A 144,179-nucleotide genomic window follows, 5' to 3' on the forward strand; every position below is an offset into this window, starting at 1 on the left:
TAGAAGGTCAGATGTCCCTTATTTAGAAAGATGACTTTTTTCTTTTTCTACTGCTTTACAACCAATATCCATCCTCTATAGTTTCATAGTCAGTATGCCATTACAGAGAAAGTTTTGACATGCAGATCCAACCAATTAGATTTGGAGGGTGGCAAAACATGCAGCAGGGCTTTTGCTGAGAATCTCACTTTGCAGGCAAGCTCATGTAGGAGGAAGCAGCTTTCTGATAGTATGGAGCCAAACTGTTTAGGACTTTATAGGTTGTGCCCAAGACCTCAAATTGAGCTTGGAAGTAGATTGCAAGAATATTTAGTTGGTATGAGACCAAGGACATGTCTGGTGGCAAACGAGATCTAAGAATATTGGTGGTTAGGAGACAAAGAGGGCTTACCTACAAAAGATCTGAGCCAATATATTGTACTAGCTGTGCCCTGCCACGCGTTGCTGTGGCCAATTGGAATTGCAGTGAGTAGACTCGTTGCTTGTAAGCCTGGGCACTTTGTATATATGGGCCTCCTTGGTTGGAGTGGTTGAATGGGACAGAGTGCCCTGATGGATTCTAAAAGTGAGGGTTTTTGATGTAGGGGAAATCTTGGTTGGGCAGGCTGAAGAGGAGTGAATAGTCTTGCTGGTTGGAAGCCTGGCTGCTTTCTACTTTGTGGAATTGTTGCTTGGGAGGTGGAATAGTAATGAATAGTCTGAGTGTAGCAAGTATGAATGTTGCAATTAATTACCTTGATTAGCATTGAATGGCCTTGCAGGTTCGAGGCCTGGGTGTTTCCTGGTTGAGGGAATCATTTTTTGGGAGGTGTTATCTGGGTGTGATTGTTTCCTGTCTGGAATTGCCCTGTCTTCTGAGTGTTGTTTTGTATTTAGTGTCCAGATTTTAGAGATGCTATTGTTCTGTTTTCTTATTTGATCAGAGTTAATTATTACATATGAGATAGAGTAATGTTATGTATTAATAAATATTAGATAAGTGAAGCTTGGATAAGTGAGACTGTATTGTATTGTCTGTTTGGAGGGCAAGTGCCAATGTTGGCATTGGTGAGCTTGATTAGCACTGAATGGCCTGGCAGGTTCAGTGCCTGGCTGCTTCTTGCCTGTGAAGCTGTTTATTGTTTTTGTTGTTTTGGTTTTTTATTATGATTGAGGGGTAAATTGAGGGGAAGAGAAAGAGAAAGTTAAAGTAATTGAGGGAGAATTCCAGTTTTGGGGTTTTTTTAGTCCCCATGGAGGTTGGGGATGTCTAGTTTTGTTGTATGAACCTAGAGACGTGGATGATGGGTTCTGTTGTCAAATTTTGAGGTTGGGGGGCCTTTAGTTTTGTTGTTTTGCCCATTGGAGCGATGCCATTCTCCTTTTATATATATAGATAGATGTGTCAGCCTCACATAACCCAAATCAGATTTTTTTTCAAAATTATTATATTCTTAAATAAATATAAAGTATCCTCAAAATGATTTTATTACTTTTTGTATGAAAATAGTAATACAATGTACATTTTAATTGCATACAGTAATAATATTGGAACGGTTATATTTTGAAGCTACTAAGAGGTCATTAATATTTTGGGCATATTATCTAATGTTTAAGGGAGTCCACTTGCCATCAGGCAAACTGACATTCTGGCCAGTCCACCACTGGAAATGTTCCCTCTAAAACACACACTTGACAACAGTCCATCAACTGCATCAACGAGCGGTACTTTTCTATGAAAGCCCTTGTTGTAATTCAAAACAGTAGTCAAATCAGTTAAATAAGTGAGAACTCTCAACACTGCAGCTGCATTTAACATTTTCCCAACTGGAATACAAATTGGATCTTGTCCCATTTTGAGAAAACATAATGGCCTGATCTAGTTGAACTCCTTTTCTATGGGAGTCTTTGGCAGCAAGACATCAAACTGAGCTGCTCCATCATCAACAAGAAATTTTATCTCAAACCAGAAAGAAAGAAAAAAGCCGGATCCTGTGTGAAAAAGTGGCCAAGTGTGTTAGAGCACTGAGCTGCTGAACTTCCAGACTGAAAGGTCCCGGGTTCAAACCTCGGGAGCGGAGTGAGCGCCAGCTGTTAGCTCCAGCTTCTGCCAACCTAGCAGTTCGAAAACATGCCAATGTGAGTAGATCAATAGGTACCGCTCCGGCAGGAAGGTAACGGTGCTTCATGCAGTCATGCCGGTCACATGACCTTGGAGGTGTCTACAGACAACGCTGGCTCTTCGGCTTAGAAATGGAGATGAGCACAAACTCCCAGAGTCAGACATGACTGGGCTTAATGTCAGGGGAAACCTTTACCTTTACTACAAAAACTTTGGCAGCATACCTAGAATGTATAGCATGTCAGCAAAAGTAGGTGATAGTTTCAGCTTTAAAGCATTGATGAATATGCATATATTTGCCAGCCCTTTTCTATTTTATTAAGGTATCACATTATTTTAAAATGTTGGAATTTTAATTATGTTTTGTTAATTGCTGTTATATTGGATTTTTTTGTATTTTGGATGATGTTTATGTACCGAATGTTTTTACTATGTGTAAACCGCTTTGAATCCCCATGGGAGATAGAGCAGGTATATAAATAAAGTTTGTTGTTGTTGTTTTAATTTTTTTTCCACCTATATATTAAACAACAACTGTTCATTTTTGAAATCTACATCTAATATTATATTTTCTATAATGTATTGAGTCTATTCCAGTTTGGTTGTAACTCTGAAGAAAAGTCAGAGTACGAGGAATGTGAGTCCCGTATTCTCCGTTAATTATTTGGCTGTTTTCTGGTTGTCAATCTATGATCATCTGTTTCCTTTGATTTGTTATAAAATAGTTCAAATTTGAACTCCTGTTTCTAAAATGTTTCCAGGCATCATGCTTGCTCTGGAGACGTAAAGGTGACAGACAGCATGTTGTGCCTGTAAGGCAAAGAAAAAAAAGGCAAACAATTCCTATTTTGTAAAGATGGAGAGGAGAGATAGAGAGAAAAAAGGGCAAATATTTCAACTAACTCCAGACATTTGTCTGACTTTTTGTTCTGAGAGGAGAAGGAAGCTATTGCTTCATGAATTGGCTGCTGTTGAGCCCTGGCCAGTTTTGGACTGAAGTTTTCCAACTGCTTTACGCTGTATTTTTTCCTTCTCTGGATGCTTATTGGTCACTTGGCATCCATTTAACTGGGGTGGGCAATTGGTAAATGATCTTCTTGATATACTCCACAATGAGAGATACATCAACATATCCCAACAGCTCAATAATGGGGCATCATTGCCCTGAGTAGCACACCTATAAGATGGCTAACCAGAGCTGCCCTGAATCATGGACTTGGCCTATACTCCTTTTAAGGGAGTACTTTTTTTTCATGTCAGGAGCAATTTTAGAAACTGCAAGTCGCTTCTGGTGTGAGAGAATTGGCCATCTGCAAGGACGTTGCCCAGGAAACGGCCGGGTGTTTTTGATGTTTTAACCATCCTTATGTCCCCACATGGAGCTGGAGCTGATAGAGGGAGCTCATCTGTGCTCTCCTCAGGTTGGATTCAAACCAGCAACCTTCAGGTTAGCAACCCAACTTTCAAGTCAGCAGTCCTGCTGGCACAAAGGTTTAACCTACTACACCACTAGGGGCTCCTTTTAGGGAGTGTTGTTCATGACGAACTTTGATGCCTAAGTGCAGAGTCTAGAAATAATCACTCTGTAACTTCCTGAAGGATTTACTATGCAGGGAATACTCAGAGTTGGTTTTGCCTCTGAAACATAGCCTACAGTACCTGGTATTGGTTGGTGGTCTCCCATTCAGGTAATAACGAGGGTTGACCCTGCTTAAATTCCAAAAGCAGTAGTATCTGGAGCCCCTTCCATACAACTGAATAAAATCCCATATTTTCTGCTTTGAACTGGAATATATGGCAGTGTGGATTCAGATAACCCAGTTCAAAGCAGATATTGTGGGATTTTCTGTCTTGATCTTCTGGGTTTTATGGCTGTATGAAAGGCCCCTGGGTGCTTCTACAAGGGCTATCCAGAAAGTAGATTACGTTTTGGAATTAAAACTGAACAAAGTATAGGAGAAAACATTTACCATATGCAGTTGAAAGCCAGACCTAAATACTTCTCAACATAGTCCCCATTGAAATCTAGGCACTTCTCATAGCAATAAAAAAGTTTGGAAAGTCCTTCCCCACCAAACTTTGCCACTTGGCTTGCATCCTCAACCAGGCAGGCATCCCTTCCCGCAGCTGCACATGTGCATGCACTCAACTTCCCCCCACGCTCGTCCTGGATCACTCTTCTGCTTTGCAAATGCTTGCAAGGAAGGTTATGGCGATCATTTTTTGGGACAGGAAAGGTGTGCTTCTTGCAAAACCTTAGAAGAGCGATCCAGGACGAGCAGTGGCTCTGAATAATAATGTTAGAGATCAGAGCATTATGTGAAATGGGACAAGGCCAAAGATCTCTGCTAATGAATTCCTGGGCTGAGATCAGAATTATGTCATGCAGATTTCTGCATATGTTTTAAGCGTGCAACACAATCTTGTGTTGAGTGACAGTGTTGTTCTACTGAACCAAGCATGAAACCTAATCCAAAGTTACATATCCCTCCATGCTTCTGTTGTGTAACTTGTGCATAAGTAAGACATCAACAGGATTCTGGCTGTGTTCTTTCCACAAAATGCAGACCTCAGTGGGACAAGATTTAAGGTGAAGAATGGCAGGTCTTGATCCATATGCAAATCTGTATCCATAGAATCATAGAATAGTAGAGTTGGAAGAGACCACATGGGCCATCTAGTCCAACCCCCTGCTAAGAAGCAGGAAATCGCATTCAAAGCACCCCCGACAGATGGCCATCCAGCCTCTGCTTAAAAGCCTCCAAGGAAGGAGCCTCCACCATGGCCCCGGTAGTTTGAAGCCATTGTTCCGTGTCCTAGTCTGCAGGGCAGCAGAAAATAAGCTTGCTCCCTCTTCCCTATGACTTCCCTTCACATATTTGTACATGGCTATCATGTCTCCTCTCAGCCTTCTCTTCTGCAGGCTAAACATGCCCAGCTCTTTAAGCCGCTCCTCATAGGGCTTGTTCTCCAGACCCTTGATCATTTTAGTCGCCCTCCTCTGGACGCTTTCCAGCTTGTCAACATCTCCCTTCAACTGTGGTGCCCAAAATTGGACACAGTGTGATTCCTTGTGTGGTCTGACCAAGGCAGAATAGAGGGGGAGCATAACTTCCCTGGATCTAGATGCTATTCCCCTATTGATGAGGCCAGAATCCCATTGGCTTTTTTAGCAGCCGCATCACATTGTTGGCTCATGTTTAACTTGTTGTCCACGAGGACTCCAAGGTCCTTTTCACACACACTGCTGTCAAGCCAGGCGTCCCCCATTCTGTATCTTTGATTTCCATTTTTTTCTGCCGAAGTGAAGTATCTTGCATTTGTCCCTGTTCCATATCTAGACAAAGTACATGGTTCTGAGTTGTTTGGCTTGTGATGGCTCTATGAATGATGGTGCATCTTCTACACTGTAGAATGAATGGAGTTTAGCATCACTTTAACTGTCATGGCTCAAAGCTATGGAATCATAGGTACTGTAGTTTTACAAGGGCTTTAGCTTTTCCTGCCAAGGAGTCCTGGTGCCTCACCAAACTACAACTCCCAGGATCCCATAGCATTGAGCCAGGGCACTTAAAGTGCTGTCAAACTACATTCATTCTATCTACAATGTAAATCCATTGTGAGAAACCTCCAAGATGCCTCATCATGTATCTTGATCCATTTGCATAAGAGGTGGATACACTTTCTGAGCATCTTTGGTTTCTATTTCGGGAGGATCAACTCTATTTAATTTTTCAATCAATCAAAGGAGAAAAGTCAACGAATACACGTCTCCTCTTTCGCCTTCTACATCAACATTTTCTTTCACGAAAGTTGAAACAACGAGGAGGAGTAAACAAATTTGCAAAGCAATTGCTTCACCTCACATTTCAATATTAAAGCAAAAGCTAACCTGATGCAAAAATGTGGATAACCCTCACAATGATAACTCTCACATGTCAATCCTTTTGTGGGGACAATATTAATGAAACCTCCTCTATTTATTTGCTTATTCTCTTATAACGATATCTGGTATAAAATCGCTATCATACGTCAGAAAGGATGGATTTGTAGTTATTGGGATTCAGTTGGCTTAAATCATTTCTTTTCATGCTAAAGTTCATGCAAGACCTCCCTCTAAGTGAGATTACTGTAAATTGCCATACTCCTGTGGATTAAACTGATGTTCCTGAATGCTTGGACTTTAGTTTGATTTCCACTGTTTTGCATATACCATTCTACTGTCAAAGATTTTCTGAAAACATTCCAGCTTCTGGCTCCATGGGGGTATGCTCAATTCTGGCCACAGAGGGACCTGCCACTTCACCATCAATTTGTGACACCGAGTCCTTGATGGAGTACTTCCTCATTCTTCCACACGCTGCTGGAAGGTTTTATGGTGTTGTAAATTAGTTAAATTAGCCTCCCCGTATAAAGCAGTACCTAAATTTTCTACTTGACAGATACAACTGTCTTTTGAGCTGCATAGGTCAACAGCAAGCTAGATTATTAAATGGTTGGGAGCTCACTCCGACTTGGGCTGGATTCGAACTCATGACCTCCCAGTCAGTGATGATTTATTGCAGCTGCGCCACTAACCTTATCTCAAACATCTTCCCAGTGCAATTTTTTCTTGCTTGAGTACACTGTATTCATTCACCTACATATTTTGTTTTTATCCTACCTTTCTCCCAATATAGGGACTTGTGTTAGCTTAAAACTGGAACTGCAGCTTCTCAGCAAAGCAAAGTGGGAAGCCAGTGGCCTGCTAGATCCTGTTGGAATCTAATTCCCATCAGACCTCTCATTTTACCATCAGCTAAGGTTGATTGGAGTTGTAATCCAACAACATCTGGAGAGCCACACTCTACCTTAAAACATGAAGAGTTGTTGACCATTCATCTGTGGGTAGATCAACACTATAGAATTAATGTAGTTTGATTCCACTTTAATGGCTATGGCTCAATGTTATGGAAGCATGGGAGTTGTAGTTTTATAAGGTTCTTTAGCCTTATCTCTTAAAGAGTGCTGGTGCCTTGCCAAACTACAAATCTCTGGATCACATAGTATTGAGCCATGGCTGTTAAAGTGCTGTTAAACTGGATCCATTCTACAGTGTAGATGCACCCTGGGTTAGGAGACAACTCATTGCAGCTTCCAAGTGAAGAACCCAACACACCAACTCTGCCAGGATTAGCCATTGGCTCCTCTTCAACAAGAAGAAATATAACAGATGGATTTGTTTTAGCACTTCCTGTAGGAAAAATGTACATTAATTTGTGCATTACTTTCCAGGCAAAAATCTGGAGGGGGGGATGAGAAAGAGCATTCTGTCGATGACAAAACAGGAGAGACGGGAAGCAGATTATATTTGATTCATGCATTACTAATATGGCTAACCCAATGCCTAATTCCTTACAAGTATCCGTTTCATCCCTGGTTGCTCCTGAAAAGCATGTCATACGGTGCTGACAATGACTGCTGCGTTATGTACAAGGAAGGTGTGAGTCGGTTCCTGCCCCCTTGCCGTGAATCTGATGCGACTGCCACTGAGAATAATATGCTCTGAATTAGCTGCCTGCTCAGTGCGCTGACATTAATTAGGACTGTCTGATAAAACACACACATTTGCACCCACACAGCACTGAGTCTCTTTCATGCACTGGAAAAAGACAGGCGTCAAGCGTAGATATTTAACATAAGGACGTCACATGCTAATGTGGCTAAGTGACACAGTTAGGTTCAAACAACATTGCTAATAAACCTTCTGGCAAGTTGATGAAGTAAAAGCGGGAAAAACAGCTGTTTTATCATTCTTAAAGGTGGCAATTTCCATCGTATCTTTAAGGCTGTTTTTGCTGAAGATCATCAAACTAGCATCAAGCTTCAATGGGGTTGCCAATCTGTCGGTTTGATTGGACTTCCTGTGTATTTGTCCATATCCATGATTTCCTTGATTTTCTTTAGCCATTCTTCTTGGGAAAGAAATTCTTTAGATTTCCAATATCTTGCCTAGACCATCCTTGCTGCTGTAGTCAAATATGTGAACAAAATGTCTTTATTGGTATCCAGTTCAATTTCTGAATCTGTGATAGAAAGAAGATAATATTCTGGCTTTAGTTTAGTTTAGATTGGCAACCTGTTAAGGACTACATGGCAACATGGCCCGGGCTGTGGCGCAGGCTGGAGAGCAAGCCAGCTGCAACCAGCTGCAATGAATCACTCTGACCAGGAGGTCATGAGTTCGAGGCCCGCTCGGAGCCTATGTTTGTCTTGTCTTTGTTCTATGTTAAAAGGCATTGAATGTTTGCCTATATGTGTAATGCGAACCGCCCTGAGTCCCCTTCGGGGTGAGAAGGGCAGAATATAAATGCTGTAAATAAATAAATAAATAAATAAGATATAATAGAAACGAAAGATAACACATAAGAAGAAATTGGGATAAGGGAAGCAAATCAAAAGAAGAAGAAGAAATGACTCTATGGCAAGGAAGAAGAATGGAAGCAAAAAAAAAAATCCCCCCTCCGTTTTTTTCATTGTTATTCCTTTTTTGGTTTTTACCCTCTGATTCCCTTCCCTCCCTATCTTAACTTTTCTTATTTCTTTTTTCCCTACTTTTCTTTATTTAAAATATTATCCCACTTTTTATATAATTAAAACTTTTTCCTTTTCAACAAAAAAAAATATTTACAAAAAAAAGCTTCAATGGGGCTGGAGGCATTTTGTGAAGCATTTGTTGATCCTGTGAAATGACCCTTTCCTAATATTGCTAAATCATAGAAAACTATCTGCAGGATGAGGATGGCTGAGCAAGAAAGGGAAAATATTCATGTTACTGAGACAACCAAAATGATGATATTTGAAATGGAGATGTGACTCCAAGATATATCAGAAGAAGGTCAATGCTTGCAGTGAGGTGAAACACTATTGATAAGATGTGCTTTCAAAGCCATAGACAAATGTAGCTGAGCAAGGAAGAACATGCCTATTTTTAGAAGTTGTGGCTGCCAACTCCAAATCATTGGAGAAGTGAATCTGTTCTGAGTTTTGGTCTGAAATTTAAAGAAGTTGCCCCAAGGTACTGTGTCTGCTTTGGAAACAACAGGACTAATAGATTCCTACTCAAAAACAATTGCATGACTATTTTGTATAATAATCTTCTCCCAGACTTTGATATCGTATTCACAGATGAATGAGGTGGTTTCCATTGGAGGGAATCATTTTGTTCTAAACTTTAAAAGAGCTATCCAAGGTGCTAACCTTATATGCAAAATATATTCACCACCTTGGACAGCTCTCTGAAGTGCAGTCCCAAACCGAGAGTCGGGGCCCTTCCACACAGCCATATAAGCCAGAATATCAAGGCAGAAAATCCACAAATCTGCTTTGAACTGGGCCATCTGAGTCCACACTGACATAAAACCCAGTGGGATTTTATACAGCTGTGTGGAAAGGGTCTCAGTTTCCCATTCTGTTCTTACAAGTTACCACAAGTCATTCATGTCTAACATTAATTAAACTCTTTCTAAAAGCAGGGTTTCCTTTAGAAATAAGAAAGAGATTGCTTGTTAACTTTTTCATTTCATCCCCCCCCCCTTTTATTGCAAGAGTTAAAATAACATCCTACCAAATTGATTTGCCTTGGGCACTTTGACATCAGCTGTTGAAAATTCCACTCCTAAGGGCATAACCTTAGCTGGTCTAGGCCTTTCTGGATCATATCTCATCATTTCATCTTCAACTGAAAGATGCTAAATGTTTCCTTGGAAACCTTTCCACTCGCCAGTTCCATATTCCCTGTTCTGACTTGAGACTTTATTTCAAACAGGGTTCAAAGCAAAAGGCTGGAAAACACAGCACTGGGAGCTTTCCTAAAACCAAAGGTCAGCTCCAAGAGCTTGGCATTTAGTCCATTTCAAATACTTTAGTTGAGGGTGGTTGCCAAACATTTTTTTGCAACATCGTTAAACTAAATCCTCCCCATTTTGTTGAGTATTATATTTAAAAAAACGAGATTTCCAACTATAAGAATAATATTTTTTATCATTGAATCATATAGATGAAACATCAGTTGATCATTCTGAATGTATAAGTAAGCTGTGAGCTCAGCAGAGAGATGGTCTTCTATAATAATAAATAGATATGAAATAATAATAATAATAATAATAATAATAATAATATAAAGATATGAAATGTCTATTTCATAAATAGATATGAAATGTTGACAGAAATAAATACAATTAAGTCTCTGCTAGGGTTCGATTCCATAGATACCAAAATCCAAGCATGTTCAAGTTTTCTCATTTTTAAAAACTGTTTTTATTAAGAATTTAAAAAACAAATTACACCACTTCTCTACCTTCCTTTGTGAAGCATTATTATGTGTTTTATTGTATTTTAAAAATTTTAAATCACTTATTTTATTTGATTGATGTATCATTGTTTTTGCTTTAGATATTCACTGTAACTGTTTTATTTGTTTCTGGTTTGGGCTTGGCCCCATGTCAACCACCCTGAGTCCCTTCGGGGAGATGGTGGTGGGATAGAAAAATAAAGTATTATTTTATTATGACACAGCAAACAAGATAGATATGCTGGATTTCGTATCATAAAATCACAAGTTGAACACTTCCCAAGTGTCTAGGACTGTGTGATGTATTTTTGGATGATGCGTGCAGATCCCAGTAGGGTGGCCTTTTGCAGTTGGCAAATTGTAATTTTGTCAATGTCTATTGTTTCCAAATGCCGGCTGAGATCTTTTGGCACGGCATCCAATGTGCCGATCACCACCGGGACCACCTGCACTGGTTTCTGCCAGAGTCTTTGAAGTTCAATCTTGAGGTCCTGATAGCAGCAGAGTTTTTCCTGCGACTGTCACCTGGGATGGCAACATCAATGATATTATTATTATTATTATTATTATTATTATTATTATTATTATTATTATCCCAGCATTATACCAACTTTTTGGCCAATCCCAATGGTGCAATGGGTTAAACCCTTGTGCCGGCAGGACTGCTAACCTGAAGGTTGAGTTGCTGACTTGAAGGATGCTGATTCGAATGAGGGAAGACTGCGGATGAGCTCCCTCTGTCAGCTCCAGCTCCCCTTGCAGGGACATGAGAGAAGCCTCCCACAAGGATGGTAAAACCATCAAAAACATCCATGCATCCTCAGGCCAATGTCCTTGCAGATGGTCAATTTTCTCACATCAGAAGTGACTTGCAGTTTCTCAAGTTGCCCCTGACATAAAAAACCCAACTTTTTAATGCCATCAGCCAAACAAAAAATTGGTTGAATGCATAGCCAGTGTTGTACCACTGCTTTCACATCATCCCATGAACATCTTCTTCCCCTTAAAACTCTGTCAGTTGCTTAGGCACCCACCTGGCACACACTCTACCGAATGTAAGACTGTCATGAATCAGGGCACAGGCAGATACGATTCAGTTTTTCTGCAGCATCTTTGATTGTTTTTCTTCTGTTTCTGTGAATCGGTTCAAGGGTCCTTTCTTCATTCTTGGTGATCATGTAGCTTGACAGCCATAGCACTTTTCATCTGTCACACCAGTAAGGCCATTTTTTGAACATTTTAATCTACTCATAGATGATTCTATGAGAGAGAACCTTATCCTCATACTGTGAATGTACAAATGTGTGCTCTCGGCACACTTTCTGCCCACAAAAAGCATATGACAGAATGCTGTTCTTTGGTGCAGAAAAAGTTTCTCAGCCATCTTCACCAAGTAACTCTTGTACTAAATTGCAAGATCCGCTGGCTTACGAGACAGACTCATCGCAGGACATTCTCTGACACAGTCAGTTACGTCTACTCATGTCCAACAAAAATATAAAAGCGAGGAACTGTTTTGAAGACCCTCCTCGTACAATGATATAGCAAAATGGGGCTTCTTATGTAAAACAGTGAACGATTCAAACAGGTGACAGAAAGAGCTTGAGAATCTGTAAAATGGAGGGAGTTTACAACAGTGGATGTCTACACATCAGCATAATGCTCATCACATGGAAAAATCAAAATTTTCAAAATCAAAATTAACAACATGTAAAGCTGCTATGTACTTTTGCTGGTGCAGTGCAGTTTGAGAACAATTTTTTTCATGTGCAAGGTGCTTTCAATGGTATCATTTTAGGCTTTTTTTTCCATCTATTTAATGAGGAAAACTTTTTTATCTTTAAAAAATATCACCGAATTCTTATAATATCATTACCATCTGATTCATCAGGGAGAAATACACAATAGATTGAAGGCAAGAAGAAGAATCTACTTCAGAGATACAGATTTGCTTCAGAGATACAAATTAAATATTTTGCATTGAGTAGAAGATGTGCTATTTCATCGTTCTTTGTCTTGTTTGCTTTCTTTTCAACAGCACAGCTATGGCTATGCCAGTACCTCAAAGCACAGTTTGTTATTGACTAAAGATAAGGTAAGAATAATGTACAATTGTATTTCTGGGGTGGATATGTCAGTTGGATGCCTAGCCAGGAAACAAAGAAGAACATTTATCTCTTCGAAAGCTGCAAAAGATATTAATGCATACAGTCGTTTTGAATGCTATTGTTGTGGGCTGTGTAGGGGATTGTGTGTATTTTATTTTTTGTAAAATATATTTCCTTTTGTGGCTTGTAGCAGCTTTCAGTCAAACACAACAAAAGCTTAACTAGCTGACATTTGTCCTGGCTATTATGAGCAAAGTATGCTGATGGAGTTCTAAACAATAGCCTGGATGCATGTTAAGCCATTGCTGGGCCAATCCTAGGAAGACAATTTGTGCCAAAACTCCAAGTTCAGAAGAACCAGGCCTGGGAAAAGAGCAATCTTCAGAAGGTAATGTTGAATATATTAATGCTAAAAGATGCAGAAGAGCTCAAGCCATTTGACCAGAGGCAAACTAATTCGTTTGGAGAAGTATAGCCTTCCTTTTCAGAATAACATTTCCAGATTAACAACACAACGATGGCCAAGGTGTAGGATAGCTTGCTTTTAAAACATAAAAGCAGAGTTTAAAAACTAACTTAATGATTGATCACAACATCCCCTTTTAAAATATACAAAGGAATTGTCAAAGGCTTTCATGGCCGGGATCACAGGGTTGTTGTATGTTTTCCAGGTTACCTCACAACCTCTGAGGATACCTGCCATAGATGTGGGCGAAATGTCAGGAGAAAATACTTCTGGAACATGGCCATACAGCCTGGAAAACATACAACAACCCATACAAAGGAATATACATTCAGTACGCCAGAAAGCAAAAGACTCCACATCAACTGGTTTACTCACAAAAACTTGTGTAAAAGGGATCACAAAGGTACAGGTTAACTTCATTGAAAATCATCAAAAAGGTATAATCCAAAGGTAAAAGGATAGATTTAGCATGAATGTAGGCCTAACAAAAAATCAGGCTACGAAACATGCAGGCTACATTGCTGGAATGGTTGACTTCTGGAACTACGAAGTAATTAGGAATCAGGAAGATGGGGAACAAAAGGGAGCACCTCTCTTTTATAACCTCTGACTTCAAAGGACTGTGTACCTAACTTGAAGCATGCCCACTTTCTAGAACAGGGGTCCCCAAACTAAGGCCCGGGGGCCGGATGCGGCCCATCAAAGCCATTTATCCGGCCCCCATGGCAGAAGAACATAAGGGGGTTGGGCTAAATGACCCAAGGGGTCTCTTCTTCTCTTACAACCCTTATTATTATTATTAACATTAAGGCTGGGTGGCCATCTGTCAGGGGTGCTTTGCTTGTGCTTTTGGTGCATAGAGGCAGAAGGGAGTTGGACTCAATGGCCCAAGAGGTCTCTTCCAACCCTCTTTATTATTATCATTATTATTATTATTAACATTGAGGCTGGGTGGCCATCTGTCAGCAGTGCTTTGCTTGTGCTTTCGGTGCACAAAGGCAGAAGCGGATTGGACTCAATGGGCCAAGAGGTCTCTTCCAACACTCTTTCTTATTATTATTGCTGTTATTATTATTATTATTATTATTATTATTATTATTATTATTATTAATTATTAATTGCTCAGTGTCCAACTATAGTCCGGCCCTCCAACGGTCCGAAGGATTGTGAACTGGCCCCCTGTTTAAAAAGTTTGGGGACCCCTGTTCTAGAAGATTCCCAAAGCCCCATGCAAACATTAACTGAGGGTACCATAAAACTGAAAGGAAAGAAGTGAGGTAAAGACAGAAAACATGGAGACAAGCCACTTCGAATGCACATGTGTAGATAGTTTCCCAACAGTTAATAGGGAACAGGCAGGAGATCTAGGAAAAAAAACCTTGTTGTACATTGAATATGATATGTTGTTATTATTGTGTGTTGGTAGCTGCTGTCAAATCCACTTCGACTTATGGTGATTCTATGAATGAGAGACTTCCAAGTAAACTCAGGGTCTTGGCTTCCTCAGTTGAGTCTCTCCACCTGAATGAAGTTCTCCTTTCCCCCCGATTTTTCCTACATTACTGGCACATCACAGTGCTTTCACAAGCTTATATCAAAATGGGGGATACAATGGGCTGAACAATCCTAACTTTAGTGTTCAGTGATATATTTTTACACTTCAAGATCTTGTCTAGATTCTTCATAGCCCCATGGACTTGCAAAAGTCTTACTCCAGTTGCCCTTGAACTAAAGGCATCCCTCTTGCCTCTGATGACATCAGATTCCCTCTCAAAATGGTAACAGGAATTCATGCAATATCACTTTTTGTTGCCATTTTGAGAGGGACTGTGGTGAGAAATGGAGGCATTTTGGTATATTGGTTGGTGTGACTCAAAATTATATTGGGAAATATTTGGCCAAAGGCACTTGGTCCATTGTCCACTTCTGTTTAAAAGGGGGGAAATAGATGTTTTACACCAGAAAAGAAGTGAGGAAGCGAGAGCAAGTCTAAAGGCAGTGCAGCCTGAATTCCCAGAAAACAAAAAAGCAAGGATCATGTCTACAGATATAAATGTTTGTTTCTTTTCTGCTAATATGTAAAAGCAGTCAACCACACACACAAATCTCCTCACTTGCAATGTGGCAATATATTTTCTTTGTCAGTCTCAAGTGAATTTTCACACGTGTGAGTATGGTTCTTGTCCAATCTGCATAGCTCAACCACAGTGGCATGAATTGCTAAGCACGAGAGGCACTGCATGGGTTGTTTATGCCTTGGTAACAAATTAGCCACTAGCCAGCCCTTCTGTGGTTGATGTGTGTACGTGCACATGGTTTGCTTCAGAAAGGCAAAAAACATGTGTTTCCTGCAGAGACATCTTGGACAAATTTCAAAACCTTTCCCTGCCAGAAGAACTTCTTGTCTTGTTCTCACACTGGAGGTGAGACATTTCACAGGGGTTAATGAACTCTCCGCAGGCTGCTTGGAGGCAGGCTCTCTCCTTGAGAACAAATCGCTTAGCAAAAGCTGCATCCCCTGTCAAGACCTATGGCCTTCACCATCTCTAGGGTGGGACTGCTGGCAAAGGGTTTCTAAACAAGCCAAGGCATGCTGACTTGCAAGAGTTTGCTTATTCAGAATACAGCACTGGAACTCACTGGTAGCTGGTGGCTCCATTGACGGGGCAGTGAATTCACTTTGGGTTTCAGATGATACCAAAGGAACTATGCTAGGTGCTAGATCCTCTTTGTGGGATAGTTTCAGGATATAATTTAACTGCATTGAACTGGATCATATGGCAGTATAGACTCATAATCCAGTTCAATGAAGTTAAACTGTATTCTGAAATTTCGTTATTTGGCAGTATAGATACAACCTAAGAGATGAACTGGAGTCAGCATCACACCAACTGTCAGGACCCAGGCTACAGAGCACCAATAACCATACGCAGAGACCAGAATCTATCTAATATCTTTATTAAAGGATTATATAAAGTCAATAAAAGCAAGTGAAGAATATAGTTCAGAAGTAGACCTTTCAGGAAAGGTCAAATATAGTTCAGGAAAGCAATGTCCAATATGTGATATTAGAGTCCAAAGTTGTAATTCAATAACCGAAACACACACTTTGCCAAGCAAAGTGTGGGGAAATGACAGGGTCCTTTAGTCCAATGGAGCTTGGCAACAATGCTGGAAGCAAAACTAGATTCTTGGCAAACAAGGCTTGATACATGGCAGCAAGAGGCAAGAAACAAGAACAAGGTCCGTGGCGAGGTCCGTGGAAACAAGGAAAGCTTGATGCTAGAACAAGGTCCGAGAAACAAGGCTTGGAACTTGGTCCTGGAGGCAGGGGACTGGAGTAGCGTAGTCCATACACGATCTCACTCCACAAGGTGACGAATTGACTCCGCAAGGATTTCTTTGCGGGCAAACACCTATATAGGATCTTGTTTTCCCGCCAAGGAACACTTTCCCTGGGGAACAAGAAACGAAACCCATACTGTGTCCAGATGCATGACTCCTTAAGATTTCCCAAGGGAAACAGGCTTAATCAGTTAATTGTCTGGCAGCAATCCTGGCGCTTCTGCGATTCGCCTCCCTAGCGCCTCTATCTCGATTATAATAATCCCGGCGAGAAAATGGGGGAGATTTCTGCTCAAGGCTTGTTTGGCTGACTTCTTGTGGGCAAACATCTTGCAGGTGCAAGGGCTCCAATTCTGGCTGAAACGGTGGGAAACCCAAGTTTTCCTCTTCATCTGCCACAATAGTACTAGGAACGGGACTACATGGCCCATGAGTCATCACACCAACATGGAAAGTCATCAGAATCTACTCTTCTGTTGGGTTGTTAATTAACTCCGTACCACCCTGATTTATTGGTGAGTCAGGCCTCTCACCAATCCATCTTCCATCAGACCACTTAAGCATCTGGCTACAAGCAGCACCAAACGACACCATAGTAGTAATTCAGCTGATCCCAGCGGTTCTAAGGCTTTATTATATACAAACTATTTACAGCTACAAAGTCCATTGCTCATAGGACCCATGCTTCCCTAACAAAAGCAAAGCATGTCCTCTCTCTTTGCCGATGGTCAGCGAGGCTCTTCTGCCGGTGACTCCCACATTCCATAATAGAATGACAAACGTCCTGTCCACACTTCTGAAACTGGAAGGCATGACCTATTCGCTAGGCAGGCGATCAATCAAGCTGGTCTGTCATTAACCTGTGTGCTGCTGGAAAGCATACCAGAATACATAGTTGCAAAAAACCCAATTAAAAAAAATACACTTGATTCAACATTTCACCCTTACACCAAAATACACCAACATCTTCAACTGTCCTTACTCTGAGCTCAACACTTGATGTCAATGCTTGGGTTGGGAAAAATTTCTGTTACTATTCATTTCACTGCAAAATATTGGGTTTTCAGAAACTATATTTACATGAAAGGTTTAACAATGCAAATACAGTATACTCATTCTTTGTTTAGTACAATGCCTCTGATATTCCTAAATTAGGAATGGTTAACTGCTTTATTCTAGTAGTTGCTGTTGGGTCAAAACTTCCATCAGCCTTTAGTTGCATAGACAATGAGATCAAAGTTGTTCTAGCCCCAAAATACCTGCAAGGCTAGAATTACCTCCTTTTCAATTAGATGTCTGACTTTCTTTCTGTATGTGTGTTTGTATGCATATCTCCAATGTTTCATAGCACTGGACAATCAGTAACAAGGTTGCATGAGTCTCTCCCAGAGTTATGATCTGTCATGAAAGTTCTTTAAAGTGAGCAATGAATTCATGAAAATGGTTAAAGATTATTCGGATATAAGCTAAGCCATTGGTCACAAGGGAGCTGTAGTCAAGAAATTAGAACTCTAAGGTTGCATCCACACTGGGCAGTTTAGTCAGGGGTAAATATAGTGCAGAGCAGCCCCAAATCCACATCTATGTGATGAATCTTGGGCTGGGACCATATATCACCTTGCCTGGGCTGCCACCTTGTCTTCCATATCACTAGCCAGTCATAGAGTTCTGTGTGAGTGCCTGACTATTGTGGTCACATCAGCTAGTGTCAGAACAGAGTGCTTGACTGACCAGCAAAATGGAAGGGGTCAATCTCCCCTCCTCACATTGGCAGATGCAATAATGACAGCCAGGCCCTTGGGTAGAGCTTTGTGCCCAATGGAGAATGGCAGCAACACTGGGATGAGCCATTCACTTTCCTTACACTGACCAGCACAAGGAAGCAATGATGGCACAGTGTCCATTTAGACAGGGGATCAGTCTGAAACCAACCCTGGGATTCTCCAGAGTTTCTAGAAAATTCTGGGATGTCCTCTAACTTTGTCTGAAGTTGAATGAAAGTCCACCCCCCGCCCCCCACATGTCATGAGTCTTCTGGTCAGTATCAACAAGAATTTATATTTGAAAGGGTACCTATGGAGCAATTACCTAAGATTCTCTAGAGGAAAGAGTTATAAGGAGATACTAAAGTTAGGATCATCTATGCCATTGTACCAATGATTTTTATGTATGGTCTTGAAAGCTGGACACTGAAGGGAGATGGCAAGAAGATTATCAACTCTGAAATATAATGCTGGGAGAGGGTTTTATAAATACCATGGTAAGGAACACTGCTAGGAGGACAAATGCTTGGGTCCTAAAGCAAATCAGGCCTGAACTCTCATAAGAAGCCAAAGTGACATAACCGAAGCTATCACACTTTAGACATATCATGAGGTGACATGATCCACTGGAAAATACAGCAATACTCAACAAAGTAGAAGGTCTTAGGAAAGAGGGAGACCATACCCACATGGATCAGCCAATCAAGAAATAAAAGGCTGCTCCAACTTTGCAAGATCTGACTTAGAGTGTCACAAGTTGATTATGAGCCAAGAATGTGATGTAGCAGCTAAAAAAGCCAATGATTTTGGGGTGCATCAAAAGGAATATAGTGTCTAGGTCAAGGGAAGTCATGGTGCCTTTCTATTCTGCTTGGGTTAAATCTCACATGGAATACCACTGTTCAGTTCTGGGCACCACAATTCAAGAGGGATATTGAGAAGCTGGAAAATGTCCAGAGGAGAGCAACTAAAATGATAAAAGGTCTGGAGACCATGCCCTACGAGAAGTTGGGTCTGTTTAGTCTGCAGAAGAGAAGGATGAGTGGAGACACGATAGCCATGCTTAAAATATTTGAAAGGATGTCACAAGAAACTAGGACTTGGAGCAATGGATTCAAATTACAGGAAAGGAGATTCCACCTGAACATTAGGAAGAACTTCCTGACCATGAGAGCTGTTCAGCAAATAAACTCTCTGCCTTGGAGTGTGGTGGAGGCTCCTTCTTTGAAGGACTTTAAACAGAGCTTGCATGGCCATCTGTTGAGAGTGCTTTCATTGTGCTTTTCCTGCATGGCAGGGGGTTGGACTAGATTGCCCATGCGGTCTTTTCTAACTTTAGGATTCTATAATTCTATGAGGGCAGTTGAGGACCAGTGCTCTCATTTGAAGTTACTTTGATGGGTATAATAACAACAATAACTAATGGGGCATTGGTTCTGAATGCATACTTTCCACAAAAAAAGAGAAAGGCATTTCTATAAAATTATCTCTGTTTGAAGATTCTGCAGACTCAGTGTATCCTCTCTTTATGTGGTATGGTGAAAACTACTCTGTGCTTTCAGAGATTAGATTTAAGCAAGTCAATCTTGAGGTTTGTTTGTTTATTGTTTGTTCTCACGCTCTGTTTTGGTTGTCCCACTGTTGCTTCTATTTGGTTAGGTTCCTTACACTTTCTATTTCTGTCTGTCTGTCTTCCTGTTTGTCTGTCTGTCTGTCTTTCTGATTAATTTTGTCAAATTTCATTGGACTCCTCCTGTGAGTTCCTTTCTAATGCTTTTATTCTAAACCACTTCGGGAAACAACGCTGCCGAATAACAGCCTATAAATATAATACATAAATGAATTACTGAATGAATAAAATGTTCTGAGTCTTGCTTTGGCAGAAGTAAGAGGGTGGGGGTAAACAATCCCTTTCTAATTCTCATTCAATAAACCCCCATAGATACTTGTTTCTTTCCTTTGGGCTCAGCCAGACATAAAAGTACCCTATGTGCCAGACTCAGTTGGTTGGATAGACATCAAAAGAAGCAGCATTATTCTAAAATGGAGATCACAGCAAGTTCCAAAGCAGACAGTGCTTCTAACTCTAAACCTGTTGAAACACTCATGGGAGAATAGCTAATATTTCTTGTTTTTGTAATTAGCTTACTAACTACAAAATTTGCACAGAACCTTCAAAGTTTCTGATCAGATGGTTTGCATGATCAGATTTTGCTACTGGTTTCAATCTAGCAAGACTTTGAAGATGAATATTACAATTGATGAAAGGATAGGTGAGTGCTCAATCCAGTGGTATTATCTTAGCAGTGGCTACAAAAACAATGGCACGGGTCACTGACTTTTCTCCCTATCACACAGACATGTGAATCTGTACGTGGACTAGACATCAATCACTCTTCCATGCCAGAAATGTCTCTCCTCTGCTCTGTGCTTTTTTCCATTCTCTTCAAATGGTTTGCCCAAGAAGAAATTTGCAAAAAAAAAATAAAAAAAATTCCGCATCAGGAGCAACTGGAGTTGCTTCTGGAGTGAGAGAATTGGCCGTCTGCAAGGACGTTGCCCAGGGGACGCCCGGATGTTTTGATGTTTTTACCATCCTTGTGGGAAGCTTCTCTCATGTCCCCGCATGGAGCTGGAGCTGATAGAGGGAGCTCATTCACACTCTCCCCAGGTGGGATTCAAACCTGGCAGCTTTCAGGTCAGCAACCCAACCTTCAAGTCACTAGGCTTTAGTCCACTACGTCATCGGGGGCAAATGCACATCAAACATTCATTCATACAAAACTCAATGACAAAAGGGAGGAGGAAAGGGGATGGAGAGAAGAGGAGTCCAGCAGCCACTAGTTTTAAAACATAGTTACACATTTGTAGAAATGGGATAGTACGTGATGGGATATAAATAGATGCTTGTCCAATGTAGAGTGTAGAAGGACATTGCTGACATAGAATGAAAGCTATCGCATTGGAGGAATGAGCAAGAACTGCATTTCTGACATTGTGGGTACCATTATTGACACTTGTAACATTGCCATCATATTTGGAGACAGAGTTGGCAAGGTGAAATGTGTTTAGAGAAGAGCTACCAATATGAAAAATGGTCTGGAAATCAAGCCTTATTAAACAGTTTAGGGAATTGTTAACATTTGGATTGGGGAAGAGAAGGGATGTCAGTTAGAAGAAGGAGCAACCTTGTTTTGAGCTGCTGCAGACACTAGAATGGAAACCAACAGAACTAAAGTTCAAGAAGAGATTTCATCTAAACCAGTGGTTCTCAACCTGATGTGGTCTAGCCAATGCAATTTTCTAAATCAGTACCCCAAATAACCAAACTGAATCTTAAGTTGACCAAAAACTGATTCATAAACCTTTTGATACTAATGTTGGAGAATGGTCTCTGGTCAAAGTGGTCCCCAGTCAAAATGGTCCCTGTTCAGGTGGGCCCTGGTCAAAAAAGGTTGGGAACCACTGATCTGAACATTAGGAAAGCTCTTTACTGTGAAAATGGATCAACAGTGTAGTGGAATTGCCTTGGTTGGTGGTGGATTTTCTTTCTTTGGAGATCTTTAAGCAGAGGTTGGACGAGCCCTAGGAAGCAAGAACAACAACAAAAAATTAAAAGTTTTCTTGATGTTTGAATTTGTGCACATTTTTCAATGTTACATTGCATTTTGGGACACCGGAATACATATTTTGTGGAAAGTGATTATATATTATGCCAGATACAATATATCATCATGCATGCACATTTCTCACAAAAAAACTTGCTAAACTCTTCAAGAAAATATTAAATATCAAAATATTAACAATTAATGATTGGATATTAAAATGACTAATATTAAATATTTAAAAGCCTCTGGGCTCTTGAATTTTCTCTCTACATTACCTATGCCATTCTTGGCATTCTGAACATGGTGATAAATTTATCCTTGTACTAATGAGACCCTGCCATAATATCCAACACAATGGGCTCTTGGTATCTCCTGTGGTTTGCCTCCAGGATCCCTATGGATACCAGAATCTGTGAATGCTAAGGTCTCATTATATATGGTGACATAAGGAAATGCTGTCCTTTATTTAAAATTTCAAAATCAGGATTTAGTTGAAATTTTATTTTTTCAGAATATTTTCAGTCAAAGTTGGTTGAATCAGTGGATACAGAATTCATGGATCATGTGTTTATTTATCTATCGTGTCAGAAGCAAATTGGTATAAATACAGTTATAATGTATTTAAAAAACACATAAACAAAGTCAAAAGCTTGGCATTATACTGAATGTCCTTTGACCAGAAGCTGGACACTTGGGAGTGCCTCTGGTGTCACTGTGAGAAGGCCCTCCATGGTACATGTGGCAGGGCACAGGCTGCATTGTAGTAGGTGGTTTGTGGTTTGCTCTTTGCACTTTGTGGCCACATTTCCTAAGATTGGCTCTGCATCTCATGATGCCAGAGCTCAGTCTGTTCAGTACCTTTCAAGTTGCCCAGTCTTCTGTGTGCCCGGGAGAGAGCTTCTCATCCTGTATCAGCCATGGATTTTAGCCTGCCACTTTTGGGCTCTTGCTTGCTGAGGTGTTCCTGCAAGTATCTCTGTAGATCTTAGGAAGCTATTTCTTGATTTAAGGTATTAGCTTGCTGGTTGATAACTGAATAGAAGATGAGCTGGAGATGTCAATGCCTTGGTCCCTTCATTACAGGCTGCTACTTCCCGACGGGTATCAGATGGTGCAATACCAGCTAAGCAACATAATTTCTCCAGTGGTGTAAGGAGTACTCATCACACAACTTTTGGAACTGTCATTGATTTCAATGTCTGTACAAAGACTAGCAGAGTATTCCTACTATAGAACATCCCTTTCACCTAACTGATCAATCACAGACTCCTACTTAATTCCTCCAGTTTCCCCATTCCAGTCCTATTTCCACCCCATGTCAATTCATTTCTGTTTTTCCTGTTGCCATACAACAACTGATGTAACACATTGGTTGGCCTGACTTGCCTTACACAACAGCAGCTGCAAGTTCCAATATTGCATGATTATTCCCCTATCCCTGTCGTGTCCTTTCATATTTATTTATGTAACACGTCTCAAGATATGGTTTTATTTATGCTCTCTTATAATTATTTCAGATCAGTTCCAAAGATCATAATTTTATTGGTTTAACGAGAAGGACCCGTGTTATTTCTTTAAAACTCACAAAAAGCAGTGTACCCGTACTATACCGGATGCCTCTAAATCACTGTCTGTTGGTGAGGAAGCCAAACTGTTGCATAAACTTTCACTGTGGCTGTTCTCATGTGATTTTAAACATCACTTGTGAAAGAAAGACAGAGGCCTAAACAAACAAACAAGGATCTCATGGAGAGAAAAGTACTAACTGATCTTCACCCCAAACTTATAAACTATTAGGGTCCTTGCTGTCTTCTTGCTCTCAAGGTATGGATGTTAAAAGTTCATCCAACAGAAATGTGAGCTAAAAAGTTGAAATCTGAGCCTCCCTGTCGTCATGATCTGAAGAATTTCTGATTGTTCATGTCATTGATAACAGAAGTATCAAAGTGTAGCCCTAAGGTTGCCTTCATGACCCTGGTCCGTTCAGCATCCTAAAAGTATCCTATTGTTGGCTAAAGAAAATTGGCTATTTGTCTCTCTTACAGCAAGCATGGCATGGCATGATAGTTTGAATGTTGGGCTATAACTCTGGTGACTGGTTTGAATGCCCACTTGGCCATGAAAACCCACTTGGAGATCCTGAGCAAGTCACTCTTAGCCCAAGAAAACCCTGTAATAGTTTCATTTTAATTTGGAAACAATTTGAAGACATAAATAACAATTGAGGGTGCATCTAGACCAGGCATGGGCAAACTTTGGCCCTCCAGGTGTTTTAGACTTCAATTCCCACAATTCCTAACAGCCAGTAGGCTGTTAGGAATTGTGGGAGTTGAAGTCCAAAACACCTGGAGGGCCAAAGTTTGCCCATGCCTGATCTAGACTATGGAGTGAATGCAGTTTGATACCACCTATTTGTCATGGCTCAATGTTATGGAATCATGGGAGATGTAGTTTGGCAAAGTGCCAGCAGTCTTTGGCAGAGAAAGCTTTGTAAAACTAACCTCTCATGATTCCATAGCACTGAACCATGTCAGTTAGAGTGGTGTCAAATTCAGATACACCCTAAGTTTTTGAATTGCACTGCTATACCTTTGTTATATTTACTGCTATAGATTTTGGACAATAGTATTTTTGATTTAATAAAACTGAAATCTGTAGCAGCAGAATGGACCATGGGCACACTGAGACTGGATCTACAATGCCAAATAGTGCAGTTTGAACTGCATTGTATGGACAGTGTAGACTCATTTAATATAGTTGAGTCTACCCTGCCAATATACTGTAATGCAGTTCAAATTGCAATATTTGGCAGTGTAGATCCAGCCTGAGAGCAATCTGGTGACAGGTTATATTGGTAGCACTTCAACCTTCCTTTGAAGCCAATCTGAAGTCCCCTGCATTTTCCTTAATGGCAAAAAATAGTAATGCTTTTAAATATGTTTTAAAAGAAACACATTAATTTTCTTAACTAGAATGAAGCCTGGAGGATCAATAGAAATAGCTCCTTCATAGATGATGGAAAGCCAGAGAGACTTAGTGCTGTAACTCCATTTGTCTTGAATTTTCATGTACCTGTTTAGAATTCAGATAAAGTATCTCTGTAAAGCGCAAATCTGTGATGTTTAAATAGAGATTTAATATTAATACTGCCCAGAAAGCTAAGGAGGAGGACAGATGCTCTCTCTCTATGATGAGTCATGAGCGATGACATTTTTTTTCTCAACAGAAGAATGGCAGGCAATTATTTTCCCCGCATTTAGCATGGAGAATAAGCTGACCAAAATAACATGTCCTATTGTCCTGGTTTGCTCTTATGTTATTAATGGCAGCCTGATCTGTAGAATTCAGCTGAAAAATGTCTTCATGGCATAAATATTGTTTTAATTGGGAAAAAGAGAAAAGAATGGAAGCATTATTGCAAAACTGTGCATGCTCCACAACCAAGAAGTTCTGTTTTTGGTTTCCCGGGAATTCAAGAGGCCTGTGACATTTGGAAAGATCAGAAGTAGTGTTTTTCCTACTTTTATCCACTTTTAACAGCAAAAAATAAGGCTCTTTCAGTGAATTCCGTCAAAAGCAGCTTGGAAAGATCTCATGTAGCTCAAACAAATGGAGAAGGGCAGAAAAAGATCCACAAGTGAATGATGGGTCTTGTCATCTGTGCACCTGGCCTAATGGGAGGGCATCTACATTGTTGATACAATACAGTTTGACACCACTTCAACTGCCATGGTTCAATGCAATGGAAAGTTGTTTGTGTTTTAATTTTATGTTGAAAGCATCAATAAAAATTTATATTAAAAAAAAGAATCATAGGAGTTGTATTTTGGTGAGGCATCAGCCCTCTTTGTCAGAGAAGGCTAAAGACCTTGTAAAACTACAACTCTCATGATTCCATAGCATGAAGCCGTGGCAGTTAAAGGGATGTTGAATGGTATTATATCAAAGTGTAGATGCACCCTTAGATACAGTAAAAAACCTGGCAGCCTCTAGGCCAGGGGTTCCCAAAGTGAGTTTCACAGAGCCCTTGGGTGTTATATCCCAGAGCTATATCCCTCTGACCTTATACACCACACCAGTTGACTATTATCATCATGAAGTTTATTGAAGAATATATAAAAGCCAAGTAATAAAAATGATACAAAACATATAGTCCAAAAGGCTATCTTCAAAAATGTAACAATTAGTCCATAACTTTAAAGATATAAAGATAAAATACAAGGTACAAGGTTCCTAAATCCAGAAGAACAAGGCAACATAAAATCGCAATACTCAGAACAGGAACCATGGAACTAGAAATCCACTTGGAATCATAGAACAGGAACTTGGCAAGACTGGAATCATGAAACTAAAAATCCACTTGGAAGCAAGACTGGCATGTATAATCAACATTGACCACACTGAGCTCCAAAGCTTTTTCTTGTCTCTTTTAAAGCCTTTCTTGTCTCCTTCAGTGAGAAGAACACATTCTGTTTCACCTTCCCACCAGATAATGATTTACTTTCCCTTTTCTCCTGAAGACGGGATGACCTTCGATGTATTTGTGAACTCTCCCTTTGTTTACAAAAGTCTTGTCATCTATCTTCAAGCTCATTAACTTCTGCACCTGACAAATCATCTTCAGAAAACCGGGTCTCAGAGGAAACCTGCGAGGCATTTCTCGGGAATGTGGTCTTGAGCATCCTCCTCCTGTTCTACAACCTCAGGCTCAAGACCAGGCCAGTCAAGAAAACCATCATCCCCACTACCAGCCCTGGGGCTGTCCCTCAGAGAAGTTGATTGGCAGGAGCAGGTCGCTGCACAAACGCAGAAAAGCTGAATGCTCCAAGCTCAGAAGCTGCCAGCAGAGATCACAGGAATGGAGCTGGGATGAGGCACGAGTGAGCCAAGCGACTCAGTCAGGCAGTGAATGTGTTTGAAAGACAGAAGAGAGAGAAAAGGAGAGAGAGGAGGGTTGGAAGAAAACTGAGCTGGACCTTCATTAGCCAGGGGAACAATAATAATGAGGGCGCTTCGGGCATTAAAAGAAGATGGCAAGAAGGGAGATTTCAGTAAACTCCAGTAAACTCTGACAAACTCTGCTATAAGAAGGAAGCACATTGTTCATGTTCACATTAACTTTGGGTGCACATGTATCATTGTAACATTTTTCAAATATCTTCAATAGTTGTTATAACATTTTGTAGATTTACGTAATGAGTATTATCTCCAGTTCTTTTTCACTACTGCTTCTTTTATTAATTTACTATATGCCTGTATCTTATTAGTCATACTTCTGCATACATATTGTGTGTAATATGCCTCACAAGCTGGTTAGCAGCCAGCTGCGATATATTACTCTGAGTTTGAGGCCAGCCCATGTTGGGGTGAGCACCCAACAATTAAAAATAAAATATAGCCCTTACTTGTTGCTGATCTAAGCAACTCGAAAGATAGTTGCATCTATCAAGTAGGAAATTTAGGTACCACTTATATGTGGGGAGGCTAATTTACGACAGCATAAAAATCATCCAGCCGCTGTTGGAATGAGGAAGTTGCCGTCGCAGTGGATGATGAAGCAGCTGCTCCCCCTTTGGCCGGAATCAAGCATCCCCTCAGGAAGCTGGAAGCTAGAGAAGGTTTAAATTGCCTCTGCATCTGTCTCTGTTCAATAATAATAATAATAATAATAATAATAATAATAATAATAATAATCTTTATTTTTATATCCCGCCCCATCTCCCCAAAGGGACTCGGGCTCCATCTCCCCGAAGGGACTCTATGTTATATGGCATTGAATGTTTGCCTTATATGTGTACAATGTGATCCGCCCTGAATCCCCTTCGGGGTGAGAAGGGCGGAATATAAATACTGTAAATAAAATAAAATAAAATAGACAGATAGACCTAAACACTAAACATTTCTTGAGGCTCCTCGGGAAACTTTTGCTTCAAAAAGGGCTCCGTGGCTGAAAAAAATTGGGAACCACTGCTCTTGGCATTTATATGGCCACTGTGTTAAGAAACTGTATATTAAACTTGGCTGTCAATTGCCTAAGAAGCATTATTCACAAGTGAAATGACTGCTATTAAGATGTGTGAGATGTATGTATGTGGCTGCAGTCCAGTATCCCAGCAGCATCACCTAAATATCTGCATGCAGGGAGACATTGCACCAGCATGCAGTCCTCAGGCAGAATGGAAGCCTTGCACAACAATGCCAATGCCCAGCTGCTACTGTTGGATGGATGGGTGATTTTGCAGTTACTTGTACTTCTTGAAAAATTGTTCATTTCAGTGTCACGCCTTCTGATTGTGTCAAGCGGTGTAATCTACACCGCTGTACTCTCCTAGTAGCAAAACTGATTCCAGCATACACACAGACTAGATCCAGAATATGACTTCTGTAAGTTCCATTCTTAACTAATCTTGGAACAAGAAAGATGCCATAACCCTCCAGCAGCTTTCTCCTTCATCAGCCAAATTATAACTTTTTGTCTTCAGGCATCTTCTCACAACATGGCCATTGCCTCACTGGTGGACAGCAGAGGGGAAGGGAACACTAGCTCTATTATTGTCACCATTGTTGTGATTTCTACTTTTGCTCTCAACTACAAGGGAATGCTCTCGCTGAAAGGTGGAGTTTGGAAGAAAAGGGAGGACAGGTACCTTCATCCTTTTTGATGGAGCTTTATGGTACCTCCTACTGCTCCAAGGCTGATTACTGTTACAAGAGTCCTATCCTGGATCCAATCTGGTCTGGGCTGTGGCGCAGCTGGTTAGTAGCCAGCTGCAATAAATCACTACTGACTGAAAGGTCATGAACTCAAAGCCAGCCCGGGTTGGAGTAAGCTCCCAACCATTAATAGTCTAATTTGTTGTTGACCTATGCAGCACAAAAGACAGTTGCATCTGTCGAGTAGGAATGTAGGTACCGCATTATGCGGGGAGGCTAATTTGAGACACCATAAAACCTCCCAGCAACGTGCAGAAGAGTGAGGAAGTACTCCATCAAGGACTCGGTGTCACAAGTGGACGGTGAAGGGGCAGCTCCCCCTGTGGCCGGAATCAAGCATACCCTCATGAAGCCGGAAGCTGGAATGTTAAATTGCCTCTGTGACTGTCTATATATGTCATATGTCTAATGGCATTGAATGTTTGCCATGTATATGTGCATTGCAATCCACCCTGAGTCCCCTTTGGGGTGAGAAGGGCGGAATATAAATATTGAAAACAAACAAATTAATCTGGCCAGCCTTTCTCCAGAGTTTACCCAATTTAATTATGTCTTGTAATATTTCAGACATCATCTGGATCAGTGCTATTGGCGTGTTGGCATATAACTAAAACAGTAAGAGATATTTGGCAGTAGAATATATTGTCTTGGAGTGTGGTAGAGTGAGAGTCTCCTTCTCTGGAGGCTTTTAAAAGGCTGGATGGCCATCTGCCAAGAATGCTTTGTGTATTCCTCCATCTCAGTGGGTTGGACTGGATGACTCTTGTGGTCTCTTCTAAGTCTATCATTCTATAAACTGACAGCTAGTATCCCATACCTGAGCAGCAAGCTCCACACAGCTTGGAGTGGTCAAGCAAGGGCAAACTCAGGACATTCAGGACAGACACATTGGGGCCAGTCCTAACATCAGACAGAGTGGGACAGCAAATTTTAGGGTCCTGAAAAGTTGGGGTTGTTGTATGTCTTTCGGGCTGTGTGGCCATGTTCCAGAAGTACTTCTGGAACATGGCCACACAGCCCGAAAGACATACAACAACCCTGTGATCCTGGCCATGAAAGCCTTCGACAACATCCTGAAAAGTTGTTAGCTATTTGGTTAGCATTGAATTTGTTTGGATTTAAGTATATTGCGCCTTCTGCTTTGAGTATGGGGAATAGCATTGTTGCTCTGTCTTAGGAAATACAATGTCTTTGACCAGGCTTGTTGATAATCCTATCTAAACCACAGGAAACCACCTAATTAGCACAGAATATTTTTTTTAAAAAAATGAACTGCTTGCTACATTGCATAACATTACATTTCTGAAATGAGGTTTTAACTTTCCCCTCACAGCTGGGTCTAAAAGGAGAGAGGTCAGAGCAGCTGACCCAAAAGCTTCAAGCATTTTTGGCTGAAAACCATATGATTTATTACTACCCCAGCCCCCCAAAGTAGATAAATCCAAGAAGTCTAATGGGTTGTTTTTATCCTTTGGAGAACAGACATTTAATAACAAAACAAAGCTCAGAGAAACATGAGACCAATGCTTCTCTAGTTCAGCACTTGGGTCCCAAAGAACCCAAACATATGATTTGGGGAGCATCTTGCTTGTCCTCCTAGTGATTGGCATCAATAGGTATTCTGCCTCTGAAACTGGAGGTAAAATTGATCCATCATAATAATAGTTGATAGTCCCATTTTTTTCTCAATTCAGCTGAGCTGGTAACTTCAGTTGTTTTCAATATGAATAGGTTCTTCTCCCTTTCATTTGCTCCAAACTTCTGTCCATGAGAATCATTGCTTAGGTTTGAGTTTCATCTAAAAGAGATAGTGAGACCTTTCAAGAAAATTCAGCCACACATTACAACCTTTTCTTATATTGTAGCCTTTTAACATGTGCTTCACTGTTCCAGAAAATCATTTCTATGATGCTTTGGGCTTTCACATGATAGAATTATAGCACAACATTCCTTAACTACCTTTGTTCTATCCTATGGAAACCTGGCATTTCCAGTTCAAGGAGGAGAGCTCAGGATAATCAGCCAGAGAGCTGTAGTATCTCACCATACGGCACATGCCAGGATTCTCTAGGATGGAGTCATGAGATTTACAATATAATTAGATAGCGGTGTGTGATGTTTGAATGGGCCCTGGGTTTTGGTCAGGCTGAAAGGTTTTAGTAAGGCTCAAAGAGTTTAGTGGAATAGGTAACCATTGTTTAGCTTCCATCCTAACATGATGTACACATAACTGTGGTCTGAATTCCAATTTTTGGTCAACTTCCAAGAAATAATGGTATGCTACAATGAAGGGAAGACTAGAAATGTTTGGAAGCCCATAGTTTTGGGAAACTGGTATATTTTCCTATGTTCACAATATATGGATTTCCTATAGTTTACTGTATATACTCAAGTATAAGCCTAGTTTTTCAGCCCTTTTTTTAAGACCGAAAAAGCCCCCCTTGGCCTATACTCGGGTGAGGGTCCTGGTTGGCTTATATTTGGGTCAGCTTATACTCGAGAATATATGGTACATTTATTATTTTTCTCTATTATTATTGATATTATTACATTTATTACTTTTCTCTATTATTGTTGCTACTATTACATTTATTTTACCCTATTTTTATTATTATTAATACATTTATTATTTCACTCTGATTTTATTATTATTATTACATTTATCATTTTAATTCTATTTATTATTACATGTATTATTTTCCGGTATTTATTATTATTATTACATGTATTATTTTACTTTATTATTATTAAAAGGATACATAAGCACATTTACATTGAAGAAGATGAGAATAATGATTTAATAAGCGTTGGACAGTCTTATCTTAAATTTGAGCTTTATGTAAATATTCAAAAACATTTAACCTACTGATGCCTCAATTAATGTAATTTTATTGGTATCTATTTTTTTCCTGAAATTTACCACTCTCGGCTTATACTTGAGTCAATGTTTCCCCAGCTTTTTTGTGGTAAAATAAGGTGCCTCAGCTTATATTCGGGTTGGCTTATACTCGAGTATATACGGTACTTAAAAAGTGAATCACAAGCCCCAGAGGCTTCTTTGGGTGCATCTACATTGTAGAATCAGGGTTGTTTGACTTTTACAGCCCTAATGCAATGCTATGAAATTGTGAGTTACAGAATTGCAAAGCCTTCTGGTGCTGGTGTCTCACCAAACTACAAATTCCATGATTTCATGGTGGTTACAATGGTGTCAAAATCTATTGATTCTAGAATATAGATGTATATTTTGATTAATGATTGAATTAAGGTATAAAATGTTTCAAACACATTGATAGTGTCTTTGCTGGATGATGATGGAAGCTGTATTCCAAATCAAAATATTGTCTAAGCTCTGGGCACAATGATGCATTCCTCGGGGCACAGGGATTGTATGCCATTTTCTTTTCCAATTGCAGTTTTTGGAAAATATAAAACTGTTTCCCCCTCTGTCTCGAAGGAAGTATCAGGACATTGCATGTTTGCTTGTTTCCCCATAAACCACCTTTAATGTAAAATAGCTTTACCCATTTGCAATTGATATCTACATGCCTGGGGGAAAGCTCCCTTGAGCTCTGTGGGATTTACAGCTGAAATTCATTCATTAATTCACTTTATATCTATTCCACCTCTTTCCCCCGCAGAGCCAAGATTCAAGATGGTTGATCATTTAAAAGGAAAATAATGTAATTTATATCAATAAAAGCATTTAAAAGATGATCATTAAAATATAATTAAACTCTCAGCAACATTAAAAACAATTTAGAACACACATTAAAAATCATTTGCGTTTGGATTGCATTGCATTGCATTGTTAATCTTCTAATTTCCTTTCAAGGACTCGGAGAATCTTCCTTCAACAATAATAACCTCATTTTCTTGTACTGTATTTCAGAATCTTACAGAAGTTGAGATTGTTAGAGGAAGCTTCCCAGTGATAAACTCGCTTGAGATCTTTTTCAAGTTTGTTGTGTCTTCTTGGAAATATTCAGTAGGGTTTGCTTTTGGTTTCCTCTGAAGCGGAGAGAGTGTGACTTTTCCCATGTAACCCAATGAGTTTCCACAGCTGAATGAGGATTTGAACCCTGGTCTCTAGAGTAATAGTTCAACCCTTAAACCAATACACCAAACTGAAACCATTTTATAATTTAATGAGGCTGTATAATCCATCTAGAGATCCTCAGACCACCAAACCTAGAATTTGAAACTGCTTGACATGTTGGTTGAAGGATGCTGGGAGTCATAGTCCAAAAAGTAAATTTTCAAAGCTCTACCCAAAGTCACTGTACTCAGGCCACAAGAGAACATGAATAATGTTGGAGGCTGCTATAGGTTTATTCCATTTTTAACTGAGCTTTTTGCAAAAGCATCTGTGGACAACTCCAACCAACACATTCATATTATTTAGAGGTTGCCCTGTAACCATATGTTTTTTTTTCATTTGTTCACAGAATAAAAATAGAATACCATAAAAACTACAGTGAGATAAAGCAGACCATTAAGATCAAAATAGATCATGGAAAATGGGGAAGAAGTTTTAAAAAAAGAGCTAAAACAATGTTAAACAGTAGAGTATAATTTAATGACTTTGAAGGCAGTGGGAGATCTTTGCCCAGCATCCAAATACTAACTAAAATACCCTGACCTAGGTTGCAAGCAAACCTTATTGTGAAGTTATTCTGCACCTGGGTACCGCCAATGAAAAGATCCTTTAAATCCTGATCATTTCTTGAAGAAGGGTTATAACAAAGCTGGCAGAATTGGTATTAGGGCACATAGAGTATGAAATTATTATTTGAACAGTGAAGAACTGTATGATGTATAAGTCTTCCTCATGTCTCAGTTGAGGGCAGAATTTGGAGCCAAAATTATGGGGCTGATATGATCAATGAATAAGAGTTAAAGTTGAGTAGTCACTTTGCCCCATGAATACATTGAGCCAGTTTTTTGGAGGCTGTTTTTTTTAACTAAACCTTCTAGATAATGTATTTTAACAATGTTATTAACAGTCATGCCAGCCACATGACCTTGGAGATGTCTATGGACAATGCTGGCTCTTTGGCCTAGAAATGGGCCACCAACCCCCAGAGTCGGTCATGACTGGACTTAACGTCAGGGGAAACCTTTACCTTACTATGTATTGTTTTGCTTTTATGATTGTATTCTTTGGGCATTAAATTTTACCAATTTCTATAAGCCACCCTGAGTCCCCTCAGGTGAGAAGGGCGGGGTATAAATGTTGTAAATAAATAAAATAAATAGATTGATACATGAGTAGATGAAGAATATAAGGTCATTTGATTAATTTTTAATCATAGCTCAACATGATTCTCATGCTAACTCTGCCCAGTGTGGAATACATCTCACCATGTAAAAACAGGGGATGTGGCTCTTAATGAGACATGATGCATTATCACAGGATGTCTACACCCCACACCACTCGAGAAATTATACTGTTTAGCATGTATTGCACCACCTGACATCCGTTGAGAAATAGCAGCCTGTAATGAAAAGACCAAGGCACGGACATTTCATGCCTGTTCGGATATCAGCCAGCATGCCAATGCCTTAAACCAAGAAACAGCTTCCAAGGATCTACAGAGATAGTCACAGGAGAACCTCAGCAAGCGAGAGTCCAAAGGTGGCAGGCTAAAACCAGGAACCTCAGTCAGTGGCTGACGATGGATGAGAGACTCGCCCCCGGGCACACAGAAGACTGGGCAACTTGGAAGGCGCTGAACAGGCTGCGCTCTGGCAACACAAGATGCAGAGCCAATTTTAGAAAATGGGGATACAAAGTGGAATCCACAACATGTGAGTGTGGAGAAGAGCAAACCACAGACCACATACTACAATGCATCCTGAGCCCTGCCATATGCACAAGGGAGGACCGTCTTCCAGCGACATCAAAGGAACCTGAAGTGACCAGCTTCTGGTCAAAGGAAATTCAGTAAAATGCCAAGTTTTTAAACTTTGTTTGTGGTTTTTCTATGCATTATAACTGTATTGCCCATTCGCTTCTGACACGATAAACAAAATAAATATGTTAACTCTCTCTAATCTTGGTACAACCTACTTTCTACAATTACACTCAGGATCTTGAAGGACAATGATCAATCTGGAAAAGTAGCTTTGTAATTTCTAGAACACTGTTAAGTGTTTTGATCCCTTGAAATCAAACAGGGTACGAAGAGAAGCTAATAAAAATATGTATGTTCGAATAGCACTTTGTCTCTACTTTGGAGATGCTTCAACTTTCAATTGCCTTTTGTTTGTTTCATACTAGGCACACATTTTATTGGGTGAGGTATTACCAGCAGTTCATTTTTGCAGTTTATTTCTTCAAAAGAAAAAAAATAAAAAAGTCTCTGCAGACAAACATAAAAGAAGGAAAGACAAGCACTGCCTGAAAATGGCCTCCTTGTTGTTTCTATACTAAAAAAATAATGTTATAGTTCTATATCATATCCACTCTTTAGTCCTCCAGTCTCTGTCCCAATGCTATCCATAAAGTCTTGTTGATGGTTTGGCTCATTATTTTGTAGCTCCGGCCTATAATCCACTTTTTCCAGAGCTTAATGATAATTGAACCTCAAAACACAGTGGTTCTCACTTTGGATCTCCAGATAGTTTGAACTTCAACTTCTGAAAACCCCTGACAATATAGTCAATGTTCAGAAATTCTCAGAGTTGAAGTGCCAGAGTTTGAGGAGCCACTTATCTAGTCTACCGTTTTTAATTCAGTTATGTTTCCTTCAGTGAGCTACACATCCATATTTTTCATCCAGTTGTCATGCTTAAACACAGTTGCATAAAAATCAGTGTGTCTCCCCCTCCCAAAACAACAACGTATTACATATATGTATACAAATGGTGACACTTTTCATTTAATGTACACATCCCCAACAGCTGCGCCGGGCTGTGGCGCAGCTGTTGAGCAGCTGCCTTAAATCACTCTGACCATGAGGTCATGAGTTCGAGGCCAGCCCGTGGCGGGGTGAGCACCCGTCAATTAAAAATAAAAAATAGCCCCTGCTCGTTGCTGACCTAGCAACCCGAAAGATAGTTGCATCTATCAAGTAGGAGATAAGGTACCACTTATAAAAAGTGGGGAGGCAAGATTAACTAATTTACGACCTGGAATGAGGAAGTGCCGTCAGTGTGGATGATGAAGCAGCTGCTCCCCCCTGTGGCCAGAATCGAACATCCCCTCAGAAGAAGGTTAACTTGCCTCTGCGTGTCTCTCTCTGTCTCTGTTTGATGTGTTTATGGGCATTGAATGTTTGCCCTATGTGTGTTATAATGTGATCCGCCCTGAGTCCCCTTCGGGGTGAGAAGGGCGGAATATAAATACTGTAAATAAATAAATCATTTCATGGGTGATCCTTGTGGCCGGTGGGTCCATAAATGACTACGAAGACTGATTCTGTATCCACAAGGTCTTTCACACTGAGGACATAGATTCCCAAATGGAAGGCAGTCATGACAAGGATTTGTTTCATATGCTTTCCTCTTGGCACATTTTTTCCTCTCACCCTCTATTTGGGTTTCTTCAAAATTCACGGCACCATTGGTAACAACCGACCTCCAGTTAGGACATTTCCCAGTTTTGGGTGTTTATATCACATTTGTTTAGGTTAGCTTTAAACCTATCTTTAAATCTCTTTTGTTGTCCACTGACATACCATTTTCTGTTCTTAAATTGGGAACAAAGCAACTGCTTTGGGAGACGGTGATCAGACATTAATGTAGGCAGTTCAGCAAGGTTGATGGCATGCATAGTAATCTTGGTCATTAATCAAAGCATATATGTGTTTTTCATCTGTATATATATTTTAGTCATTTTAGCACATTGTCTTGTGACTACATCATTTCTCTAAAACAAACCTTAAAAATGTGCAGATTTTCCAGGAAAGGTGCACTTGATCTTGTCCAATCCAGGTAATTCCTTTTTTGCCCACAGTTTCAAAACCCTTCAGCTACTTTTTCTAGATCAGTTGAATTTCATCTTCTCTACAGAAATTAGAAATATATAGCAAGAACAGTAGTTAGTTGGATGCCAATGAAGATAGAAATGTCATTCAATATTTTATAAAACTACACTCAAAATCCTATTGGTGCCATATCTGTATGTAAGGGTTCATCTCCACTGTAGAATTAATGCAGTTTAACACAACTTTAACTGCAATGGCTCAATGTTTTTGAATCCTTGGATTTGTAGTTTGGTGAAGCCGCAGCTTTCTTTGGCAGATAAGGCTGGTGACATTGTAAAACTACAGTTCCCATTATTCCATAACTTTGAGCCATGGCAGTTAAAGTGGTGTAAAACCACATTACTTCTTCATGTGCTTGTATCTTTGTAGTACTTTTGCAACAGACATTCATTTCATAGTTTCAAAGTTCCATATAGACCTATTGTTAGTCTCAACTACAGCCATTGAATCTATTATGTTCACATTAACATTCAAGAATGGATATAATGGATCAATTTTAGCTAAGATTGACTGATAGGATTCCAACTTTTTCTTAGACGGTACATGACTATTCATCAGTGTCTTCAGGGTTCTGCTTGTGCATTTCCCATCACACAATGGGGCCTTCCATATCCACATATCCATGGATTTCACCATCCATTGCTTGAAAATATTTAAAAAATCCATAATGTACTCTTTGATTTTGCAATTTTATATAAGGGACAGCATTTTAATACACCATTGTCTATTATTGGACTTGAGTACGCACAGATTCTGATATCTACAAGGGGAAGGGATGCTTCTGGAAATTACTCCAGCATGACTGGTTTCCAAAATGTCAGTATTGACATGAAAAAGTGGTATATTTGGGTGAAATTATGCCTAAATTAGTTCTTGGAAGAAGAAATGTTAGTAATTTTCTTACTGCTGTGAGGAAGTCTTTGAAAACTGAACAGAATATGCAATTTTCAAAAAGTTTAGTTCTGGATTTATTCAGCACAAAATTGGTATGTTCTTGCACAGAAAACAGTATTTTAGTGTACTTTTTATTCTGTGCACAAACAAAAAACACATGAAAAATTTCACAGAAGAAGCCCTAAACTACAAATACTCAAGACAGAATTATTCTCATGAGAATTTTCAACACTTGAGAAACACATGGTTCACCTATTTTCAAAAACCATTTTTAATATTCTTTCCATCTCTTGTGTTGTAGCAGAAACATGAAATAACTATGCAGATATATACTTACAAACATAATAAAGTATCTCAGCCTATATGCATTTTTCATTATGTTATTACAAAACTAAACACCATGACAGCATCATTTCTTCTTTTAAAATAGGAAATAGGGATTGGATATGCTGTGAAGGAGCCTCTGAGCCTGACCCTGAGGGAAGCTAATGTTACTTTAAGCTCCAACCAGGAGATTAATGGGTTACTTATTGTCTATGACACCATCTCTTTCTAGCTCAGTCTGTCTTCTTAAGCAAATGCATGGTGCCTTCAAGACTAAATATAACCTGGGCAGAATTCTATGGGAGTCATGGAAAGAAAGAAAAATTAGTCCCTCCATTATTCCTATCACTATCCTCCTGTCTAGTAGTTCTCGGCATGAGAAATATGAGTTATCTTGTAGAGAAACAAAAAGTAGTTTCTTCTAACTTCTCATCCTGTGCTTTGTATTCAAAGGAGGTTTTGTTCCTTTGGTCAATGAACGCAAAACCAACCTCACGAATCCTCCCCATTTTCACTTACAACATAAGGATATAATAAAATCTTGTAAGCAACCGGAAGGATTCTTTGTCTCACCTTTACATTGTGGCAAAACTGATGTCAGTTCTCTATTCTTATGATTTCTCCACCTTAATTATTTCATTGGATGAAATCCATACCAACTGTATCTTACACATGCTGTGTGCCCAAAGAGATATAAAGTGAATAGTCTGTAGGGTTTTTTTTTTTAGAACCTTAGGGACAAAGCATGAAAATGTTACTTGGAGGAAGGTGCTAAAGCTTCCAGAAATTGCAACATTCAATGATGTAGTGCAAAAGCTTATCTTTCTTTAATGTAGCTAATACCATGGATTTCAGATCAATGCAACATGTCCCTAGGAGTTTGGTTGCTCTTTCGGGGTTCTCTGATTTTGCAGTCTGGAAACTTCCTGGAGCTCTAGCTAAAATCAAAGATCAGTTTAAAAAGTGATGAGAAGACATATGGAAATTCGGCCAACCAGAGAAGTAGTCATTACACTTCTCTTTTTGTTGTGTTATTGGTCTTATCCTTGGAAACTTTTGTTTGTTTATTTATTTATTTACAGTATTTATATTCCATCTTTCTCACCCTGAAGGGGACTCAGAGTGGATCACAGAACATCCATATGTGGCAAACATTCTATGCCATTTATACACTGACAAGACAGATAATTGTACATAGATAGAGGTATATATAGTCTTTTCCCATCTTCAGCATCTTGGAGGTTTCTGTTCGATTCCAGTCATGGGGAATACTGTCGCTCTGTCTCCCTGCCAAAGACCTTTTTTTTTGTTTTTTTTTTTGTTCACAAACTTCCTCCTTGATCGAATCACTGGCATTTTTCTGGAATTTCCTAATGGGTGCCTTAAAATACCTCCACACTTTTAAGCAGTACATATTTATGTACCCACATTTTGCTTTTGAACCACTAGGTAGGCGGAAGATGGGCTAAAGACTAGGGACTCAACCTGATCCAGGCTTTGAACTGACAACCTTTTGACTGACAAGATTTACTGCAGCTGGTGGTTTAATCTGCTAGGCTAAAGCCCGGCCCATGATTCCTCTCTCTCTCTCTCTCTCTCTCTCTCTCTCTCTCTCTCTCTCTCTGTGTGTGTGTGTGTGTGTGTGTGTGTGTGCCACTGGGAGAAGCCTTCTGGATCACATCAAAGATTAATCTAGTCCAGAATCCTGACTTCCTTTGAGGAAAACCACAAGTAGGAGCTGAAGACAGCAAAACTTTCCTATTGCTTCTATCTAACCATTCTTATTCACAAACATGTGCCCTCTGATCTTAGAAGATGTATATGGTAGCCATGATCTATCCTTATCAGATCCATCTGCACTGCCATATAAAATCCTGTTTCTCTGCTTTGAACTGGATTATATGGCAGTGTAGACTCGTAATCCAGTTCAAATCAGATAATCTGGATTATCTGGCAGGGTAGATCCAGACCTAATCCTAATGTCCACTTGAAATGTGACAGAGGACTAGACTTTATCTCTGCTGTTTTGCTTGTAATCTGCAGTCTTCTTTATTCCTGGCTCTTTGCAAGAGCACTAAGGTGCAATTTGGCATTTAGGCAGACGGTGTAACAGTGTGCTACAATTAACATGGTAGCAGATGTTTTAAGTGGGATGCATACATAAAAAATTCTTGCCCAATTTTATCAGATTTCAGTTGGGCCAAAGAACTAAGCCACAAGAAAAGGATAAAGACATTTATGTCTACTAATCATATTGGCTATTTGAATCCTTCAGATTCAAGGATCACATCTGTATTGAGATTCAAACAGCAAGTAGTTCTGTGTGGGCTGAGCCACTTCAGAAGAATCAACAGTTTGATGCCATAGCTGTGATGAATGATTTAGTATAATGTTTAGATCAAGAGACATCATAGTACCAATCTATTCTGCTTTCGTCAAACCTCATTGGGAATATCATATCCAATTCTGGGCACTATAATTTGAGAATGATATTGACACGCTGGAGTATGTCCACCAAAGGAAACAAAAATAGCATAAAGCCTGGAAGCCATGCCCTATAAGGAACAACACAGGGGGTTTGGTATGGTTAGTTTGCAGAAGAGAAGGTGAAGTGGTGACATGATGTCCAGGCTTGAATGTCAGAAGGACATCATATTGAAGATGGAGTAAGGTACTAGATACACTGCCTCAAAAATGTGGTGACAACTTCTTCTTTGGAGTGTTTCAAACAAACTCAGGCCCCATCTACACTGCCATATTAAGTCCAGATTATCTGCTTTGAAATGGATTATATGAGTTCAAAGTACATAATAATAAGGATTTTATATGGCAGAGTAGAAGGGCCCTTTAAGGACCATGCCTTCATTTGAAACCAGCTGCAGCTGGAGAGAATGGGCCTTTGGACTGCTCATTTGCATTCATCCATCAAACAGACCCTTCTCCTCATTCTCCTTGAGCTTTGGCCTATCTCTGTGTCCATATTATAAGCAGCAATCCTTGCTGTGTTGCTGTTTCTTATGCCTAATAGATGGCTAAATAATTTCTTAACTGAAAGGGGGCCAGCATTGCAGAATCTGCCTGGGGAATACAGAGCCAAATGTTATCTCACATTAGTCTCTCTTCAAGGTTCCATAAATATTGAAGGGGAGAGAATAACAACACTTGTCTCCTCCTCAAGGCAGAACAGCAAGACGGGGTTGCTTCCAGATGATGGCAAGAGTGTGATTAATGATACTAATGCTGCACTATCACTCCCCCTCTTCACAGATCACTACACATCATGTCATTATGAATACATATTATGAATAGATGTGCAGGGGAACTCAACTTTTATTCTCTGCCTGTTGCCTTTTCGGCTTCTCTGAGGTCTTTCAAACAGGCAATGTAAACACCTAGGCTGTAACATTTTTAGTCATGGTATTACCTCAAGGGGATATTTAAAATATACACAGCAATAAGAGTTTCATCCAGGAACAAAAAGATGGGTAGTATTGGTTTTTTTTAAAAAAGTATTTGACAAAAATATTTCTCAAACATTGGAAAACCCTAAGAAGGAGAATCTTGGGTTTTGTTGCACTGGACACATGACCCAGGGCCAGTGATTGTGGTCACACACAGGAGTGTGTGAGGAGTTTTTTTGGTGTCCCAATGGTTAGACTGGTTGGAACCACTTCAGCCCACTGGGTGATCCTCTCTGTTATTGCTACCACTTCTCACTGGCCACTGGGTTCACATCTCCTGAGGTCACAATGGGGCATCCATGCAATCACCAAGAAGGGGTTAGTGCAGTGGTTCTCAACCTGTGTGTCCCCAGGTGTTTTGGCCTACAACTCCCAGAAATCCCAGCCAGTTTATCAGCTGTTAGGATTTCTGGGAGTTGAAGGCCAAAACATCTGGGGACCCACAGGCTGAGAACCACTGGATTAGAGTGACTCTTTCCTTCATAATGATTGTATGGGTAGCTCGATGATTGGCAAGGAGTGGCAGCAACTTCACTGTGGCGATCGGTACAAAAAAGTTGATGTCTTGTGGTTCAGTCTGATGATGAAGGGGGATTTGTGTTTGCACAGTCTGAAACTGAAAATGTTAGACAGTCTGAGCAGCCAGAGATTCTGAGAAGGCCGCAGGCAGGCAGCCAAGATGGCCAAGATGAGATAACAAAGGCTTCAGATCAGAGTGACCTTTCCCTTCTCTCAGAACGGGAGGGCAGGGAAAGTCAACAACAGCCAGGTGGTTCTGAAAGTGATACTGAGGAAGTTGAAACTCCCTATACATTCGCTACGGATTGCTGCCAAATGGCTGGGAAACCAAGGTCAAAGGAATGCCTTCATGTCTTGTAAGAATGGGTTAATAAGGGGAATTGTGGGGACACATTTCAGATCAATTATCTTTGAGAGTTCTTGGAGAACGGGAGAAGTCCCAGCAGATTGGAGGAGGGCGAATGTGGTCCCTATCTTCAAGAAGGGAAAAAAGAACGACCCAAACAATTACCGTCCAGTCAGCCTCACATCAATACCAGGCAAAATTCTGGAAAAGATCATTAAGGAAGTGGTCTGCGAACACTTAGAAACAAATGCGGTCATTGCTGATAGTCAACATGGATTTACCAAAAACAAGTCATGCCAGACTAATCTGATCTCTTTTTTCGATAGAGTTACGAGTTGGGTCGATACAGGGAATGCTGTGGATGTAGCCTACCTGGATTTCAGTAAGGCCTTCGACAAAGTCCCCCACGACCTTCTGGCAAACAAACTAGTAAAATGTGGGCTAGACAAAACTATGGTTAGGTGGATCTGTAATTGGCTAAGCGAACGAACCCAAAGGGTGCTCACCAATGCGTCGTCTTCATCATGGAAAGAAGTGACAAGTGGAGTGCCGCAGGGCTCCGTCCTGGGCCTGGTTCTGTTCAACATCTTTATTAACGACTTAGACGAAGGGTTAGAAGGCACGATCATCAAGTTTGCAGACGACACAAAACTGGGAGGGATAGCTAACACTCCAGAAGACAGGAGCAGAATTCAAAACGATCTTGACAGACTAGAGAGATGGGCCAAAACTAACAAAATGAAGTTCAACAGGGACAAATGCAAGATACTTCACTTCGGCAGAAAAAATGGAAATCAAAGATACAGAATGGGGGACGCCTGGCTTGACAGCAGTGTGTGAGAAAAAGACCTTGGAGTCCTCGTGGACAACAAGTTAAACATGAGCCAACAATGTGATGCGGCTGCTAAAAAAGCCAATGGGATTCTGGCCTGCATCAATAGGGGAATAGCGTCTAGATCCAGGGAAGTTATGCTCCCCCTCTATTCTGCCTTGGTCAGACCACACCTGGAATACTGTGTCCAATTTTGGGCACCACAGTCGAAGGGAGATGTTGACAAGCTGGAAAGCGTCCAGAGGAGGGCGACTAAAATGATTAAGGGTCTGGAGAACAAGCCCTATGAGGAGCAGCTTAAAGAGCTGGGCATGTTTAGCCTGCAGAAGAGAAGGCTGAGAGGAGACATGATAGCCATGTACAAATACGTGAAGGGAAGTCATAGGGAAGAGGGAGCAAGCTTGTTTTCTGCTGCCCTGCAGACTAGGACACGGAACAATGGCTTCAAACTACAGGAAAGGAGATTCCACCTGAACATCAGGAAGAACTTCCTCACTGTGAGAGCTGTTCGACAGTGGAACTCTCTCCCCGGGGCCGTGGTGGAGGCTCCTTCCTTGGAGGCTTTTAAGCAGAGGCTGGATGGCCATCTGTCGGGGGTGCTTTGAATGCGATTTCCTGCTTCTTAGCAGGGGGTTGGACTAGATGGCCCATGTGGTCTCTTCCAACTCTACTATTCTATGATTCTATGATTCTATCAAGCAACTTTGTGTTCAGAGCAAGAGCTCCTGCTTTATTCCTGATTTCAAGCCTCAAGTCTTGGTTCAAGTTCCTTTGGTTTTCTTGTCTTCATGCTCCTGTTTGTATCGTGTATTTTGCTTTAAATATCATGTTCCTGTTGTAAGCCCTGTGTTCTAAGGATTTACTTGCTGTTTTGGGGACATTGAACTCTATTTGGATTACTGCATTTCCTTATGGCTTTTTGCCTTACTTTTTGCTACCTTTTTATCAATAAACTGTTTATATCAAGTCTGTCTCTGTGGTGTGTGTTGAGAGCAAGGTGGACCCTCACTGAGGTGCAACATGATGGTGCTAATATACTTGTGGACAACAGATTGGGTTGAAGTCAACTTGATCCACTTTGATGCTTTGATGTTTCCTGCAACCTTTGGAGTATTTCCAGATTTTTCTTAGTGAGGAGTTAAGAGCTTTCTCATAGAGCAGAAATATTGCTAAAATCCAACCATATGACTTACAGACTTACTAAACAGTTATTCTGTCTTCTGGAATAGTCTCTTTACTAGGCTTGCTCAAATAATTCGTTTTCCCCGTTAACCGTTATTAATTCGTTATTTTCGTTTGTTTTGAAGCAATATACGGCATTGGTTGTCCACACGTCTGGATATCGCGGTTTTGAATCGCGAGAGGCCGTTTTTCGTTATGTCGTCGTTTTTTTCGTTAGGAAAAAAAGCTTTTGCAAATCACCCAAACTCCCACCATTCAGGCCCTTTCCTTTTGCCCCTCAGCAAAAGGGGCGTCACGGGCTCAGCCAATGGGAGGGGGCGAGGGGGAAGGAGGCCGAGGAGGAGGAGGAAGACGGAGGGGGGAAATGGCCGCCGCCGCCGCCTCGCCTCAGCTCAGGCCTGGTGTCTCTCTGTGAGGCCGGGAATGGAGAGAGACAGAGAGGGGCCCGGCGGTTAGGTTTTGACGTCTGTGCGAAGCTAGGCAAGTGGGGTTTATATATCTGTGGAAGGTCCAGGGTGGGAGAAAGAACTCTTGTCTGTGGGAGGCAAGTGTGAATGTTGCAATTGGTCACCTTGATTAGCATTGAATAGCCTTGCAGCTTCAAAGCCTGGCTGCTTCCTACCTGGGGGAATCCTTTGTTGGGAGGTATTAGCTGGCCCTGATTGTTTCCTGTCTGGAATTCCCATTTTCTGGGTGTTGTTCTTTTACTGTCCTGATTTTAGCTTTTCTGTAGCTAAAAATGCATATAAAATTGATTCTATAGGGAGGATAAATGATTGGATTTCAACTCCTACAGCTTAGCTTTCTATGCCAATAATGGTACCATATCAAACTAAACCTCCCAAGATTCTGTAGCAGTGAGCCATCTTGGATATTGTAAGGGATTTATTATTATTATTATTATTATTATTATTATTATTATTATTATTATTATTATTATTATTAGACCTTGCTCCCAGGAAGGTGCCTTCGCTGTGGCTCCCAACTTATCTATCTACCTTTCCACATATTCTCCACATTGTGTGTATGTGTATGTATACATGAGCCCCGATGGCGAAGTGTGTTAAAGCACTGAGCTGCTGAACTTGCAGACCGAAAGGTCCCAGGTTCAAATCCCGGGAGCAGAGTGAGTGCCCGCTGTTAGCTCCAGCTTCTGCCAACCTAGCAGCTTGAAAACATGCCAATGTGAGTAGATCAATAGATACCGCTGTGGCGGGAAGGTAATGGCACTCCATGTAGTCATGCCGGCCACATGACCTTGGAGGTGTCTATGGACAACACTGGCTCTTGGGCTTAGAAATGGAGATGAGCACCAACCCCCAGAGTCAGACATGACTGAACTTAACGTCAAGGGATACCTTTACCTTTACCTATACACACACACACACACACACACACACACACACACATTATGCAGGGACTATATATATATACACAGTATATATCACACACACACCAATTTAACAAAGTTTCAGCCACAAAAACAAAGTTTCTGAAGTAGAACAATGACTTTCACAGTAAAGACAACCCAATTTAACAGGAAATAAGACTTTCAAACCAGGAACAGATTTCTGCAATTATTAAAAAATGGTTTATTATAAAAGCTATGAAAATTCGCCAAAAATCAGAGGATAAGGGAAACGTTCCAAATTTTGGTGAGCTATCAGTGTTAAATGTGTTCTACCACTGTACCAAGTTGGAAGAAGATCACTCAAAAAATGAGGGTGGGAGAGTCCTGTAAAGTCCTCTCCCTCTGTGCTGTTTTTGGGAATTGCGCATGCGCGTCCGCCATTAACGAATTAATTTAGAAAATAACGAATTTTCATTAATTTCGAATTTTTTGGGGGGCCAAATTCGGAAATACCATCAGAAACGAAAAGCTGCCCCCCTCTAGTTTTGAAACGAGTTTAGAATCAAATTTTTCGTGGACCGATCAAGCCTACTCTTTACACCTTTGTCATACAGTTCTTTATATTCTTCAGACAAGATAACAGCAACACAGAAATGGGGAAAATACCATCCCTTCAGGGCAAAGCAAATTTTCCCTACATGGTCTGTGATTAACCCCTATTTATTTCCATTCTTTCTATTCTCATTCTGTAATAATACCTGCAAATCCCAGACACCTAGCCATGGCTGTATTACTATTGTCTGCTCACACCTGGAATTATGCTACATTTGTGACTGTTTCCTAAATTTTGAAAAGCAGAGTGAAAAACAAGACAGGACTGCAGTGAGTGAGGGGAACACTGGAATTTCAGGAATATATGAGAATGTCTGGATAGTACAGGTTGTAGTAGCATCTGCCTGTCTGTCGTCAAGTCTCTTGCCAGTTTATGGAGAGCTTGTGAATGTCATAGTGCTTTTATGCAAGGAACATTCAGAAGCGGTTTTGCCAATTCCTTTCTTTGAAATGTAGCCTACAGTACTACTCAACATCAGTTGACACTTTCTCATCCAATTAGGGCCCACACTGCTTAAATTTCCTTATGAGAGGGGATCTGGTGTCTTTAGTTTGTTTAGGCTCCCATGTTGTGATATCTACCAATTGTGATATCTAGTGTCAGAGAGAAACCGAGATCTTCCATCATGCTTGTGTAGGCATTCACAGTCAGGTTGTGGTTGTGCTATCGCCCCTATATAAAAACATTGTGCAACTAGAGACATATCAGCAAATATTCTTGCTCATCCCAGAATTTCAGAAAACATTGGGGGACATTGATGAAGCCACCAACCAACAATGTGCAGCTGCATGTACAATAGTGACAATTACAGAACTCCATTTTGGAAACTTCAAATGGAATACTGATATTATAGCATGGCCAAAAAAAGTAACAACTGAATATGCAAGAGAACTTATCCATGCATTAAACACAATAGGATGACAGACAGGTTTAAAAGTGTATGGGGCCAGCCTGTAGAGGAGAAGAAGATCAGTATGTGACAGACATGAGCTAGAATCCAGCGTCTATCTTACAAAATACTGAAATCAGAGCAGATTAAAACATATTAAAACATCAGTAAAATGTATGATGTTATTTTATATGCCTTCCAATTTGTGACTCTAAAGTGAACATATAACAGGGTTTTCTGGGGCTCAGAGTATGCAAATCTCTCAAGGTACCCCAGTAGGTTTCTATGGCCAAACAGAAATGCTGGTTGCCAGTGTTGTAATCCAATGCTGAAACCACTACATGACATATTGTTGAAGTAATAAAATAAATTATAGAATTAAATTCATTAAAATTAATTTAAAATCAGAATATAAAGAGGAAAGTAGTACAACTATCCAAAACCCCTTGCAGTCAATTATTTTTATTTGTTCCCTTACACATAAGGTTGTACTTCTGGGACATGAGCACATTTCTATGATTATTGGCTTACATTTTATTTTTCGTCTTATAAGTTGACTCACCGCTTCGTAATTCATTTGGTCTACTCTGGTAGGGACTAACCAAGAAAATTCTGGCTATATAGCAGTGCATTCTTAGATAGTGTGTAAGTATTTATGAGTGCCTTCAGTGTGACTCTGGTTTTGGTTCATAAAACTCAGGGCCTGGGACAATGCAAACCTGGCAAGCCTCCCTTAGGCAATTGGTTGGTCATCATGGGAACAAAATGTTGAACTCATTGAGTGATTAGTCTGATCCCGGGAGGGCTCTTTGTGTGAACGGATTTGAACAGTGGGTACCAATTCACGCATGGCCTTGGTTGACCATACTGGGGGAAAGTCTATTATTCCCAGAAGACATTTTACAATTTAATATTCTTCAAAGTGACTTAGAAAAAGGCCACTTTGTAGATTCTCCCTTTTGTGTGTATGCGGTTGTTGATGATTTACTCTACCGCAACTTATCCCTAGAAGTAGATTTCAGGGTATTGAGAGTATACAAAAGGGGAGATCAATGTATTATCGTTACCATGTAAATTATTTGGGTGAAAGGGATGCATAGAAGTCTACTACACTGATGGTAATGGCACTTCCTTATAATGGGTTGGGCAGCTACACAAAAGTATATTCCAATTCCATTAAGAGGCCAAAATATCTCAATCTCAGCTATATTTTTATATAAAATCTGGGAAGCTTTGAAACATTAGTGAGGGCCTTCAGAACAAATGGAGGTTCAGAGGCCACAGGCAGCCTGCGGGCCACATTTTCCACACCCTTGCCCCATAGAAATCCATTGAAATGGGCTTTATCCTACCCTGAATATGTTCACCCAGGAATACAAAGGAAAGTTTCAGACTCTACTCTAAACAGAAAAGAAAGAACAGTAATACTCTTTCATGATCAAAGCTGCTCTTGCGTGTTAGGCTGGGCATCATTGTTAGAAAGAAGAAGGTGGAATACATTTGCTCTCCCTAAATTATCCCTCTGTTTTTCTATGAAGAATCATCCATTGCAGTCATATAAAAATAGATGCTGTCAGGAGATTGGGGCTTTCGATACCCGTGCAAAACATAATCAAAGACTGTGACATCGTTCCAAACATGTAATTGAAAGGCACTGGCCACTGGTGACATTTATTTAATGTGTTTAGAAATGGAAGTCTTTTCACTTTGACTTCGGGAGGCACTATTGGATACACAGGGTGAGCAAAGGTGCAGCAACATGCCAACCTTGGACTAAATGAATCACAAACAAGGACTTACTAATAATCAGTTATTTTCAGAAATAACAGGGATGCAACTCAATTGCCTCGTTATTACAGGGTTATTGTTATTGTGTGTCTTCTTCCAGTCATTTCCAATTACGGCAGCTCTAAGGTGAGAAGGTTTTCTTAGCAAGATTTGTTCAGGCTGGGTTTTGCCTTTGCCTTGCTCTGATATTGAGAGAATGTGACTTGTCCTGATTTCTAGAGTCATAGGCTGGATCTGTTTTGTTTTGTCTTTCAAGAACAGCCTTAAAACACTGTGGTAAGTAAATGAAAACAGTTTTACTTCAGCAAAACATAAAGTACAGCACACTCAGTGGAATAATGCAAAAGAAAGCAATGAAGTCTTAGGGCAAATGCAGTTCATAGTCTTTGATAAATTCCCAAATCAAATAGCAGTCTTGCTTCAGACAAAGAAACAGCAATAAATCCTTAGGAGCAGTTTCCCAGATGCAGCCTCCAAGCAGGCACAAGGGGAGTGAAGGCTTAGGCATTAGAGTCAGTTTGTTACTAGCAAAAGCTGGCTGCACCTGCTTCTGCTTTATAGCCCTGAGTCCACTCACCGCTGCTAGGGCAGTTCCCAATTACTCAGCTGCATTTCTGGCAGCTATTCTAGCTGAACAACGTCTCTGTTTCCTTTCGCCTCTCCTGGAAAGTGGGTACTTGCAAAATCTCCTCCTCAGATTCCAACTCACCCTCAGATTCATGAACACTTTCCTGCTCCCCTTCCTCTTCTGAAGAAGAGGAATCCCTAACAGGATCTATGCTGTCATATAATTCAGATTATCAAAGCAGATATATAGTGCCCTCATCTATAACCCAGTTTCTGAATCTAGATGAACTGCTCTGAACTGGATTATATGGCAGTGTAGACTCAGGCCCCTTCTACACTGTCATATATTCCAGATTATCAAATCAGATAATCCACATTATCTGCTTTGAACTGGATTATATGAGTCTACACTGCCAGATAATCCATTCAAAGCAGATAATCTGGATTTATGGAGCCCCCGTGGCGTAGTGGGTTAAAGCCTTGTGACTTGAAGGTTGGGTAGCTGACCTGAAGGCTGCCAGGTTCGAATCCAACCCGGGGAGAGCATGGATGAGCTCCCTCTATCAGCTCCAGCTCCATGCGGGGACATCAGAGGAGCCTCCCACAAGGATGTAAAAACATCAAAAACATCCAGGCGTCCCCTGGCAACATCCTTGCAGACAGCCAATTCTCTCACACCAGAAGCGACTTGGTGAAAGTTGTTCCTGACATGAAAAAAAATCTGGATTTTATATGGCAGTGTAGAAGGGGCTTCATATAATCCATTTTAATGCAAATAGTCTGGATTCAGAAACTTGACCGTAGTAAAGATTTTGTTTGTTTGTTTGTTTGTTTGAAACTTGATGATATGACAATGTAGATCCATCCTGAATCCTATCTGCTGAATAAATTCAGCACCTTCTATATTGCCTTTAAAGTTTGGATTGCAATATACGTAGTGCAAATGCACTGTCCCTCTGAAACACAGGGTATCTGAATCCTATGTGTGTTCCAACAATAGTTCATCAGCTTGGAGTGTTAATGTCATGATTTGACTCACATTGGGAAAGAGAATAGTTTAAGGGACTTGTAAATGTGAACAAACTCTTTAAAAGCCATTCCCCTGGTCTGGGCTCAGTGCAGTCAGATCCATTACAAGCCACTGCAGCAGGCTTGGCGGCAACAATACAGTTCTCGGGTGATTGCATGCCAATCTATCCATTATACCTTGATGACAAGCTGCCTACCAGGGACTTGACTCTGAAAAGCTTTATCTCTAAAAAGTCTCTTACAATTAGTTCAATTGTACTAGGGTGTCCCCAAGAGGTGACATCGAGTAATTGCATCCCAAGGCACCCATGAGACAGCAATACTTTCATGCAGGGAAGTTATTTTGTATGTTTCAATATGAATAACACACATTTTATTTAACCACCTGCCCATCTAATAGCAACACCATTACAGCACTATTATTTAAAAAGTATCACAACTCTTTCCTTTAACACTATCGCCATTTTTGATTGTGCAGTGAAAATTGTATTATTCCTGAAAACAATCTCCTTTATTATTCTTTTTGAAGAAAAAGAATGCTGCATATAATAATAATAATAATAATAATAATAATAATAATAATAATGACGAAAAACAACAGTAAAAACTCAGCCGCTATCAGGACCTCAAGATTGAACTTCAAAGACTCTGGCAGAAACCAGTGCAGGTGGTCCCAGTGGTGATGGGCACACTGGGTGCCATGCCAAAAGATCTCAGCCGGCATTTGGAAACAATAGACATTGACAAAATTACGATCTGCCAACTGCAAAAGGCCACCCTACTGGGATCTGCACGCATCATCCGAAAATACATCACACAGTCCTAGACACTTGGGAAGTGTTCGACTTGTGATTTTGTGATATGAAATCCAGCATATCTCTCTTGTTTGCTGGGTGATATAATAATAATAATAATAATAATAATAATAATAATAATAATAATAATAATGAGGTTTTCTGGCATTGTATATTTCTGCTGCTTCTGTGACTGTTCATTTGGGTTTTGATGATTCCGTAGGCCACTTGTCAATGGATGTCCAGAATCAGCAGCATCCACCGCGGTCCTTTTTATCCTGGGCGACAACCGAGCCAGTATAGACTTCGTTTGGGTTTGATTCTCCATAATGCTAATGGTTAGGTGCTCTTAGTTCTGCTCCTCAGCTGAGGCCTCTCTGGCTTGGTTGGACCTGCCGGTAGTTACACTACCGCCAGCACAGCCCTCAGTCATCATTGGAGCAGTTGAGCCCCCCCACCACATCAAGGTGGCACCTGCAATTGTGCAAGGAAACCGACGAAACCATTGATCATATCCTCAGCTGCTGTAAGAAAATTGCACAGACAGACTACAAACAGAGGCACAACTCTGTGGCCCAAATGATTCATTGGAACTTATGCCTCAAGTACCACCTGCCAGCAGCAAAGAACTGGTGGGATCACAAACCAGCAAAGGTCGTGGAAAATGAGCACGCAAAGATACTGTGGGACTTCCGAATCCAGACTGACAAAGTTCTGGAAAACAACACACCAGACATCACAGTTGTGGAAAAGAAAAAGGTTTAAATCATTGATGTTGCCATCCCAGGTGACAGTCGCATTGACAAAAAACAACAGGAAAAACTCAGCCGCTATCAGGACCTCAAGATTGAACTTCAAAGACTCTGGCAGAAACCAGTGCAGGTGGTCCCGGTGGTGATGGGCACACTGGGTGCTGTGCCAAAAGATCTCAGCCGGCATTTGGAAACTATAGACATTGACAAAATTACGATCTGCCAACTGCAAAAGGCCACCCTGCTGGGATCTGCACGCATCATCCGAAAATACATCACACAGTCCTAGACACTTGGGAAGTGTTCGACTTGTGATTTTGTGATATGAAATCCAGCATATCTATCTTGTTTGCTGTGTCATAAAATAATAATAATAATAATAATAATAATAATAATAATAATAATAATAATAATAATAATAATAATTTTAGCTCCTAGCTGTGCAATTGAGACCGATTGCCATGGGGAGATAAGCCCCCTTCTGTGTTCTGTAGTTCCAGTTAGCTGGTTTGTGGGCATTTCCTTAGAAGGAGTTCAGTGGAATCTAATCTAACTAAACCACCACATTTTAAAATTGGTGGTTGGACTATGCTTAAGACATTTTTAAACTAGAAAAATAATTTGAGGGTGGTCCATGGGGTTCCAAAGAGGGCCATAGCCAGAAATAAAATTGGGGTGGGGGGTGTTGAAACTTTTTTTTAAGCAAATCATGAAGAGTAGTTCCGTAACGCAAAATAATTTAGAAATCAGGCTCCATACATAAACTTTAATGGACACTTGTGGGGATTTGGTTAAACAGTTAAAATTCATGAGTAAACCAGTTTTTTTTAAACTGAAAATTTGGGGAGGGGGTTGAACCCCTAACCCCCTCCCCCAGCTACAGCCCTGGTTCCAAATGTCCAGAGGGTTTGAGAAGAACAAAAAAGAATTGTAAAGCTGAACATCGAACCAGAAGTAAAGGGGACTGCATATTCCTTTTCATTAAAGTTGAGGGTGCATCTACACTATAGAATAAATCCAGTTTGATGCTATGGAATCCTGGGAACTGTAGTTTGGTGAGGTATCAGCACTTTTTGGCAGAGAGGACGTAAATCCATTAATGACAGTTCTGCCCAGAGTGTATGCAATGCATATTAGGGAGTTGAAAAAGTAAATCAGCATCCACTTTTAGCCTTGTAGGTATATTGATGCAGTAAATATTTACACAATTATATCTAACTACAGGTATCTTTTTTTAAAAAACATTTCTGCGAAAATGCTGCACAAAAAAAATTGTTGATGTTGGTGTCACCCAGTATGGTTTTTACCCTCAATACCCCCTTAGTGATGTTACTGCTCATCTTTTATGGTGGGCTTCTTCTACCTCCATTTGGCACCACATTCAACCCAAAATGTAATCTGGAATGAGAAGCTTACAAGGAAGTTCCTGCACTTTGAGTGCATACTTTTTGTTTCTGGTTGATCTTATAGAACAAACATTAGAGATCCTATCATGTGCTTGTGTAATGTAAATCTGTGCTTGTGTCGTGAGGTCGATGTACTACATCACCCTTCTGCTTAAGACTGGTATTGTGCAACCAATGTTAAGGGGTTGATACATTTGGGGGGAAGACACACTTTGTTTCTATATATCTATATATAGAAATATATAGAGAGAGATACAATTATAGATATGTATGATGTTTTTATCTGTCCTGGTTTTAATAATTTGTAGGGTCCCTTGAGTCCTAGTACTGGGAATGAGTTGGGATACAAATGAAAAAGAGAAGGAGGAGGAGGGAAGGGATCTAGAGCAGTGGTTATCAACCTGTGCATTTACAGGTGTTTTGGCCTACAGCTCCTAGAAATCTCACCCAGTTTACCAACTGTTAGCATTTCTGAGAGTTGAAGGCCAAAACAGCTAGGACCCACAGGTTGAGAACTACTGGTCTGAGGGTCTCAACAGGTGGACTTTACATTTACTTAGCCATGTAGCAGAGGTGTTAAGAAACCCTGTCAGTGCATTATAAAGATGGATCACAGGACACTGACAAAAGTATGCAAAACCTATCTACAGACAGAAGTATCTACTAATGCACATTGGCATTTTCTAGGACATCAGCCCTGTTATGTCACTTGGCCAGCTTCTACATAGTAATACCACAGCAGCGTTTATTGGATAGAAACATTACAGAACTACTCCATTCTACAGACATTAGTTCCCAACAGTATTTTGAAGTATTACTATCATCATCATCATCATCATCATCATCATGCCACAACTGAGAAATTGGGAGCAATTGTGTCAACTGCCCTGGCCACCTCCGTGCTCCAGAGATCTGCCAGAGCTTCTAGAGAATCAGTTACTGAAAAGGCATAAAAATCCCCAAGAGCCATCAGGAATCCATCTGGATCCATAAGCCTCCTAATGCGTACCTTCCTAATTGGTCCTCCCCAGTGAGTCTAAACCTGACCAGGTAGTGATCGGTCCATGACAAAGGAACTGTGGACAGTTTCTCCACAATACCGTCATCATCATCCCGCACTGAACAGAAGACCAGGTCTAGAGTGTGTCCAGTGCTATGGACACACTCTAGACTTTATCTTATGATGTTCTCTCACTTGATAGTGCCCACAAACTTTCCTCACTTTTTTCACTTTTTCCTGAAGTTGGCCAAGGTCTCCTGAGAGATAATCATTGCCCTAAATAGGACCAGGACAAGCTGGAATAAATTTTGTGTTGAGACCAGGGGTGAGACTTATGTGCTCCACCAGACATTCATGGACCAACTTTCCTCTCAATTGGCTGTGTTGCTTAGGTTCATGGACACTGGGATCCAGCAGATGATTTCCAATTAAGATTATGTAGATCAAGAACATTGTATTGAATTGCCACAGTTATGAGCTGTCTTGAAGAAAACTTACCAATAAGGTCCCCAGTATGTGAATTTTTTACAATAACCCTTTGAAAAATCTGGAGCACCTGGGAACATCACCTTTATGCTATTAACTCGGAGGGCATAAAAATGAGCCAACAGGATTGGAAATATCTATCAGCTAGACAATGGGCCCTGATGAATCAAATGGGAAAGAAAGATCAGAAAGCCCTTCAGTGCAATTGCTAGACAATTTAGGAAACTGGGGATGTATTTCTTACATAAGATGTTCCCTGATTGGCAATGGAACAAAATGACTGTGATGAGGCTACTGCAAAAGGCAATTGAGATGATTCCTGGAAGCTCAGAAGTACATTTGAGTCAGAGATGAATGGGAATAAGACCTGGAGACTCTCACTAGGATGTCCTTGCCTAAAAGTGCCAATCACAGTTAATGCTTGGATAAAAGACCTACCAAGGACGCCATCAGATCTCGACTTTTGAAGACTCCTTATGACCCTGAGCTGGGGCTGATGGCAGGGCAAGGAAAGTAGACAACTATACTGAGATCATGTCATCACTCTTTGAGAAGTTTTGTGTAGCATCTGTTTTGCAGTGGAGTGTGTGAATTGGACCATAATCTTATTTGTTGGTCTCACTGTCACTCATGTCTCAAGTAGCCTCCATGGTGTGGAGTGAAGTATGGGTGCTTCTTTTTATTGCAGGCATCAACATCTCTTTGGTCAAGATACCACTGGACTAAGTTGAGTATTGTCCACTGCCATCAAACACTCAAGTCCTCTTGTGACAAATGGTCTTATCTCCAGTCCCTGAACTGATGGACAAGGTGGCAAAGGCAACTATTGGTATTTATCTCCTCTAAATTGTACTCCTTCTCTCAATTCCCCCATTTATTGAAGCATGCCAACATCTCCCCTTAAAAGTTTCTCTGAATTTTCTCCTCCCTACTACTTCATTCTCAGCATTCAACTTCCCTGGATGTTTGACTCCTCTGACATTCCAACCCACCTTTACAACAGGCCAAAGGAAAAGTGTGTGACAAATATCAGTCCTGATTTGCTTTGAACACAATCCAGAAGCTCCTGTTTGTCCAGGACACGGATGCTAGAGTGGTACTAATCAAAGTGGTCATCCCTGGATGGTTGCCCATCTGTCAGCTCTTAGCTGTGGCTCTGCAGTGCGTTTCGAGGAAAAAGAAAATTAAGTTATTGCAACTATTTTACACAAGCTCCTGCCTCACCCTTTAGTTGAGTCAATGGCTACTATATTAGGCTATTGATTGTTGGCTGATGATTTTTTTTATGATGTTTGTTACTTGTAAATTTTACTGTGTTGTCTGGGCTTGTCCCCATGTAAGCCGCCCCAAGTCTCTCCAGGGAGATAGTGCTGGGATACGAAAATAAAGTTGTTGCTGTTGTTGTTGTTGTTGTTATTCATGGTGCCAGTCCATAACACTTGGGAAAATACTGTACTGGATCTCCATATTGGGGAGGAGAAGGATACTGTTGTTGGCATTAGAGTAATAGAATTAAAAGAGACCCCAAGGGCCATCCAGTCCAACTCCATTGTGCTGTGCAGGAATGTACAACCAAAGCCCTCCTAAATGATGGCCATCCAGCCCCTTTACAAAAGCCTCTAGAGAAAGAGGCTCCACTACAATCCCAGGCAGTATATTCCACTGCCAAACAGCTTTTACTGTCAGGACATTCTTCTTAAGTCTTAGCTGGTATCTCTCTACAGTTTGAATCCATTGTTCCACATCATAATCTATAGAGCAAAAGAAAGCAAGCTGGTTCCATCTTCAATAGGACATATTTTCAAATATTTTAACATGGCTCTTATGTTCCGTCTTAGAGTTCTCTTCTGCAAGCTACACAAAACAACTCTCTAAGCCAGTGGTTCTTAACCTGTGGGTCCCCAGGTGTTTTGGCCTACAACTCCCAGTAATCCCAGGATAACTCACTTTGTTGAATTTCACCTGAAATTCTCTATCAACCACATAATGACAAAATATCTCCTAAAGTTGCTTTTTGAACTGTTGTAGCTACCCACCCCAATTTATTGAGTTGTGGAGAACAAAGGGAGGTATGGTGGAACAGCATTCAGCTGCATCCCTATATCTAGATGGATACATACCCTGTTTCCCCGAAGATAAGACATCCCCAGAAAATAAGACCTAGTAGAAGTTTTGCTGAATTGCTAAATATAAGGCCTCCCCCGAAAGTAAGACCTAGCAAAGGCTTTGTTTGGAAGCATGCCCGCCAAACAGAACACCAGAGCATGCAGCATCGGTAAATGTACGTACCATAAAGTGTTGTACATGGAAATAATGGTAGTAACAAGAAACTCTTGATAGGATTCACAGTTTGTCTGGTTATGCTGGTTTGTGATGACAACCACTGTACAGTATATAATAAATGTTCATTTTTTTGTTCAACAATAAATGTGAATTCTTTTTCATGGAAAAATAAGACATCCCCTGAAAATAAGACCTATAGCATCTTTGGGAGCAAAAATTAATATAAGACACTGTCTTATTTTTGGGGAAACACAGTATCAGTGACCTCTGGAACAGTGGTTCTCAACCTGTGGGTCCCCAGGTATTTTGACCTACAACTCCCAGCTTACCAGCTGTTAGGATTTCTGGGAGTTGAAGGCCAAAACATCTGGGAACCCACAGATTGAGAGCCACTGTTCTAAGCCATTCATCATTTGTCCTGGTTTCCAACCTTTAACCATTTGGTCAACCTCCTCTGGACACATTCCAGCTTATCAATGTCCTTCTTGAATTGTAGTGTCCAGAACTGGACACACTATTCCAGGTAAAGTCTGACCAAAGCAGAACAAAGTGGAACTATGACTTCCCTCCATTCAGACATTATATGTCTGTTGATGCAATTCAGAATTGTGGTTTTTTAGCTGCGGCATCAGCACTGTTCACTTGTGTTATGAATCTTTTAGTTGACTCCTATTTATGATAATCCTGACATAGGATTTTCTTGGCATATGCCCGAGAGTGCCAGAGAACCTGTTACTTTCTTGGTTAAAACTGAGTGATTCCTTATATGCTCCAATGAGAAAGAACAGCATCTTCCAAAACAGGAGGAGAAAGATAAATAAAGATTTGGAGAGATCAGATAATGACTGAGGCTCTGGCATCATTGCATAAAGTTATGTATAATCCCTCCATGATGAAGTCCTTCCTGAGTGACAATTTCTTTCTCCCGTATATATTGTCGATGTAATTTGTAAGCTATTCATTTTTGAAACAATGAATTCCATAATAAATAAAACACCTCACCGGTTCTGCAAGTTCACCACAGTCCATTTTGTTGCAATCCTTTTAATACCTCATTTAGAGAAGGCGTTTAAAAGCTCTTGACACTTGAAGTCATTTCCGTTTAATAATGTTTCTTTGCTTCCCACTGCTGTGGGGTATTCATGTAGGAAATTGGAAAAAATGACATTTCAATAGGTAATAGGACATAATGTAGGAAATCTGTGAGCAAGAAAAAGAAACATGTTCCTTTGCTCCCACAAGCAAATATTGTTTGAATTGTGTATTTCAGCATGTACTACATTGAATATTGATATAAATATCAAGGTTATTCAGATGGGAAGAATAAGGAAACAATAGTGTGGGGGAAACAGAGATGTATTATAATCCAAGCCATTCATAATTTCCAAGCCATAGATTGGCGGCTAAAGAAGAAATTATGAATCCAACTAACTTGTGCAAATCCAGAGAAATAAATGCATTCTATATAAGTGCAAGAGCATGAAGTGGTACTTTGAATTTCCAGATGGCTGCTCCCAATGATATGGAGGGATTTTGGAAGTTTCACCACGCAGCATTACCGCTGAAGTCAGGCCAAGACTGCGTCTCCATTGTGTGGTTGTTGCAACTTAACACTACTTGAAATGCCATGGTTCTATTTTCTGTCTACTATACTAGATAGATCTAGTATACTGCTCTACAACTACAACACTAGAGCTCTCTGGCAAAGAAATGAGGATTTCATTTTTAAAATATACTTTATTTCATTTCAGTTAATACTATAAATCTACATGTAAGGTATACAAATATATAATAAATATAATTATTAAACATACTACTGGAAGCCCCTGATGGCACAGTAGGTTAAACCACTGAGCAGCTGAACTTGCTGACCGAAAGGTCGGAGGTTCGAATCCGTTGAGTGGGTTGAGCTCCCACTGTTAGCCCCAGCTTCTGCCAACCTAGCAGTTTGAAAACATACAAATGTGAGTAGATCAATAGGTACTGCTTAGGTACTGGTTAAGGAAATAGACTGTTCTAATCAACAAAATAGACGGAGACGAAAGATACCGCACCTTGAACCAGGCGTTCCACACGATTAAACTGATGTATTGACAATTTTGAATGGCTGTTCCAGGGGGGTGGGGGGTATGGGGGGAGGGTGGGGGTGTAGAGTGATACATTTCTAAGGACTGTTTAAAATGTCATTTAAGAAATAGTTACCTTTGGAACAATGTATACTGAAATAAGTTATGTATGGCAAAAATAGTTAATTGTTATGATGTATCAAAAAGAAATAAAAAAAAATAGGTACTGCTTCGGTAGGAAGGTAACGGTGCTCCATGCAGTCATGCCGGCCACATGACCTAAGAGGTGTCTACGGACAACTCCCTCTCTTCGGCTTAGAAATGGAGATGAGCACCAACCCCCAGAGTCAGACACGACTAGACTCAATGTCAGGGAAAAACCTTAACCTTTACCTTCTAGCATTACTAATAACTACAAACATATATCTAACAATTATACATAGAGATAGACACCTTAATCTCCTGAATCTATCTATCCATTCAGGCTGAGCTCATAAGAATGAATGTTTCTCTGTGTAAATCAAGCCTTCATGTGGATGTGCATAGTATGGATAGGGAAAGGTATTTTTCATACCACTAGCTGAGTGATGGGAAATTTGGGATATTCTATTTCTCACAGTATTTATGGTGGCTAGTAATTTTTGTGACTGGGGATGCAAAGCTTCCTCTCCCAGATTTTTTTCCCCTGAGCTTTCAAATAAATTTCTTCATGCTGAACTAAAATCCCAAAATCAATTGTATACCTTGGAGAGCTCCTATTAAAAAGGTGCATATACAGTGTAGAATTAATGCATTTTAACACCATTTGACTGTCATGGCTTTGGAATCGTGGGAGATGTACTTCTGTGAGCTAGCACTCTGTGATAGAGAAGATTAAAGACCTGTAAAACTACAAAGAAAAGTCTGAAACTGTAGGAACATGGAATGAAAGAAGTGTGATTCGGGGAAAAGTAGAAACTAGCTGAAGATACCTCGGATGGCCAAAAAAGACAAAGAAATGGATCTCACAGCAAATCAAGCTCAACTTCTCCCTAGAAGTGAAGTTGAATGAATGGAAGCTGTTGTAATTTGGAAATTTTATGAGATGATTTGATTCATGGGAAAAATGCTTGGAAAAATGTAAGGTGTATGAAAAGAGGCACACCACGTTTTATTGATTAGCCCATCGGCCGTATCAAAACATTTAACACATAGACATACATACAACATACAACCCGCGGTAAAAAAAAGAAGTTAAAATAAACAAGCTGTTAACAAGACCCCGTTCAGGTCAAATATCTGCATCACCTGCACAGTTTACCCCAATTGATTCCAGATATGCAATTCTCAGTTGTGTGGCTTTGAATAGGAAAAGGGCTGTTTTGTGTGTTATTTTAGGATTCTGGCCGGCCAACAAAAATGAAATTTTAATATGTGGGTCCCAGTGTGTTTTGTGAATAATGTATGGTCCGAGGCATTGGTGTCTCTCTTTCTTATACAATTCACAGCTGAACAAAACATGTGCGATATCCTCCACCTCTGATGCTCCACAAATACAAAATCGTTCGTTGTATGGAACTTGATTAAACCTTCCGTGTTTGACCATCGTATCCAGCTGCTCAAAACGGGCTCTGGTAAATACCCTCCTGAGGTGTTTAGGCATTTCTGTCTTTAGATACCTGGCTGTTTGGAAAGTATGTTTAAAACGGCTTAACCATTTCAATGAGCCAGCTTTACTCAGGGTAGCAATGTCTTTTTGGCCTTCTATATCCAGTACTCGTTGAGCCACTATTTTTGGGTCTAGTTCTTCTAAGAGATTTGGATACAGAATCGGAAGTCCACAACTACTAATGTATTTTGTCAGATGAACTAGCCAAGAGGACTGATGTTGATTTTCTATCTGCTCTAACAGGCACAGTTTTGGCAGTCTATCATTTGCCATGGCAATCAATTTTATCCAGTACTTGTAGGCCCTGATTTTAGATAAGCCATCAACTGTGTATACTCCCAGTTCCGCTCTTACTGCAGCAGCTGGGGTCGTCCTGTGTACTCCTAGAAAACTTCGCAGGTGCTGTGATTGTGATTGCTCTAATAATGGTACCTGGTTTAGACCCCAAACTTCAGCTCCATATAAAAGCATGGGGGTAACCTTCGCTTTATACACTTTAAGAAGTGGGTCTAAAGATCCTGGTTGGCTGTGATTTGTTAATTTAAGCAGTTGGTTTACACGTACTCTTGCCCTGACTGAGCTTCTTTGATGATGTGGTAGCCAAGAGCCGGTCTCAGAAAAAACAATTCCCAGGTACGTGAAAGTGCAAACTTGCTCTATTGATTCACCATCCAGGAACCATCTATGTCTGTTATGTCGTTTGCCAAATACCATTATTTTTGACTTTGATTTATTAATAGTTAGAGCGTTGTTATGACAATAAGTGTTAAATCTTCTCAGCAGCCTACGTAGCCCGACTTGCGAGTATGATAATAAAATCATATCATCGGCATATAGTAGGATGTTAAAGTGTGTTTTACACAACTTAGGCATATGTACCTCTGGGTCCTTCAGCTGTTCGGGGAGATCATTTACGTATAAGCTAAATAACAGTGGTGCTAATATACATCCTTGTCTAACCCCTTTGTATGTTTCTACACTGTTTGTCATGGCTCCTTGCGTCCCGAATCGCACTTTCAGGAAGGTGTTTGTGTAAAGTGCTTTGATTAGTGCCAGCAGTCTGGGTTCCATATTGAGATCAGTTAATTTTTTCCATAACGTCTCTCTATTTACAGTATCAAATGCTGCACTAAGATCTATAAAAGCAGCATACAGTTGTTTCCCTCTGCTGACATATTTTGCAATTGTATGATTTAAAACAAAGCAATTATCAATAGTTGATCTATTCTGCCTGAAGCCAGCCTGTTCTTCAACGAGGATATGTTTTTCTTTTTCCCAGCATTCAGCTCTGTTCAGGAGATATCTGGCATATATCTTGGCCACAATATCAATTAGGCTAATTGGCCTGTAGGAACCAGGGTCTTTTTTGTTCCCTTTTTTGTAAACCGGGACAACTATAGCCATCTTCCATCCAACTGGAATCTGGCAGATGTTATTTATGTGTGTAAATAAGCCTGCTAACAGGGGGGCCCACCAATCCAGATGTGTTTTAAATAGCTCAGCGGGTAAATAATCTTCCCCTGGGGCTTTATTGGTCTTCAAATTATTTATAATACATCTGATCTCATCTTCTGTTACTGGTGGCCAAAGGGGCAGGGCTTTTATTGATAGATCTTTACCTCGTGACTGTGTCTCTGTAGGTTCTGTGGAGGCAAACAGGTGGGAGTAGTAATTTTCCCAGTCCTCTGCAGGAATAGGTATGTCAAATGTAAATTTCCTTTCCTTCAAAATTCCAGCTACTGTGTGCCAAAAGATAGCTGAGTTGTGACTCTTAGCTGAGCACTCAAGCCCTGACCAGATCGAGACTGTATGATTTTTCTTTTTTGTTTTTATAAGTTTCTTATATTCTCGTCTCAGGGTTAACATTTCTAATTGAGGATTTACAAGATGTTGTCCCTGAGCACGTCTCATTGCCAATCTCAGCTTTGTTCTCTGAAGTTGGCATTCTTTGTCAAACCAGGGCGCTCTGCTCAAGTAAGGACCTTTAGGAGTGGATTTTGTGACAAGATGTTCCTTTAGACTACCACAGATATTTGTAAATGCATTAGAGACTGTCTGCCAATCTGCTGAGTGTGACTGAATTATTGAGTTCCAGTTTGTAATATCCTCTGTTTTGAGGCTATTGGCTATTGCTGTCATGTCTACTTTGGTCCAGGCAAGTCTTTTGTTTTGTATCACCTCAGTGTTGGCCATAATCCAGTTATCATTCCTATTATTTGGTCTTAAATCTGAGGGGCCCAAGAATTTCACACACACTGGTTGATGGTCACTTTCTTCCCTCAAAAGTACTTTGATCTGTGAAAAAAGATTGGCCTTGCCTGTTGAGACACATATAAAATCTAAGGCACTGCTTGTATGGCTAGAATGAAATGTATAGGGGTATACATAATTATAATTATAATTATTGTTATTGTTCTTACCTCCTAGGATTTGTAAATTGCACTTCAAGATCAGTGATGCCAGACTTATACCAGACCTATTGATCTTTTTGTCTCTTGAGTACCATTTTGGGTGATTTTTAATAAAATCATGTGGAAGGCCACCATATTGGGCTAGATCATGTATAGATGGGCCTAATTTAGCATTAAAATCTCCAAGTAAAATAATTATTGCTTGGGTATACGCTACTGTTAGTTCTTCCACTATTATATCTAGCTGTACCCAGGCATCAGGACTGTAATAGGAGGATGTGAATGGTGGGATATAGACATTTATCAATATAAGCTCCATTTCTTTATAACTAAACTTAATGGCCAATATATTGTGGATATCATCCCCCTTGCACAATCTCTCCCCTTGCCACTGTAATTCCTCCTTAATACATATACATAGGCCCCCTGAGGCACGCCCTTTGTTCCCTCTTTTCTGAGCAGGTGTGTGCCAACATTGAAATCCAGGTAATTGTATTGGGTCAACCCCTTCTACCAGCCAAGTCTCTTGTAGTGCTATTATCTCAAAATCAGATAAGAATCTCACCAGTTCACAATCAACAATCTCTTTCCAGCCAGCTACATTCCAGGTTACAATCTGGATTGGTCTTACTGTCTCTAAGTGTTCTGGTTGGCCAGGTTGTATGAGTATTGAAGATTCTGACAGTCAATTCGTGTCTGAGGCTGGTACGATGCCACCAATATCCCCATTGAAAACACAGTTGTTGTGGGGATCTCTTTTCTCCTTTCTGGTTTGCCGCAGATGTTGTAGTTGTTGTATTTCTTCAGCAGTAGTATTATTCTGTCTTGATGTTGAGGGTACACTCATTCCTTCCCTGGGAGGTAGATCATGGATAGGGGGTCTGCTGTCATCCCTCCTAGGTACCAAGACCTGAATTGGAGACAAGGTGGGGGTCTCGTCCTCCTCATTCAGCTCCAGTAGGTCATTAACATTAACAGGGCCCACTTCTAAGTCCATCTCAGCCTGTGGGGACTCATCAGTGGACATTAAGCCCACCAATGGCTCAACCATGTCCCCTATGGTGGTCGCTACAGTCTCAAGATGATCCAATCCAAAGTCAATGTCTCGCTGATCACCACAGGTTGCACTGCTCAGGATCGTAGACTGATTCTGTGTTGGTTTACTGTCAGCCTTGGCTGGACTGGACTGTGGCCTATTCCTGCCAGAAGTCTCCCTGGGGGCTAATAGGCTGGGTCTGCCCACTTCCACAGGCATGTCATCACCATGCATGGGAGTTATCAGTGGGCTGATGTCCAGGTCACGGAAAACCCTCATGGGAGCTATTTGGAATTTAAGCAGGAAGAGCTTCATCTTCATCAGCATAGATGGTAATGTTGATTGTTCAAAGGTCATTACGGTTTTCTTATCTGCAGATACTTGGGGTAGCCACTCAACTTTAAGCAGGTCAACACTTTGGGGGTGTATATGTAGTAACTGACCCAACGATGTTCTAATAGCTCTGAATGACCTCCATCTGCCCTTATTTATGTTGTTATGAGCAATTCGCAGCATTATCTGGTTTGCTTGTAGGATCCTATTACATTTAGTAGAAGTAAGTGAGTAGCCCCTAGTTGCCTTTGTGCAAGGCTTTTCGTCCGTTGCCTCCCTTCTGGGCCCCATGCCATCAGCCTGAACTGTGCTTTCTCTTAGGGCCATATTCCTCTGGACAAAAGAGTCAAAAGACAGTCTGAGCTGCTCAATCTGATTTGCTACATTCTTTAGTTTATCAAAAATAAATGTCACTGTTTTAGCAGTCAGTAAACATTGCTGCATCAATGCACTGCTGGAGTTCGTCTGCTGCAACAGCTCAGGTTGTTTTAACTCAGTAATTAGTGAGCTTGTTCCAGGCGTATCTCCTCTACACAAATCCAAGGACACTCCTTCTTGATATGCTGTGGAGTTGTTACCGGAGTTTCTGTTTTCTTTATCCAAGGATAAGAAGCTGTTATCGGTAAATAATGAGTTCAATTCTGGCGTACTCACGGTTTCCACAAATAGATCATCTATCTTGAGTTGTTTAGAAGGTTTTTGATGTTTTAGTGTCTCTGGGCTTGTCCTTGTCCGTTTCTTCTTGTTTTTCTTATTCCCCATTTGCAGAGGCAAAGATTAGTTGCGAGAGATGCGATAAAATAAAATACTAATAAAATAAGGCAAACTTTAAAACTTTAAAAACATAAAAACAACAAAGATACCGGAGCTCAATTAGGCACGTCTGATTCCTCCGGCGCCATCTTGGACTCCCCGTATGAAAAGAGGATAATTCAGTCAAGGAGGCCAAGTCATTGACTTGCACGATCTGAGGAGTTGACCACGGCTCTTGGAGATCACATATTCACACACTCACTATATGTGGAAGTTTATTTGATGGCAAACAACAGCAATACAGGTTACCTGTGGGCCCTTCTAATGATGGCCATACATTACTTTTGTGAGTCAAGGTGTCCCTTTCAGTAATAGCTTCCAGAGACAATAAGTTGGCATTTCTGCATTCATGTTTTTTATGGGGTTTATATTGGATCATCCCAAGAAAAGAATGCTGGACAAGCCTTTGGCTAATGTAGCGTGGCTCTGTGTGTACCTGCATGTGTGCATTCGTGAGAGGTAGAGAATATGAGAAGAAAATTGTGTGCACATTTTGTGAGACAGAAGAGGAGAAGCTTCCACCCACCACTGCAGTTCTCAGATTCAAAAATATTACCCTACTTTATCTTAGAGGCCATTAATGCTTGTATTATATCTGGAAATTTCTGGTCTGGATGTTCCACTCATATCTTGAAAGTAACCTTCCACCTTCAGTCTGTGTCTTAATATACATCAAAATTTGTGGAGGTTTCATTCAGTAGTAGAACTTTTGACACATAGTAATAATGTCCTCATACCTTCTCAGGACCAAGGGGTCCAATTTAGTCCAGCTTAACACTCCTGGACATCCATGAAACTAGCTTCCTTGTTTTATCTTGGTCATACCCCCAATTAGATCTGTCAGAACTTGCTCTTGAAAAGGGGATGAGGTTGAATTGCCTACTTTAACTGAAGCTTCATATAATTGACTTTCTTTTCCTTTAGTCTCCAAGGAGGAAAGTAATTTTAAGAGTCAACGACCAGAAAGAAGGGCTTAACATTCTTTGCTTGAGGAAGGTTTTGCTACACATTTTCGTGAGGCTCTAACTAGGATCTCCGTGTTTGTCAAACCTGTCTGCTAAAGTGTCAGACATACTCAATATAGCATTTTTCAGACTAATCCATTATCCTCTAAGCTGGTACTTTGCAGATTGGGCTCCAGGTTGTTCGACATATTTAGAACATAAAGTTATGTACTTTTCATCTTGCATGAAATAACGAATAATTTTGCCATTGCTCTCCTCACTTTCTCACTTTGAGAAAGTCTCTGAAAACTATACAGTTTCCAATAGCAGTTTGAAAACATATTTTAAGCAGAGGTTGGAAAGCTGTGCAAAAGATGGGCATCCAAAAGAAATGTGCATGGAATTTTTTGTGCTGTTCTGAACAGAAAACAGAATTTTCTATGCAGAAAATAATCTTCTGTACAAGGTATTATTGCCCCCACAGAAAGTACTGTTTTCTGTGTAGGAATTTTTTCTGTGCAGAATTTTTTTTACTAAGAGGAAGTCTTCACCTGCAGAAAGTTTTGCTCATCTAGAATTCTCCTCCTGAAAACTTGAGAAACCTATTTTTCTACCTTCTTTGAATATTTCTGAATATTCCTTGTGTCCCTAAGAGAGTCTTAGGATGCATCTAAGATGTAGAATTAATGTAGTTTGATATCGTGTTAACTGCCTTGGTTCTACACAGTTGAAATGTAGTTTTAGCTTTCATTGCCAAAAAGTGCTGGTGCCTCTACAAACTAAAAATCCCAGGATTCCATAGCACTGAGCCATGGCAGTTATCAAAGTGTGTCAAACTGCATTAATTCTATAGTGTAGATACACTCTGGAGACCAAGGTTCAAATCCCTGCTCTGCCATTGAAACCTACTGACTCTGAGCAGGTCACACTCTCACAGCCCCAGAGAAAGGCAAAGGCAAATCTTTCTCACCATGAGTTAAAAAAAAAAAAGACTTAAATCCACACAATAACTGAATGAATACAATTTTACAAGTAAAATCTGTAAAATTTTTGTTGCTTTCCAACAGTATTCAAGAAGAGTTGATTTGCATGTAGATGTGAATCTTATATTAAGAGGGAGAAAAAGAAACATCTATTCATTCACATAGTAAGATATATATTTTTTTCATTACTAGTCCATTAATTGTGCTGTGGTCTTTAGGCCAAGTAATAATGAATGGAGGATGTTTGGGGGAAGTCAGATGTATTATTTCCCCATTTCTTTGGAGTAGAAAGATCAACCAATTGCTTGCACAGGAGAAGAATGGGGCTTGGCTATGCCCTTGCTCTAATTGTTTGTGATGCATCTGTTGAGGACATTTAAAAAGCTTCCATCTCATGCATTAAAGGTTATTATATCTCCCTAATGGTTCTGAAATTTTCCCCATTAAGTACAGCAGAACAGATGAGAAAGGCATATTTTTATTATTATTTATAGAAGGCTTCAGACTCTGGAGGATTACATGAATGAATATATACATATTCCATTTAGGTAAGCTTTACAAAGAAAGAAATGGTGGCTGACTACAAAGTGAAATGAAAGCTGAACACATCTTAGGTGGAAAAAGCAACACCTGCTTAGATGAGAGTTTCATTGAAACTAATGGGTCTCACCTCTGAATAGACTTCACATTTGCAGTCAGTCTTCCACATTTGCTGGGGGTTCAGGACCCCTACAGAAGTAGAAATTCCATGATTTAAGAAAAACTATTCTTTTTATCTGAGAGAACAGCTTTTCAGGAATCTTTAGTTAATGATAATGATGATGGTGGTGGTGATGATAATAATAATAATAATAATAATAATAATAATAATAATAATAATAAGAGAAGAAGAAGAAGTTGCTTATTTTGTTTCATGTTCAAGTGTACAGAAAATTCAACCAAAATCCCAAATACAGGAGCATAAAAAACCAACATCAGAACTCAAGAAACCAAAGGGGGAAATGTGCACTGAATTGGGCATTTCTGTAAATTTGCTGCAGTCTTGCAAGATATAATTAATTTCTTTTATCTCAGCTTCTCTTCCAGTTTTCCATCTATTCATTTCCTTATAAAGGCTGTTTGCCTAAATAGAAACGGCTGTGTCTCTCCTCAACTCCCTGGGCATTGGGGATTACACAAAACAATGTTTGCTGAATAATTTAAAAGTGCTTCTATTGTGCAAAGCTCTTGTAGAATGAAATTACCTTTCACGCTCTTTTTAAAAAAAAGTTTATTCTTGATATTCCTTTGGGATGTCAACATTTGCATGTGTTGCAGATCATAACTTTGACAGTAATAGAAGAAAATGCCACTCATCTAATCGTACATTTTGTGGAGGGTCATCCATGTGAAATGTCATGCATTTATAGGGGAGCTTTGACTGATCCATAACAAACAGATTGGTTGGTTGTCAGGACACTGATATATTTAGAACAGGAATGGCAACAGCCAGCCTAAAGAAAGAATTTGGCTGGTGGGAGTCTATTGGGCCCAGACAATATGTTCTCCCAATGTTGTAATTATCAGTCCAATCTTGTATTGCTTCTGAAATAAAAGGAAACCCTTCAGCAATACCAAGAATCACAGAATCATAAAGACAAGGGATAACTGCTTCAACTTCATTCTGTCATATAGGAATAGAAAATCCCTCCTAAGAAGGAGATTTCACGATAATCCAAAGCAGTCATCAATTCCACTATCAAACAACACTTACCATCAGGAAATTCTTCCTAGTGTTTAGGTGGAATCTCTCTTCCTGGGGCTATTTTTCCTTGTCCTAATCTCTGGAGCAGCAGAGAATAAGTTGGCTCCATCTCAAAATATTTAAAATATTTAAACATGGCTCTCCTGTCCCCTTTTCCAGGCTAAATGTACCCCAAGTCCCTAAGATGGTCCTCACAGATGTTTATGCTTTTAAGATCTTTAACCATTTTCATTACCCTGATAGAATCATAGAATCATAGAGTTGGAAGAGACCACATGGGCCATCCAGTCCAACCCCTTGTCATGCAAGAAAAACCCAAACAAAGCATCCCAGACAGATGGCCATTCAGCCTCTGTTTAAAAGCCTCTAAAAAGGAGCTTCCACAACACTTATAGGCAGAGAGTTCCACTGGTGAATAGCTCTTATGGTCAGGAAGTTCTTCCTAATGTTCAGGTGGAATTTCCTTTCTTGTCATTTGACTCCAGTATTCCAAGCCCTAGGCCCTTTCTATACTGTCATATAAAATCCAGATTCTTTGCTTTGAATTGAATTATCTGGCAGTGTAGACTCATATAATCCAGTTCAAAGCAGATAAAGTGGATTTCCTGCTTTGATAATCTGGATTATATGTCAGCATAGAAGGGTCCCTAGTCTCCAGGACAGCGGAAAACAAGAGTGCTCCCTCTTCCTTATGACAGCCTTTCAAACATTTAAACATGGTTATCATGTCTCCTCTCAACATTCTCTTCTTCAGGCTAAACAGACCCTTCTCAGAATACATTCCAGCTTTTCAACATCCTTTTAAAATTGTGTTAACAATATCAACCCACTTACCTTCTCAAAAGTTTTCAACACAGTCCTGCTTTTGCTCATGTAGAGTGAGTTGCACACTGAGTGAATGTAAATCCTGTATGCCACACTATCCAAAAGTTGAGAAAATTGCCTTTTAGGACTTCCTTTCCTAACTTGAAGTTTCTAGTTTGATGAGGCACCAGGGCATTAGGGCAGAGAAGACTGAAGACTGTAAAACTACAACTCCCACAATCCCATAGCATTGAGCCATGGCAGTTAAAGTGTTGAACTGCATTAGTTCTACAGTGCTGGTGCATCCCAAATCTGCCCTTGCCAATTGGGACAGTTGGAGAATACAAAATGTTACTGTGAGATGAAGGATCAGTTGCACTTGCTGTGTCAATGGAGAACTAAGCAGTGAAGCAACTCACTTCCAACCCCCCGACTCAGTATTCTTACGTCTAATAGGAAAGAAAGTCAGAATGGGTTGAGTCAGCCCAAACTGTTCTCTGCTGATATGTTAGCCATGTAATAAGATGACCTTCAGAACTGCCAGAAAAAAATGTCACATTGTACATCAGGTAACAAGATGACACCAGCAGCAATTCGCTTGATAGTGCAGCCAACTGAATTCACAGTGGATGACTGCGGTTCACTTTAAGAGATCATCAATCAAATTTGTTATGGGAAGACAAAAACTGGCCTGACCAAATGGCATACTAAAAGCAGGCGTGGGCGAGGAGACTGAGCTGCAAAGCAAAAAGAACATATTTAAGCTCTATGAGCTCAGACCCTAGACCAGTACTACCCATGAATACACTTGCTGACCATTGGCACATTGCTCTCTCTCTCACACTTACTCTCTTTCTACATTAGCAAGATGGAGTTGATGGTGTTGGTCATGGAAACCAATGAGTAATACTTTTTGCAGATCACTATTCCACACATGAAAGGTATAAATACCTTAAAGGCACCACAACCTGTCTCATATGAAAAACGAAAGGTTAGTCTTGGTTAGTACTTGGATTGGAAGTCATCAATGAAAGCCAGGTATTGTAGGCTCTATTTCAGAGGAAAGCAATGGCAAACCATTTCTGAATATTCCTTGCCTAAGAAACCCCTATAAAATTCATGAGTTGCTATAAGTCATCAGATGACTTGAAGGCACCTATATGTATATACATTTATTTATTTACCTTATTTCTGCCCTACCTTTCTCTACCCCGAAGTTTTGATGATATTTATTTAAGATGGAAGAGATGGATAAATTATACAAGAAGTCATTACCCAACTTTATTAGGGATCAACCCCCCCCCCTTTTTTTTTAAATTTTATAAAGAAAGAAAATATGGGTTTAACTTCTGCAATTTTCATTATTTCTGGAATCGGTAGGTCTTCCAGTCAAACCCTACCAGGTACTGTTAGGATTAGGACATCCCCACTGTTAATGAAAGAAACCCATGTATAAATTAACTAAAATGATACTTATGTGCCATACCCTAGCATTCTCCCAAAGGCAATATTTAATCTTAATTACCTGCACAGATGTTATATTGCTAGAGTGATACTGCTTTGATTTCTGATATTGTTTGTGAGAGGCTAAGAAACAAAACACTAGCCAATGTTTTACCCATCCCATTAATATTATTTTCCCCACAGCAGAATGTTCTGGGAATCACAAATTGTTGCTTTATTTAGGGTTGAAAAGCATATGTTTCCTATCTTTCATTAGCAAAACAAAGCCAGAGTCTAACATTTCCCATAAATTACATTTTGTCTCATTGGTAACACTATACATTGGGTAGGGAGATGATCTCCCTTACTTTACTATTTATCTTCGGCATCTGAAAATATTTCTCTTGTACTTCCACACTCCTAACTTCAGCCCAGATTTTGAAAGAGCTTTCCAAAGTGCTGAACCTAATTTAGGGATCCAGCCTTTTCAGCCATCCCATCTTAAAGGTAAAGGTAAAGGTTTCCCCTGATGTTAAGTCCAGTCATGTCTGACTCTGGGGATTGGTGCTCATCTCCATTTCTAAGCCAAAGAGCCGGCGTTGTCTGTAGACACCTCCAAGGTCATGTGGCTGGCATGACTGCATGGAGCACCATTACCTTCTCGCCGGAGCAGTACCTATTGATCTACTCACATTGGCATGTTTTCGAACTGCTAGGTTGGCAGAAGCTGGAGCTAACAGCGGCTGCTCACGCCGCTCCCGGGGTTTGAACCTGGGACCTTTCGGTCTGCAAGTTCAGCAGCTCAGTGCTTTAACACACTTTGCCACTGGGGCTCCTATCCCATCTTGGACAGCTGTTATTAAGTTTAGACCTAAACCAGATGTAGAAGCATTACCCTGGACTTATATTGGAGCCATTTGTCACCACTGGTATTATGGGAAAAAGCATATCTCAAATATCTACATACATCAAGGTGGTGGTAGCTGGTGAAATGATGAATCTACTTCAAGTTTTAGTTTGAGCATTAAGACCTGTCCGGCTACTGAGTCTGTTTTGTGTGAAGTGTTCAGCATCTTGAATAAATCCTTAGAAGTTCAAACTACATGCTCACATGGATTCAGTGACCCACTGACATGGGAAGCACAAGGGACCACAGCTTTTCCATCAAACGATACAATTCCTCATTATAAGATTATGAGTTCATGTGTGGTGCAAGACTGGCAGAGTTTCCTTTTTCTTTAAGGTCAATTGATAAGTAGTCTCAATCAATGATCACTAGATAATGCTGCTACCAATGTACAAACATACCAAGCTCCGTGGCATTGGGAAAGTATATCTGATGGAATACACATTGGAACTTCCTACATAGTTGATAGCCTAGTTTAGGTAAGTTAGTAGGTAAGTTACAGCTCCTAGAATCCTCCATCCTAAATGGCCACTTGTTAGGCAATTCCCCCAACCTCTTCAGGTTAAGAGAATGAAATTGTGTTCTTTCTTTCACATTCCTCTGCATCCTAATGTCAGGATGTTCCTCTATTTCCACTTTATAAACGTATACACTTTCAAAACTGTAAATGTTTTCAAAACTGATCTTCCTGTCAATGTGCATTGAAATGCAAAGTAGCTAGTACCTGCTGGTTAATTTTTATTAACTGTGTTGTAATTTGACATTTGTTTTACCTTGTATGCATTGGAGACTTAGAGCTGCAAGCCTACATCATCATACATACATTAGATTTTAAATCAGTCTCATATAACCACCAGATAATAAGGAGAGCTAAAGGGTTCCTTATTTGAATTTGTTATGCTGCAACTACCTTTGGCAGCAATTTTTGGGAGATTGTGCTTGATCCCTAACCTTCCAATAGCCCTAATGCAGGAAGTCCATTCTCACCTCCTTGTAACTGCATGCATCTTATACATATAGGTCCAGAACTCCATGGGACAGGAAATGTAATTGGAAAAGACTTTTAAGGCGGAAGTCATTCACCGGTGAAGCATTAAATATAATTCCTGCCTCTAAACCTTCTCTGTTTCAAAGAACTTTGGCAAAATGATACTTTGCAACATAGATTGGGTCATGAGACTCGGTGCACACATGATTTTAACATGCAGCTTAGCATTTTGTGTATCTAAACTGATTTATCTCGCGGTATCAACTGAATATTATGACTGGTATCTTGTACTATGTTTATAGAATCTAGATCTAGAATTACGGATCCATAACTGCTAGTAACCAGCTGCAATAAATCACTACTGACCGAGAGGTCATGAGTTCAAAGCCCGGGTCGGGTTAAACCCCCGACCATTAAATAGCCTGGCTTGCTGTTGACCTATGCAACCCCAAAAGACAGTTGCATCTATCAGGTAGGGAAATTTAGGTACGCTTTATGCGGGAGGCTAATTTAACTAATTTACAACACCATAAAACTGCCAGCAAAACACGAGGAAAGGAATGAGGAAGTACAGCCACTAGTGGGCGGTGAAGCAACAGCTCCCCCTGTGGTCGGAATCATGAAGCTGGAAAAATGTTAAATGCCTCTGTGTCTGTCTATACTGTATGTTGTTTGTCTGTTGGCATTGAATGTTTGCCATATATGTGTTCATTGTAATCCGCCCTGAGTCCCCTTCGGGGTGAGAAAGAAGGGCGGAATATAAATACTGTAAATAAATAAATAAATAACTGTTCCATATTCACGATCACAATCATAAATGCCCTTCCAAATATGTTTCACAAGATAGCAGCTACATCGAGAGATCTTATAGTCATAGAGGCTCCAAAGGCCATGCAGTCCAACTCCATTCTGCCATTTGGGAATACATACTCAAAGCTCTCCTGACAGATGTCAGTCCAGCCATTCTTAATACCTCCAAAGAAGAAGAAACTCATGCACATTAATAATAATAATAATAATAATAATAATAATAATAATAATAATAATAAACTTTATTCTTATATCCTACCCCATCCCCCCGAAGGGAATCAGGGCGGCTTACAATAGGGACAAGCCCGAACAACGACACAGCAAAATATTACATACACAAAATTTAAACAGAAAAAAATTAAAAAATTTCAACAATAAACAAAAACAAAATAAAACAATACTTTAAAATCCAAGCAGATAAAATCAGAGTAAATAAAGGGACAGGTTCATTAAAGTGCTATATCATATGGAATAAGGAACGGTGATAAGTGTCATACAGTTTTGTAAACATAGAGAAATCATCATCATCATCATCATCATCATCATCATCATCATCATCATCATCATCATTTAATTACTTATTAATCTCCCTCTATCCAAGATGCTCTAGGCGATTTACAAGCTAAATAGTCTGATGATAAATCTGATGGGCCTTTGAAACATTGAAACACACTTGCTGTCATCCAGATGTGCATCTTTACAATTGACTAACATGGTTTGATCACATTTGTATATCGTTATTGATTTATAAAGTTACAAACCATAGACTATGGTGTAGATCTTAGCCATTACAATGTAAGAATACTATATTTTTACTATACTTGTGCTGGAAGAGCTAGAAAAGCCCTGAAACACATCTGAGGCATGGGTAAAGGGTATTTTGAGGGGTATGAGTAAGATATTGAATTTTTGGATAAAGATTCACTGTATGTTGAATCTGACTGTAACAATGATCGGATGATTGGGTGATCACAATGTGATCGGGTGACTATGCGACCCTGTATGCTCTCCTTGTGCTAACTAGAGATGAACAGATTCAAGGACCATGCTGATGCTTCTAATGGTTATCTCTATCATTAACCTGGACTTGGATTAAGCTTCCTGTCAAAGGGCAATTGGAGAAAAGTGTTTCCTGACAGCTATTCAAATAAAGAACTCCCCTTTGTAAAATAGGACAAGGACTAATATCCTATATCAAGGAGATGAAGCGTAAATGTATATGCTCAACGTAATCATGATGAATCATTGAAATGCAATGGTGCTCAACTGAATGTGCAACCAAATGTGAAGTACACATTTGCAAGTGGTCAGTGTAGAAATGTCATAGAATCCAATGGAAGAAAAGCACTACAAAAAATATCTGGATACTGCGCATAGGTGTTGTTTTTCACCTGGTTTCATGGCACCTGCTGAAATTCCTTCTTCTATGCAATTATTTAACAGGCATGGGCAAACTTTGGCCCTCCAGGTGTTTTGGATTTTAACTCCCACAATTCCTAACAGCCGGTTGAAGTCCAAAACACCTGGAGAGCCAAAGTTTGCCATGCTTGCTGTAAAGTTTTCAGTCTGACAAATCTATTCATTATCCTCTATGTTCTGCCGCCTAAGGCAAGATCTTCACCAGAGCCCATGGTAGCTCTCATCTCAGTATATTTCTTCTTCTTTTCTGGCTTTGTGCGATCTGTTTCCCAGAGTCTCTAGCTGAGTACAATGCCTTAATTTGATGCCAATAAAGCATGATTTACCAAATACTCTCAAGAGCTAAACTGTGCTTGCAATGTGCACAATTAAGGGAGAAAGTCATAAAATTTTCTTAATGCAGTCTTAATTTGCATGCCTGATATATTTAGCACCAAGTTTTTTGGCATGGGTTCTTCTAGCATTAGAAATAGATCTGGGTTCCTTGTAAGTCATGGTAATAGGGATGGCATGGCTCACATTACTCATTTCAGACCACATCATGCAATTCTCCTGTGCATTTATAGCTATACTGGCAGGTTTCTAGGCCTGGGCTTATTGCCACAGCGTTCATCCTTTCACACATTTGTGTGGGAAAATGATTATATGAACAATACATAAATCATGGAGGGAAAACATAGTAATAGCATTTTTGAAGCATTTGGTGACATTTTGCAGTTGATTTTCCCATGCTATCCCAATATGCAGTTTCACGAGATACGATCAGGTGTGCCTGCACTTCTATTTGGGTTGTTAGATAGTTCAGTATCTGAAATGGTCATACCTATGGTGTATATTCTCTAGGGGGTATTGGGACATTTCCATGGGATCCTCATGTTCCAAAAGCTGCCATTATGATGATGGAAATATTCAAAGACATAGCCATGTTAGTCTGGAATATCAATGTGGAAAGGGATTTGGTAGCACCATAAGAGACTAAATGAGAGGAAAACATTGGTAACATACGTTTGAGTATACTAAGGGTTTATTGAGCAATAAGGAGAGGTGGGTAAGAAATAAAATTATGATATTATTATTATTAATAATAATAATCATCATCATCATTATAAATGAATGTGCCCTGGAGCTCATTTGTGACAATTTCAAGGCCAATGTTTATATGGGGTCGGGCTGTGGCGCAGGCTGGTGAGCAGCCTGCTGCAATAAATCACTCTGACCATGAGGTCATGAGTTTAAGGCCAGCCCATGCCAGGGTGAGCACCCGTCAATTAAAAACTAAAAAAAAAACCCTGCTCGTTGCTGACCGAAAGTTGCATCTATCAAGTAGGAAATAAGGTACCATTTATAAAGTGGGGAGGCAAATTTAACTAATTTATGACATTGGAATGTAGACGTGCCGTCACAGTGGATGATGAAGCAGCTGCTCCCCCCTGTGGCCAGAATCGAACATCCCCTCAGGAGAAGGTTAAATTGCCTCTGCGTCTGTCTGTCTCTGTCTCGGTTCTATGTGTTTATGGCATTGAATGTTTGCCCTATATGTATATAATGTGATCCGCCCTGAGTCCCCTTCGGGGTGAGAAGGGTGGAATATAAATACTGTAAATAAATGTCCGGGAAATGCAGCCACTTCTCTGGGACAGCAAACACCCTATTTCCTTGTGCCGCTGTCACAACTGTCTCTAGCTGACTATCGTGTCCCATGAGACTTCTGGCCATCAGCATCATCTCTGCTGATATCAGAACAAATTGTCCACGTGAGCAGGAATAAGAAGTGGGGAGATTTCCTGGTCTGCCAATGTCAAAAAAGAGGCAATTTCCCTTCCTTTTTCCTGATCATGCAAGAACCCCATTCTGTCATTGGTAGAGGCACCCATATGAACAGTAGGGGTGTGCACATCAGCTTGGTGTTACGTATTCGGCGCAATGAGCTAAAATTGGCAATTGAATCCCTGGATATGAGGTGGGTGGGCAGGTGAGCGGGGCAGCTGGAGACCAGTAATAATGGGAACATGGTGGCCAACATTCAGCTGTATTCAGCTGCTGCAAGAGAAGAGCCACCAGGTCTTCCCCTTTAGCCTTGCCAGAGCCAATCAGAAAAAAGGTGGATCACATTTCTTTTTGCAAAGCTGGCATTTGAGAGGTAGAGATATGCTAGCTTTAAGTGTCTCAGTGCCGCTGTTTAGTGCTTAGGGAATGGCATTTTCCCCCTCCTGATTTTGGGAACTTTTTGAAAAACAGACCTGGAGCTTAGCTGAAAATGACACAAAAAACAGGATGAGTTTTTTTTTCTGAATTGCACACCCCTAATGGCTAGGATGAAGGAAAAGAGATCACTTGGCTGCACAGCACTTCTGCTGATGTCAGGACATGATTGATGAGGTTTAGGGGTGTGCAAAATGACAGAAATCAATTGTGTTTTCATTTCGAATTTTGGGTGCCCCCCTCTATTACGTTTTTGGGAAGATTCTTCCCAAAATGGAAATGGAACTCCTGAACTCCAGAGCCCGAATTACAAATCTGAATTTTGTGCATTCCTTATGTTGAATGGTGCACTCTCTTGGGATTCGCAGTCATGATGGAAGCCTTTAGTATTTACTCCAACTTGTTTCCTCTTTTCTCTCCACAGGCCACTTTCTTGGGTCCACAAACATTCTCCTTAGGTTGTGTAAACTCCCCACTTATTAAAAAAGATTAAAGGATTGGATCATTTTTTTCTCAGTGAACATTTTGACAGGCATGAGACATTTCAGAAAACCTAACTGACAAGACTCTTGCTTGGATTGTTATCATAGTCCCCACAAGAGAGAAATGGAAGAGCCAATTGTGCATCAAATATAACCTAGGTAAGCTTTCAATTTGCATTTCAAATGCACCAATGGGAATGAAAAACTGATTTGAACTAATCTCCCCTGAAACCAGCCATGGCCTCAGTATGGCATATTTGACTATTTCATGCAAGAGTAAGAAAGGAGCAAGACCTTTTCAGACTGTAGATCCAAATTAAGTGGAATTTAAATTCATGATGTGTATTGCAAAACCCAGATGCAAGGATCAACAGAAATGTGTTGGATGTCTGTGATTCTAGTAATATTCCCTTGCTGACCTCAAAATGAGCAACGAACAGATACAATACAAATGGAATAATAAAAGTGAATCCCACTGGTACCTATTTATTTCTACTTGACCGAAATCTTTTTGGTGTCTTCTGCATGCATAAGTTATCCTCTGGAAGCATATCAAGGGTAGCTGTATTGACAATACTGAGAAATATAATAACACCAAAAATCCACAAAACAGTAATGTCAAAGGCTTTCATGTCCAGACTCACTGGTTTGCTGTGGGTTTTTTATGCTGTATGGCCTTGTTCCAATAACATTTGCAAACTAATTCAACCAGAGAAGACAGCCATAGCAGAGCACATGATGAATCAACCTGGACACAGAATACTATTTGAGAACACAAAAATGCTGGACCACTCGCACAACCACCATGTCAGACTATGTAGAGAAGCCACTGAAATCCACAAACATGAGGACAATTTCAACAGAAACTTTTTTCTCCCACAGATATATATATCTGTGGGATATACCCCACTTGCCTCATTCCCACAGACCTCTGAACAAACCTCTGAGGGTGCCTGCCATAGATACAGGTGAAACGTCTGGAGAGAATGCTACTGGAACATGGTCATACATCCCGAAAAATCCACAGCAACCCAGTGATATGCAAAATTACATATAGTACATGGTGCAAGCTTTCAAAGTTTCGCTAGCTTTGTCATCCAACAAAGGTGTTAACAATTTCACAGGAGAAGAAAAAAATATGAGAACATCAATTTCACAGGCCTACATTTTGTCAAGATGCTGTTGTTAATTAAGATTTTTTTTCATGTCAGGAGAGACTTGAGAAAAGTGAAAGTCACTTCTGGTGTGAGAGAACTGGCTGTCTGCAAGGACGTTGCCCAGGGGATGCCCAGATGTTTTGATGTTTTACCATCCTTGTGGGAGTCTTCTCTCATGTCCCCACATGGGGAGCTGGAGCTGACAGAGGGAGCTCACCCGTTCTCCCTGGATTTGAACCACCAACCTGTCAGTCAGCAGTCCTGCTGGAACAAGGGTTCAACCCATTGCGCCGCCAAGGGCAATTAAGATGATATGGAGGGGTATCTCTTTAGACAGGACAGTCTTCTCTTAGGCTTATGTGGGTTCTGGAAACATAAAATCTAGGGAAATAAAGTTTAAACTCCATTAGCAATAAAAAGAACAACTTCCTTAGACATCTAGGCAGTTTCCATCCTGGGGGAGATTGTATGTCCTTTTTTAAGCAGACAACATTGAATTACAAAAAATACCTTTGTAATGTTGTAACAGGAAACATTTTGGGTGAAGTATTTTTTATTGTGACTGCATTTGGCATGTTTTACCCATACAGCACCAAAAGATTTTAATGCACAATCCACATTATGCATACACATTATATGACCCAGGTATGTGAATGCACATCTGGTTGCAAATTTAGGATATTTGTTCAATTGCCCAACATTGCTATACAGCTTTCACATTTATTCTGTAACAAAGAAAAATGAAGCCAGACAAGCCCCATTCGTTCATATTTCCCCCCCACAGAGTATTAATGTAATACACAACTCATCCCAAATAGGTAGCGGCTCCAGCTCATTCCTCTTTTTACAGAAATTTACAGTTGGTACATTTGGATAACATTCTATTTTTTAAATAACTTTATTTTTCAGCTTGAATTTTTCAGAAAAGACGGCATCTTAGTGATAGCTAAATCCCAGCCAAGCAACTCTTCCCTGCAGAAAAACACTCAATGTCAAGCTTAGGGCACCCCCTTGTGTCTTCATGTCATAAATGCATGGCTGAATTCATTTTACAATTGTTATCCATATTTAACAACTAATAATGTTTGGAATCCCCGGTGGCGCAGTGGGTTAAACCACTGAGCTGCTGAACTTGCTGATCAAAAGGTTGGTGGTTCGAATCCGGAGAGCAAGGTGAGCTCCTGCTATTTGCCCCAACTTAAAACATACTAATGTGAGTAGAGCAATAGGTACCACTCTGGCAGGAAGGTAACAGCGCTCCATGCAGTCATGCCAGCCACATGACCTTGGAGGTGTCTATGGACAATGCCGGCTCTTCAGCTTAGAAATGGAGATGAGCACCAACCCCCAGCATCAGACACGACTAGACTTCATGTCAGGGGAAAACCTTTATCATTACTAATGTCTATCTGGAAACTTTGTTCTCATTCTACCAGCCTTCAAATAAGGACTGGTTCATAATGGGAGAGAAGGAAAACTTAATCCCAACTGGGAATATGGACATTACACAGTCTTCCTTTCCAGACACCCTTTCATCACTTCTCTGCCTCCAGTCTGTATCTGGTTCCACCATTATTGTTGTTGGATTTCATGTGGCACAGCAAATATGAATTCGCAATGTAGGGCTTGTCCATAAAGATAAAAATAAATAAATTTGGCACTGTGTTTTTCCAGTCCACAGTGACCCTGCAGTGACTCTGTTAATGACATACATATCACACCAAAATGGTGAAATGGCCACACATATTCCGCTGGAAAATTCACCCTGCTATTAGGGGTCAGTCTACATTTTCAATCCTTCACATAATTTTTGAACCACACAGCTATGTAAATCTTATAGAGATGCAAGGGTTTGAGTTCTGTCTGTCTCTTAGAATCATAAAATTGGGGGAAGGGTGCGATAATGAGTGTGCTCATGTCAATATGCAGATGCTATCAATTACAACATGATTGTCTTGGAATGACAGCTTCATGCAATAATATCCTAAATCACTAGTAAAATATTGAAGATGTCAGCCGCCAAATTCCAAGATTCTATTATTCTGTCAAAAATTTAATAGCAGGATTTATTTAGGCATTGTAGAGATTGTATAGTGGATTCTTCTCTTTGTTACACTCTACCATGACTTAAGGGAGCCCCAGTTGCGAAGTGTGTTAAAGCGCTGAGCTGCTGAACTTGCGGACCAAAAGGTGCCAGGTTCAAATCCTGGGAGCGGAATGAGCGCCCGCTGTTAGCCCCAGCTCCTGCCAACCTAGCAGTTCGAAAACATGCAAATGTGAGTAGATCAATAGGTACCACTCTGGCGGGGAGGTAAGGGCGCGCCATGCATTCATGCCGGCCATATGACCTTGGAGGTGTCTACGGACAATGCCGGCTCTTCAGCTTAGAAATGGAGATGAGCACCAACCCCCAGCGTCAGACACGACTAGACTTCATGACCGGGGAAAACCTTTACCATTACTAATGTTTATCTGGAAACTTTGTTCTCATTCTACCAGCCTTGAAATAGGGACTGGTTCATAATGGGAGAGAAGTGAAACTTAATCCCAACTGGGAATATGGACATTACACAGTCTGCCTCTCCAGACATCCTTTCATCACGTCTCTGCCTCCAGTCTGTATCTGGTTCCACCATTATTGTTGTTGGCTTTCATTTGGCACAGCAGATATGGATTTGTAATGTAGGGCTTGTCCGTAAAGATAAAAATAAATAAACTTGGCACTGTATTTTTCCAGTCCACAGCGACCCTGCAGTGACTCTGTTAATGACATACATATCACACCAAAATGGTGAAATGGCCACACATTTTCTGCTAGCAAATTCACCCTGCTATTAGGGGTCAGTCTACATTTTCAATCCTTCACATAATTTTTGAACCACACAGCTATGTAAATCTTATAGAGATGCAAGGGTTTGAGATCTGTCTGTCTCTTAGAATCATAAAATTGGGGAAGGGTGCGATAATGAGTGTGCTCATGTCAATATGCATATGCTATCAATTACAACATGATCATCTTGGAATGACAGCTTCATGCAATAGTATCCTAAATCACTAGTAAAATATTGAAGATGTCAGCTGCCAAATTCCAAGATTCTATTATTCTGTCAAAAATTTAATAGCAGGATTTATTTAGGCATTGTAGAGATTGTATAGTGGATTCTTCTCTTTGTTATACTCTCCCATGACTTAAACCAAACTCAAGGAAGGGCTAAGGTAAAGGTGTTCCCCTGACATTAAGTCTTGTTGTGTCCAACTCTGGGGGTTCGTGCTCATCTCCATGTCTAAGCCAAAGAGCCGGCATTGTCCGTAGACACCTCCAAGGTCATGTGGCCGGCATGACCACGTAGAGTACGTTAACTTCCCACTAGAGTGGTATCTATTGATCTACTCACATTTGTTTTCGTACTGCTACGTTGGCAGAAGCTGGGGCTAACAGCAGAAGCTCACCCTGCTCCTCAGATTCGAATCACTGACCTTTCAGTCAGCAAGTTAAGCAACTCAGTGGTTTAATCTACTACACTACCAGGAGCTCCTTCAAGGAAGGGTTTGTAAGGTAAAGGTTTTCCCCTGACCTTAAGTCTAGTTGTGTCCAATTCTGGGGGTTGGTGCTCATCTCCATTTCTAAGCCAAAGAGCCGGCGTTGTCCGTAGACACCTCCAAGGTCATGTGGCCGGCATGACTGCATGGAGTGGCATTACCTTCCTGCCGGAGTGGTACCTATTGATCTACTCACATTTGCACGTTTTCGGACTGCTAGGTTGGCAGAAGCTGGAGCTGACAGCAGGAGCTTACTCCGTTCCCCAGATTCGAACCACCGACCTTTGGTCAGCAAATTCGAAAGGTTGACAGTTCAAATTCGGGGAGTGGAGTAAGCTCCCGCTGTCAGCTCCAGCTCTGGCAGGAAGGTAACAGTGCTCCATGCGGTCATGCCGGCCACATGACCTTGGAGGTGTCTACGAAATTCACCATGGATCCAATTCAGTTCTATGGGGAAAGGAACCAATTTGCAATCGGCAAGACTAAATGGAGGAAAGAGAAAGTGTGCTTCTTAGCTGAGGTCACTAAGGACAAGTAATTGTGCCTTATGCTATAGAAGTGAATGGCCTTCCATTCATTCCCTGGGAAACCACACAAAAGAAAAAAGAATGTACCCATTCAAAGCAGCACAATGTTGTAGTAGTCTTGGGCAGGGAAGACATTCACCACTTCCCTCTGCTAAGCTTCTAAAAGCCCTTCTCAAACCATTGATGGATGTCTCGCAGAATCTAAAGAGCCTTTCCTGATCCTTTTGGTCGAGACACATCTCTTTCCTTTCTTCTTCCCCACATCCAGTCTGCCCTGGGCTTTCTGCCTTACTCCTCTTTCTGTGCCGCTCGGTATCCTTCCCTGGGGAGGAAGAGAACCATCAACTCCTTATCGATCCCGGGGCTGTCAGCATAATTTCCTCCTATCGATTTTCTCCTTGCACTCCTGCCCCACATCGCTGGACCAAAAGCTCCGCCGGTGCCTTCAAGATAATGACGGAGCTTGCAAATGCCAAGAGGTCAGCATGCTATTCACCCAATACAGAGGAAAGGAGGAGAAAGAAGGGAAGAAGATTAATACCAGTTGTAGCACAGAAAAAGAAAATGCCTTTGTTTTGTGATGGCACTAAAACTCAGTGACAATGTAGACTTGTTGCTAGTTCATGATAAAGTGTTATAATGAACGTATTGCATTCTTCAACTGCAGTGACCATGTAAGGATTGTCATTGAAGTCTGAGAGCATCCAGCAACACTGATTCCAGGGGAGCGGAAGAGAAAGGGATTGAAACACGGTACATTGGCTGCTACTCCCCTTCTGGTTAACCCCTTGGCTTCTATGAATGGGAATTCTTTAATCTTGGTGTCTCCTTGATGAGAATCTACCAAAAGGGAAGCCGTGAGTTTTTCAGGCTGTATGAGTATGTTCCAGCAACATTCTCTCCTAACGTTTCACCTGCATCTGTGGCTGGCATCTTCTGAGGTTCTGCTGGTAGTGAGGCAAGTGGAGTGTGTGTGTGTGTGTGTGCGTGTATGTATATATATATACACTAGCTGTGCCCGGCCACGCGTTGCTGTGGCAAAGTATGGTGGTATGGGAAATAAAGTATTGAGGAATTGGTGGTAGTTAAGGTCAAGGGTAAAGGTTTTCCCCTGACATTAAGTCCAGTCGTGTCTGACTCTGGGGGTTGGTGCTCAACAGCCGAAGAGCCAGTGTTGTCCATAGACTCCTCCAAGGTCATGTGGCCGGCATGACTGTATGGAGCGCCGTTACCTTCCCGTATACCTTCAGAGGATATTATTTTGTAAAGCTTGTGAATATACAATATTTCTGATTGTTTTTTTTTGTCTGTTGGAGGGAAGTAGAGTCTACACTGCCATATAATCCAGTGCAAATTAGATAATCTGTGGAAGAGGCCTAAGTGAAGCCTAACTCTGCCTGTCCCATGGGCTGAGTCGGTTGCTAGGAGACCAAGTGGGCGGAGCTTAGCCTTCTAACTGGCAGCAATTGGATAAAAACAATTATTCCTCTCCCTCTAATTAGGACTTTATTTTTCTTTTCTTTTTGTGGTATCAACCTAGAGTTGTGGATGATGGGTTCTGTTGTCAAATTTCGAGGTTGGGGGGCCTGTAGTTTTGTTGTTTTGTCCGCTGCCCTGATGCCATCACTCTTATATATATATATATATATATACGGATATATATATAGACACACACAGTAGAGTCTTGCTTATCCAACATAAACGGGCCAGCAGAACATTGGATAAGCAAAAATGTTGGATAATAAGGAGGTATAGTAGAGTCTCACTTATCCAAGCTAAACGGGCCGACAGAAGCTTGGATAAGCGAATATCTTGGATAATAAGGAGGGATTAAAGAAAAGCCTATTAAACATCAAATCAGCTTATGATTTTACAAATTAAGCAGCAAAACATCATGTTATACAACAAATTTGACAGAAAACGTAGTTCAATACGCAGTAATGCTATGTAGAAATTACTGTATTTACGAGTTTAGCACCAAAATATCACGATATACAGTATAGTCTCACTTATCCAAAATAAACAGGCCGGCAGAATGTTGGATAAGCAAATATGGGCTCGGGCTGTGGCGCAGTCTGGAGAGCAGCTGCAATGAATCACTGCAATGAATCACTCTGACCAGGAGGTCATGAGTTCGAGGCCTGCTCGGAGACTATGTTTGTCTTGTCTTTGTTCTATGTTAAAAGGCATTGAATGTTTGCCTATATGTGTAATGTGATCCGCCCTGAGTCTCCTTCGGGGTGAGAAGGGCGGAATATAAATGCTGTAAATAAATAAATAAATAAATAAATAAATATGTTGGATAATAAGGAGGAATTAAGGAAAAGCCTATTAAACATCAAATTAGGTTATGATTTTACAAATTAAGCACCAAAACATCATGTTATACAACAAATTTGACAGAAAAGGTAGTTCAATAGCAGTTATGTCATGTTATAATTACTGTATTTACGAATTTAGCACCAAAATATCATGATATATTGAAAACAGTGACTTCAAAAATGGCTTGGATAATCCAGAAACTTGGATAAGCGAGGCTTGGATAAGTGAGACTCTACTGTATTAAGGAAAAGCCTATTAAACATCAAATGATGTTATGATTTTACAAATTAAGGACCAAAACTTCATGTTTTACAACAAATTGACAGAAAAAGCAGTTCAATACATGGTAAAATTACTGTATTTACAACTTTAGCATGAAAGCATCACAATGTATTGAAAAGATTGTCTACAAAAACATTGAGTACTAAAAAGGAGACTGCGTTGGATAATACAGAACGTTGGATAAGCAAAGGTTGGATAAGTGAGACTCTACTGTGTATATATACACACACACACATACACAACTGTGGAATGTCCAGGGTGGGAGAAAGAATCATTAAAGCAAGTGTGAATGTTGTAATTAGCAAGCTAGCATTTGAGTAGCCATAACGTTTGCAAAATCAATCAGTGAGGGTACTTGTATAGAGGTAGCCTGGCTGTTGTTGCCTGGATGATGTCTCCAACTCAAGTAAAGCTGAAATACAGAGTTTGCTATTATCCATGATTTCAGATATCCACAAGGGAATTTTGAAACTTATCCCCACCCCTGTAGATATTGGGGTTGTCCTGCATATAACCTCAGGACTAGCTTTATCTCTGTATTTCAGTCAAAACATTGCATGGCTTTCATCAGAAAAACTTAATTTCAATATTCTATTCCAAGTCAGCTAAAGTATTAGCAAGCATGGCTCCCTTTAAGCTCTAGGATTACTCCAAGTCTTCTCAACTCCAATATATGCAAATGTGTATACATTATTGTATGCCTTTTATAATGCTCCTTTTCTGCACATTTGATTGAGCATATGCTTTTTTGTATGCATTTCCCCATTCCCTAATTGGGATCTGGTTCATTTTATAAAAAGATCAGGCAGAATACTGCCTGTAGATGTCACTTCATATCTCTGCTTTTGCAGAGGCTAAACAGTTGCGTCTATAAAATACGATATGCTTAGAAACTGGAGAAAACCCTGGTAGCAAGACAAGATGACATCTCTGCCTGAGGATTGACTTACAAAGCGGACCTCAACATCATCTCCAGATTGCATGCCGAACGTATTGCTCTGAATGCGCAGCTCCATGCCCTAGAGAGGAACATCATTGGAATACTTCCAGATGGAAAACTGCATTCAGGAGAGTCCATCGTCCTCGTTGATTAGATATCTCATAGAAGTTGGAAGTTGGAAGAGACATCATGGGCCATCCAATCCAACCCCCTGCCAAGAAGCAGGAAATCGCATTCAAAGCATCCCGACAGATGGCCATCCACTCTATTTAAAAGCCTCCAAAGAAGGAGTATCCACCACACTCTGGGGCAGAGAGTTCCATTGTTGAACAGCTCTCACAGTGAGGAAGTTCTTCCTGATGTTCAGGTGGAATCTCCTTTCCTGTAATTTGAAGCCATTGTTTCGGGTCCTAGTCTCCAGGGCAGTAGAAAACAAGCTTGCTCCCTCCTTCCTATGACTTCCCCTCACATCTTTATACATGTCCATGATCATGTCTCCTCTCAGCCTTCTCTTCTGCAGGCTAAACATACCCAGCTCTTTAAGCCGCTCCTCACAGGGCTTGTTCTCCAGACCCCTGATCAGTTTAGTCTCCCTCTTCTGGACACATCCCAGCTTGTCAACATCGCTCTTTAATTGCGGTGCCCAGAAATGGACACAGTATTCCAGATGTGCTTTGACCAAGGCAGAATTGCATGACTTTCCTGGTTCTAGACTCTATACACCTATTGATGCAGGCCAAAATCCCATTGGCTTTTTTTTGCTGCCGCATCACATTGTAGGCTCATGTTTAACTTGAGGACTCCAAGATCCTTTTCAAACGTACTGCTGTCTATCCAGGCATTGTCCCCCATTCTGTTTCTTTGCATTTCATTTTTTCTGCCTAAGTGGAGTATCTTGCATTTGTCCCTGTTGAAGTTCATTTTGTTAGTTTTGGCCCATTTCTCTAGTCTGTTAAGATCTCCCATCTTCTTTCTCTCCTTCCAATCATTTCATGGCCATTGCAGCACCCCATTGGGTTTGACAGCTGCTGGGGAGGATGCTGTTTAAAGTGATATTGAAGACCTCCTCACACAGAGCCAGCAACAAGATATATACACCTGTAATCCCGAATTGCACGTGTGTATGTCACCAGCAGGATTACAGTCCTTATGTTGGAACAAATGCATCACCCACCTACAGAACCTTCATCTCGTTAAGGCTGACTTTCGTTTCATTGGCCCTTTTCCAGACTGTTAATGATTCCAGGAAATCTTTGCAAATCCATATTGATCTTCATCTCTAAGCTCTTCATCCACAGGCACAGAAGGTAAACATATAATTAGAACAATAACATAATTCTGACAATAGCTGGCTTCCTGTTAGTGACATTTGCAAGTTTTGATGCTAAATTCCTCCCTCCTCAAGAACCAAAACCTGCACAAACAATTTTCCCCAACTGTGCAAGGTTCCCCTTCATCCTGCCTCCAGTTTCACAGGCCTTTAGTGGCTAATAGAGAACAGGGAGGATTGGAAGAACATTTGGCAATGTCTCTGTAGCCAAACAGAAAAGAACAGTAACTCTCCAGAATTTCCTGTAGTTTCTTCTGAAATTTCAGATGATGTCATTGTTTTTGTATGTCTGGATGTAGGCACATGGCCAGATGCTTTTGCAATGCCCTCTTTTAGCCCATAGCCACTAAATGACCATGGAAAGGAGGTCCTTGCAGAAGGAAGAGCCCTGCAGGTGCAGGAGAGCAGATATATCATAGTTCTGCCAGGATGGAGTGCTAAAATAGAGCCCTCAATGCAGGATTTCAGCCAGTAAAAAAACTCCAAATATGAAATTGAATCAAATGAAGGAAAAAATAAAAAAATAAAACATGAATCAATGGAATGAGCCACCAGCTTCTGCCCTCCTAGCACTGTTGTGATGCAGTACTTGACATTGTCAATGTATCAAAACATGTAATTAAATACACATTTGAAGAGAAAATGGTGCTTTTAATTTTTTTAGCAACTAATATGGAAACAAAATTTGGGTAGGCATATGGAATGGACATGGGCCAGAGATGTGTGATTTTACACGGGCAAAGTCAATGACAATTTTGTCTTCTCTATTAGTGCCATAATCAATCCTTCAGGTTTGGATCTGAATTTGAATGAAGCCATTCAAGGTGCTGAGCCTATATGGAAGACAGGATTGAGCACCTTAGATAACTCCTTTAAAGGATAGGGCTAAAAGTGGAAGCCTTTCTCCCATGGAACACAGCATAGCCGATATTGAGCAGTTGCAATATAATAACATCTGGATGTTCACAACCTTTCCACCCTTGATGCGTCTCATTGGCCATCCCTGCTGCATCTTATTACACCTTTGCCCTGGTTAGTTGATATTGTATCATAATATGCAACAAAACCTTCACTTTCATTGATTTGGAAAGGAGTGAACCAACATCATTAGTTGACCTTGTTTCAGAGAAGATGTTCCACCATCTCCCTAATGTAAGACTCCTTGATAAATGCTGGAGGCATTTCAGAGTTCACCAGAACACCATTTATATATATAAAAAATCTGTCCTAAAAACCCAACGTTCTTCAATTATTGTTCAGTCAAACAGTTTCTGGCTGAAATACTGCTTCTTTGATAAATCATATCTCCATTTGCATGCAATCTGTTTGTGTTCTGCATACAACTCAATATGGTATTGACTTTAAGACAGATAAGAAGAAGTTTCCGTGAGCACTGATAAATATCTCTGCACCTTCCCCACCCTTTTCATTCACTTGCTACCTAATCAGGATTTGGCAGCTGGGCAAAAGTCTCTGTGCAGTCAAATAGAAATATGTAAAACAGAGGAGAGAGCTCTTGGGTTAATTTTCGAGGAGGCATGGGACTTAACGGATACCACTGTTACTGTGGCAACCAACCATGACAATGTTTCAGACAAGTTAATTTTAGGAAATCAACTGTTTCGGAAAGGTGTTAAACAAACAGATGGATTATGTCTCAAAATGGCTCTGGACCATTTGCTCTTTCCAATTAAAAAAAGATTTGTGCTGTTTGCACAAATAGAAACAAGTGTTGCTGGGAAGATACAGGGTGCATTTTCAAGCAGAGACCAATCGCAGGCAGGGTGGGAGGAATCAACTCTGGTTTTAGTCTGAATTTTAATGTGGCCACACACCCAAGATGCAGAGTTCTACTCCTCACATCTTTTAAGAGTTCAGACTAAACACCAGAACAGATTCACCATCCCATTAGTTTTTATATATTTTTTCTCTTTTCTCTTGTAGTGAAGATAACAGTACTTGGGATCACAGCTATTTGAAATATGAACGACTTGTATTTGCATGTATGTACATATTGAGATATGTTTATAACCCAAGTCTAAACATGAAAATCTATATATATAAAAGGATAACGTTGTGGGCACCGTGACTATAACAACACAACTATACGCCCCAGAACCACCAAACTTGACAACACGACGGAAAAGCCTTGCCTTCAGGTTCATACAACAAAAAAACACAACAGGAACCTAAAAAGGGGTTAAAAAACCCCCAAAAAGGCAACAAACCATCTGCGCCTGCGCCAAAAGCGAACCTGCGCGCGGACAGAACAACCCCCACCCCACCTCTCAACGGCCGCACCTGCCCCCGATGCTGCTGCTGCCATCTTGCTGAACAGCCCCGAGCCACCACGTGCCAGGAGTAGGAAAAAGGCAGCCCCCACGGCTGGCCGCTCTGCCTAGGCGAGCCTGGGAATTCCATTTAGGCCTAAAGGGGCGGGTCTACTCACAGCAAGTCGAGCCGGTGGTGAGGTCCTGGATCTCGACGCCGGGGTAGCCCTCACACTGCCAGCAGCAACAGGCCTGCAGGGCGCTGTGCCGGCCCAACATGGGCTCAAGCCTCCCAGTTGCCTCTCCTGGCTCACCACTCACCACCCTGGGGGAGGGGGAAGCCGACTGGAGACCAAACTGGATAGTCAAACTCTGGGCCTCCCGGCCCTCTGGATGCGAGGGGGGGGCGGCCGCGGGGCTCCTCGGTCACTTCTTCCCTCACCGCCGCCATCACCCGTCCTCCAAACCCTGAGAAGGAGCACGCCCCACACCACCCGGAGATTAAGAGCCCACAGGCACACCGGTGAGTCGCTATTCCCGCAATCGCCACACTACTCCACAAACCCAAGTGGCCTCCCAAGTGACCGGGGGGGGGGGGAGTGAAAAAGGGCCAGGTGGCCGCCTGAGGCCTCAGAAAACACCGTGCTGAAAAGGGTGGCAGTTCGCACCCCTATTCCTGCGCCGCCCCTCACCACCCTGGGGAGAGGGGGAGTCGGATGGAGACCAAACTGCCCACCCAAACTGTGGGCCTCCTGGCCCTTTTGATGGGAGGGGGCAAAAAGGACACACACCGCCTCGCTCACACTTCCCAACACAGCATTAGCCCAGCCAGGAATCACCCAGGCTTCAAACCTACAAGGCAGGAAACAATCAGGGTCAGCTAATACCTCCCAACAAAGGATTCCACCAGGCAGGAATCAGCCAGGGTTTGAAGCTACAAGGCAGGAAACAATCAGGGCCAGCTAATACCTCCCAACAAAGGATTCCACCAGGCAGGAATCAGCCAGGGCTTGAAGCTACAAGGCAGGAAACAATCAGGGTCAGCTAATGCTTCCCAACAAAGGATTCCACCAGGCAGGAATCAGCCAGGGCTTGAAGCTACAAGGCAGGAAACAATCAGGGCCAGCTAATACCTCCCAACAAAGGATTCCACCAGGCAGGAATCAGCCAGGGCTTGAAGCTACAAGGCAGGAAACAATCAGGGCCAGCTAATATCTCCCAACAAAGGATTCCACCAGGCAGGAATCACCCAGGGCTTGAAGCTACAAGGCAGGAAACAATCAGGGCCAGCTAATACCTCCCAACAAAGGATTCCACCAGGCAGGAATCAGCCAGGGTTTGAACCTACAAGGCAGGAAACAATTAGGGCCAGCTAACACCTCCCAAAAAATGATTACCCCACTCAGGAAGCAGACCTCCTTTCAGATTACAAGGCATTAAAATCTAATCAAGGTGACTAATAACAGAATTCATACTTGCTGCAACAAGACTACTCATTGTATTCCAGCTCACCAAACAAGGATTCCCATATAAAGAAAACGGCCAGGCTTTCAGCCTGCAAGGCTATTCAGTGCTATTCCACCTGGCGAACAAAAGATTATGAAAAGCCACAGCAACGCGTGGCCGGGCAAAGCTAGTAATATATATTTCATATAGACCTCATACACATAGAATGAAGATAATTTTATACACAATATTTTAAATATTTTTGTACATGAAACATCAGAAAGCAAACGTTTCGATATTTCAATACCCTTTCAATAAAGCTAAGTCCAGGGATGCATCCTTTTTAAACACTTATTTCAGTGGGAGCCACACCATCTAAAAAAGCATTCGCCAGTCTTTAAAAAAGATAGAAAAGATTGCCTCATTTTATGGTGACTTTAGAAATGGTAAGATATGTCTTCCATCCCACATTTGAAGTTTGCCTCATGTGAAGGGCACCATCAGTGGCAGTTTCTTAAATGTGTAGGGATTACAGGGTTGTTGTATGTCTTTCGGGCTGTGTGGCCATGTTCCAGAAGTATTCTCTCCTGACGTTTCGCCCACATCTATGGCAGGCATCCTCAGAGGTTGTGAGGCATGGATAAACTAGGCAAGGAAAGAAAATATATATATATCTGTGAGAGTCCAGGGTGTGGCAAGGGTCCTTTGTCACTGGGAAGCCAGCATTAATGTTTCAGTTAATCACCCTAATTAGCATTGGAAAGGTTTTGTCTCTTGCCTGGGAGGCATCCTTTGTTCAGTCATTAGTCATCCTTGGGGCTCCTCTGCCCTCAGATTGTTGGTTCCCATCTACTGTTTTGATTTTAGAGTTTTTTAATACTGGTAGCCAGATTTTGTTCATTTTCATGGTTTCTTCCTTTCTGTTGAAGTTGTCCACATGCTTGTGGATTTCAATGGCTTCTCTGTGTAGTCTGACATGATAGTTGTTGGAATGGTCCAGCATTTTTGTGTTCTCAAATAATATCCTGTGTCCAGGCTGGTTCATCAAGTGCTCTGCTTGCTGATTTCTCTGGTTGAATTAGTCTGCAGTGCCTTTCATCTTCTTTGACTCTTGCCAAAGAGTGGACAAGTATACATAGGGACCACCAAACGCAGCGCCTAAACAAGAGTCAAAGAACATGAAAGGATGCCTGCCATAGATGTGGGTGAAATGTCAGGAGGGAATACTTCTGGAACATGGCCACACAGCCCGAAAGACATACACCAAACTGCTTATTTATTGCCAAGCCATGCAGAGTTGAGAACAGCACTGAGAATTTAGATCACCAATCTGTTTCTTTCAGAAGACTGCTTGCAACAGAAAAAAGGAAGCCCAGCTTGGCAAAAAGACACATCATGACTTTCTTCTGTTCTGATTGGCTCAACAGGCAGGGCTCATAGGGAAACCCCTTGCAGGCGCATGGCTGCTTCTCTGTGCTCTATGTGTAGCCAAAAGAAACAGAAAGCAGTTGTTTTCAGCAGACACATGGTCTGTTGCATTTGGAAAAAAAAATGGTGGCAAAGTCTGTGCCATTATGGCTGGCTGAAAGGGCCGAACCAGCCAAACCAGCCAGAGCCTGTTTTGAAAAAATGAAAATGTGCACAACCCTAGTGCCTTGGAGTCTCTCTCTCTGGAGAGGACAGAGGACATTGAGGGTTCTTTGATGCTGTGTTCCCTCATGACGGGGTTGAATGGATGGTCTTTGGGGTCTCTTCCAGCACTATATTTCTGTGATTTATTGAAGGCACTGACAAATAGTTCTGCACCATCCAAGAATGCACACTTTAGTGGCTGGAATCTTTCTGGTTACTCCCAAACACCCATTGAATGGCATGTTAGGCAAGTCCATTGGAATCAAAGGTCCTACTCTTGTCAGAACTAACATGATTTAGGGTCAGGGGGCTTCCACAGTGGAAAGGGAACTTGCCCCTGTGGATGACACCCAAATGATTCTGGCCTGTGATCTACCAGTATGGTCTAGTTCAGTTTATAGAAATGTGGCTAAATTCCACATTATTGAGTGACTGTACCTGTTCCTCAAAAAACTATAACTCTCCCCAGGAGTTACAAGTAAAATTCAGCAACAGAGGGTTGTCATGTTTTCGGCTGTCTTCCATTTAACGTTTGAGTTCAAAATCCATAGCTTTTGCAAATCTCCTTAAAACACATTTTGTAAAACTGGCAAACATGTGTCTTTTTTCTTGCATACAGAACGACGTGAATACCAACATCAACAAAACATGGGGAAAATGTTTACAGGTGTTCACTTTTTTTCTAAAAGAAAGCAAGTCTAGGGATTAAAACTCCAAACCTCAGATTTCAAACTAGCCTCCAATATTTACTGGAACTGCTTGAGGCAACATCTTGAAAGAGAAATATATTATATGTGCTTCCTCTGGTTCTTGCTAAATTTAACAGCTCTAAGAACCTAGACGTATTCCCAAAACCATAACTTATCCTGTGACACAATGCTGAACAAATTCCAAAACACAAGCTATGTTCATCTGCTATAGTTCTTGTGTCACTTCAAAGACCGACAGCCAAAATTTTGTATTACCAGCATAACTACACCTCATTTATCAGTTGTGTTGGATAGAACTGTTGGGATTTGCAATCCAAGAACATCTGGGATACTGCACTATCTTCACTTGATGTGAACACTACCAGTTTCCTTTTTTTTCGTGTCAGGAGCAACTTGAGTCGCTTCTGGAGTGAGAGAATTGGCCGTCTGCAAGGACGTTGCCCAGGGATGCCCAGATGTTTTGATGTTTTTACCATCCTTGTGGGAGGCTTCTCTCATGTTCCCGCATGGAGCTGGAGCTGATAGAGGGAGCTCATCCACGCTCTCCCTGGGTGGGATTCGAACCTGGCAGCCTTCAGGTCAGCAACCCAACCTTCAAGTCACAAGGCTTTAATCCACTACCCCACCGAGGGCTCCTAGTTTCCATTTATTAAATGAGCCTACTCTACTTCCTACTAAATTGTTGATGCCGTTATGTCTTTATGACTGATCAGTCTGTCTCATGGTGGTTCGTGTTCATTTTCTTAGTTTCACAAAAAAAGAGAAAAATGTCGGAATATACAAATTACATTTTATAAAATTGGAGAAACTTAAAAAATAAAAACCAAACATTCAAATATATGGCTGTCTTAGTTTGAAATATCAGTATGCAAAGGGATCTTGGAGCACCTTAAAGACTGAGAAAATGAAGTTGGTAGCAGAAACTTTTGCAAAAGTTGAGTAGATAAATAGGAACCGCTTTGGCAAGGAGATGAAAGGCACGCCTGAAAAACATGCCGGTGGTTTGATCAGGAAGGCGCCCAGGAATGACAAGACCCTTTGGCATGGAAGAATGAAACAACAACACCTTCCCATGGTTGAGTCAAGCACAGCCTCCATATGCCAGAAATGAAAAAAGAGGGAAGCCTTGCCTCTGTTTATGTACTGTCTGTCTTTGTCAATTGTATAACAACATTGAATGTTTGCCATATAGGTACCTGTAATCTGCTCTGAGTCCCCTCGGGGAGATAGAGCGGAATATAAATAAAGTATATATATTTTTGTAGATTAAGAGTGGACCTATTTATTTCTTATTATTTAATTAATTAATTTATATACCGCTCTTCTCCCCCAGGAGGACCCAGAGTGGTCTTACATAATGGCAAGATTAATGCCACATATAATACAAAATGCACTGTAGAATGACTGCATTTTAGCTATCATAGTTCAGTGCTATGTCATCCTGGGATTTGTAGTTGGGTAAGGTACCAGCACTCTTTAGCACAGGAGGCGGAAGACCTTGTGACAACTCTCAGGATTCCACAGAATTGGGCCATGTCAGTTTAAGCGATAGAAATATGTTTTAATATAGGTTTTATTGAATGTATTTTAGTATGATTATTAAGAGTTGTGCAAAATTTCTGGGGGCAATTAGTAAGTCATATAAATTAATATAAATTCATACTAACAAACTGCACTTACAATTCAAAATTGAGCCTCTCTGAATTGAAGCAAAACTAAACAGTCCACTTGGGATTCTGAATATAATATCATTAAATTTCTTTAATATTTTGTATTTTTTTTCAAAGTAGACTGAGACCCCATGGGCTAAAGGGGGAAGGCAAGGTAGCTGCATCACATGCTCTTTTTCAGACAATTACAGTTTGGACTTAAAATCTCAGGCTGAGAATGGCAGCAGCAACTGTTTTTTTCTTCTTCGTGAAAGCTATGTCTCCTCTCCTCCTCTCAGTAGAAGAGAGATAATTTTTTTGAAATTTTCCTAAAAATTTGTGTGTGACTGGCTCTTTCTGAAAAATGGCAGGAATGATGCCCTGCTCCTCTTCTCTCACTGTGGAGAAATTCCAGGGGGTACCACTTTTGTTTTTAAAAAATTAGGGCAAAACTATATAAATTCCCTAAAAATCAGTGAATGTGTGACTCTTTCTGAAATTTAGGAAGGAGGAAAAATGCTCTGGTGATATTGTGTCATTGTAGAGATATTCAAGAGATATTCAACTGCTCATGCAGTTTTTTAAAAAATTGTTCATAAAAACTTCAAAAATATCCTAAAAATCAGCAGATGAGCAAAACATTCTGAAACTTGGGTTTTCTACAGTGGTAAATGTGTGCTACAATTGCAGGAAGTTTCATCTTGATAGCCCTGAAACTGAGGGAGGGAGGAGCCCTGTTAGTGTCCCCATGGGCGCAAATGGGAGAATAACCTAACGAAAAACTAACTAAATTTTTGGAACTTCATCATAGATCTGAATCAAAAGGCGGGTCACATGAAATTCATTAAGACAAATGAAGAATTGTCTAAGGCTTTCATGGCCGGAATCACCGCGTTGTTGTGAGTTTTTCGGGCTGTTTGGCCATGGTCCAGAAGCATTCTCTCGTGATGTTTCTCCCACATCTATGTCAGGCACCCTCAAAGGTGGTGAGATATATTGGAAACTTGGCAAGGAAGGTTTATATAGCTGTGGAAATGCCTTCCTTTCCCAGTTTCCAATGTACTTCACAATCTCTGAGGATGCCTGCCATAGATGTGAGTGAAATGTCAGGAGATAATGCTTCTGGACCATGGCCATACAGCCTGAAAAACTCACAGTAACTCACAAATGAAGCGGTTTTTTGAGTCGTGCACACCCCTAATGATTGTGTGTTTTGTGCCCTGCTTTGAGTTGTAAGGAGAAGTGGGCAATAGCATCATCATCATCATCATCATCATCATCATCATTTCAGACTGCAATAATTCTACAGTGTAGAACTACCCTAAGACTACTTCCTCAGATACAAATCCATATATTGTTCAACATATCAAGAGTGCTTGAATATATCTAGTCTCAACTAGGACCTCAGGTATAGCAAGACGTCTTCATGTAATTATTTTAGGATTTGGGACAACGCCATTCTTGAAATAAAAGAGCTGAGGATTGGGTTGCCTCGAGGGTGAAAACATGAAGCTACAGTCTCTAGAGATAGTCATGCACTGTTAACCATACCGCTCAATTTTTATCATCCTTGTGTTAGATGCTACCAGAGATGCCAATCTTTAAAGTAATGATCCAGGAAGGAAGAAGTGGAAGTAAGCTAAAGGTGTGCTGGTTATTGGATACTTTTATAAGGAGGATGACCTGCTTAAAAACATCAGTATAATGAAGTATTAACAGCAGGAAATGTACTTAGAAAATTCAAGATGGCATAAGGCCAATCCACACCAGAACACAATTAACTGTTCATTAGAAGCAGATAATTTCATCCTGCTAGGATGACATAAAGCTCTTAGAATGTTTATTATTGATACTTTAAGGAAAAAAAATATTTATCCTGCATAGTGGGGCTCATTTTATGAACCATGGGGAATTATCATCACATCAATTCTTCTGTCTTCAAGAACTATGCTGGAATAAATGTTCATCAATAGACACTTTTTTCCTCAGTGGCTGTTAATTTTTCAGTAATATTAACATCTCAATGCATGACTGCCTAAACAGTATGATTCTGTGGATATTTATCTCAGATCAGCTGGTATTTTCCAAGTCAGTGAGATATGAAGCCACCTTGGAATGCAAATGAGCTATCCAAGGTCATGAACAAAATGTGAAGATACAATTCAGAACCTGGATAGCTCCTTTAATTATAGAATTCTGTGCAATGAAATATTGAGTTGAATTATAGTGTTTTCCAAGTTGAAACAGACCACAGAGGCCCCCTAGTTGAATCTCCCACCATTTAGTTATACATAAGTAAAAGCACTTTTGAAAAATATCCTTCGAACAACAGTTAAAGATTTCCAAAAAAGAAAAAAAAGAGAGAGCGAGGGGAACCACAGCCCTCCAGAATAGTCTATTCTACAGTTGAATAGCTCTTAAAGGTAAAGGTAAAGGTTTCCCCTGATGTTAAGTCCAGTCATGTCTGACTCTGGGGGTTGGTGCTCATCTCCATTTCTAAGCCGAAGAGCTGGTGTTGTCCGTAGACACCTCCAAGGTCATGTGGCCGGCATGACTGCATGGAGCGCCCTTACCTTCCCGCCAGAGCGGTACCTATTGATCTACTCACATTGGCATGTTTTCGAACTGCTAGGTTGGCAGAAGCTGGAGCAACAGTGGGCGCTCACTCCACTCCCGGGATTTGAACCTGCGACCTTTGGGTCTGCAAGTTCAGCAGCTCAGCGCTTTAACACACTGCGCCACCGGGGGCCCCTAGGGTCTTAGCACTTACAGTAAGGTTATTCCTAATATTTAAGACTTTCAAGTGCATATTTTCCACCTCAATATCATTAAAACCACCAGCTGCTTATTAATATTTCCTATTGCTCCTATCATATTGCACGAGGGAGAGGAGAAAGGTTTATTTTCACATCTTTGTGAAGTCAGATAATCAACACAGAGAAATCCTATGCTGACCTCAGTTTGCAATTCTGCCATCAACATCTTTATTAGCTGATATCAAGCCAGGTCCCATGATATGTAGATTTCACTGTTAGGAAGTGTCATTCACAAGCTGTGTTCTACCTATATACAGTATGGAAGCGTTGATCTTAGTTAATTTAGCCATGCACTTCTTGTAAAACCAACATAGTGCCCATATTCATCTATTATATGTGGTGCACATTTATCTGTTTTTTTTGTTTTTTTTTGAGGGGGGGGGGGCATGCTCCAAAACACAATGTTTTCTTTTTCAAAATCAGTCTCTACCAGTACAGTAGAGTCTCACTTATCCAATATAAATGGGCTGGCAGAACGTTGGATAAATGAATATATTGGATAATAAGGAGAGATTAAGGAGAAGCCTATTAAACATCAAATTAGGTTATGATTTTACAAATTAAGCACCAAAACATCATGTTAAACAAAAAAATTGACAGAAAAAGTAGTTCAATAGGCAGTAATGCTACGTAGTAATTACTGTATTTATGAATTTAGCACCAAAATATAATGATGTATTGAAAACATTAACTACAAAAATGTGTTGGATAATCCAGAATGTTGGATAAGTAGATGTTGGATAAGTGAGACTCTACTGTAGTTCTCAAACTGTGGGTCCCCAGCTGTTTTGGCCTACAACTCCCAGAAATCCCAGCCAGTTTACCAGCTGTTAGGATTTCTGGGAGTTGAAGGCCAAAATATCTGGGGACCCACAGGTTGAGAACCACTGATCTATCCCAAAAGATATGCACCCTAAATCTCAAAAAAGGCCCTTCTATTTAATAAGGGACACCTGTCATTTCTGTAAGGGATGTCAAATAAGTCCAATATGCAACCCTTGGGTTGAATGGCAGTGTTGAAGAACAGATTGTGAAGCCAGAGGCATAGCCAAACATATAACCAGATGTACAACCCAAAATGTCATTATTTGCACAACTGGATGTGTAAGTCAGTGTGCAAAGAAATGGGTATCAGCATATGCAAAAGCACTGTATGCGGAATCCATTTGAACAACCTTGAACTGAATAAAGATGCTCCATATTACACAAAAGTCTCCAGCCATTTCTCCAGGGAAAAATAAAGACTGCAATAATCCTCTAAGTCTAGCCAATGTGTCAAGAGCTGGACTTCATTAATGGCACAAAATCAGAGGGTACAATGTACAGAGGTTATTCACAGTCCTAGAAAAAGGACCCATTCGCAGAACTCCCTCGACTCCAAGCATCTAACAATTATCCCCAAGAAGTTTTCAGCACAAAAGCAAAATAACTTTGTACACCTATAAATAGATGATATTTTCTTGTGGGAACATAAGATGTCATAATGCTAATGAAGAACTTGGAACCCTGAAGGAATTCAGGGGGAGGAGGCAGGGAAGAAGGTCACATTAAACCAAGAACAACCATTTCCAACATCAGTTCCCATTCGCCATCCAAAAGAAAGATATTTGTGCTGATAAACATGTATCACAGCAAGCCAATTGAACCCAGGCACCAAATAAAGGTTGAGCTTCCCTTATCTGAAGTTCCAAAATCCAGAATATTCCAAAATGCAAACTTGTACACATATGTGACATTGTGACATCTTTGGCTTCTGCAGGTTCACTGTACACAAACTTGGTTTCATGAACAGCATGACTAAAATATTGAATAGAGTTACCTTCAGCCTATAATGGTCTATAAAATTAATATTTGTAAATGTTATTTGAAATAGAAAAGATAAAAGCTCATGTGTTTATATATGAAATGTAGATTAATTTAGAATTTAGACTTGTCTCATTATGTCTTTATAATATGCAAATACAGGTATTCCAAAATAAAAAATACAATACAATTCAAAATGCTTCTGTTCTCAAGCATTTCAGATAAGAAATATTCCACCTGAATATGACAAAAGGCACATATGCTTCCATACACAAAAGCCAGTGTGATATTTAAACACTGGACTATGACTCTAGAGGCCAGGATTGGAAGCTCATCCATGGAATCCTACTTAGCAATTTTGGGCAAATCACACTGTCTCAGCCTCAAAGGAAGGCCAACACAACCCTCCTCTCAACAAATGTTGCCAAGAAAACTTTGTGTTAGGATTGTTATGAGTTTTTCGGGCTGTATGGCCATGTTCCAGTAGCATTCTCTCCTGACGTTTCACCTGCATCTATGGCAAGCATCCTCAGAGGTTTGTTCAAAGGTCTGTGACAGGTTGACCTTAATTGCAGACACCATAAATTGGACACAACTTGAAGGTGCACAAGAGCAATCCATACAGTGTGTACAAATTATTTTGTTATAATGCTCCTGTTTTATTTTATTATAATGCTCCTGTTATATTTTTATTTTATTTTTTTGTTATTGCCTATGTACCTCCTATGTACTTAATATGTTATATTTTAATCAATGTTGTTTGGGCATGACCCCATGGAAGCCGCCCCGAGTCCCTTCGGGGAGGTGGAGGCAGGGTACAAAAAATAAAGTTATTATTATTATTATTATTATTATTATTATTATGTTGTTGTTGTTGTTGTTGTTGTTGTTGTTGTTGTTGTTGTTGTTGTGTTCCATAGACTTACTCAATCATGCAAAATAACATTGCATGCACATCTGTGTACAAAGTGCATGACGTATCAAGTGCACAATTTTTCCTACAACCTTGAACTGAATGCAACAGTTCTGCACCAAGTAAAAATATTCAGCTGCTTCTGTAAGGGAAATTACACATGTGTAAGACATCAAGATTCTGGTCTATATCTTTTGTTCCCTTTATCAGATTTAGATAAAAGTATCACACTTAGCAGTCCCCTTAGGAAAGCATTACAACGGCTGAATTTCATGAAGTGGATGCATTTTTTTTCTCCTTCTGTGTGCTATGTACCATTAAATTCGCCCCTTTAAAAAAAGGAAACTGCCAATAATGCAGCCTCTTCTGGGAAAATAATTGGCTCATCATACACTACAAATAAACCAGCTCACAAAGCATGCAAAGATTATATGAAATATTAAAATCCATAACTCAAGCGTGGAGAAGATTGATGTGAAAAGGCATAGGGTTTGGACGCAACAACCTGTGGGGAGTGAAGCTTGGAAGCAGAAGGTGTTTGCAGGTCTCCTTGTGGCCAACACAGAGGAAAGTGGACCAGACTGCTAAATCCAAGAAGGGCCGTACTTTCCAATTCTGTAAGGGCAACAAAACCACTTCAATCTGAATGTTAAAGGAGTTATCAAGACAATGAGCCTGCTCCCCATCTTGGAAAGATCCTTTCAGATTTGGAATAAAGTTGGAAATCTGGAAAAAGGGTAATAAATTGAAATTCTATCCCACTGCAGCTGGCCCCATAACTGCAGATATCATATTTGTGGTTTTATGTATGCAACCCATCTCTAGGTGTTGTCGAAGGCTTTCATGGCCAAAATCACTGGGTCGCTATGAGTTTTTCAGGCTCTACGTCCATGTTCCAGTAGCATTCCCTCCTGACGTTTTGCCTGCATCCATGGCCGGCATCTTCAGAGGTCTGTTGTAAGTGACTTGCCTTAAACAGAAAATGGTCCTTTCTCCCACCCTGGACATTCCACAGGTATATATACACTCCACATGCCTCACTTCAACAGGTGAAACATCAGGAGAGAATGCTACTGGAACATGGACATATCGCCCAAAAAACTCACAGCTACCCAGATCTCACTAGGGATTTGCTATGTGCTCTAGGCAATACCATTGGAAGACCTAGCAAATTCCAGAGAGAATACCACTTGAGCTTCTTCAGTGCAATACTATGGTATGATGGGACTGGCATGGGGCAACTGAATGCTGTTAGGTCATGTCTATAATTTCAAATAACAATTTTCCAGCCAGAAATGTATAGCAAATGGTTCAGAAGTTCTTACTGAATGCTTTTACGTTAGTGGGATGATAAATCCACACCTAGGTTTAGTCCAAAGTTTAAGGGAACTTTCCATAGTGCAAGAATTATTATGGTGCAAGGGTCTGAGAGTTGGACTTTTAAGCCAAGATCATACATTAAAGACTGTTAGGTCCAAGTCTCAAGTAAAGCTTTGTTGAATCCACAGTTATGGGAATCCACGGACTCAGTGAACATAGAATATTTGGGGTGCCCCATGCTACGTCTTTCCCAGAATAGTTATGGGAAGCTTTGGAGGCCAGGGAGGAAATTTCCCTTGGTGTCTAGCTGCTCCTTTCTCCCTTGGTGGTCAGGGCAGAACAAGTTTAAAAGCATCCATAGAAGAGATCATTGTTCAAAAGGATGAAGTAGTGTCTGACAATGTCAAGCTCTTTATACATACTTATAAAAAAAAACCCTACAAAGCCTTCTGCCTGGATGGGCAAATTGTATTAGATCGACTTTTTTCTATGGTCATTTAAAAATATAATTCTTTTGTTTTCCAAAGTTTGGAAATTTTTAATAAAATTCAGTCCAATTAAAACCTGATCCATTCCTTCATCCATTATCGATTTTTGCAAGTGCAAAACAAATATTCCACATTGCTGAGATCAATATTATCAAATGTTATTATATTGATGGCGCTGATATCCAGGAATGGACTACACTGCCACAGCAGATATCTTTTTGACATCAGACATCATTTAAAGCCCTGCTCTTTATATTGTCAATCAGATATCTTATAGACTCCATGCAATTCTGGGATGTAATAAATAAATAGCATATTTGGACAAGAAGCGGACATGTGACAGCACTCCTCTTTGCTGACCCAACAAATATTGTTAGAAAATCCATTCCTCCAAACACCGAGAAGTTCCAAAGATGTGGCATTTACCTAGGTTTGACGTTCTTTGTGAGAAGGTCACTGGAGGCTTGTGGCATTTCTTTGTGTTTGTGTTTATTTACAAGCATGCAGGGGAGCATAGGGGATTGTGCACCTAGCTTAAAAAATCAGCAGCAAAATTCTATGACCCCAGAGGAAAGAAGGAAAGAAATACAGACAGACAGACAGACAGACAGAAAGAGATTGACAGACCCAGAAAAGCATTTTATTTTTCCTTCCAGGGATCCTACTTCTTTGTATTTATTTCTGGTAATCTATCCCAGTTCTATGCAATTCTAATTTCTATTCATGGAGATCTTGCCACAATGGCTACAATGCATAATTTTATGATCATAGAATCCAAGAATTGGAGAAAAAAAATACAAGGGCCACCCAGACCAACCCCTTGCCATTCATGAATACCCAATTAAAACACTCCCAAGCGATGACCACCCAGCCCAGGCACCACATGCTATTGCAAAACACTTCTTCCAGTTAAGAAGTTCTTCCTAATGCTTAAGTGGAATATCTTTGAATCCATCTTCCATTGGGTTTTGGAAACTTTCAGGACACATTTCATATTGTGAATATCAGGCCATCCCCATTCTGCTGACTCTGTTTGGGTAATGGTTCTAGAGATGTAACTATGTTTTCGCTCCCTCACTTTGAATATGAGTAAAGCAAAAAGGAAAGTAAAGGAAAAATATCTTACAAAAGCTGACTGGCACAACCTGGGGATCACAACCAGACACAGTGAAGACCCCACTTTGCTACTCTGCTGCTGAATACACATGTGCAGTGTGAAATACATCTTACCACGTTAAAACAGTGGATGTGGCTCTTAATGAGACATACTGCATTATCACAGGATGTCTATGCCCCACACCAATGGAGAAATTATACTGTTTAGCTGGTATTGGACCACCTGACATCCCCTGGGAAGTAGCAGCCAATAATGAAAGGACCGAGGCAGTGACATCTCTGCCCCATCCTCTGTTTGGATATCAGCCAGTATGCCAATGCCTTAAATCAAGAAACAGTTTTCTAAGATCTACAGAGATACTTGCACCACAGCAAGTGAGAATCAAAAGTGGCAGGTTAGAACCTGCAACCTCAATCAGTGGCTGAGACTGGATGAGAAACTCTCTCCTGGGCACAGAAGACTGGGTGTTATATCCCAGCCGCCTTTGGGTGCTGAACCTGGTTCAGAAATGAACTTTGACCAGGATGAAGCTTATTCTGACTTTTCACCCAGTTCTCTTTCTTTCCAATTACAGACCCCAGCTGTGGATAGCTCCGAGGCTTCCTTAATTGGGAGAGATACTGATAACACTACTCCCGTGGAAGAAGCAGATGTTTCAAGCTCCCCAGGGAATGTATCCTTTAACAGAAGACAGTCTTTCCAGCAACAAAGATCCCAGACACAGCAATTCTGCAGGAGTCAACAACTGGCATTTAAAGGGGATACTGGATAGCAGATTGCTTTGGGAACATTTGGGGAGTTCGGTTCCCTTCGCTGTTATTAGATCTAACTTCTATAAAAGTGTTTTGCACTGTGTCAACATAGCGACTTCATCATTTCCAGTTCCTTGATTTCTCCAAGCCGAGTTTCCTGTTTCCCTGGCAGCCAAGCCGAGCCGTGACTCAACTCCCGTTGTTAATCCGGAGTGAATTCACGTCCTTGCTTTGTTCCTGAATCCAGATCGCTTTTAGCCTAATCTTTTTGCCTGCCTTGTAATCCAAGACTTTTCAGTGACTGTGGACTTTGTTATTTACTCCTGCTTTCTTGTTGCTTTCCCCGCTCAAGAACTTTTCAGCAGTTTTGAGCGTGTTTTGGTTTCTGGACTTTGGACAATAATATTGTACATATCTCTTCAATGCTTTGGACTAATTCATACCATTCCTTAAAGGACTATTGCTCACTCATCCCTTCCACTTATTCTTTCCTGAATTTATTATTGTTTTAATAAAGATATTATATGATTATTGGTCTCTGTCTGGTTTCCAGTGTTCAAGCTGCCTTGGGGTGTTACACTGGAAGACTTGGAAGGTGCTGAACAGACTGCCCTCTGGCACCACGAGATGCAGAGCTGATCTTAAGAAATGGGGCCACAAATTGGAGACCATGACATGTGAGTGTGCAGTAGAGCAAACCAAAGACCACCTACTGCAATGTAGTTTTGAGTCCTGCAACATGCTCAATGGAGGACCTTCTAATAGTAACACCAGAGGAACTCCAAGTGGCCAGTTACTAGTCAAAGAACATTTAGCATAATGCCAAGTTTTTTAAACTTTTTGTTTTTAAATACATTACAACTGTACCCTGGGTTTCTCCTCTGATAAAATAAATAAATAAACTGATTATTCAAAGGTTGCCTCTGCGCTACCATGATTGCATCCTATGGAATCTTGAGATATGTAGTTTCTTGAGAAACTTCTTTAGAACTTCTTAGCAGAGAATGGAAAGAGCCTCACAAATACTATGAATTCCAGGGTCCCATAGAATGGTGCTCTGGCTGTCAAAGTGGTATCAAACTGTCCTGGTTGTGATGTGTGATACATGCTAAAAATATATTATTTCCAGCAAAGATCTGATAGGTTCTAACTAGCACATACGCACAAACCTTTTCAAATTATTTGTCTATGAAATAGAAATAGAGTCGGGGAATATGGATCCTTTTGTTGTGCTTTATTTTCACATCTTTCATGGAGATAACACACTGCACCGGGGGCAAAAGGGGACAGCGAGGGTGGAGAAATGTCCTCAGAGCCAAGTAATTGGTTGGTGGCTAATCCCTGCTTCAAAACAAGAAAAGCAATCACGGTTGCCTAGTGGCCTGTTTTGCTCTGTGGGTTTCCCCTACAGGTGGTATTAAACTTGGAGCCAGTCTGGCTAAATGATAATATCCGCAAAATGCATTTCTCCACACTTGCACTTAAATTAAATTTGCCCGGAGGCCTGACGCGATTAAGGAAATCTTAGGGGGAAGGAATATCTAATTCTGTGTCAGGAGGGGACTCACAACAACCATACAGAGAGGAAAAGCAGGGCAGCTAATGTTCAGTTCTGCGGCTTTGCTGGAAATTTCATGGGGGGTTTCGAACAACGTTAATAAACAAGGATCAGACAGCTGAACTCTAGACACAGCTGCCCCACTGGGAGGTGAGATATCCAGCTGAGACCCTACAATGGGGCTGAGTAGCTGAAATCTCTGCATAGAGTTACACATTAATTGTGCTAACATTGAGTTGACTGCTGACTCCAAACAGCTCTGCCAGGAGATTAAATGTGCAGCTAAACGAAAAAGCAACTTTTCTGCACAAATTTGCACAATGTGCAGAGAATATCCATGAACATCTATTTGCCTGCACAATGGCACAGCAAGTGCAATTTTGGTTTGCTTTGATTTTTTTGAGTGCATGGCCATGCTCCAGAAGCATTCTTTCCTGATATTTCACTCACATCTATGGCAGGCATACTCTGAGGCTCCTCACAACCTCTGAGGATGCCTGCCATAGATGTGGGTGAAACGTCAGGAGAGAATGCTTCTGGAACATGGCCATACAGCCTGAAAAACTCAAAGCAACCCAGTGATTCCGGCCATGAAAGCCTTTGACAATACAAGTGCAATTTTGCTGCTGCAATCTTGAAGTGGATGAAGAAAGACTCCAATAGATAAAGCATATCCAAAAATCTGTGTTAGTGAATGCATGCACCAACAGGACACCAACAGGACTCCATTTGGGATTTTTTAAAAAAGAATAGAAATAAGAGTACTCCCATTTATGGCAACCCTTTCCTAGGGTTCTCTCAACATGATGTGCTTGCCTTCTTCAGTCTAAGGTCAAGGGTGTCACTTGTCCAAGATTACCATGACTGAGTGGGCGTTCAAACCCGGGTGTCTCAGCCCTAGTCCATTGCAAAAACTACACGTGATAGAGAAAAATTAAACACAGATCTGAATTCAGTGCAAAAAACACGCTATAAGAATGACCTAAAATTATATCTGATGAAAAATACTTGTTGGCTATTATTATTATTATTATTATTATTATTATTATTATTATTATTATTATTATTATTATTACATAACTTTATTACGGCCCATGGACCCACAGCTGTTAAGTGAATAACATACAAGAGTTTACAGAACATTATTATTATTATTATTATTATTATTATTGACACAACGACGTTGTATGACACAGCAAACAAGATAGATATGCTGGATTTCGTTTCACAAAATCACAAGTCGAACACTTCCCAAGTGTCTAGGACTGTGTGATGTATTTTCGGATGATGCATGCAGATCCCAGTAGGGTGGCCTTTTGCAGTTGGCAGATCGTAATTTTGTCAATGTCTACTGTTTCCAAATGCCGGCTGAGATCTTTTGGCACGGCACCCAGTGTGCCCATCACCACCGGGACCACCTGTACTGGTTTCTGCCAGAGTCTTTGAAGTTCAATCTTGAGGTCCTGATAGCGGCTGAGTTTTTCCTGTTGTTTTTCATCAATGCGACTGTCACCTGGGATGGCAACATCAATGATCCAAACCTTGTTCTTTTTTACAACTGTGATGTCTGGTGTGTTGTGTTCCAGAACTTTGTCAGTCTGGATTCGGAAGTCCCACAGTATCTTTGCGTGTTCATTTTCCACAACCTTTGCAGGTTTGTGATCCCACCAGTTCTTTGCTGCTGGGAGGTGGTACTTGAGGCATAAGTTCCAATGAATCATTTGGGCCACATAGTTGTGCCTCTGTTTGTAGTCTGTCTGTGCAATTTTCTTACAGCAGCTGAGGATATGATCAATGGTTTTGTCGGTTTCCTTGCACAGTCTGCATTTTGGGTCATCAGCTGATTTTTCGATCTTGGCCTTAATTGCATTTGTTCTGATGGCTTGCTCCTGGGCTGCGAGGATCAGGCCTTCTGTCTCCTTCTTCAGGGTCCCATTCGTGAGCCAGAGCCAGGTCTTCTCCTTGTCAGCTTTTCCTTCAATTTTGTCAAGGAACTTTCCGTGCAGTGTTTTGTTGTGCCAGCTGTCAGCTCTAGTTTGTAGTATGGCTTTCTTGTACTGGTTTTTTGTCTGCTGTGCTTTGAGGAGTTTCTGATTTTTGACTTCAATCAAAGCAGGTTCTTCACTTGGCTTTACATATTCTGCCAGGGCATGTTCTTCTTCTTTGACTGCTTGTTTGACTTGCAAGAGTCCTCTGCCCCCTGATCTTCTAGGCAGATACAGCCGGTCAACATCACTGCGAGGGTGCAGTGAATGATGAATGGTCATGAGTTTTCTTGTTTTTCTGTCCAAATTGTCCAGTTCCATCTGTGTCCAGTTTTTGATGCCAGCAGTATATCTTATGACAGGTGTTATTATTATTATTATTATTATTATTATTATTATTATTATTATTATTATTATTATTATTATTATTATTACCACCCCACTTTTCTCTCTTGAATGAGACCTGAAATAATGGCACTGCACCTACAGGGTTTGTGGTCATTTTGAAACACAAAAAGGGCAGTATTGGAATTGTCATGTCAGAACAATTTGATTGTGAGGGGAAGTCATAGGGAGGAGGGAGCAAGCTTGTTTTCTGCTGCTGGGGAGACTAGGACACGGAACAATGGCTTTAAACTAAAGAAAAGGAAATTCTACTGAACATCAGGAAGAACTTCCTAAATATGAGAGCTGTTCTGAAATGGAACTCTCTCCCCGGACTGTGGTGGAGGCTCCTTCTTTGGAGGCTTTTAAGCAGAGACTGGATGGCCATCTGTCGGGGTGCTTTGAATGTGATTTCCTGCTTCTTGGCAGGGGATTGGACTGGATGGCTCATAAGGTCTCTTCAAACTCGATTCTATGATTCTAGGAGAAAGACAGGACATAAAATAATTTTTTGTGCACACACGCACACACACACACACACACCCACATCTCAGAGTGGCCGGATATAGACACAAGTCTTAATTATAAGTTGCTCTATCTTCTTCATGTTATGATGGGAGATGAACTGAGGCTGAGAGTGAGCAGCATCCCTAAGGATGCCTCTACATCAGTGGTTTCCAAACTTTGGGCCTCCAGGTGTTTTGGACTTCATCTCCCACAATTCCCAAAAGCTGGCAAGCTGGCTGGGATTTCTAGGAGTTGAAGTCCAAAATACCTGGAGGCCCAAAGGTTGGGAACCACTGCTCTACACTGTGCAATTAATGCAGTTTGATACCATTTGAACTGCCACAGCTCTATGCTATGGATTCATGGAAATTGTAGTTTTAGAAGGCCCTTAACTTCTCCTGCCAAAGAGTCCTGGTATCTCACCAAACTATAGATAAAGGTTTCACCTGATGTTAAGTCTAGTTGTGTCCGACTCTGGGGGTTGGTGCTCATCTCCATTTCTAAGCCAAAGAGCCGGCGTTGTCCGTAGACAACTCCAAGAGCATGTGGCCGGCACGACTGCATGGAGCGCCATTACCTTCCCACCAGAGCAATACCTATTGATCTACTCACACTTGCATGTTTTAGAACTGCTAGTTGGCAGAAGCTGGGGCTAACAGCGGGCGCTCACTCCGTTCCCTGGATTCGAACCTGCAACTTTTCAGTCTGCAAGTTCAGCAGCTCAATGCTTCAACACACTGCGCCACCAAACTATACTTCTCATCATTTCATAGTACTGAACCCTGGCGGTTAAAGTGGTGTCAAACTGCATTGTTTGCATAATATAGATATACCTAAGATCACCTGGAGAGCTACTTGCTTGTACTTAGTGTAAGGCATTTCAAATTTTTCCAGATGTTGAGGAGCATCCCAAAGCCAGAAACATTTGTCCCCAATGATCCAGTTTCCCTTTGCTAACTTTTATCTTCTGGCAAAGGCTGGCCTCAGCAAGGAGAAACAAGAAAACTAGATTTAATGAGCAGCGCTATGAAGTCTGTTTCTAGATCTTCCAAATGCCGTTCTTTAAGAAAAAGAAGAAGAAAGGCTGAACTTAGTAAAATCTCAAAAAAATATAAGGGAGGGGGGTGTTGTTGCCTGCAGAAAGATAAGGGAGATGAAACGATAAAGTTGAAGGCGAGCTGTTAAACCAATTTAGCAATCGAATGAATGAAAGGCTCCAAACCCTCTCTTTTATCAGGGGGTGGATTTTGTTGCTTATAACATTTGCCTGGAGCTTTGCTGACCTTTAAAATTATATTCTGCACCCAAATATTGTTCCGCATTACTGTTTTCCAGGCTCTGTTTATCAAGCGGCTTTCTCTCTGTTTACCCTGGGCCTTTCAGAAGCAATTATACAAGAGAGGAACAGCGGCAGCAGATGAAATTGGCAAGGAGTCATAAAAGCAAAGAGAGACAGAGAAAGAGACAGAGACAGCCGGAGAACAAGTCTTGGGCATTAAACAAAAGAGAAACCCATCTTCCATTTACATACAGCCAGATTCCTCAAGGCTTATTCCCAAAGCTTTTTCAAGAGAATTAATTAGAATTCCCCAAAGATCTGAATAGTATTAGTATTTATAATTGTTATTTTTCACTTCCCCTGTTCAGAGGCAATTGGTTGGTATCTCAGTGTTGTTGTTGTGTACCTTCTGGTCAATGCTGAGGTTGGAGCCCCCAGTGGCTCAGTGGGTTGAACCCTTGTGCCGACAGAATCCAGGGAGAGTGGGTGAGCTCCCTCTGTCAGCTCCAATTGTCAGCTCTCGTGCGGGGACATTTATTTATTTATTTACAGTATTTATATTCTGTCCTTCCCACCCCGAAGGGGACTCAGAGCAGATCACAATGTACATATACATGACAAATATTCAATGCCATACATAGATAAACACATATAGACAGACACAGAGGCAATTTAACGTTCCAGCTTCTGGCTTCATGAGGGTATGCTCGATCCCAGCCACAGGAGAGCTACCGCTTCACTGTCCACTTGTGACACCGAGTCCTTGATGGAATACTTCCTCATTCTTCCGCACGCCGCTGGAGATTTTATGGCGTCGTAAATTAGTTAAATTAGCCTCTGCACATAAGCAGTACCTAAATTCCTACTTGACAGATGCAACTGTCTTTCGGCTGCATAGGTCAACAGCAAGCTGGACTATTAAATGGTCAGGAGATTACTTTGACCCGGGCTGGCTTCGAACTCATGAACTCTCGGTCAGTAGTGATTTATTGCAGCTGGCTACTAACCAGCTGTGCCACAGTTCGGTCCAAGCTGTGCCACAGCCTGGACATGAGAGAAGACTCCCACAAGGATGGTAAAACATCAAACATCCGGGCAATGTCCCCTGGGCAACATCCTTGCAGACTGCCAATTCTCTCATACCAGAAGCAACTTGCAGTTTCTCAAGTTGCTCCTGACATGAAAAATAAATTGCAGAGGATGCATCTACACTAAAGAATTAATTAAGTGTGATATCACTTTAACTGTCCAATGCTATGGAATACTGGGAGTTGTAGATTTGTGAAGTTTACAGCCTTCTCTGCCTGACTGTGGCTTCCTTGCCAAACTACAAATCCTAGGATTCCATAACATTGAGTTATGGCAGTGAAATTGGTGCCAAACTGCATTCATTCATTTCCAGTTTAAACAAATAGCACAGGACTGCAAGATTGCTTGTCATATACACTTTTAAAAAACACATATGCTGGTTTTATACGAATTTACCATTCAAAATCCAAAAATGACCTCAGATTTACTCCATCACATACAGCTTTATTCACTACTTGCTTGCTTTGGAATTTTGATTTCAAAATATGTGACTTGTGAAACAATCTTTATTGTAGAAATATAGCAGTTTAACTTCCATGGCTCCATATTATGGAATCTTGGGAAACATCATTTTTTGTGGCAGCACAACTGTCTCACAGAGAAGGAGAACTATCTCAGGAAACTACAAATCCCAAAATTCCATAATAGCAAAAATAGCTGTTCCATGTGATGTCAAACTGCTATAATTCTGCCATGAAGATCCATCTTGGATAAGATTTTTTTTGGGTTTTTTTTTTGAGAGTAAAGATTGATCAATAAGGAAAGAGTTGATGTCATATTAAATTTTCAAAACACTTTAATTCACTGATTTGGAACATAAACATCTATTCAAATAATAGTTAAAGCAATCATTCTGGAAAATTAGCATCTGGAAAATCAAAACCAAGGAACAACTATATTGATGAAAATATAGAATTTGTGAAAGGACTGTGTTTTTTTTTCCAATTCAGCACTCAAAAATACATTAAAAACAGCTTCCATATTGAAAAAAAAAGTTTTTTTATTGCAAGCCTGTGCAAATTGGAAAAAAACCCACAAACATATTGAACATAACTACAATTAAATGCACTTTGGAAGCTACAGTTAAAAAACCATTTTAAAATGAGAGCAATTGATAATTATGTACTTGTTCCCTTGCAATAAATTAGTCCTGAAAGACTTCAATAAAGGCCCATATTTTTACTTGGCTCCGGGAAGAAATGGATGTTGTTGCAAGGTGGACATCCAAGGGAAGAATATTTGACAGCTGGATTTGACATCTCTCCCACATTGAAGTAGATCTCAACTCTTGGGCAGCTATATCAGGGGATTCCTTCAGGCAGTAATTCCCATGTTTTCTCAAAAGTAGCCAAGAATTACTCTGCCCCAACAATTGCCTTATATCAGTCTAGAAATATTAGTCAAAAAATTAACCCAAAAAACCTGGGTCAAACTAACTATCCAAGGGTCAATATCTTATCCAAAGTGAACTACCCCCTTCTCTGAGCTGAATGGCAAAAGGCATGAGATTAATCCATCCTGGGAAAGTCTACAAGAAGCACCAAAACCCATTACTTTCCACTATGGTGCCACTTCTGTCCTTTTTGCATGCTTCAGCAAGGAAACAGTGGTGGCAGTTAGGAATGGCTTTCCCATCTTCATGGAATGACCTTTGGCTTGACCATGGATTGTATCAAAACCCATAATGTTGGCCCCTAATCCTACTCTTGACTTATACTTGAGGTCAACATATACATGGGTTTAATCATCATCACGATCATTATTATCATTGACTATCACTCGTGTCCGAGTATGATTGCCTTCCAAGTACAGAGTCTCAGTGGAGAGTCCGTAGGTGACTGTAGAGACCTATTCTTGACCTGCATGTTCTTTCGCAGTGAGGACATCGGTTTCCAGATAGAAGGGGGCCCAACAAGGGTTGGGTTGATGCTCCTTCCTCTTGATGCATTTCTCCCTTTTGCCCTCCATTCATGCCTCTTCAAATTCCACAGTACTGTTGGTCACAGCTGACCTCCAGTTAGAATGCTCAAGGGCTAGGGTTTCCCAAGTCTCTCTCGGTGTCTATGCCACAGTTTGTAAGGTTAGCTTTAAGCCCATTTTTGAATCCCTTTTGCTATCCACCAACACTCCATTTTCCATCCTCGAATTGAGAGTATAATTGCTTTGGAAGATGGTGATCAATTGGGCATTCGGACAACGTGGCCAGTCTAGCAAAGTTGATGGTGGAGGATCATCGCTTCAGTACTGGTGGGCTTTGTTTCTTCCAGAATGCTGACATTTGTCCACCTGTTTTCCCAAGAGATTTTCAGGATTTTTTGGAGGCAACGCTGATGGAATCATTCCAGAAGTTGAGTGTAACATCTGTAGATTGTCCACTTGTTAGGGATTCCTCTTCTTCAGAAGAGGAAGGAGAGTAGGAGTTCATGAATCTGAGGGTGAGTTGGAATCGGAGGAGGAAGCTTTGCAAGTGCCCTCATTCCAGGAGAGGCTAAAGGAAACAGAGCAGATATGTCGTTCAGCTAGATTAGCTGCCAGAAATGCAGCTAAGTAATTAGGAACAGCCCTAGCAACTGGGAAGGGACTCAGAGCTATAAAGCAGATGCAGATGCAGCCAGCTCTTGCTGGTAACAAACTGACTCTAATGCCTTCACTTCACTCTCCTTGTGACTGCTTCAAGTCTGCATCTGGATTTATTGCTGTTACTTTGTCTGAAGTAAGACTACTGTTTGATTTGGGAGTTTACCAAGAGACTGTGTTTGCCCTAAGACTTCCTTGTTTCTTTTTGCATTATTCAATTGAATGTGCTATACTTTATGTTTGCTGAAGTAAAGCAGTTTTCTTACCACAGTGTGTTAAGGCTGTTCTTGAAAGACAAAACTGGACACCACTCTTCACAGGCATGTAACAGGGTTGGGAGGACAATGGCTTTTTAAACAAGCATCTTGGTCTCCCTAGAATGTCCTGGTACTCACTCTCTGTTTCCTTCAGAAAAATGCTGCACTCGCAGAGCTCAGATGGTATTGTGTTTCATTGTTGATCTTGACTTTTGTGGAGAGGAGGCTGCCAAGCAGGGCTGTAGCCGGGGGGGGGGGGGGAGTTCAAAAGTTCAAAACCCCCTTGAAATGTATCAGGTTAAAAAAACCTGGTTTACTTATAAATTGGTTAACCAGTAAAAATTCATGAATAAACCAATTTTTGGGGGGGGGGTTTGAACCCTTTCGGAGAGGTGAACCCTTAACCTCCCTCCCCCCCCCCCCCCCCCGGCTACAACCCTGCCAAAGGTCTTATGGTATAGGCTATACTTAGAAGAAATTTTCAGATTTTTATTGTATCCCACCTTTTTGCCAGTTTGGAACTCAAGGCAGTTTCCAATGGTTAAAATGCAATAGAAAAAAATAACAACTTACAAACATGAAAAAGTATTGAAAGTAGTACACCCCCTTCCCATATCTGCAGATGACAGGGTGACAGGAGTACTTTCCACAAATACACAAAACCATGGGTGATAGTGAATCCTATTGAAATGAAGGATTTTCAGTACATGAATACCATTAAACAATGCTGGAGGGCCTAGAAAATGCATACATATTTTGTCAAAAGTGTATAAATCAAATCACAAGTACTGATCCCATGGATATGTAGCCAGTGGCCACATGGCATGCAACAGAAATTCCAAATAATTGAAAAATCTATCTTCTACTGTATTGAAGGTGATTGATGCTAGATAACCTTCTCTTTCTGAACCAAACCAATAAATGCAGCCACTTCCTGAGGATTCCCACTGCCTGGTCCAAAATAATAATGCATGGAAGTTATACCTGCAATTTTGAGCACAAAACACAGGGGTCAAGATCCTATCCGTATAGTGTAAATCACTGCATGTGGGATATGTATTGCCTGTATTGCTCAGGGTTTGTTTTGAATGGCAAAATTGCAGACGCATAATTGAATAGACCACCAGATGAGAAACATAGTCTTTCTGTCTACCTCATTGTCCCCACAACAGAACATGAAGCCTTTACTGGGAACACATTTCCATAGCTGTCAGTGTAAGTGAAAAGTTATACTGGCTCCACAAAAACAGAGAAGTTTTTTCTGTTCAATTCAGAGCTTGGAAAGGATATTTTGAGGAAAAAGTACTTTATTTCTTTTACAAGCATAGCCTGACCTAGTTATATCTAATTTGCTGGAAAGTAATTGCAAGTAAACTCATGTCCTATTCCTTATGCTTGATGAAAAGTACATTGCCCTTCACTGCTGTCCTGCTCTGAATGTTCCAGGATGTCCATGCATTTGAAATAACATTTAAAATGCTTGTTCTGAGAGAACAGTTGCCATGAACTCTTGAAGAGACAAGTAAATTGGTCCTAGAGCAAATCAAGCCTGAGCAATCACTAGTAGAAGTAAAGATGATTAAACTGGGGCTTTTGCACTTCAGACATATGGAATGACATGATTCTTTGGAGAAGATTAGAATGTTTGTTGATGCAAAGTGGGAGGCCATATTGCAGGTGGATTTCTTTGGTTATAGGAGCCATGGCCCCAAGTTTTCAAAACTTGAAAAATGCAGTTGATGGTAGGATATATTGGAGGTCTCGCATTCATAGAATCAACATATGCCAAAGTTGGCTTGATGGCAAATAATTCCAAGAGCAGCATCAATGTAAAATACAAATACAGTAGAGTCTCACTTATCCAACATTCACTTATCCAACGTTCTGGATTATCCAACGCATTTTTGTAGTCAATGTTTTCAATACATCGTGATATTTTGGTGCTAAATTCGTAAATACAGTAATTACTACATAGCATTATTGCATATTGAACTACTTTTTCTGTCAAATTAGTTGTATAACATGATGTTTTGGTGCTTAATTTGTAAAATCATAACCTAATAGGCTTTTCCTTAATCTCTCCTTATTATCCAACATATTCGCTTATCCAACGTCCTGCCGGCCCGTTTATGTTGGATAAATGAGATTCTAATGTAAATACAAAGGCCAAATATGTCACATGTTGAATTTTGCTTCTGAGTGGACATCCAAAGACAGTGAAAGGAGGACAAATGCCTCAGAAGAAGACACATAAGGTCCACTTTCACTCTCCACCATCACTCATTAACACTGAACCAGGAAAGGTAATGATATGGGACAATGCCCAATTCAGCTTTGGACAACACACTGCCTGGGGTACATATTCTGAAAGAAATGCCACAGTGTCTGATGCTTTGCTGAGTGTTCAGCTTATCTCAGAGAAGGAGGTATAGATTAATATTATGGGAAGGGACCCAAGGGCCATTTACTCCAGCCCTTAAGTAAAGGTAAAGGTTTCAGTTTCCCCTGACATTAAGTCTAGTCGTGTCCAACTCTGGGGGTTGGTGCTCATCTCCATTTCTAAGCCGAAGAGCTGGCGCTGTTCATAGACACCTCCAAGATGACTGCATGGAGAGCCATTACCTTCCCGCTGGAGCGGTACCTATTGATCTACTCACATTTGCATGTTTTCAAACTGCTAGGTTGGCAGAAATTAGAGCTGACAGCGAGAGCTCACTCTGCTCCCCGGGTTTGAATAGCTGATCTTTCGGTCAGCAAATTCAGCAGCTCAGTGGTTTAATCTACTGCGCCACTTGGGGCTCCCTCCATCCCTTACCATGCAGGAATATTTGGTGATGCAAAAATTGTTGTCCTATATTTCAGAAAGGACAGACACTTATTGAGAGATGTTTCCTCAACCGGGCTGTGGCGTAGGCTGGCGAGCAGCCTGCTGCAATAAATCACTCTGACCATGAGGTCATGAGTTCGAGGACAGCCCATGGTGGGGTGAACACCCGTCAATAAAAAAATAAAAAATAGCCCCTGCTTGTTGCTGACCTAGCAGCCCAAAAGATAGTTGCATCTATCAAGTAGGAAATAAGGTACCATTTATAAAGTGGGGAGGCAAATTTAACTAATTTACAACATTGGAATGAGGAAGTGCTGTCACAGTAGATGATGAAGCAGCTGCTCCCCCCTGTGGCCAGAATCGAACATTCCCTCAGGAGAAGGTTAAATTGCCTCTGTGTCTGTCTCTGTCTTGGTTCTATGTGTATATAGGCATTGAATGTTTGCTCTATATGTATATAATGTGATCCGCCCTGAGTCCCCTTTGGGGTGAGAAGGGCGGAATATAAATACTGTAAATAAATAAATGAATAAATAAATTAATATTCTTTTCTTGAACATTTTATTAGCCTCTATACATGTGGTAGTAATACATTGGATGTTTCCAGCATTTATGGGCCTAACACAAGCAGTCCAGCAAATAACTGGATGCTTAGGGATGGAGGGAGAGATCTACTTGAGTTGTTCTTGCTTGGATCAAAAACTGAAATATGAGGGACTGTTACATGCTAGATTCTGTCACCTAAATAGAGGGACATGCAGTGAGAGAAGAGCAATCTCTGAGATTTAGAATCCACTAAAACCACAAATGGAGCCTACATCTCTGCTGATCATTTCTACTAATTTCTACTGATCATCTGGAGGTTTCAGCTGTTGTTTCATCTCCTTCCACATCTGCACCAAGGTAGTCAGATGCTTCCAGGTACAGCTTCATCCTCACTCATTGCTTGGTTGCAAGGGCCCACCCAGGTGTCATCCAGCTACAGAGTTCCAACAGCTAGTACAAGAGCAGATAGTGCTTGTTCACTTCCAAGTGCAGAATAAGAGCTAGACAACTCCCACGGCCAATTTCAGTGTCTGGCTGCCATTTTCCATCTGGAAAAAAAGAATAGCATAAGTTTGTACCAGACACTTCCTTCTGCAGTATTTTCTAAAGTGACTATACTTGCATAACCAGGAGTTAAGTTTGCATATGGTGCCTGTCAAATCCTGGCCAACGTCTCAGGCAGAAGGCTGCTGTTGTCATCTCAGACTCAGGTGTGGAAGCAAAACCGCTGTCCTGTTCACAGCAGCCAGATCTTTTTTTGTTTTGTTTGGCATGGACTAAACATCCTGTAACTAGTGCCAACACCATAGTTTCTTTTTCACCTGCTGGTTTGTACAGAACATCAGAAACTCACAGGTAGTCATATGGCATACAGTTAATGCTATTCACACTGATTAATAAGAGAGCATTAAACAGATTTTTTTTAAAAGAACTGGAACGCAGCCACATATGATGCTTGTCAAAACCAGATGGCTCTTTCCCACCTCTAATGAGATCTAACTCCATATGATATTGCAGGTGTACATGGACGACTAAGCACAGGCACAAACACATTGCCTCGTAATGCAATAAACAGACACAGTTGCCATTGAGGTCAGCTTTGAAAGGCTTGTAAAAGCAGTTTCTATTGATATCGCAGGATGGCTGCGCTTTGAAGCCAGCAGTTGTTGATCGCTTCATGAAAGAGCTTAACTATTGGTACAGAAAGGTATATATAGAGCTTTCCAGTTCATTTTCCCCTTCTGCAATCTGTTTCTAGTTACTTAATAGATCATAGGATGTGCAGTGGTGCGTCCTTAGCCAATCTGTAGAATATTAGGGTCCTTCCCCCCATACTTTTTTTTACCCTCTCTAGTCTACCGAGACCTCTGTTCTCCATAAATTCTCATAATCGTATATCCAAAGAGGGCAGGCAATATTCTGAATCAGGAGACAGATGATATCTGCATAATTATGAAACATCCTCTGTCCAATACACTCACATCCCAAACACCCATTTTACTGTTGCTTTCCCCCGCAAATATACCTATTGCCAGGTCAGTGGAGAGTGGAAGAAACAACAGATAGTCTCCTTTAGCTGGAAACATCGCAGTGGCATCATCCACAATAATAACACAATCATGGAATGGTGAAGTTTGAAGGAGCCCCATAAACCATCAAATCCAATTCCCCATTCAATTCAGGACATCCGGTTAGAACTCATGACCTCATGGTCAGAGTGATTTATTGCAGCAGGCTGCTCACCAGCCTGCACCACAGCCCGGCCCTAAGTGTGGCATCATTTGCATGGAAGATCTGGTTCACGAAATCTATACCATTGGCAAACACTTCAAAGCAGCAAACAATTTTCTGTGGCCATTCAAGCTATCATGTAGCTGTCCAGTCCTTTTCAAGGTACTGAGAGAAAGAGATCCCACCACTTTTGTAGGTCATTGGTTCTGTTGTCAAAGTACACTTACCATCAAGGAGTTTCTCCTAATGTTTTATTCAAATCTACCCTCGTGTAACTTTAAAACCCTTAGACTTGGTCCTATCCTCCAGGGCAGCAGAAAACAAACCTGCTCCCTCTTCTCTTTGGCAGCCCTAAAGGCATTTAAGGATGACAACCACGTCGCCACTCAGTCTTCTCTTCATAAGGCTGAACCTGCTCAACTCCCTCACCCTTTCTTCATAGTTTGTTCTCCACATCTCTCATCATTCTTTTTTGCTGTGGAGCCACAGTGTCACACTGGGTTAAACCCTTGTGCCAGCTGAACCACTGACCTGAAGATTGGGTTGCTGACCTGAAGGTTGTCAGTTTGAATCCGCAAGATGGGGTGAGCTCCCATATGTCAGCTCTAGCTTGTGGGGACATGAGAGAAGCCTCCCAGCTAACACACCTCTGTCATGGTTTGCAAAGGCACTGTGCTATGTATGTGTGTTAACAGGAAAATGAAGTGCATGAAGCCAATTGGCTGAGCCTGCAAGACCCTGGGGAATTGATTTGAAACTGTTTCTGTTTTGCTGCTGTAGAACCAGTTTGATCAGATTCTTGTTCTGTGTGTGTGAGCTGTTTGAGCACTGCCTGGAGAAGATGGCTGTGTACTCAGAAAGGCCTTGCTATTTCTGGCCCTGTTTGCTTCTGTGAAAAGAGGGAGAAGAACCAGGACTGTATTCTTCTCTGAAGCAGATTTATGGACTGAGAAAGGACTGCTTATGACTGTGGATTTCTGTAAGCCAGGGGTCCCCAAACTAAGGCCCGGGGACCAGATGCGGCCCTCCAAGATCATTTACCTGGCCCCCACCCTCATTTATAATATAATATTTTATATCAGTTTTAATAATATAATATATTGTATATACATATGATAATGATAATAATATTATCATTTTATACAATATAATACTAATAATACCATAAAATACTATAATATTAATTATATGTTATATGTTACATATAATATTACAGTATAGTGGTATAGTTCAATATAGTAATATATAATGCTAATATTGTGCTATGCTAATAATATAATATATTGTATGTACATACAGCTGCTCTGAGTTCCCTTTGGGGTGAGAAGGGCGGGATATAAATGTAGTAAATAAATGTAGCAAATGAAAAAATAAATAATTTTATACTTAGGCTCGCCCAGAGTCTGAAATGACTTAAAGGCACACAACAACAACAACAATCCTAATTAACCTGACTATCTCATTGGCCAGAAGCAGGCTCACACTTCCTATTGAAATCCTGGTAGGTTTATGTTGGTTAAAATTGTTTTCATTTTTAAATATTTTATTGTTCTTTCATTGTTATTGTTGTTGTTTTGCAATACAAATAAGATATGTGCAGTGTGCATAAGAATTTGTTCATTTTTTTTTCCAAATGATAATTTGGCCCCTCAGCAGTCTGAAGGATTGTGCTTCTGCTTTAAAAGTTTGAGGACCCCTGCTGTAAGCAATCAGAGGGATATTGTGAATACCATTGTTCTGTTGTTCTCTTGGAGTTAGTAAAGTTCCTGAATTATTTGTTCTGCAAACTTGAGTGGTGCAACATTGTTCTGCAGGATGACTTTGGGTCCGTAAGAGCTTCCATTTATCATCTACAATCTGCAACAACCCGGGCGTCCATTGGGTACGTTCTCTATTGACGGACAATTCTCTCATACCAGAAGTGACTTGCAGTATGTTCTCAAGTCAATTAAAAAAAATTCTTTTTGCTCTTCTCTGAACCTGCTTATCAGGATCCATCATCCACGAGGGTTAATACATATGTATTAACCATCCCAACCAAACCTGCTCACTGTGTTGTTTTTATCCCAGTCACAAAGTCTTCTAATCCACAGGCTCATTTGTTCTCTTTGAATTAATTGCACTAATATTCCCCAACATCCTGTGTCAGTTAATGATATATCAGTGCAAAAAGCAGAGAATTTTGAAACGTACAAAAGATCAAGGGAGTTAAGTGCTGAATTTTATCCCATGTGAGAGTTTTTACACAGAGCAATCATTTCCTCCTCCTTACATGAACCTGGCTGTCACATACGGTGTTAATGAGATATGCATAACCATTATCTCTCTCTCCCTCTCTCTGTCTCTCTTACACTCACACAGATATGTGCTGGTGCTTCATTTATATGGCACCCGGTGGGAAAAGTCAAACTAATGACAAGGCTACTGACTCAAGATTGTAACAGAAATAAAATTAAATGGTTTATTGATACACAACACTCAATACAAAAACATAAAAAATAATAACAGCATGAAGCTAAATGACTAAACGAGGACATAAAGAAAAATCAATCAAGGCTGTACAATATATTTATGGAGTTGAATTAAACTGCAATACTATATACACTGACCTGGGAGCAAATCCTATTGAATCCTATGGGGATTACTTCTGAAACGATGCTGTATATTTGTGGTGTCAATGAAGGATCATCAGGACAGTTCAATACAAGTAAAACAATCAGTAGTTGCACCTCATTTTAAATACCCTGTAAGCTGATAAAGAATGTTCTACACTATAGAATTAATGCAGTTTAACTCTACTTTGTTATGAGATAATACTAAGGGATGATAGCAGTTGTAGTTTGGTGAGGCATCAGCACTCTTTGGCAGGAAAGGTTAAAGACTTTGTAAAACTACACCTCCCATGATTCCATAGCATTGTGCCATGGCAATTAAAGTGGTGGTAAAAACTGCATTAATTCTACAGCATAGAATGACTTAGATGAAGGGTTGGAAGGCATGATCTTAGATGAAGGGTTGGAAGGCATGGGTTTGCAGATGACACCAAATTGGGAGGGATAGCAATATTCCAGAAGACAGGAACAGAATTCAAAACGATCTTAAGAGATTAGAGAAATGAGCTGAAACTGACAAAATGAAGTTCAAGCGGGACAAATGCAAAATACTCCACTTAGAAAAAAATGATATGCAAAGATACAGAACAGGGGATAGAATCATAGAATCATAGAGTTGGAAGAGACCTCTGGGCCATCCAGTCCAACCCACTGCCAAGAAGCAGGAAAATCACATTCAAAGCATCCCCAACAGATGGTCATCCAGCTTCTGCTTAAAAGCCTCCACCACACTCTGGGGCAGAGAGTTCCAGGGACGAACCACTCTTGCAGTGAGGAAGTTCTTCCTGATGTTCAGGTGGAATCTCCTTTCCTGTAGTTTGAAGCCATTGTTCAGCATCCTAGTCTCTGGGGCAGCAGAAAACAAGCTTGCTCCCTCCTCCCTATGACTGGCTCGACAGCAGTACATGTTGAAAAGATCTTGGAGTACTCATGGGGAACAAGTTAAACATGAGCCAACAATGTGATGCGGTGGCAAAAAAAGCCAATTGGATTCTGGCCTGCATCAATAGGAGTCTAGTGTCTAGATCCCTCTATTCTGCCTTGGTCAGACCACACCTGGTATCACACTGTGTCCAATTCTGGGCACCACAATTTAAGGGGGATGTTAATTCTAAGCTAGAGGGCGACTAAAATGATCAAGGGTCTGGAGAACAAACCCTATGAGAAGTGGCTTAAACTGCTGGGCATGTTTAGCCTGCAGAAGAGAAGGCTGAGAGGAGACATGATGAATGCCATGGATCAAGATGTAAGGGGAAATCATAGGGAGGAGGGAGAGAGCTTGTTTTCTGCTGCCCTGGAGACTAGGATGTGGAACAATGGCTTCAAACTACAGGAAAGGAGATTCCACCTGAACATGTGGGAGAGAGAGCTGTTCAGCAGTGGAACTCCCTGCCCCTGGAGTGTGGTGGAGGCTCCTTCTTTTGAGGCTTCTAAGCAGAGGCTGGATGGCCATCTCTCAGGGGTGCTTTGAATGAAACTTTCTGGCTTCTTGGCATGGGATTGGACTGGATGGCCCGTGAGGTCCATTCCAACTCTATGATTCTGTGATTCTATGCACCCTTAGGTCTTTGTTGGGAAGAAGGTGCAAAAGAAATTAAATAAATTGCCATTAACAAAGCAATGCAAAATAGAAACAATTTGAACAAGAATGATAGGCAAAAGCAACCAAGAGTGCAGTTTGAATAAGAACAACATTCTGCACCCACTACCTAACAATGTCAGATTTCTTCCAGTTTAGTGATATTAGAAATTACTTAGCATTCACTAGGCCTTGACCTAGCTTTGTGCTGGCGCAGTGGCTTTGCTTCAGGCTGAGGAAACGAGGATCTGACACAAACAAACAAAACATCCATGCAGGAATTTGTTGTAGATAATTGTAATGGAGCATAAGGTTTTTATATTTTTAAGTAAACAACATTGGAAACATACTAGAAACAATATGAAAACAAACATTCTCCAACCAAGTAAAGCATTTCCAGATTTTGCAAAGAAATTACACAAACCTGCAGTTCATTAGATTGATTCACCATTGTACAAATATTTCAGGGCTTATTTTTTGTCTGTTTAATTGTGGCAGTCCAGGCCCACTACACTGGTCAGTAGGGGAACAGTGAAGCATAAAGTTAGGCAGTGTTTGCAAAGAGGTATTGGAGCACCTTTAGAAATGAAAGTTAGAACAAGATAGGTCCTGCAGGTTTGTTCTTAAGTTGAATTTGTATGTAAGTTGGAGCAGGTACATTTTAAAATATAACCCCAGACATGCAGGTAGATAGATAGATAGATAGATAGATAGAGAGATGATAGATAGTCTATATATATACACACACATGCTTTGGATAGCATAGGAAAGGGGGAACACTCCTGTGAGGTTTGTTTTGCTGTCTGTCGTCCCTTCCACACAGCTGAATAAAATCCCAGATTTTCTGCTTTGAACTGGAATATATGGCAGTGTGGTCTCTGATAACCCAGTTCAAAGCAAATATTATGGGATTTTCCACCTTGATAGTCTGGGTTATATGGCTCTGTGGAAGGGCCCTGAGTCTCTAATTCAGAAGATTTCACCTCACTTTCTGTCCCGGTGAGAATTGGATTTTGAATCAAAATGGTTTATTGTGGAAACAAGAATTGGAGATAAGGCTTCAGTGGAGACACCTTTTCTCCATGATAATAACTCTTCCAGGAGTGAATTTCCCTTCCAAGAGGTAGATTTCTCTCACTTCCTGTTGTCTCACCCTGTTTTTAACTAGAAGTCATTTGTAAGTGAGATGTTTGTAATTAAGGGACTGCCTGGACTTAGAATCATTGATCACAGGCATGAGGGATGGGCTGGTGGGTGGAGTTCCTGTCTGATATCACGTAGCATAAAGTTCCACTGAGTGACAACACAAGGCAGTTCTGCTGTAGTCCCTGGACAACGACTGGTGCTTTGATTCATGGGGTGAGGGCTACATATTTGTGCCACCTAGCAAGTATGACACAACCAGGGAGGAAACATTGAATGAAGAGGTACTGACTAAGGCTATGCCTAAACTGCCAGATGAATTCAAGTTAAAGTGCTCTAAAGCACCTTCAATGCAGCTAAAGAGAATCCCCAGAGCCCTTTGGCCATCCACATGGTCAGCCAAGCCAGTGGTGCATTGAGGTCACATCACCCTGTCTTGCTGGTGATGTTGCATTTCCATTCACATGGCTGAGTATCCTGGTGTGACCTAAAAGGACAATGGGTTCCCCTAAAACTGTGAAGACCAAAATCCACTGCTTGTGGTGATAGGAAAATAATTAAACAAATTCAATATATATATCACAATAACATGTATCCAAAAAACAGGACTGCCCCAATCGCATATAAGTAGAAATCGGTGATTCTTCTCTTGAAGTATAAGGCCAAGTTTTTCATGTGAGTAAATGTTCTGTTCTTTATTATATATGAGTAGACTCCAGTTCCCATATAACTTGACTCAAACCTGCAACCGGTTTTGACGAAGAGTCTTCGTCAGGCGGTTGGGTCTACAAATAATACATATCATAAATATATACTTGCAATCAAACAATTTGTAAAGAAAGTTTACAAAAAAAATTTTACAACAAGGTATATTCAGGCACTCTACTTACTTAAATAAACAGAAAAGGTTCAACTTTTGAGAAATTCACCCACAGTTTTCTGGATAGGTGGATCCTAAGGGGACATAGATAGTGGCTAAAGGTAGTATTGCATTATGACATGTATAATACAACATATATAGAAAATATAAATCCTGTGAACCCAAAAAACTACTAAGATACTCACAGCTTGTCTCTATTGAACCATGTACTCTGCAAGGAGTTTTATTCTGTGGTGAGTATAGGGTAGAAATGGCTCAAACCATTGTTTATACAGCTAATCCATTGGTCAGGTGATGATGATATCATTATTAGTTCAAAATACATGGGGGTAAAACCTATACTGTTACAAAAACATTCATATGAATTGATATTATTTAACCCTTTTGGATGTTCTGTTTTCAGGGTAAAGATCCAGAAGGATTCCCGTTGTAAGAGTTTAGTTTGGAAATCCATGTCTCTGGGTGGAGTAACCACCTCTAAAATCGGTACTTGAAAAGATTCAGGGCTATGGTTCAGGTCCACAAAATGCTTATATAGAGTCCATGGAATGTTTCCTGATCTTACTCTTGTGTTCAATGATCCTGAGCTTGATCTCTCTGCTTGTTTGGCCAATATAAGTAAGCAAGCAAGGACAGGTGATGGCATATATTACACCATCAGAAGTGCAACCTCCCCAGGAAACTTGTGGAAGACAACTGCTTGCTTGCAGTGATGCAGCACCAAGTCAATTGGAAGTGAGATTGGGCTGGATTAAGTACATTTTGGCTGTTACCCCTTTGAAACCAGGATTGCTTTGGAACATCTTGGAATATTCAGAGTAAATCCCATGTTCCGTTTATTTGCATAAACAGATATAATGGTTCTGCTGTGAATTCAACTGTACATCATGTGGATCTCCTACAGCAGCTGAGTGGTGTCCACTTTATTTTGCCTATTTAGACATGGTTTAGAATCCTTTTGGTGTCCGACATATGTGCAAATTCTCTTAGAAGGCAGCCCAATATTTTTGTCTAATGCCACATTCTGTGTTATTTCCTCTCCTGCTCCTAATATAGATCTGGGAAGAAGTAAAATATGATAGTATTCCCTCCCAATGTCCCAGGAGCATTAACTGGGAGGCAAAAAAAAATGGATATAGATTTTTCCAAAAGAAATTGGAGGAGCCTGTGAGTCATAGAAACAACCTTTTCCAAGCCCTACTTCAAGCTCACTATGGCTGGCATCCTGTGAGTTAGTTCAGAGTATGGAGGACTCGACCAATCCATTGCTAAATGGTGATTCAATGGGTCCACTTCAGTCAAGACTACAAGATATGTAGTCTGCCTGACCAATGAGCCCAGAAACGAAGCATGTGGTAATATTAAACATGAGTTGGACCTTGTTCATTATATTAAAATGTGTTTTTAATTAAGAAAAACACACAATTAATCTTAAACAATTAACCAATTTAGGACTTAAAGGCTGACATCTCTCAGGCTCTATGGGGGGCAGGAAGCTGTCTAAACAGATCCTATTGAGTTCCAAAGCACTAATTATCCAAACCCTGTTTTGCTTCAAATAGGTTTTCACATCAAATGCTCTTTACAGTGTGGAAGTTGCCTATGGAAATGTAACCAGCTATTCACCTGCCCAGAATCCCATTAGCACAAAAGAGAAAAGAAGCCAAACAAGCTGTACTGAACTGAACAATGCACTTTCTCAACAAAAAAAAAATTAGAACCTCCTGTTTGCTGTAGTAAATAATTGACAGACACAGCTTCCTTGCTTCATTTCAGGATTACAAGATTCTCAAAGTAAAGCTCAAGATATATTTTAGATCCCAATGGTGCTTAAGGTATCCAAACTTCCAGGTGTTAGCAAAACTGAAATTATAGAATAGAAGTTTAAAAGAAAAGAAAGGAGGGGCATCAACAGCCCCTTCTTCCAAATTTACTTCCTACCTAGACCTTGCATTTCTGCATTCATTGTTATTGCAGCCTAAAATAAACCCTGTACCTCACTGCTGTCACTAAACTGGGAAAATAAACTTTAAAAATATTCAGTTGCACTCAAAGGTTCCAAGCCACATAAGCAATTATTTACTGCGAAGATGTTCTTTGAAAATTTAACTCTTTGCTTTACCATTTCTCAAAAATAACTGAAACAGAAATTACTGTAGTTGCTTCTTGCAAAACACTGTCTTAATACTACAATCTTTTCGCACGTTGTACATATCTCTTCCCTCACATTCATCTCACTGCCCCCTAAATATCCACACACAGCATAAGGTAGCAACTGAAACATGGGATATTCAACTTTGCACATCCACATAACTGTAAATGTAATGAAGAGTGTGCAGTTGTACCACAAAAGCATATTTTTGTTTAGCAAAGGATGCTTAATGGATTAGATCCTTTTTCTAAGGTTATCTTGCCCAAGTATTGTCGAAGGTTTTGGCTGGGTTGCTGTGAGTTTTTCAGGCTGTATGGTCATGTTCCAGCAGCATTATCTCCTAATGTTTCACTTGCATCTGTGGCTGGCATCTTCAGAGGTCCTTCAGAGGAACCACTGAAGATGCCAGTTACAGATGCAAGTGAAACATTAGGAGAGAATGCTGCTGGAACATGGCCATACAGCCCGAAAAACTCACAGCAATTTAACTTGCCCAAGGTTGCTAAGTGAGTTTTCAAGGCTAAATGAAGATTTGAAATTTGGTCCTAATCTAACACTCAAGATATGGCACCTTGTGTCACTGCTTTTCTGGACTACAGTTTCAAAAATCCCAAAGCCAGCATGGATTGTGAGAATAATAGTTGTAGAATCATAGTGTTAAAAAGGCACCCACGAGCTTCTTACTAGGGGTGAGCAATTCAGCACAAAACCATGCTGTTTTTCAGTCCTGTTTTCAGCTAACCCCTTGTTCTTTTTACCGGAAAATAGCTGAAATGGGGTGGGGGTGCGTTTCCGTTCAGGAAAGATTTGGCCCATTGGCTACAATAGGGAAACTTTAGAGGATCATTTCTCATTTTTAGGGCTTTATGCATAAAACCTACCTCAATTGTAGGCCAAGTTTCATAACAATTGACCAATCTACTGATTTTTTGGAATTATCTTAATTTTATACTATATCTTTTTTAAAAATAAGACAAATTACAAGAGATAGTTCTGGGAATTGCAGTCACTGGTTGTGTCTGTTCTCAGCCAGAGCATGAGTATAACCAGGCCTTCTATTGGCTGAAAAACAAAGAGAGAGAAAAATTAACTCACATCCTGGGATGGTAGGATTCTGCTTCAGGTACATTGCAGTTAACCCCATCATATCAGTAGCCAAAAGATCCAGCTCCTCTTGATTTGTTTTGGCCAACCTTCTGGCTCTCCCTCCCACCTATCCTGGTTTTGGAGATTTAGCAACTGAATTACCAAATTTTCCAAATCAGCTTCAGTTCAAATGAATATGTGCACAGCCTTACTCCTTACCAGCTCAGGCACCACCTTTAGTTGAGATCCCAACCTGTTCAAAAGCTTCCAACTAAGTCCAAAAGTAAGGTATCTAAACTCTGATCTGTAGTCCAAACTCCAGGTTGACCACTTCTCCTGGTATGTTCCTAGCTATTGTTGTGACTCAGTCTCTGTGTGACTCTGGGATGCAAGTTCAAGATGATGGGATTCAGGTTCAGGATGAATTTCAAGATGACTCTGATGGGAATTATGGGATTCAGGTGCAGGGTGTTCCTGCTGTGGGAGATAAGGAGCAGGGAGGCTTTCCCACAGGAAGAAATGATGTTCTTAATGATGATGGTTTTCAGGTGCAAGAAGCAAGAAGGGAGAGCAGCTCCCAGCCTCAGCCTTATAACACTAACGAGCCCTGTGGCCTTGATGATGAGGCCGCTTCTCTAGATCGGGCTAGTCATTTAGAATTTCGGGGGTTTCACAGAAGTCTTAGAATAGCAAATAAGAGGGAGGTCAAAGGGCAGATAAATGCCTTTATGTTATGCTATTAAAGCAGTCTGCTGAGAGGGAAATCTTCATCAGAGCAATTTCCTCACTTGAATCAAGAACCAAGTCTGCTTTCCTGTATTATCTTGTAGCCTGGATGTATCCTTGTTTCTGGGACTTTTTTTTTTTTTTAAAGGACCTTGTTTCTATGGATTTCTTTCTTACAGCCTTGTTTTTGTTTTGGAACTGAACTTTTGCCTTTTATAAACTATCTTTTCCTTATTTCCTAATAAACTACAAAAGACTACATTCTGTGTGTAGCCTGGTGTCTTTTGCAAGGTGAAACTAACCTGAGGTGTGACAGCTATTCTGGTTTGGCCCATAGTTTTTAGCCCCTAGGTCAGTGATGTCCAAACTTTGGTCATCAAGATGTTTGTGACTCCAACGCCCACAAGCCCTAGTCAGCTTATCTAATGTTCAGGAATTCTGAGAGTTGATGTCTAAATCATCTGGAGGGTTCAAATGTTGGACACCACTGTCCTAGGTCCTCTTGGCTCTTTTCAAGTTTCTGCCCACTTGGCAGCCCTATCACAGAATTTATCTTGGAAGAAAACCTTCCGTGACACACCTTCATCCATCGCTAATTCTTTCTCTCAGAGACCCTTCACAGGAGGCCTAAGCATAGTTCTTAAAGACCTTGAAGGTGTTACAAAAGGGCAAACCAGATGAGTGCTATGGCCATGCTATAGCTCTGAAATATTCATGCTCTAATGGTACTCCAGGCATACATTTGGGAGCTCCTGTAAGAGTAATTGCTGCGCATGAATACGCAGATGCATTAGTGTGTTGGACAAGGTGCACAGCATGATTTCACTCCCTCAAGCAATGGCTAACATTGCTAAGCACCCTCAGTTCACACACTGGATTTAAAAGCAAGGAGAACAAATATAATCTCTAGTAGTTTTGATCCTGGGCTCACTGATTCTTCAGATGACCTCCTCTGCTGCTTTATAAACGTAGGCATTGACAACTTCGTTTTTGAAATTATTCAACCCAAAGAACTGCAGAAAAAATTAATCCAGGATTTCTAACAAAGGAAGCTGAAAAAGAGGGCAGGGAAGAATCCCCTAAATGTCCATTTCTCAGTTGTTAGAAAGGACATCAGTATCAGTTTTGTTTGGTTTTGTTTGCAGAAAATGGTATTTTCTGTGTAAGGATACCTTGGCTAAGATCTGCAAATCTCTGAACATGGAGGTAAGTATGAATTGTGCTATGCAACCCTTATGTGTCAACATTGTGCAGCTGAAACATTGTGAATGCACATTCAGATGCTATATGCGGTGTACCCCCACATGCCATGTCCAAACATATGCAATGCTCATCTGTGTGAAATGGCACCACATGAGCAACTCCACTTCCACAAATTTGAACTACATCAGTGAAAAAATATCCAACCGTTCCTTTAGAGGAACATATTTGTGCCTAACACATCAACTATCATTCAGAAAAGTCCCACACTGCAAATATGTTTTCTAATGTATGTTCTTCATTTTCTCTAACAGGGAGAAAATTGTAGAAATGACGTAGTCTTGCTCACAAAAATGAAAGAAGTAGAAATTTACATCTGTTCCTTGACAAGAACTGCTCTTCTTTCTTGATCCCAAAATTGGTGCATTTCCCCTGCATATGGAGAGTCTACTTCACTAGCACTGTAAAAAATGAATAGGCCTGGGCTGCCCAAATTTCCCTTATCTCTTTAAAATGCCAAAAGCTGTCAAGGACATTGTTCAGAATTTCCTTACAAGAACCTCAAACTTATCGCTGCAATCATGGCAACAGTTCATTAAACTGTGATTGACGGCAATAAAAGAATTTTAATTTCAGCAGAGCATGAACGCTAATTGAATATGCTACAAACTTAAATGACTCCTGTCCTTGCCATCGTTCTCTCTTTCAGAAAATGGTGATGCCATCTGCTTGGGCTTAAAGTATGGTCAGTGTTAACTGCTTGTCAGCCAATCACAGAGTGCAGAAAACAGTCATAGGTCTTTCAGATTCATAGCAGAGCTGCTGTCATCTCCAGCTAATGGAGCCTTATTGCTCATTTAAACTGCAGAATGTCAACTGGAAGCCAGAGGGCTCAATCTAGTGACTTCATTTCTAATTTCCACAAAAGTAAGATTTCCTCTCATGAAATAACCCAACCATTATGCTCAGTCCTATCCAAATTATGACATTTGTAGCTTCAAAGGCATGTGTAGCACATCTAGTTCTCCTGTGCAACAGGCCAGAATCCTGTATGCCTGTGCAATGGCCAATTAAAGTGATGCAAGGGAGATTTTTGAGTGGGGCACAGTGTTGGAAGAGAGAGGATGGCAGTGAAGGCTGTTTCTGTCAGGAGAAGAAGCTGCTGGTGCCATGACATCTTTCTGTCATGATGTATTGTATGTGTGGACTTGGAGTAAAGTCAGAATTTAATTTTATTTGTGATACAATAAGTCTTTTTAGGGGGCCCTGGTGGCACAGTGTGTTAAAGCGCTGAGCTGCTGAACTTGTGGACCGAAAGGTGCCAGGTTCAAATCCCGGGAGCGGAATGAGCGCCTGCTGTTAGCCCCAGCTCCTGCCAACCTAGTAGTTCGAAAAGATGCAAATGTGAGTAGATCAATAGGTACTGCTCTGACGGGAAGGTAACAGCACTCCATGCAGTCATGCTGGCCTCATGACCTGGAGGTGTCTATGGACAACGCTGGCTCTTCGGCTTAGAAATGGAGATGAGCACCAACCCCCAGAGTCGATCATGACTGGACTTAACGTCAGGGGAAACCTTTACCTTTACCTATAATAAGTCTTTCATATTTTATTTTCTACTGTGTTGGACTGATTTTAGTTTAAGAAGTGAAAGAAAAAACTGGACACTGTCAACCACACTTAACTTACTGTTCAACACTTTCACTTATCCAGAAAAAAATCACTTTGATAGCCAATACCAGATTTAGGGAGAGATCTTGTGAGTCAAAGGTCAATGTCAGTGATAGGAGCTCATGGGCTGGAATTACACAACCAATCTGGGTGGAGATTCCATAACATATGTAAACCATTTCTAGGAGATCAATGAGAAAGCCCAGTGTCAGGTGAGATAACTATGGTAGATCCTGTCCAAGAACTATTACTTATTTAGGTGATCCTTCGTTGTCCGAGTATGACGGCCTTCCAAGTTCTTGGAAGATGCAGGTGCACGAGTTTTTTAATGTGTGGAGGTCAGTGCACAGCCAATCAACACAGAGTCTTCAAAGAGTGAGGGTCCCAACCAGTGGTGTGGTTAACATGATGATGGTGGCTTCTCAGTCAGTTGCAGCCTTCTTCCACCTTCATAGCCAATGCAATATGTACCATGTTAACTTCTGCCTGAACTGCCGTTGAGGTCTACAGATTGTGCTCAGACTGGAACCTTAGCATGCCTACACTGAGTAGTTGCTCATCTGCAAGTCCTTACAAGAGTTTAGGTATTGCCATTATCCATTCAATACATCTCCTGTTTGTTGGTGTTTGCCAAATTCTCTCTCTTCCCACATCAGTTAGCCTACATTTGTCCATTTTGGATCCTGCAGTTCCTTCTCTCTTTTCCATGTTTGAAGAGCACATGTTATAGAACCTTTCACCATGAGATGTTATGAAAGCTTTTGTATTTCTAAGTAAACCTACTTTTTATGTTTTTATAAAGAAGACTAAGCTTGCTTTATTTCTTTGTGAAATTTTAGGGTAGGGTGTAAGGTGGTACGGACTGTTGTTCACCTTCTATTTTTGAGATATGAGAATAATATCTCACATTCCCCAACAAGATCCTCTCTAGGCCCCTTTCACACAGCTGTATAAAATCATCATCATCATCATCATCATCATCATCATCATCATCATCATCATCATCATTTAATTACCATCCAAGATGCTCTAGGCGATTTACAAAGGATAAAAATACATACATACAAATATTGATAAAATTAACATAGATTAAAAGTTCTAGTAAAGAGCCAGGTCTTGAGTACTAGGGTAAAATCCCACATTATCTGCTTTGAACTGGATTATATGGCAGCGTGGGCCCAGATAACCCAGTTCGAAGCAGATATTGTGGATTATCTGCCTTGATATTCTGGGTTATATGGCTGTGTGGAAGGGCCTGGGTTTCACGTATTTCCAAAATGAAAAATGGAATTGGTTGTCTTGTGGACTTTGAGGAGTTTTTTGGACAGAAAAAGGGCAGTCTGGGATGTGTCAAAGCCTCCTTTTAGAAAAAACAACCTTTTGAGCTTTGGCCATACCTTCTTTTGCCTCTGCCTTCATGGTTAGACATTCACACATATTCTGTCTGCATCATCACAACCTTTTATCTGCAAGATTTGCTGGCTGTGTCTTGCTTTGTAGAGAGCTGGGCTATTTTTTCCCAATGTCTAGAATTAGCTGACTTTTCATAGCTTTTCTCTCTGACGAATTATTGCCAGCTCTCCTATCTGCCTCCAGCTTTGGATATTAGTTCTACTTAATGGCAATGATGACCGGGAGCCATGAAGTTTCATCGAAAGAGTAAGCTGCCTGTCTTCTTCTCTGTTGGGAGATATAAATATGTTTCTGAGCTGTAAAGAAGCTGGGAAAGGGGAAGTAAAATGAAATCTCAACTTCTTAAGGTTCAAAATGTGGAACAAAAGACTCCCCCGAGAAGACTAACTCTTGGTTAAACAGCCATGTAAGTATTGCAAGTTACTGTTAAGGCTTCTTAATGTGCACTTGTAGTAACCTCTGAGGGTTAATTAATAACGCCAAGATCCTTATGCAATTATCTCTGAGAAATATTTCACAGGGAAAATACTGTTTCTGCAAAGGAAGAGTATAAAAGGGAAAAGTTAGAAAAGGCAATAAGCAAATGAAAGGCTGCACATAACATATACCCAAATCACAGAGAATCTGGGATTCTGGGCATTGTAGCAAAACAAGAGTAACTTTATCAGTTATTGCTAATGCTTCATTTTGGATGACATGGCAAGTGCTCATATAACATGGACTTCCTAGAGTTTCCAGTCTTATAACTGGAGAGGAACCCTGTACCTTTAAAGGTTGTGTCAAAGAGGAAATTTCCAGATATTGATTATCATGTCACCAAGTAACAAGCAGAAATTTTCCGACTTCTCTGGGGGACACAAAAATGCCATCAAGAAATTCTTCCTATTGTTTAGGTAGGATCTTCTCTCCTATAGTATGAAGCCATCATCCCTAGAGTAGTCAACGAGCTTGATCTCTCCCCAATAAAACATCCTCAAATATTTAAACATGGCTATCCTGTCCCCTCTTAGATTTCTTTTCTCCAATCTAAACATACCCAGTTTCTGAAGCTGCTCTTCATATGACCTTCCAGATTTTTGAAGACTTTGGTTGCCTTTCTCTGGACTCTTTCCAGCTTGTCAACATCTTTCTTAGATTCTGGTGCCGAGAACTGGCCACAGTCTTATTCCAGGTGAGACCTGACCAAAGCAGAGTACAGTGTGCCACTTCTTCCATTGATTTGGACATTTAGTTAATTTTTGGTCAGTTCTCCAATTTATTGTCATTTTGAATCCATCTCTTGCTACAGTTAGTAATTAAAGCTAGAACAATTAATAATCATGAAATGCAGGACAGATAGGGAATAAGAGCATAATTGGCTAACCTGATTAGTTTTTAAAACAATTAATGATGTAACTCATTCAAGAATCACAAAACGGGCTTCACTATTGTAACAACTATTTTTTTAGATGTACCATTACCTTATTCTCTATTAGTTTTCCAATACTACCCTCTCTTTTTGGACACCAATACAAAATTTAGCAGAAAAAGCACTCTCAAAAAGCACTGAAATGTCACCATATTTAGCCCTTAAAAAGTACAAGGCACAGCTACATATAAATATCATATAAAACACAAAGAAGACAGCATCCCAGTGTTTATGTAGAAAAAAGGTTTATGACCTTAGTAATCCCAGGAGTAATAAGTAATGAGTTACTGTTAATGTTGTCATATGTAATATTTTATTTTCATATTCTTTAGTACCATGGTTCTAAAATGTGGATCTTGAGGTGTTTTGGATTTCAGCTCCTACAAACATTTACATTTGGCCTTTCTGTTTGGAGCTTTGGGGATCTGAAGCTCAAAGCATTGTAAGTATCAAGGTTAGAGAGCCATTGTTGTAGAGTATGGGAAATGCTTGCAACTCAGACGCACACAAGTAATACTCTCACTATATTTTGCACTAGTCATATGTCATCTCGATTACTATGTTCAGAGTGCATTTGAAGTATTAGGACATCCATAGGGATATGAACATGCATGTTTATAAAGCTATTGTCCTTCCAACTCTGTTGTATGTACTCCTGCAAAACATGGCCTATCTATCTACAAACATTATTCCTGGCTTCTAGGACAATTCTATCAGCATTGTCTTAGAAAAAACCTGAAAATCTCTTGGGAAGAAGGCAGGCGGACAAACATCAGCATTCTGGAAGAAGTAAAGGCCACAAGCACTGAAGTTCTGCCATTCATTTGGCTGGATTGGCCATGTTGTCTGAACGCCTGATCAATGTCTCCCAAAGCAGTTACTATACTCTTAGCTCAAGAATGAAAAATGGAGTTTTGTTGAACAGCAAAAGTGATTTAAAGATGGACTTAAAGCTAACCTAAAACATGTGGAATAAACACCTAGAACTGGGAACCCCTGGCACTTGAGCATTCTAACTTGAGGTCAGCTTCTACCAACAATGAGGTGGATTTTGAGGATACATGAATAGAGAGTGAAAGAGAGAAATGTACCAAGATGAAGATGCCTCAAGCCAACCCTCGTTGGGACCACATTCCACCTGCAAATCTATGTCCTCACTGTGAAAGACCATGCAGATCCAGAATAGGTCTCTACAGCAACTTATGGACCCACCACCATGACTCTACCCTCGGAAGACAATCAGACTCATAGGCCATGAGGGATCACATATGATGACTATGCTCAGTTCAGAGCACCCGGTTTAAAGAAAGGTATAGACAAATGGGAGCGGAATTAGAAAAGGGCAACAAGGATGATAAGAGACATGGAGAGTGATGCATACAAGGTATGTTGAGGCATGTTCAGCCTGGAGAAGACTGAAGAATGGAATGATTGTTCTCTTTAATAGTGTCAAGGACTATCATAGAGAGGAGAAGGCTTCCCTAGACGAGAGGACTGTGATGTCCCATGGCCCTCTGGGTCGTGACCCTGGCGCCATTATGGATCACAGTGATGAGGAAATGGGATTTCTGCCATTTCAGCAAGAGGCTATTCCTTTCCAGATGCCTGTTGTTGATAATTCTAGCTCGGAGCTCATTAAAAAGGACCTTGAACAGGCGCCTATTTGTGATGCCTCATGGGCCTTGTAGTCCTGTTCCTAGTACTATCGTGGCAGATGAAGATGAAAACATGGGGTTTTCGCCGGTTCAACAAGAGCCGGAGTCCTTTCACCTGCCGGATGTTGATGTTTGTCCTCAAGACTTCAGTAAACCAGACCTTGGGCATTCCTCGCCTCCGTTTCCCAGGAGGGAATCTTACTCTAGAGACAGAGGAGTCAGAGAAGCAAATTGGAGGAGTTTACGGATCGCTGCCAAACAACAGGCTGATTAGGCCTGCTTCCCTTGGGAAATTCTAAGGAGTCTTGCATCTGGACAGAGTTGGGTTTCGCTTCTTGTTCTCTAGGGAAAGAGATTTGTTGGTGGGAAAACGAGACCCAATATAGGTGTTTGACGCGGGAGATTCTTTGCGGAGTCAACAGATCAGCTTCAGGAGTGAGATCGTGTGTGGACTTCGTAACCCCAGTTCCTTGCTTCCCGGATCAAGCATTCAAGCCTTTGCCTCGCCTTGCTTTTAACCACGGACCTCGTTCCAGGATTTCACCGGTTGCCTTGTATTTTAGTCATGAACCTTGTTAAAGAACCAAGTTAAATCCAGCCTTGTTCTAGCCTTGTTGTCAAGCTACCTTGGACTCTAAGACTCTGACATTGCCCCACACTATTGCTTGGCAAAAGTGTGTGTTTCGGTATTGGATTAAGAACTTTGAACTCTAATATCATTTATTGGACAGTACATTTTTGGACTATATTTGACCTCATTTGAAAGGTCTGCTTCTGAACTATATTCTTCACTTGTTTTTATTGCTTTTATATATTTCCTTAATAAAGATATTAGATAGAGATTGGCCTCCGTGTAAGGTTATTGGTGCCCAGCAGCCAGGGGTCTGACACTATTCCCAGCACCTCTCCCCCCTTTGCGAGAAGGGAGTTTTGGGAGGCTAGCCACTCAGAGAAAGCGCAAACACGAAAAAGCGCCCGATTAGCGGTCAGAGAGAGTGCTAATTAGCTTGTTTCCCCTGAGAGTTCTCAGGGAGGATTGCATCTGGACGAAGATGTTGTTTCAGTTCCTTTCCCTTGGGAAAAGGAGCACTGGACACCTGCTTTGTAGAAAGATTTGAAGTTCTTTAAAAGTTCCCCGCACTGGCTAGTCCTCGCGGAGTCAATGTGTGAATTTGGAGGATTAACTTCGTTTCCAGCCAAGTATGGACTGCGTTTAAGTCCACTGCCTTCCAGCCTTTTCGTGCCTTGCCAAGCCGTGTTCCTTGACTTGTCTTGCCGTGAATCCAGTCTTGTTTTGTCGTGCCGTGTATCTAGCCTTGTTTCCAGTTTCTTGCCTTTGGACTTGTTTGAACTCTAGTGAAAGACTTGGACGTTTTCCCAACTCAAACTGCTTGGAAGTTTGAGTGCGTTTCGGTTTTTTGGATTACAACTTTAAACTCTAATATTATGTATTGGACAATATATTACTGGACTATATTTGACCTTTCTTGAAAGGTCTATTGATGGACTATACTTTCTACTTGTTTTCATTTTAATTCCTTAATTCCTTAATAAAGATATTAGATTGGTTATTGGCCTAAGTGTTTTGGTTTCCAGTGCTCACGCAACAAGGACTGGCTCTAAAGCCCCATCTAGACCACCATATCTTACACTTAAATGCAGTTTAACTGAATTATGAAACTGCATGATATGACAATGTAGACGAGGCCTAAGAGTTTCAAGTTATAGAAGGATGGATTTTGATTGAACATTGAAGGAACCACAAGAGCAGTTCAGCAGTGGAAGTAATTGCATTGAGACAATTCTCTAGGAAGTCCTCTTTTTTGAGTTGGGCCAAAACTGAAAAAAATAATTTCAACATGGAAAAATATACGGTACAAGGCATAAAAAATGAGATGCATTGCAATCAATTTATTAATGTTCGGCTCTATTTTTGTCAACAGCATAAATTAAAATTTTAAATACTTCCTGCACCTGCACTATTATTAACTGCTTACCACACAATTCAGAAATAATCTAAATTAGATTTCATACATGTTGCATATTTATAGTCATCATCACCATCATGCTGTCCTGCTGATTCATTCTTATCAATGCATGGCATGCTCACCTGTTAAGACTTGCTTGTTATGACCTGCCAGCAGACTTGACCCTTGATCAGTTATAACTTGCATTTTGTGTGTTCATTTGGAAAATAATCATTATGACTTTATGGAATCTGCTGCCTCCTCAGCATGTGGTGGAGTCTCCTTCTTTGGAGGTTTTTAAGCAGAACTTGGATGGCCATCTTTCAGAAGTGCTTTGAACACTTCTGTAGACATCTTCAAAGAGAGTCAGGGCAGCTTCCTGCTGGGGATGCTCTAGATGTAGTCCCTGCATTGAGCGGGTAAGTTTGACTTGGTGACCTATGGGACTTCTTCCAAGCCTATGATCTTATGATTTTGTGATTTCTCTGGGTCACAAAATAAGCCAAAATTTAAATCACCTAATACCATGGTTGTAATCCAGTCCTCACTTTACCTAATTTCTCTTCCTAGACCCTTTCTTTGCTACTTTTTATGCTTTAAAACAGGTTTCTACCACAGGAACAAACTAGCACATAAGGGATTAGATAAAATCTCCATACAACAAATTTTAGTGGGAAAGCATTATCCGAAACAAGAAATAAATCCACTGACTTTATTTTAAACTCATGAAGAAATAGGTCTGCCTTGTTATTTTAAGCATATTAAAAAGAATTCTGTGTCATTCCCATTCGTCTAGTTTCTTTATCAAATTACAATGACTTAGTCAATTAGTTTTCCACCCGATTACTCTGTTGTTGCTGTAATATATTCATTCCTAAAATACCCAATTGCTGTAAAGGGATGGCTGTTATAAAAGCAAAGGGAGGGATATTTAGCTGGAGAAATATAAAAGAAAGGGTGGAAGGGCATCATTTAGTATTTTCGAGAAGGCATAGTTGGAGTCTCATACTAATGATGATTGGTGGCTCCATGTCAGTGAAAGATTGAGTTCACAAAGTTTTAGTCCAGATTTTAAAGGTGCTATCTAAGCCAAAATGTCTATTTTGGAGGTACATTTCAGCACCTTGGATCGATCCTTTAAAATGTGCTTTGAAACACAAGCTAACATGCTGTAGTAGATTGAGTGTGGACTAGGAATCTGGGAGAGTCCCCATTGGCACAAAAGCCCACTGGGTGACCTTGGGCAAGTCTTACTCTCTCAACTTCAGATAATAACAAAGGTAAATATGGCTCTCCTGCCCCCCCTTGACTGTCTCTTCTTCAAGGTCCCTAAGCTGCTCTTCATAAGCATTGGTTTCCAGGCCTTGGACCATTTTCTTCCACCTTCTCTGGGGACATTCCAGCTTATTGATATCATTCTTGAATTATGATGCTCAGAACTGGACACAGTCTTCCTAGTGACATCTGACCAAAGTAAAAGACAGTGTTATTATTACTTCCCTCAATGAAGAAATCATTTTGATAGGTTTAGAGTGATCTTGATTTAAAGGATTTAATATATTTTGATTGTGTGTTAATTATAATTATGGTGAAATTTACTTTTGCATTGTTTTTTTTAAAAAAAATTTCTCATTGCTCCAAGATCTTCAGATATAGCATGGGATATAAATATTAGAAAAGGAACCCCAGTGGCGGTGTGTTAAAGCGCTGAGCTGCTGAACTTGCAGACCGAAAGGTCCCAGGTTCAAACCCCAGGAGCGGCGTGAGCAGCCGCTGTTAGCTCCAGCTTCTGCCAACCTAGCAGTTTGAAAACATGCCAATGTGAGTAGATCAATAGGTACCGCTCCAGCGGGAAGGTAACGGCACTCCATGCAGTCATGCCGGCCACATAACCTACGGACAACGCTGGCTCTTCAGCTTGGAAGTGGAGATGAGCACCAACCCCCAGAGTCAGACATGACTGGACTTAACATCAGGGGAAAACTTTGAAACCTATCTATAAATACTAGAATGAATACATGAATAGATCCTGGATTAATGGGAATCTTTGGAGCTTAGGACTTATTCTGCACAAAAAACACAAACATAGAGGGGAGAAAATATTACTGTACAGAAAATAATGTTTCTATGTTTAATGATTAAGCATTTGCTTGTTTATTTGTTTGCTTCATTTTTATCTCGCCTTTCTCCCAATATAAGTATTTAAGGTGGCTAACAATATGATTTAATGCAAATATTAAAATGCATTTAAAAACTAGACAGCTGCCCCAAAATATAATTCTCCTTTTCTCCCAGGATTGGGACCCAAGAAAGCTAATGACATAAAAAATACAATTTAAAACATATAAGGGGATTAAAACATATTTTGCACACAATATGTCATGAAATGTGATTAGTCTTTGAAAACTGCATTATTTTAAGACCTTCTCACACCAGTAAGTAAAGAGCTATAATATTTTTAAAAGGAAATTAGCAAAGAATTACATTCCTAATAATTCTGTATTAAACGGATAAGCCTTACTAACACATCAACACGACCAGATGGCTATTTGCTTTTCCATCCCTTCTTCTCCTTCCAGTATGAAAAATAAAATAACCATTCTGGAATAGCAACCAGACATTGAAATCCAAGACAACTATCCCTATGCTGTTGTATAAGCAAACTCTGATCAATGGCCCGGTGGAATAACTTGAATCCAAAGAGATGGCAGAAATACTTCCAATGTCTTTCCTTTCCTTTCTTTAAGGCTTCGTTAAATGGCTCACTTGTAACTGAGGCATGTGGTGAATTCGATGCTCAATAGTAGGGTTTCAAAGAACTTTAGAATAGTAACATTTGGACTTTTCCCCCCATTTGGGTATCAAGTGATGGAACAGATGCTTGTAGATTTGAAAGTGCTAATTAAACCCAACTTGCCTTAACACTTCTATTTATTTTTTTTCTTTCAAAAGATAAACCTAGTATGCCATTATCAAACCTCCAAGCAAATACCAGGGCTGCTAGAATTGTTGTTACTCCTTCTGCATTTCAAACGTCAGTCACCCCCGTTGAAATCTCCGACTCCGGCTTCCTCGCTTGACCCCCTCACTGCAGAAAGTGACACGTTCAAGGCCTTGCCTGTCCCGCTATAATGTTCTACGGTTATTAAAGTCACTGGGGTACAACCACCAGAGTAGTCGCTGCCAGATTACTCTAATCGAAAATTGCATGACTCAAAATTGAACTGCTCTTTCAGAGCTTGGGAGAGAGAGAGAGAGAGCGTTGGAAACAAGTCCAAATCCTCCCCCTGAAAACAGGCACACTTCAAACCTCTGCACTGCATTTAGCAATGCAGGGTTATTTTTCTTGCAGTAACAAAATCCAGAGATTCTGCAATCTTTAAAGGGCTAAAATAGAATATGTGTTACACCCCAAGGTTGCAAGGGCACCTTGAAAACCACACTGGAGCCAGGATCATAAGCAAAGCGGTTTATTGAAAGATATATAAATGCAAGCAAATAGCGTTAAAAGTCAATAGAGAGAATAGTCCATAATATATTGTCCTTAACTGTTCAAAAGCAAGTCCAATGAAGTCTTTCAATATTGTAATCCACACACAGAACTCGCTAGTTCCACCAAGAAGCCATGGTTAGTCTGTAAATGCCGTCCAAACAGGATCAGCCAGAAGTCGCAAGGAACAGGAACAAGACACTGGAAACCCACAAACTGTAATCCACATGGAAAGCAACCACTCAGGAATTGTAAAACCAAGGTTAACAAGGCAAGGTATACTCGAGAGTCACAAGGCATGAACTCAGTTTGGAAGTCATTAAGCAAAGCATGGGAGCAAGGCAAGGAGCAAGGTACTGGAACATAGATTCTTCTTCCATGGATGGCAAAGTTGACACCGCAACCAGAGCAGGGAGTGAGGCACCTTTAAGGAGTTCTCAAGGCTACAAGTCAATGAGAATTGGGACACACAGAACTTCACATGGGAAAGTAGTCATTACTGCACCTGAGAGCCAACCTTCGACTCCGTCTCACACCCTCCCTCTGACTCCTTTCCTTCGCAAAAGATTCCCTCCGATTAAAAGCAATATCCTCCCCTGCATCAACATTTGGTAAAACCAACCTTGACTGAGGATCGGAATGCTCGCCAATTAGTGGATTCTCTGGCTCCACAACTTCAGGCACCTTCAAAGGCATTGGGCTTTGATCCAAGTCCTGGATGGGTCCAAAATCCGGGTCAGACTCTGATCAAACTCTAACTCCTGCTGAAGAATAGGCCATGACGGCTGAGTGACAACAATATGTTTCCTTCAAGCATGGTGGAGTCTCCTTCTCTAGAGGTTTTCAAACACAGGCTGGATGGCCATTTGTTGGGAGTGCTTTGATTGTGTTTTCTTGCATAGTAGAATGGGGTTGGGGTCTCTTCCAACTCTATGATTCTGTTATATATATTGGACTGAACTCTGCACACGAGTAGTCAATTTCATATTTGTACCTGTTTTATAAGCAGCGTTGGAGATTGAGGGATCTGGGGAGCTCAGGGTCTCCATATGGTACCTGAGACACAAAAATGGCCATCTTGCTCTAGAACTATAAAAGAAAAAGGAAAGGGTTAAAGCACAGATACAAAAAGATAATTTCTACTCTGTAAACCAAAAATCAGCATTATTTTCATACCGTTTCCCCAAAAATAAGACAGAGATATTATATCAACCCCCTCCCTCTTAACCTTCCGTAAGAGAGTAAAAACATGGTTTTGTGACCAAGCCTTTGGAGAACTTGCGAAATAGACATATATGGATTGATGTGCAATGACTCTTGGAACAGCCTGGTTTACACTTGTGGATTATGTGATTAACTGTGAATGTATTGTTTTAAATGTTTTGATTCTTTTAATGTATTTTATAATTCTCTTGTAACATTGACTTGAATTGTACACTGTTTTTAAATCATTGAATAGTTACCTT

At 40.6% G+C, this 144,179-nt stretch overlaps 2 long non-coding RNA genes across 2 annotated transcripts; one reads left to right on the forward strand and one right to left on the reverse strand.

Moving 5' to 3' along the window:
• Positions 1-15,949: 15,949 nt before the first annotated feature.
• On the reverse strand, positions 15,950-90,647 carry LOC134299241 (uncharacterized). The gene is made up of 2 exons (XR_010006423.1): positions 90,525-90,647; positions 15,950-21,700 (listed from the first exon to the last, which is right to left on the reverse strand). It is a non-coding gene; the product is annotated as an uncharacterized LOC134299241 (long non-coding RNA).
• Positions 90,648-90,726: 79 nt separating this feature from the next.
• LOC134299240 (uncharacterized) lies at positions 90,727-105,522 on the forward strand. The gene is made up of 2 exons (XR_010006422.1): positions 90,727-90,868; positions 104,814-105,522. It is a non-coding gene; the product is annotated as an uncharacterized LOC134299240 (long non-coding RNA).
• The last annotated feature ends 38,657 nt before the right edge of the window (positions 105,523-144,179 follow it).

Source organism: Anolis carolinensis, chromosome 5 (assembly GCF_035594765.1).
Source record: "Anolis carolinensis isolate JA03-04 chromosome 5, rAnoCar3.1.pri, whole genome shotgun sequence".
NCBI lineage: Eukaryota > Metazoa > Chordata > Lepidosauria > Squamata > Dactyloidae > Anolis > Anolis carolinensis.